We start from the raw sequence: 144,179 nt of genomic DNA on the forward strand, positions 1-144,179 counted from the left end.
TCTGCCTCCCAAGGTGCTCCTCCAATTGTATTGTGTGGCACTTTCACCATGCAGAAAGGAATTGACTTCAAACACATCTACTACTGCCAGAAAACCAGGAAATCATCTCTGGTTCAATGGACAGTGCAGCAGGGCAAGCCAGGAGCAGCAGCAGTGAACCTAAAAATGAGGTGTCAACCTAGTAAAGCTACAACACAGGACTACTTGTGTACCTCCATCGTAAGGTCTGAAATGGAGATGTCACTGATGACTGCGCAATGTACATCAGCGTCTGTGATTTCTCAGATACTGAAGCAGTCCTTATTCCAACACGGTAAGGTTTTGGTTGATGGGTGACAAGTAACATCAATGTCACACAAGTGCCAAGCAATGACTATCTTCTAATGGGTGAGATGAAATGCTTCAAAACAGCAGTTCATCACCATCTTCTCAAGGGCAACTAGGGATGAGCAATATAAGTTGGCCCAGGCAGCAACACCTACATTACATGAATGTAAAACAAAAACAAAGCTAAACCACAGGTACAAAAATAAAATCAGAAAACCAAATGAAATGATAGCCTTTATCTCTGAATACAAAAGGGACTAGGCTCCATCAGTAATACAGTGTTCAGTTATTGGTCTGGCCACTGATTCTCAGGAAGAGAATACTGCTGGAGCTAGATTGGAGACTGAAAGCTGGGACCTGAAAGCATGATTCACATAATTATTCAAAACAGAAGAATTGAATGATTGAAAGCGTGATTCAAAAGGTGGTTTTGGAAGTTGGACAACAGAATTCTGAGGCATTGGAACTGGTTCTGGAAAAGCTGGAACCTGCAAAACTTGGACAGCCTACACCTGATTAGATTCCCTACAGTGTGGAAACAGGCCCTTCGGCCCAACAAGTCCACACTGCCCCTTGAAGCATCCCACCCAGACCCATTCCCCTGAAACCCACACACCCCTGGACACTACGGGCAATTTAGCATGGCCGATCCACCTAGCCTGCACATCTTTGGACTGTGGGAGGAAACCAGACAACCCGGAGGAAACCCATGCAGACACGGGGAGAATGTGCAAACTCCACACAGACAGTCGCCTGAGGCTGGAATTGAACCTGGGTCCCTGGCACTGTGAGGCTGCAATGCTAACCACTGAGCCACTGTGCCGCTCTATGTGAGACAAGGATAAGTGTTCTTGCCGGGAGATGTCTTAGTGCTGTTCGTGAGGGTTTTAACTGGATAGGCAAGGGGTTGGGGATCTGAAAACGGGGAACAGGAGGCAGAAACTGATCAAGTGACTCTGAAAAACCGAGGAAACAGAAATTTTAAAATGAATAGCACAGAAAATTAGCAGCATTAAATATGTAAATTATTCCAACTGTCAATCATAGCCATGGATCACGTTATGGCCATATCACCTTTAATTCCAAATGTGTTAGTAAAAGAGGAGTGATATAGCCAAGATGAATACAGATGTAAACCCAATGACTACCTGGAGAAAAGTTCTGGAAGGTCACATCTGTAGAGAATCAGGGAAACCTCAAATGGAAAGGCTAAAAAAGAGATAATGGGAACTGCAGATGCTGGAGAATCCGAGATAACGAAGTGTGGAGCTGGATGAACACAAGGTTCTGATGAAGGGCCGAGGCCTGAAACGTCAGCTTTTGTGCTCCTCTGATGCTGCTTGGGCTGCTGTGTTCATCCAGCTCCACACTTTGTTATCTAAGACTAAAAAGGATATGACTATCCAACCCCCTCTCAGCAGGGAGCCATCTCCTCTCAATTTATTTGTTTTTTACCCTTCAAGTGATATACAAAAACGGGTTATAAAGGTGACCTTTAACCTTGATTAGTGTATGTGTAAAAATTGCTCGTGGCTTGGTATCCTAATGTATGGGCAATTGTGATGTATCGGTAACAACTTTGAAAGCAATCTTTGAACACCATTACACTTTGGATAAAAGAAGGGAAAACGGATTCTCTTACTTGGAATGCTGTCAACCAGCCTTTGTGGAAAAGAATAAAAGCATTTCAAACAAACTGTAAAGCCAAGAAACTCAACTATTCAACGAGCACATTCAATGTTTCCAGCACTGGTTACTACTGGAATAGTCACATCATACTTCTCCGTACTCTTTGCAAACAACTTAGATACTAAATTTTAAAAATCACAAAGAACTGCAGATGCTGGAAATCAGAAACATAAACAGAAATTACTGGAAAATCTTAGCATGTCTGGCCATAACTGTGGAGAGAAAGAGAGTTAATGTTTCGGGTTCAGTGACATTAACTTCGAGACTAATACTTTTTTGTCAAGAAACTTTTTTAATTTCAGTTCTTAATCTGTGTATGTGATCTGTGTACGTGTAATAATTCAGGAAGCCCTGGGTCTGTTTTATAAAGGACATTGTCTTAATATTAAGACTTTCATCCTTGTTTCCAGGTTCCTCTATGATGTTATCCATCCTTATCTCTGTAACTTCCTCCATCTTATAGCTGTCTGAGATCTTTGTGATCCTTCAATTGTGACATGCTGCACAATCTAATGTTCATCTCTCCAGCGCTGATAGCCATGCTTTTCGCTGCCAAGCTCCAAGCTCTGGAATCCCCTCCTCAAGCCTCTTCAAATTCCTCTCCCTCATCTAAACATGTCATAAAGCTTGCATTTTTGATCAAACTTCTGGTCACCTCCCTATGAAGCTCAGTGTTGAATGTTGTTTCTCCTGTGAAGCTCTTTGGGTTGTATGATGATATAAGCAGCTATATAAATGTAAGTTACATTTATTTTTGGGTTTGATCATTTGTGTTCGTTTCTGAACTCTTGTTAGTGGTTTGAATGAGAAATAACAGGAAATTCAAGTGCTGATATTGAAAGATCTGGACTTCCTCATCCTGTGTCCTGTGTCCTATATTCTCAGAGATTTGCGACATTCCTTTCTGCTCTTGTCTCAGAGTTCCATCAGATGGAGTTTGAAGTAATTTAGAGTCTAATTTTCATCCTGGTCACCATCATAAGGTGGACAATAGAGAGTCAACAACTAGATATACAATTGGTCCAGTTTTATTTTCCACTGAAGTGAATTAAAGTGTGAACTAAAACAACTGCTCTGCACTACTCCTCTTGCCATCTTCATTGAATCTCCTTTGGTTATTTACAGGCAGTTTGTTTTGTCTAGACCACTTCCTGTGCAAAATTAAATGAAGAGCCGACCTTTTGTGGTTTTCCTGCTGTCATTGCTGCATGAAGTATTTTACATCCCATGCATTCTATAAAGGGAAGCCAATGTTCAAAAATTGCATCACATGTCTTTCGGAGTAATCATGGAAATGTCATACCCCTTGTGGAACATATCCATTTATATGGCACTTCTACATTCATCATATGATTTGCAATGGTAGGATATTGTGCTCTGCTCAACAACAATCTTGGGCAGAAGAAAATGTATTGGGCAACAATGATATCCAATGCCAGTGGTTCTGAAGGTCATCGTGGTGTTGAAATTCTACATCTCACGTTCTTTCCAGAGACCCACTGAAACTTCTGACTACCCAGTTATAGGAAGGATATTATTAAGCTGGTGAGATTTGCTCGGATGTTGCCGGCTATGGAAGGTTGAAGTTGTGGAGAAAGGCTGGATAGGGTGGGACGTCGAGAGGTGACCTCACAAAAATTTATAAAATCATCAGGTACATAGACGAGGTTAATGGTAGATGTCTTTTCCCTAGGATGGGGGAGTTCAAAACTAGGGGGCACATTTTAAAGGTGAGAGGAGAGAGATTTTTAAAAAAGATGCAAGGGGCAAATGTTTTACACAGAGGGTCATTCACATGTGGAATGAACTTCCTGAGGAAGTGGGAGCGTGCAGGTACAATTACAACGTTTAAAAGACATTTAAATAAGTATGTGAATAGGAAAGGATTGGAGGTATATGGGCCAGGAGCAGGGACATGTGACTAGTTTAGTTTGAGATTATGTTTGGCATGGGCTGGTTGGACTAAAGGTTCTGTTTCTGTGCTATATGACTCTATGACTCTGTCAGATCACATCAGTGCATCAATGTCAGTTTCAAGAGGGCCAGCTACCACAACCTTGAGACAGCCATTACACTGGGGGCCATTGCTCACTCCCACCGTGTGCAGAAAGTCATCAAGTACATGCATGTGACCAAGGTACAGTGAATAGCCTTCATCAACAGGGAGAGGACGGGCATAGCGGCTCAATGCTTAGCACTGCTGCCTCACACATACTTCAGAATCCCAGATATCATAGCTTTTCTGCAACCCCCTCCCATTTGAGGAATGATTGCTGGAAGACAGGGAACGCCCTCTAGAGATATAGCCACTCACTCTTGTAACAAACCACAGAAGGGTGTTTAGGACAGGTGCAATCCATATCATGGGGAAACCTGATCAATTGTGGAGGAGGCTATTGGGGCCCTGAAGATGAGATGTGTACTGGTGGTCTACTCTGCACTGCACGGCCTGGTGACCTGAGGGAGCGAGGCTTTAGACGATGATCTTGTGGATTGCATTTTTCAGTGACACTGAGGAGGTGGTGGCAGTTACTGGGGAGTGGAGTTAAAGTTAGGAAGGAGAAGTAGTTCCCAATGGTAAAAGGTTTGCGAGCCAGAGGATATTGATTTAAGGTGACTTGCAAAAGGATCAAAAGCAACATGAGGGAAAACATTCTTTTGCAGTGTGTAATTAGGTTCCAAAATTTTGGATTTTCTGATTCTTTTCTTACCTACTCATGACATTTTAATGATCTGTACAGCTGGACCACCAACTCACTTTGGATTAACTTTGCTTCTAGCTTTCCGTCATTTAGAAAGTGTAACTTTTAAGACCAAAGTGAATGATTTTATAAATGCTCATATTGACATTACAAATATATACTGACACTGTCCAATCAGTTGAAAATTTTCAAGCTCTTCAATCACCATATTCTTCTAAGCTCAACTATTGGAGCTGGATAATTGGCCAATCAGTCAACTGGTTAGATGTCGTTCTGCCCTCTGTGCCATCTGAGCTGTTGCTCCACCTTGTTCTGACCTGTTGTTTCTTTTGATTACACCCATGAGATGATGTTAAATGCTTTTATCTTCTCTCCTGTTTCATTCACTTTGTTATTCTGTGGCAGCTATTCAAATCCTTTCACACGTTTCTGAGACACCTATTCTCTTTCTTTAATTAAGAAAGTTTTGCGCAATATCTTCAAGACTCAGATAGATTTTTAACCAGTAAAGAAATCAACTTTCAGTGATAATGGGAACTGCAGATGCTGGAGAATCCAAGATAATAAAATGTGAGGCTGGATGAACACAGCAGGCCAAGCAGCATCTCTGGAGCACAAAAGCTGACGTTTTGGGCCTAGACCCTTCATCAGAGAGGGGGATGGGGTGAGGGTTCTGGAATAAATAGGGAGAGAGGGGGAGGCGGACCGAAGGTGGAGAGAAAAGAAGATAGGTGGAGAGGACAGTATAGGTGGGGAGGTAGGGAGGGGATAGGTCAGTCCAGGGAAGATGGACAGGTCAAGGAGGTGGGATGAGGTTAGTGGTAGGAGATGGAGGTGCGGCTTGGGGTGGGAGGAAGGGATGGGTGAGAGGAAGAACAGGTTAGGGAGGCAGAGACAGCTTGGACTGGTTTTGGGATGCAGTGGGTGGAGGGGACAAACTGGGCTGGTTTTGGGATGCGATGGGGGAAGGGGAGATTTTGAAGCTGGTGAAGTCCGCATTGATACCATTGGGCTGCAGGGTTCCCAAGCGGAATATGAGTTGCTGTTCCTGCAACCTTCGGGTGGCATCATTGTGGCACTGCAGGAGGCCCATGATGGACATGTCATCTAAAGAATGTGAGGAGGAGTGGAAATGGTTTGCGACTGGGAGGTGCAGTTGTTTGTTGCGAACCGAGCGGAGGTGTTCTGCAAAGCGGTCCCCAAGCCTCCGCTTGGTTTCCCCAATGTAGAGGAAGACACACCGGGTACAGTGGATGCAGTATACCACATTGGCAGATGTGCAGGTGAACCTCTGCTTAATATGGGAAGTCATCTTGGGGCCTGGGATAGGGGTGAGGGAGGAGGTGTGGGGGCAAGTGTAGCATTTCCTGCGGTTGCAGAGGAAGGTGCCGGGTGTGGTGGGGTTGGAGGGCAGTGCGGAGCGAACAAGGGAGTCATGGAGAGAGTGGTCTCTCCAGAAAGCAGACAAGGGTGGGGATGGAAAAATGTCTTGGGTGGTGGGGTCGGATTGTAGATGGCGGACGTTTCGGAGGATGATACGTTGTATCCGGAGGTTGGTGGGGTGGTGTGTGAGAACGAGGGGGATCCTCTTTGGGCAGTTGTGGCGGGGGCGGGGTGTGAGGGATGTGTTGCGGGAAATGCGGGAGACGCGGTCAAGGGCGTTCTCGACCACTGTGGGGGGAAAGTTGCGGTTCTTGAAGAACTTGAACATCTGGGATGTGCGGGAGTGGAATGCCTCATCGTGGGAGCAGATGCGGCGGAGGCGGAGGAATTGGGAATAGGGGATGGAATTTTTGCAGGAGGGTTGGTGTGAGGAGGTGTATTCTAGGTAGCTGTGGGAGTCAGTGGGCTTGAAATGGACATCAGTTACAAGCTACCTCCCACCTCGCACCCCCAGCTACCTACTAACCTCATCCCACCTCCTTGACCTGTCCGTCTTCCCTGGACTGACCTATCCCCTCCCTACCTCCCCACCCACACCTTCTCCACCTATCTTCTTTACTCTCCATCTTTGGTCCGCCTCCCCCTCTCTCCCTATTTATTCCAGTTCCCTCCCCCCATCCCCCTCTCTGATGAAGGGTCTGGGCCCGAAACGTCAGCTTTTGTGCTCCTGAGATGCTGCTTGGCCTGCTGTGTTCATCCAGCCTCACATTTTATAATCTTGGAATCTCCAGCATCTGCAGTTCCCATTATCAGTTACAAGCTGGTTGCCTGAGATGGAGACTGAGAGGTCCAGGAAGGTGAGGGATGTGCTGGAGATGGCCCAGGTGAACTGAAGGTTGGGGTGGAAGGTGCTGGTGAAGTGGATGAACTGTTCGAGCTCCTCTGGGGAGCAAGAGGCGGCGCCGATACAGTCATCAATGTAACGGAGGAAGAGGTGGGGTTTGGGGCCTGTGTAGGTGCGGAAGAGGGACTGTTCCGAAATCAAGTTTTAATGGGATTACGACAGGAAAGAGGATACGGGAATTATCAGATGAGTGGGGGAGGCGATGGTTATCACTGGGCTGTTAATCCAGAGACCCAGACAACTTTCTGGAGTTAATGGGAACTGCAGATACTGGAGAATCCATGATAGCAAAGTGTGAAGCTGGATGAACACATCAGGCCAAGCAGCATCTTAGGAGCACAAAAGCTGATGCTTCGGGGCTAGACCCTTCATCAGAGAGGTGGATGGGGAGAGGGTTCTGAAATAAATAGGGAGAGAGGGGGAAGTGGACCGAAGATGGATAGAGGAGAAGATAGGTGGAGAGGAGAGTATAGGTGGGGAGGTAGGGAGGAGATAGGTCAGTCCGGGGAGGACGGACAGGTCAAGGAGGCGGGATGAGGTTAGTAGGTAGGAAATGGAGGTGTGGCTTGAGATCGGAGGAGGGGATAGGTGAGAGGAAGAACAGGTTAGGGAGGTGGGGACGAGCTAGGCTTGTTTTGGGATGCAGTCAGGGAACGGCAGATTTTGAAGCTTGTGAAGTCCACATTGATACCATTGGGCTGCAGGTTCCCAAGCGGAATATGAGTTGCTGTTCCTGCAACCTTCGGGTGGCATCTTTGTGGCGCTGCAGGAGGCCCAGGATGGACATGTCGTCTAAGGAATGGGAGGGGGAGTTAAAATGGTTCGCAACTGGGAGGTGCAGTTATTTGTTGCGAACCAAGTGTTGGTGTTCTGCAAAGCGGTCCCCAAGCCTCCGCTTGGTTTCCCCAACCTGGGTTTGAATCCTGCCACAGCAGTTGGTGGAATTTGAATTCAATAAATATCCGGAATTAAGAATCTAGTGATGATTGTGAAGCCGTTGTTAAAGAAAAACTCATCTGGCTCACTAATGTCCTTTAGGGAAGGAAACTGCCAACCTTACCTGGTCTGGCTTACATGTGACACTAGACCCACAGCAATGTGGTTGACTCTTAACTCCCTCTGATCAATAAATGCTGGCCTGGCCAGTGACGCCCTCATCCTGTGGATGAATAGAGAAATAAAAAGCTATGATCTTACTGAATAGCGGAGCAGACTTGATGAGCCAATTATCCCACTTGTCCTCTTAGATTTTATGATATTATAGTCTAATTGTCCCATTCCCACACAATTTGATCTTGAATGCTTCATTATATGGTCTTTCCTGTCTTCCACCTTATAACATATCTTCCCTTTCGTCCTTTTCCCCACTCTCCCCTGTTGAACTCATAGAATCAATCATAAATTGGTTTCAGTACAAAAGGAGACTATTTAGTCTGTCTTGAATATATCAGCTCTCGACAGGAGCAACGCAGTTAAGTGGTTGTTTTTGATTAGTGAAGACTTGATGGGCTCAAGAGCCTATTCTGTGCTGTGGACAGTTCCACTTCCCTGCCTCTTCTCTGTGGTGGTGCAAGCTAGATTCCACATTGGCTTTGGTCATTTTGCCAGTCACCTTTAATCATTACCCTCTGGCTCTCAATCCTTTTACCATTGGGGATAATTTCTACCGATCTACTCTGACTATACACTCAACAGCTTCATCCATATCCTCTTCGCCATTGAAGATGTGCAATGAAAAGCCACATATCCAGATTTTCCAATGACACAAAAATAGCTGGTATTGCCAGCAATGTCAATGGAACATTAAACTGTAAAGACTCATTAACAGCTTGATTAAGTGAATGGGTAAAACTGACAAATAAATTTCCAAATAGGCAACGTGAGATCATTCGCTTTAGGCTTCGAACGGATCAAACAGAACACTTTCTAAACGATGGAAAGCTGGAAGCACTGTAGAAACAAAGTGAATTTGCTTTTAATTAGAAGTCACAGCTCACAGCAAATGCTGAATGAAAATGAACTGGTTTTCTTTAAGCCTGAAGTGCTTACAGCCCAAAACAAAGAGAGAGAGAGACAGAGAGACAGAGAGAGAGAGAGAGAGAGCGCTCCTAACTGGTTGTAGACTGAAAGCTTCTTTGTGCCTTGTTCATTGCACCAAATTTCTCAGCCAAGTGAGAGCCAATCACGTAACTGTTAGCAGACAGAAGATGGTTGACATTGATAACTAGTCAATAGTCTACAAACCAATCTACCACTGATTACCAACTAAAGCTTCATTAGTACACAGCTCCAGTTACTCTGCAACCACGATAGTCTTAAATTGGTGCACCTTTATTCTGAAACTATGTCTTCTGGTCCTCTACCTTCCAAAGAGGGAAAACATCGTCTCAACAATTTCACTGCTAATCCCCTTAAAAATCCCCTATGAGACAACCTTCTGTTCTTCTAAACTCCAATGAGTACAGTTCCAACCTGTTTAATCTTTCCTCATTAGATAATCCCTCCATACCATGGATCATCCTAGAGAACCTTCTTGGAACTGCTTCCAATGAAATAATATCTTTCCTTAAAAAGAGGGGCCAAAGTTGTTCACAGTCCTCCAGCTGTAGCCTCAACAACTCCTTGTACAGTTGCAGTAAAACTTCCCTAATCTTCTACTCCAAGCCCCTTGAAATAAGGACCAACATTCCATTAGCCTTCCTGATTACCTGCAGCACTCTGTGTGCTAGCTTTCTGTGTTTCATGCACAAGCTCCCCCCAAGTTTCTTTAAATTGCAGCTTTCTGTAATTCTTCTCTATTTGAATAAAACTTCATTCTTTTGTTCTCCCTTCCAAAATGAACAACTTCACATTTTCCCATATTGTACACTATTTGTCGACCACGCACTTAATGTAGCAATATCTCACAACCTGCCTTTTCTCCTATTTTTGTTTCATCTGCTAATTTGGCTGTAGTACATTTACTTCCTTCCTCCAAGTCATTGATACTTATTGTAAACAGTCGCGGTCCCAGCGCTGATCCCTATGAAACTCCACTGATTACAGCTGCCTACTTGAAAATGAACCCATATTCCCACTCACTGTTTCCTGTCCATGAGCCAATTCTCTACCCAAGACACTATACTACCTCCACCAGCATTGGCTCTCACCTGATGCTATAACTTTTTAAATTAATCAGATGTGATTTCCATTTCACGAAGCCATGCTGACTTTGTTTGATTAGATTATGATTTTCCACGTGTTCTGTTATTGCTTCCTTAATAACTGATTCCAATATTTTTCCAACAATTGATGTCAGGCAAATTGGCCCAGAGTGAGATAACAAGGTGTAGAGCTGGACGAACACAGCAGCGTCAGAGGAGCAGGAAGGCCTGGAGTGGCCTGCTTTTTGCCTTTTTGAATTGGTGTGTCATGTTTTCAGTTTTCAATGCGTATCAAACTATGCTTTCAAACCATGTTGTTGTCATTGCAAATTGTTTTAAAGCAATTCATCTGTCGATTCAGTCTGCAAATTTTTTTAAAATGTGATAATTAAAAATACACGTATTTTACAAAAGAAAATGAAACTACTTATTTTATTTAATTTTAATTAATTTTGTTCAAGTTTTTTTTACAGCTTCAAATGTTTTACTTAAAAGAGAGGATTCAGATTAGATTAGATTCCCTACAGATTAGATTCCCTACAGTGTGGAAACAGGCCCTTCAGCCCAACAAGTCCACACTGCCTCTTGGAGCATGCCACCCAGACCCATCCCCCTATAACCCACACACCCCTGAACACTATGGGCAATTTAGCATGGCCAATCCACCTAGCCTGCACTCTTTGGACTGTGGGGGGAAACCAGAGCACCTGGAGAAAACTCACGCAGACACAGGGAGAATGTGCAAACTCCACACAGACAGTTGCCCGAGACTGGAATCGAACCCGGGTCCCTGGCGCTGTGAGGCTGCGGTGCTAACCACTGAGCCACCATGCCCGTCCCATGCTGTCTTTAGTTGGTTCCTTGACACCAATCCAGAAATCCATCTGGACTACATTTCAGTATTTACCCTGCAGGGCTTGTAAAGATTATATTCATGGTATAAAGCCTCAGGAATAAATTGCAGGGGAGCAGGATAGGAGAGTCTAAGATCCGATTGAGATTTCATAATTTCTGAAGCTGGTTAAATACTAAGTGAGTAGTTTTCATCCTGTCTTCAACACTCAAGGCTATGTTGATATTTGTTCCGAAAAGGCTTTCCCAGATCTCTTCTTCTAGTGCCTTGGGTTTTCATAGTCTCCTGGCACAGTACAAGATAATACCAGAATGTTTACATTCGATGCACTCAGCATCTTAACTATATGGAATGGTACACATGGACCTTCAAGTATTTACCTGTCCATCATTTTTCATATGCTTGTACAACAGATCGAAGGCACCACTGTTTTATAGCAGGAACAGCCGATGCTGGAGTCTGAGATAACAAGGTGTGAAGATGGATGAACACAGCAGGCCAGGCAGCATCAGAGGAGCAGAAAAGCTAATGTTTCAGGTCTGGACTCTTCTTATATTTTTCAGAGCAAGTAATTAATCCGGTGATTGGGGTAAATGAATGAATGAATGGGTTGGGTTGATGCCATAGTCAGGCATTCCAGAACCAACTGACCAGAATCCTACAGTCCTGCCACACCCAGTCGTGAACATTGGTGGATGACTAAATGGCTAACAGAAGGTGGAATTTCTATAAATATCACACCTTCAGTGTTGGCGGAGGCCAGAATATTCGTGCAAATGACAGTGCTGAAGTATTTGCATCAATGTTCTGCCAGAAGTGTTGAGCAGACAATCCATCTTGGCCTTCTCCTCAGGTCCCCAGCATCACATTGCCAGTGTTCACACAACTCGACACATTCAATGCATTCAAGAAGCAACCAAAGTACTAGATACTGCAAAGGCCAACGTTCCCTCTAAGCTGTGCACACAGCTGCTCTAATGTTCCGCAAACAGCAAACGATGTCCAGCTTCTGGAAGTCACCACCGCACACAGGCCTCACAGTTGGTAAGAAATTTAGAGGGAACTGCGACGAAGTCTTTGGACCCTGACAGCATTCCAGCAAAATTTCTGAAGACTTGTACTCCAGAACTTTTCCAGTACAGCTACAACACTGGCAGCCACTTGACAATGTGGAAAATTGACCACAAATTACGTCCTGTGAGAAACAAAAGCAGAATGAATGCAACCTGGTCAATTACTGATCTCTCAGGCTCTTCTCAATCGTTAACAAAGTTGTGGAAGGTGTAACCGACAGGTCCAAAAAACAGCACTTGCAACAATATAACCCGCTTGTTGATATTTAGTTTGAGACCACTCAGGTCCTCACCTCATTATGGCCTTGATTCAAATGTCGACAAAAGAGCTGAATTCGACGTGTGAGGTAGGAGCAACTGTTCCTCACATCAAAGCAGTATTCAAAATATTACAACCTTGGTGCCCCAGTGAAATTTAAGTCAATGGGAGTAATAATGGGGGCAGGGGGGAAGCTCTTCATTGGTCAGATTCATACCTGGCACAAAGGAAGAATTCTTCAGGCTCATGTTCTAGACTCAACCATCTTCACCTGCTTCCTCAATGACCTCCTCCCCCCACCATCATAAGATCAGAAGTGGGGATTTTGCACAAGGTTCAGCACCTTTCGTGACTCCTTAGATACTGAAGCAGTCCGTGTCCAAATATAGCAAGAGTCAGCCTACTTCCAGGCTTGGACTGATAAGTGGCAAAGCAAGCAACATACACATCACAGGATACAGAGGGTGGTGCGTGTATGGAATGAGTTGTCAGAGGAAGTGGTGGTGGCGCGTACAGTTAAAACATTTAAAATGCATCTGGTTGGGTACATGAATAGGAAGGGGTTAGAGGGATATGGGCCAAATGATTGCAAATGGGATTAGATCAGGTTGGATGTCTGGTTGGCCCAATGTGTTGGACTGAAGGGTTTTTTTCCATGCTTTATAACTTTATGACACTGTAAGTGCCCTTAAATGACAAGCTCTAACAAGAGAGAATCTAATCAAAGTTAACGTTTCAGGTCAAATGGCCGTTCCTCAGTGTCACCGATAAGCCCTTCTCCAAGCCACACACCATCCTGACTTGGGACCAAATTGCCATTCCTACAATATCACTGTGTCAAAATCCTGGAATTCCCATTTCATAGGCTTTCTGCATCTACATTCCAAAAACCTGCACCTGTTCAAGAAATCAGCTAATAAGGGATTGGCAATAAATGTTGGCCTTTCCTGCAATGCACATGTTATATGAGCAAATCAAAGGGAACGATATAAAAAGGGAGCAGATGTGACTGACGTTTGGAAGGAACTGTAAGACAGTTTCGTTAATATAGTCTATTCACAAGGAATCGTGCATTGATACTTATCCCACCAGGTGACTGGGATTTGATTTGACACTGTAGGCCTCTGTACATAGAGGGGTAGAATACAAGGGAGGTGAATGTCATGGGTGGCTGGTAAAATCAGTTGGTGAGATGCTTAGTGTGTGACTCTAATTAACATCAACAGCAAGAATTCAACCCCTGTCCTGGCTGGGGTATGTCAGGCCCTGACCCTGACACAGGCAGGCATTGGCAAGCCACTGCCAGTGAAAACTCTCAAGAAAGAAGCTGAAAATGAAGTACCATCAAACAATGGGCCAGGATTTGTCTTTGGGAAGAGCACCCACAAAGGAAGATGTCATTCTTCGGCTTTCGTCAGACCACATTTAGAATATTGCGAGCAGCACACCTTCGGAAGCACTGGCAGCTAGATTTTACTGGAATGACATCTGGACTTTAACACCCTTGAAAGGGTGATTGCACAAATTAGGATTGTATTCCTCAGGATTTTAGAAGGTTATGTGATAATTGATACATATCTTGGGGGAAAACAGTATTCAGGAGAACAAATAGTTTAGATAGAGAGAAACTGCTGCCTTAAGAGTCTATAGCTTGGTGGTATAATTTAAAAATCAAAGTCTGACCTTCCAAGTGTGAAGTTAAGAACCATTTCTGAAATAACTCCACAAAGACCAGTATCACGTCACCATGTTTACAGGTACACAGTGCATGACACTGACCCAGCTGGCTCACAGCTAGCTCCTGGAGTGAGCAGAATCCCCGACACTCTTGTTTATATCAGTCAGCCAGGGCTCCCTGATGGGGCCAGTTTAACAGCCCCAGCCAGGGAACTCAGATCCACCTAGCTGACCTCATTACAACCACTACAACTTCTGCACACAAAGATAATGCCAGACTAAATGGTAATTCCATGCTAGAGGTTCATTATTTGTGGTATCCGGATTATTAAGGTATATGACGTAAAGTGGCTTTCAGAGATTGATCACAAATTAGCCACATTCTCACTGAGAAGGGGAACAGAGCTAAGGGACCAATAATTTTATCCTATGATCCTATTTCTATGGCAGGTACAGTCAATCCACCCTGTTCCAAAATGTAATGGAAACAAAAAAAAACGGATGGACTTCTGAAATCATTTAAATTGTTTTGTATTTTGAAAGGAATACACATCATGAGGCTACTAGAAATCCATTCCTGTTATCCTTCTCTCTCTCTCTCTATCCCACTCTCAAATGACAAAATCCTGTACAGTGTGAAATGTGGAATGTGTCAATGTTAATTAGAGCCACACACTAACCATCTCACCAACTGAACTTACCAGCCACCCATGACATTCACCTCCCTTGTATTCTAGCCCTCTATGTACAGAGGCCTACATTGTCAAATCAAATCCCAGTCACTTGATGGGGTAGGTATCTATGCACTATTCCTTGTAAATTAACTAAACTGTCTTACAGTTCGTTCTATACATCAGTCACATCTGCTCCGATGTGGAATTTTAAACATTACATAGAGTGTCTCTTTGAACTTATTAACGAATTACTTGGAATAAGCTGGGTGCTTTGAGAATTTGATGAGAAAGTAAATTTGCAACAAAATTATTTGTTCAGTGGTATCACTCTCATTTATTAGCCAGGTCCTCAAACTCCACTCCAGGGCTTGAGTATGTATCCTTTGCTCACACATCATCAAGGCACTGAGAGACTGCTACATGATTGTATTTTGGATGGGACATTAAACCAAAGCTCATTCTGTCCTTACAGTCATTCACAAATGTTCACAGTTATGAAGAGAGGTTGAGTACAGTAGGATTATATACATTAGAAAGATGGAGGTTGAGGGGGGACCTGATTGAGGTCTACAAAATCATGAGAGGTATAGACAGGGTGGATGGCAAGAATCTTTCTCCCAGATTGGGGGACTCAATTACTAGGGTTCGTGATATCAAGGTGAGAGGGGAAAAGTTTAAGGGAAATATGCGTGGAAAGTTCTTTACGCAGAGGGTGGTGGGTGCCTGGAATGCGTTGCCATTGGAGGTAATAGAGGCGGGCACGATAGCGTCCTTTAAGATGTATCTAGACAGATACATGAATGGGCAGGGAGCAGGGTGATACAGATCCTTGGAAAATAGGTGACAGGTTTAGATAGAGGATCTGAATCGGCGCAGGCTTGGAGGGCCGAAGGGCCTGTTCCTGTGCTGTAATTTTCTTTGTTCTTTTTTTCCCTTTGTTCCAGCCATTATTTAAAGATGACCAGTGAAATGTGCATCAACATAAACACCTCCAGCACAGCACAAAATTATTTTCTCCACAAGACCTGGCTGTGCTAAAACTTGCTGCTGTGTTTGCATACATAACAACAGTAATTAATTATTTCAGAAACAATTTGATACATCCTGAGGCTATGAATTTATTCAAGGTCTTTATTGAAGTGAACAAATATTAATCAAGCAGTTTATGGGACCTACATTTTGTGATTTGCAATACAGATGAACAGTATGTCACAAATTGACTTCAAACTCTATACATTATTCTTCATGGAGCTGGTAGGCGAGAGTGAGAATAGACTTGAGAAGAAGTATCCCAAACAAGGGGATGTACTTGTTACAGCCAAATGACTGGAGGTATTTGAAAGCAGGAAGAGCTTTGCGTGAGGTTGATGACATTGGAATGTGGCTGAGGCTGAAGGGGATATCTGGATGTTAAAACTGAGTCTGGAATGCTGTGGACAACCACCTAATGAAGATGTGATTCAATGTGCAGTACATGAGGTTTGTGGTGTGTAGGCAGGAGGTATCCTTCTGAGGTACACTCAGAGACTTTGGCAGCTCTCACATGAGATTTTTGAACTGTTTATGGCACTGTTGCAAATTCCTCAGCGGGTGCTCTGGTTTCCTCCCACGGTCTAACGATGGTGGATTGGCCATGCTAAATGCACGTCGTGTCCAGAGATTCGTGGTTTCGGAAGATTAGCCATGGATGATGCGAGGGTTTGGGGATAGGGTAGGGCGATGGGTCTTGGTGGGAAGCTCTTCAGAGGGCCTATGCGGACTTGATGGGCTGAATGCCTGCTTCTGCACTATAGGGATTCTGTGATTCGCTGTAGTTTTATTTGTGCAACTTCTCTTTGCAGAGAGTGTCAATACAGACATCCAGTAGCAGTCTCCTTCCACTGACTGCAGCTTGCACTTAAGAGCTGCAGGCTCTCTGTGCTGTTTACTGTCAGCACACATGCTGCTGGATCCTCTGCTGAGTGCTTGGCCAGATTTCAGTTCAGGTTCTACCTGGATCTATGCTGCAAGGAAGCAAATATGGAGGTTGTGTCAAGTTCGCATGCTGCCTGCCACAATAGGGATGGAACACAAACAGAAATTGATCAAAAAGCTCAGCAGCTCTGGCAGCATCTATGGAGAGAAATCAGAGTTAACATTACGGGTCGGATGACCTGAGGAAATTCTGAGGAAGGGTCACTTGAACCAGACTGTTAAGACAGATATCTTTCCACAGATGCTGCCAGACCCGCTGAGCTTTCCTCGAATACTTCTATTTGTGTTTCTGATTTACAGCATCCACAGTTCGTTTGCTTTTTCTTTTCAATAGGAATGGATGACAACAGATTGTGATTGTAGGCCCTGCATCTAAAAATGGACCTTCACAAATTCTTAGTCCACTATCATACACCATTTTGGGATGTTGGCAAGCACACCTGCTATGTCCCTTAAAATTTAATACCAGAATTCAAAATGAAACCTTCTGGTGTGCAGGATAGGAGTGGGGATGGAGGCAAATGATCAAGACTTACATCTCTAGACAATTCAGTAGTCTGAAACAAACACAGAGTGCTGGAGAAACTCAGCAGGTCTGGCAGCCTCTGTGGAGAGAGGAACAACATCAATTCCATTATGAATTTCCTTCAGAACCAGCTGAGAGCGTGAACATGGTGTCGCATGACACCAAGTGTGGATCTCAAGATGCTGTGGGAGCAGTTCTCTGAGGAGTGATGTATGTCTTGGAGATACCTGTAATCCTGAACAACGAAAAACCAATAACCGCAGATGCTGGAAATCAGAACAAAAACTGAAATAGCTGGAGAGACTCAAAAGGTCTCACAGCATTTGTGGAGAGAAAGCAGAGTTAATATTTCATTATGAAGGTACTCAACTGGAGATCATAGAATTCCGACTGTGTGGAAAAAGGCCCTTTGACCCAACAAGTCCACAACGAAACTCAGAGCATCCCATCCAGACGCATCCCCCCATAACCCACCTAATCTACACATCCCTGAACACTATGGGCAAGTGAGAATGGGCAATCCACCTAACCTGCACATCTTTGGACGTGGGAGGAAACCAGAGCACCTGGAGGAAACTCACAGACACGGGGAGAATGTGCAAACTCCACACAGACGGTCGCCCGAGGGTGGAATCAAACCCGGGTCCCTGGCGCTGTGAGGCAGGAGTACTAACGTATACCAGCCTGCATATACCAAACTTCCTTCACAACTGAAATTTTGAAGAAGGCTCACTTGACCTAACATGCTAACCCTGCTTTCTCTCCTCTGATGCTGCCCGCCCTGCTGAGTATTTGAAGCAACTTCTGTTTTTGAACCTGTAATCCTGGTTAGGTTCAAAACATGAAAGTTGGAGGTTCAACAGGATTACATGCAGGGTAAGGCAGTCGCTGAGGAAGGTGATGTGGTTTTGAAAGCTAGAGCTTGCAAATACTTTATTCAGCACTAAGAGGAAGACAGAGAGCAATGAAGGTGAATAAGGCAAAAGATTAAAACAAAATTCCACTGGAAAAAAGAACGGTACCTCTTCAAGACAGGTTTACCTGTGAGAAAAGTGGCAATAAATTAAACACTTGAATAAAAGCAAAATGTGGAAGATTTTAGATATCCAAAACAAAAATGAGAATGTTGGATAAACTCAGCAGGTCTGGCAGCATCTTTGGAAGGAGAAACAGAGTTAATATTTCAAGTCCAAAATGACTCAGTAGTTTCTGCAATCAATAATTAAACCATAACAGACCAACTTCAATGCAATGTTTCAAACAGTACTCATGGATGCTGTTCCCCTTTATGGTCTTTAATATCATTCATCACATCCTCAAAATAATTTGGAGGAACACGTATGGATGATCAACTCCATCCAGTTCTCTTACTAGTTGCTGAACATTGTCCCTAAACAAACACTTTTATAATAAAAAAGGTCATACCTCTGAGAAATGATTGATGCAGCCCTCCATCCTTGATTGTACCACCTTAATCTTGTCTTCTCCTACAGACCTGCAGAGTGCTTGATTTTTGATCACTTCCTCCTCCTGGTTCAGTGGATCATTCATTATCAAACAAGGGGGTAATATCATCTGTTTGATGCTGTTCTCTGAAAGGTGGGCGAATGGATATTATTCCAGTGACAGTTTTGAAATTCACCTTCACAAAGCGGGAGAACATGGATATAGATGTAGTGGAACACATTTCACTGCCCACAACGTTGATTGTAGGTCTTGTTAACAGCTTGGCCACAGGGGTTCCATCTCGATAATGGTTATAATTTTAAACAAATGTGTCACAGTATGATCTATGCAGCTGCCTACTTAGTCAGCATTTCTGTAGAAGTCATTCAGTTGTGTCTCTGCACGAATAATTCCCTTCCGTATTCAATTTATTCAGCTGACAGTTTACGTTAAAAAATAATTTGAAAGCCCCATCTGTTACTCAAAGCATGCTGGGATTCAAAGCTTGGACAATATACAAAACTGCTTTTGCAATACAGCAGCTGAACTCTTTAATGTTGATGTACTTTCTGTTGAACATGTCCTTGCTGCAGCATAGATTACAGGAAGTCTAGATTTAGATGCCTTTCTCATTTTCCTCATGAGAATGCGACATGTTTGAACTTGAGTTTCTCCCTCACTGAGAGATTCCCTTTTCACTTTACTACTGACTACCTGGCAATGTCTATCCAATGCATCTGAGCCAGATCCCTTTTCAACACACTGAGATTAACTTTCATCCAGTTGAGTACTTCATAATTGGCTCCAACTGCCTTTCATGTACAGCTCCTTCCAAAAGCTGCTCCAGCCCTCAGTGCTACGACCACCACCAGCAGGAGGGCAAGGATACTGAAGCTAACCTGCATTTACCTACCTTTCCACCCATGTCAGAGAGAAAGTTCAATAAATAAAATAATCATACTTGGATATTATTGTGATTGGAACAAGTTCAGCCAAGTAGATGTCATAGAATATGAATTCACTGAATGGGTCTGTTAACCTGGCCCAATCAGGGAGTCCAGGCTGACAAATATAAACTGGAGTGGTTCTAGGAGCTGGATATAACCAGATCAGTGCCATGTACAAACAAAGGGTGACTTTGTGATGGGATACTGGCCTACATGGAGTCATTTTAATGGTGACAAGAGTGGAATTAATGATGTGAAAACGCCTGAACTACAATAGTCACTACAACAGCTGGCTTTGTTATTAGAAAATGTAGCAAGTGAAGCGAATAAGTTTCAGGATATTCCAATGGAGGTGGACATTCCTACCAGGCCGACTGAGCTTGGAGAACACCACTTGAGGGAAGAAAATTGCACAGCTTCTTGAACAGATAGATTCCAGGTCAGCCCACAGCAAAACCCCAAAACAAAGCCAAGCCTTCGGCAAATGGTTACTTGCTGTGACTGACATGTTTTCCCACTAGGCTGGCAGGCTATAGTCGTTGCTGCCAGTATATGGGCTTGAGACAGTCAGAGTCCTGTTATGCCTAAATTGAGTAAGAGAACTTATAGCTGGTATCTAGGTGAGTGCATGCACTTGAAAGTCCACCTACAACTGGTTTGAAACAGTTAAGTTGCTTAGTAAGATCCAAATCAAATTAGAAAGGAAGCTGCATTTTGGAAGGTCGAACTTAAATGTTGAATATAGGATTAAAGGCAGGATTCTCGGCAGTGTGGAGAAACAGCAGGATCTTGGTGTTCAAGTGCATAGCTCCCTCAAAGTTGCCACCCGGGTGGATAAGGTTGTTAAGAAAGCATATGGTGTTTTGGCTTTCATTAACAGGGGGATTGAGTTTAAGAGCCGCGAGGTTATGCTGCAGCTCTACAAAACCCTGGTGAGACCACACTTGGAATATTGTGTCCAGTTCTGGTCGCCCTATTATAGGAAAGATGTGGAGGCTTTGGAGAGGGTGCAAAGGGGGTTTAACAGGATGCTGCCTGGACTGGAGGGCTTGTCTTACGAGGAGAGGTTGACTGAGCTTGGACTTTTCTCTCTAGAGAGAAGGAGGAAGGGGGTGACCTGATCGAGGTGTACAAGGTAATGAGAGGCATGGATAGAGTCGATAGCCAGAGACTTTTCCCCAGGGCAGGATTGACTGCCACGAGGGGTCATAGTTTTAAGATTTTAGGAGGAAGGTATAGAGAAGACGTCAGAGGAAGGTTCTTCACCCAGAGAGTTGTGAGCGCATGGAATAGTTTACCAGTGGTAGTCGTGGAAGCGGAGTCATTAGTGACATTTAAGCGACTGCTGGACATGCACATGGACAGCAGTGAATTGCGAGGAATGTAGGTTAGGTTACTTTATTTTTGGATTAGGATTATTCCACGGCACAACATCGTGAGCCGAAGGCCCCGTGCTGCGCTGTACTTTTCTATGTTCTATGTTATTGTCTAGTCAATGGTTAACCACAATTTTATTTTAGTTATATGCATGTTAATTTTCATGCATGTTACGTTGAAGATGTCATTGATAAAAGAATAGTGAAAATCAGTTAAACTGTGGTAATTGATAATACAAATCGACTTTAATTTTGATTTTCTTTTCAATTGAGACATAAATCGAATGCATGCAGTTTCTATACTACGTATGCAAACTATGCATTCTACCAGATTGCCAAGTATTTGGTGAAACAATGCCAAATGTTTGTATGCCATGAGTTTTAATGTTGGCTAACTCTTGTTACAAACCACTATTGCAGATTGCAGGAGGGTGGGAGATGGTGCTGCGCTTGCGCATAGCCGACAGGCCGGTTGCCATGGTGCTGGTCCACCACCATGTCGGTTCACCGAATCAAATCGCGCTCAGGCCGCTCGCAGGTCGACAGCCCAACGTCTCAGAGCGGACACAACACTAAGAGGAACGTGTCTTTGCAAAAAATCTCCGACAAAACCGTGACAGAAGATCAGGCGGTAGGTCAGCCCCCATACCCCGGGGTTGGGGATTTGGGCGGGAGAAGGGGGGGGGGGAGCGGGTGGTGCTGCGGTTTGGGAGGTGAGAGGCGCTTTCCCCTGGCGGCTGTGGCCTGCTCCGTCAACCAACCCGCACCCCGCCAACACCCCTCCCCCACCCCACCAACACCCCTCCCCCACCCCACCAACACCCCTCCCCCACCCCACCAACACCCCTCCCCCACCCCACCAACACCCCTCTCCCACCCCACCAACACCCCCCCACCCTACCAATTCACCGCCCCCACCCTACCAATTCACCGCCCCCAACACCATCAATGCCCTCCCCCACCCCACCGACGTCCCCCACCCCACCGACACCACCTCCCCACTCCACTGACACTCCACACCCCCCACCCCACTGACACACGCCCCCCCACCCCACTGCCACACGCCCCCCCACCCCACTGCCACACGCCCCCCCACCCCACTGCCACACACCCCCCCACCCCACTGCCACACACCCCCACCCCACTGACGCACCACCCCAACATCATCAATGCCCTCCCCCCAACCACCAACACCCCTTCACACTACCAACACCCCTCCCCCAGCCCCCAACACGCCCCCACCCCACCAACACTACACCGCCCCCACCCCACCAGCACTGCACCCCCGCCAACAGCACCTGCCCCCAACCCGCCAACATTGCACCCCTGCCAACAGCACCTGCCCCAACCCGTCAACACCTGCTCACACTACCAACACCTCTCCCCCACCACGCCAACATACCCCCATCAACCCCACTCCTGCATCTGCCCACCCCATCACCCTCACCAACTGCCATCCACCCACCCTCCCTCCTTTCCTCCCTCCCACGTCAGCATCAACCCCAACCCCTCCATCCCTCCCTCCCGCGTCAGACCACCCCCTCCCTCCTGCGTCAGTCCACCCCCTCCCGTCTTCCCTCACTCCTACCCACGGCAATGGCAACCCCAACCCCTCCAGGAGACTGCAAGATAGATGTTAGTTGATAAGAAAGCATTTTTATTGGGCAGGATCGAGGTAAAAGGATGCAGTTCTGCCAGAGCAGCCCTGTTCGTAGATCTTGGGAAGGAGGTATAAGCAAACTTTCCATTGTTGAGGATTATGAGATTGAATGCATGGAGGGAGATCCTCCAGAGAAAATTAATCTGTGACATTCCTGGGAGACGGTGGGTTGTTGTTTCATAGTGTCACATCCTGACTTGAATTATTTGTCACTGGTGGGTGTCAGCTGAAGCATTGTGCTCAATTCTGAGATCTATACTCAGGAAGGATGCTAAAACTTTGAAGTGATGCAGAATAGGTTTACTGAAATAAAGAGAAGCCATTTGCAGAGTTGGTAACCAGAGATCTCAAACTCAAATGATTGTCAACAGAAGCAAAAGTGAAAATAAGAGTTTTTTTATCATACGGAATCGATGATCTGGAACATATTGCATAGAAGGCAGTGTAATAGCTTTCAAAAGTCAACTGGATGAATTCCTAAAGGGGAAAAAAATACAGGGATAAAAGAAAAAGGGGGCAAGTGGACCTAATTGGATACCACATTCTAAGTGCCAGAACCATCATGATCTGATCAAGTGGTATCCTTCTATACTGTGAGTCTATCATCCTCTAATAAACCCCCAGCTGGCAGTTACAAATGCAGCTTTTCAAAGATGGTGCTGTCGATATATCAGCCAAACCTCCAGGAGTTATGCATATTTTAACATAATAGTAATCAAACACAAATGCTACATTCTGAAGCAGGCTGAAAGTTAGCAAACATAAATTAAAGCAAAACAGCAACATAGATTACAGTTTAAGTACCAGCAATTTTAGTAGGATGCAGACACTAGCCCTCCCTCCCCTTCTTTTGGTTCCCTTCCCCTATAGAGCAACATCCTTTCCTGTCATCTCTTCTCACTTGCCTTCCCACTATATCCCAGTTTCTCCCCTTCTCTCTTCTTCCACCACCCTCTTTTTACTCCTCCTCTCCTCCTTTTTCAACACATGGTTTCACCACTGCTAACTTTCGTCACACATTTCACACACAGTCTTCATGATACTTCATCTCAGTTTATTTGACTTAATTTGTTCAGTTAATGTTACATTATTTATTGAATTCAAACCCAGTGTTTTGCTATTTATCGCGACTTCCATGTCTAGGTTTTGAAAAATGTTTTGAAAATCATGAGTAATTTAGAGATATGTGTGTTTCTTATATTTCTGTGACATTAAAAAAGAGCTCTTGATCACTGTGACCCAGATGGGAATTCAGTAACTCTAGCCAGTTATCCCAGTATGATTTTTCAGTGAGTGTGTTTTTGTGTATGGCTAATGTTGTCAGCCAGATTATACAGCTCAATTTTGCACTCTGGAAAATATTGTTGAAATGTGTTGACCTTAATTTTCAATTTCTACAGTAAAGTGGGTGTTCATTTTAGAACATAGAACATAGAACAGTACAGCACAGAACAGGCCCTTCAGCCCATGATGTTGTGCTGACCATTGATCCTCATGTATGCACCCTCAAATTTCTGTGACCATATTGCATGTCCAGCAGTCTCTTAAATGTCCCCAATGACCTTGCTTCCACAACTGCTGCTGGCAACGCATTCCATGCTCTTACAACCCTCTGTGTAAAGAACCCGCCTCTGGCATCCCCTCTATACTTTCCTCCAACCAGCTTAAAACTATGACCCCTCGTGTTAGCCTTTTCTGCCCTGGGAAATAGTCTCTGGACAGTTGTCATATTCTAGCTTGGTGGATATTGGTTGTGATATCAACAATATTTTTAAAGTTAATAAGCTTCAAGCATATACACAAATCATTTTCCGCTATTAAGTTCCTTAATATTCTAATTTACCATGTTTGTCCTCCAAACATCTCAAGAGTAACTGCCTTTCATAAATCGCAAGCTTGGATTATTAATACAGTAAACACAAATTTATCATTGTGTCCAGTGATGTGTGATGACAACAGTGGAAATGTGATTGTTGTATTTCATAAGTTTGCCAATCACAACAGGAATTGTAAAAGTTATGGATGCTCTGATAAGAATAAAATTCATTAAATTTTCAGACTGCTCTGTCACGCAAGAGTTTTAGCAGTTTTAGTATTTTGTAGCAGAAACAATAAGGAAGACAGTGATGGGTGTACATTTAGATTAATTTATCAAATGGTTGGCAAAGGCTAGATGGGTAATAATAACATGTTTTAGGTTTATCCAGTGTCACTTATCTTGCTAATGGCTAATGAGGTAATTAAAATCCCTAGATTTCGGAAAGATTCCATGAGACTGGAAAGTTGTCTCAATAAGCAGAAAATTAGCGATCAGGTAGTTTGAAATCTGGTGTTTTGGGGCAAGTATTAGAATCAACCCTGGAGGAATTGATCATTGTAGAGATTTTTAATTCACCTGTTTGCATGTATTTTGACACACCACTGAAGCAACTGAGTCTTAAACCCAAGCCTTATGGCTCGTTGGTACCGTTCCACTAGAGCACCATCAAATCTTCTGCAGGCGAGTAAGTAATAGGTAGTTAAGACCATAAGACATAGGAGTGGAAGTAAGGCCATTCGGCCCATCAAGTCCACTCCGCCATTTAAATCATGGCCAATGGGCATTTCAACTCCACTTCCCTGCACTCTCCCCGTAGCCCTTGATTCCTTGTGAGATCAAGAATTTGTCGATCTCTGCCTTGAAGGCATCTAACGTCCCGGCCTCCACTGCACTCTGCGGCAATGAATTCCACAAGCCCACCACTCTGGCTGAAGAAATGTCATCTCATTTCAGTTTTAAATTTACCCCCTCTCATTTTAAGGCTGTGCCCACGGGTCCTAGTCTCCGCACCTAACAGAAACAACTTCCTAGCGTCCATCCCTTCTAAGCCATACGTTATCTTGTAAATAGAGTTAGAAGTGGATTGGGGCCAATTGACGCCAAAGAGGGTGACATAGTCATTTTAATTGACCTATGTAGACAGGTTAGACGCAATCCAGGGTAGGTAGAATTTGAACCCAGACATTCTGGTTCAGAGGTAAAGACACAACCTCCGTGCCACTAGACTAAAGAATATATGTATAACCTTAGAAAAACTCAATTGGGAAGATTCAGCATTGTTTTGTAAAAGGAAGATCATATTTAATAATTTATTAGAGTTCTTTGAAGGTGGAATGTATGATACATGAGAGCCAGTAGATTACTGTACTTGGATTTCTGGAAGATATTTGATAAGCTGTGATGTCAAAACTTACTATGAAAAATAAATGCGTCATGAAGTGTGGGTAACTAGCATGGAAAGCAGATTGGCTGGCTGGCTTGCTAGCTTGCAGGAAGAAAATGGATGTTGGCCTCATTGGTAGATTGTGGGGTTTGTGCTGGGATCTCAACTTTTATGATTTACATCAGTGACTTCGATGAAAGGAGAGAAGACGTGATGGTTAAATTTGCCGATGATGCAAAGATGATCATGAAAGTATGTTGTGAGGAGCATTTGAGTTTGCAGACTGATGTAGATAGGTTGAGTGAAAAGGCAAAGATCTGGCAGATGAAGTATAATGTGGGGAAATGTGGAGTTGAGCGTGTTAGAAGGAAAATGAAAAACATGGTGTATTATTTAAACAGAGAACAACTGCTGAAATTTGCAGTGCAGAGAAATCTGGGTGTTCTAGTGCATTTCAAAAAAAAAATCATGAAATATGGGTGTTGCTGGCTGGGCCAGCATTTATTGCCCATCCAATGTCTTCTTGAACCGCTGCATTTTATGTGCTGTAGGTAGACCCACAATGTTGTTATGGAGGGAGTTCCAATATTTTGACCTCGAGACGCTCGAGGAACAGTGACATATTTTCAAGTCAGGATGGTGAGCAGCTTGGAGAGGAACTTGCAGGTGGCATTTTTCCCAAGAATGTCTGTGTCCTTCTAGATAGTAGTGGTTGTGGAATCTTGGTCAACTCTGAAGTGCATCTTTCAGATGGTACATAATGTTGCTGAGCATTGATGGTGGAGGAAGTGAATGAGCCACAAAATGTCGGTGTGCAGGTTCAGTGTGTAATCAAGAATGCTGATGGAATTCTAATGAAATCAAGAAGGCCAATAAATGGGTTGTCTATGATAATTTGAGCTGGCTTTGTTGCCAGTGGGCTTTAGAAAAGGAAGAGCTGATCTGAATGAAGGTCCTGTATACATAACGTAAGATTCTGTATGGCCCTGACCACGTGGATGTGAAAAGGATATTATCCCCTGTGGATGAATCCAGAACTAAGAACTGTATTTTAAAATTAGGGGTTGCTCTTTAAGAACAGAGATGAGGAGAATTTTATTTCTGTCCGAGTTGTGCAATCTTGAAACTCTTTGTCTTAGAGGGCGATGATATAGAGATATTGAATTATTTTCAGTCAGAGCTGGCTAGATACTTGTGAGGTAAGGAAACCAAAGATCACCCAGTGTGAGATGGATTGAAATTTGAGACACAAACAGATCAGCTATGATTTTATTGACTGCTGTAGCAGGCTCGAGAAGCTAAATGGCGTATTCCTGCTCCTGTTATGTGTATTCATAGAACAGATATCTGACATGAACTGAGAATTCTTTGCCTTTGATTTTGACACAGATAAATCTAAATTGTAATGAATGATAATGGTTGATTGCATGTTAAACTGTTATTTACTAACAGGATGGAAGGGTTCCTGGTGTGCAAAGAAAAAACACACTAGCCTGGACATTTATTTCTTCTGAACAAATCTCTGATCTAATCCAACTAACAGTGGATGGAGTCCAAAAGTAAGTGGTAAACATGTTAATGGTCAATTTGGAAACTGTCATATTGAACTTTGATGCAAAGTGCATCGAGTTGGCAAATGTTTTTCAAGACTAAGTTGCTTTTAAAGATTCAAGATCATGTTTAATTTACTATTATGGCCATCCGTTCTGTGTTGGATCTTACATCCATCTAATAACCACGTAACAATACAGTGGAGTCCTTTGTCTGGTCATTTGCCTGTAAGCATGGCAGATGGCGAAAAGAACATGAAGGACTAAAGTAGAATATGTAGAAAGAATGTCATTGACTGCAGAGTTACAAAAGTAGGAGCAGCGAAGTAAGCTTTAACAAAATGAATATATTCAGCTGCTTTGGTAATCAATGTCGTAACAAATCTTGTGCCATCATTTAAAGCATAGATTCCAGTTCACCCAGGTCGTGAATTGAATTTGAATTAGCTTTATTGTTGCATGTACTCAAATAAGTACAATGAAAAGTTTGCAAGTTTCCACTTACAGCGTCATGTTAGGTACAAAAGTGCCATGGTACACTTGTGTTGACCACAATTGAAGGACCATCGACATGGTGAAAGACGCTTTTGGTCTGCCCGCAGCCTGTTGGGCTTCCAGAACAAAGAGTTGACTGCAATCAAGTGTTGCAAACTGGCACATTCCTAGGTTCAGGACTACGTGCTGTGGGATGCACTAAAGCTTGTGATAGCTGCTGCCAACGCGCAGTGGGGAGACACCACTATCTGAGATCTTTGTGCAGAAGTTAAATGGAGATCTGTTCAGTTATTGGACCCACCCAATGCCTGAAATGTATGTAAGTGTAGTCTTGTTTGTGAAAGAGGTGCCTTTGGTTTATTAGGATAGAGTCAAACTCCAAAGTTTGTTTATTTCCTTGATATGCTACTGTACAGAACCGAATGGTATTTGTGACTATGTGTATATATAAAAGGACTTATGTTCTGAATAAATATATTTTTGAAACAAAAAAGTCTTAGAAAATAGAGAAATAAAACAACCAGCATTGCAGAAATAAAAGTTCAGAGCAACAGTCTTTCAACCCAGACCACGCTGGCACCTAGCTTTCAGTCCACACCGGACCTTGACTCCAGACAGCACCAGACTTCACTTCAAGGTTCGTGAGGCGGAGAGATTGCTCTGCAATCACCTTGAGACCAGGAGTCCATGCTGAGAGGCTGAACAACTGTCATGTACTACCAGAAGACTGCCACACCAGGTTGGAGGCTGCCACGCCATGCATAATGATGCCAGTGCTTTGAAATTAATCCATGTACTTGCTGTGGTGACTTTTAGGACCCGCCTCTGATTGTAACAAGGCCACTACATGAAGGAAGAGAGAGCGAGGATATTCTAAATGCTCAATTTGCAAATTGGACTTCATAAACTAAGCCCAGGAGAGATCTTTTATCACCAGACATTGGTCTATCAATTTTTTTTTGCATGCTCACTTAGTCCTCATTATTCCAGCTGGTTTATGTTATTAGTAGGACAATGCTTTTTACACACAGCACCATTTTCATTTTGGGATAGGGCTACACTCACTAACGAAAGGTTAAGAGATAGCAAATAAAAGCATGTAGAATTATGGAAGGGTAAGTAATAAAAGATTATTTCCTATAGTTATTGTGTAAGGGGTATCATATCCAGAATAGTATCGGATGCATAAAGCAAGAGGTCGGTCCTTTTTGCTCCATGCAAAAGACTATTAGAATATAAAATATGTTATCACAGGGATCTTGAAGCCAATTCAGCCACACCATTTCAGTGGCAATAGATGAATACCTTAAGATCGTAAGGGATACAGCTGGAAACTGGAACAGTAGATCAGTAGGCAGTAAACAAAATAGTTTATTTCTGTGTTGAAATTGTGATTCTAGAAAGTGAGGACAGTTGACCCATATTTGACATTGTATATGTTCTGCATGTTGTCAAGTCCCATGATGTCACACCATTATTTAGCACCAAGTGATTTCAAGATGTTTAAGAAAGTTATGCACTGGAATATCATTTTAGCTGAATTGAAAGTGTCTGACAACATTACTTGCAAGATGTTTATTTTCGTCATTACCACTGTTTTTCTCAGTTGCTAGTTTAACATAGAAAATGTTATCTAAAATGATAATAAGTGAGTGTCTTTCAGATTCAGTTTTGTTTTTGGTGGGGTGGAAGGGTGGGAAATCCAGAAATCTCAGGGACTTGTGGTTCCTACTGAACTAAACAGCAAGACCTTATTATTTTTATTTAATGTACATTTACTAACTGGTAGCGTTGAGGCCACTGAGGTTGGTTGGGGTCATGTAGGATGATTTTAATTTTCAAAAGTTCCCCTTGAATTGTATCCAAGTAGTCATTTCTTCAGGGCACCTGGATAAGAAGGCTTAGTTTGAAGACTTGTATGTGTCTCAAATTAGACCTTGAGATTATGGAATTTCTCCCAAAATAAAAATGAATTAATTAATGTTTTCTTAATTTATTGCATTTCTTTGCAACAACATATGCAAGAGTAAGATGCAGTTAAATCAAATGAACGATAGGGGTCTTGTGGTACAGTAATAGTGTCCCTGCCTTTGAATCAGGAGGCCTGAATTCAAGTCCCACCTGCTTCAGAGGTGTCTTATAATGTTGTTGAACATGTTGGTTAGAAAATATATACAAGTAATAAAGCAGACATTCCCCAGATTGTGAACAGGTTTCGTTCTTGAGTATGTTCGAAAGTTGATTTGCTAGCAAGTCAGAACACGATACTGGACAATATGAAATAGCCATTCATAAGTATGAGGAAATGTTTGTATGTTGTATTTTCAGAATTCATATTTTAGGAAAAAGTTCTTCTGAAATTTAAGTTTTCTTCCGGACAAACTATATTTTCTAGAATATGGAACTGTTCCAGAAAGCCACCTGGAGCTTTGAATCATTTCATCTGGGGTTTTATCCTATGGTTGCCTTTATATTACTTTTTTATTTTAATTGAAGGATAATTACACTGTTTGTTACATTATAGCAATAGTTATTCAGAATATTAAGTGTACTCTCAAAAGTAATTTATACCGTACAGAAGTAAACTTCTTTTCATTTAATTATTAATTATGAGCAACATAATGAAAGTATTTGAGGAGGTTCCTGAGTTTTTCTTTAAATTTATTATATGTCAAGCCCCTATTATAACATGGCTGTATTTAATATTTAATGGTGCAATTTAAAACCTGAAGTATAATAGGGCAATAAATTTATTTTGCGTGAAATACCATATTTGCAACAAGAAAGACTAAAAGCTGGATGAATCTGAGTTTGAAGGCAGTAATCTAGTCACTTTTCCTTTTATAAACTGCTAAATCTGAGACGTCATTTTTTGAGGCATCACATCTAAGGAAGTACATTGAAAGCATAGGAGAGGATTCAGAAAAAAATTGCAATAACTGTGTGCGTGATGAGGGTTTCAGTTATTTGGAGGCACAAGAGAAGCTGCAATTGTTCACCTTAGAGCAGAGAAAGTGGGTGAGGAGTATAATGAACCAGATCTTGTGTGAAGATCTAGGATCGAGGGTCATGGTGAGAGAGAGATGGGTGTCAGGTCTGGTGGCTGCAAGAGCTGGTGAGAAGTTAGGAATCCTGCAGCAAGTAACTCACTTCTTAACTCCCCAAAGCCTATCCACTATATACAATGTGAGAGTCAGGTTTGTGATGGAATATTTTTCACTTTCCTAGATAAGTGCGACTCCAACACTAGCTCATGTGTTGATCTGTTCCTCATCAGGGATGCAGATTCTACCCATTCTTCTTTAGAATTGTTCAAAGACAGAATTTTCAGGCCCCGCTGATGTCGAGAGCAGGGGCAAAAGGAGACCAAAAATATCAACAGTAGCCAGTGTGGCAGTATCCTGATCCCATTCTTAGTGGTGACATTTTTAAGGGAGATGGGTTTGAGGACCAAAGTGGCTACTAACCCCTATGAAACAGACAACCAACAAGTCTCATTAAAGCCTTGGTAAGGTCAATCAGCAGAAACCAACCAGGATTTCCCATTCACCCTCCAGATTTTTGGTGTAACAAGGGGCAGTTGAATTGCTTGGAGGCAAATGTCCAGTTGCTGGCCATTGGACCAAAGTTCCAAGTAGGCCTGCAGGCCTGTAGAGGGATTTCCCCCCACCTCCACATGTTGATAGCCTAATTGCTTCCTCTTCTTAATCACAAAAATTGTTGCTTAGAAGGCATGTTCATGTGGAAGCCCCCTCTTAGTGACACTTTGCTGTACCCTTTTGTTCCTGTCGCACTGAAAGCCTTTGGCTAACAATGCTCTGTCCATGCCAATAAACAGGACGCCATGGTCAAAATCTCAGCTCAGTGATTATATCCACCTGTAGATTGATGTGAGATTAAGAAACAGGCCTGTCTCCTTTACCTTGCCTCTAAAATGAAAGTTGAGGCATATTGTCGGCAAATATTGGAAAAGTCCAGTCAGTGCCTCTGAGATTTTTCATCCTAACGTCCTAATATTTCAGTTGCACACCATCTGAGCTAGCTGACATTTTAAAAATTCTCGTTCCTATTAACTTTTTATTAATGAAACTTCCTTTTGAATATTTCTCCAATGGTGTCTTATTAACTATTCCAGTGGATATATTAGAGTTTTATTTTCTCTTTTCATTGTAGAACTATTTACTAGGGACTCTGGTATCAACCATATAATCTCTAATTGTTCCTATCTTTTATTTGACTATCTTATTTTTCCATGTGTGTAAAAGCATTGTCTCTCCTCATCTTTACTGAGAATTGCTTGAAGATATTTCCTTTTTGCTTCCTGATCTCCGTTCACTTCTCTTCTGGATTATGTTGAATGACTCAATTTATTTTGTATACTGCTGTAAATTTAGAATTTGTTTTTAAAACTACATATTTGCTGTTTTTCTAATTGAAAAGACTCAGCATTTATCACTTAATTATCAGTTAGAATATACTTGTTGCATGCCTTATTTTTCTCTCAATTATCTATTTTCTTGTTTCTTGATGATTTGGGTGAGGGATAAAATGACAGATCGGTTAATGTGTCATATGTTTCCTTTCATCTAATTTAACTGATTAAATTTCCAGTGCCATGTCTTTATCTTTGACTCCTTTCTGGCTTCATTTTCACCATGAATGAGAGGTAGATTTTGGTCATATTGGTATAATTCTAACTTTTAAATTGTTTGCCTAACATCTTGAATTAGATCTAGTACTGTACTCAGTTACACATGCAGCAATATTGATGAAGGAGACAGTGTCTTCTATAAAACATTCTCCATGTTGACCTCAAACATTGTCGTCTTCTACTATACTTAGAATTGTTCTTGCTGTGAATTTTCTTCCCACCAAAAGTTATCATTTTACATTTCTTTACATTCACTTGTATCTGCCATGTGTCTGCCCATTCCACCAGGCTACTTCCTCTTAAGTTTATCACTGTCCTCTTCTCAGAACTTCTGATTTGTGTTTCATCTTCAAATTTTAAACTCGTCCCCCTGCAGTGAAGTTCAATTCATTAATGTGTATCATGAAAAGCACTGGCCTAAGTACTTACACCTGGGGAAGCAATCATTACCACCACTCTGTTTCCTCACTCAGTCAATTTTGTAGTCATATTGCCACTTCCCCTTTTATTCCATAGGTTTGTCAGCAAAGTTACAGCCCATCATGTGGCACTGATCAATTACCTTTTCTAAGTCCAAATGTAATGCACCAAATGCATTACCCTCACCACACTCTTTTTGTTACCTCTTCAGATAACTCAATAATAGGTAATCCTTAGATTATGAATGGATTCATTCGAGTACATTCCTAAGTCATTTGTACACAATTCAGAACACAGTACAGTAAAATATAAAAAGCCATTTGTAAGTATGAACAAATGTTTGCCTGTCAGATCTTTAAAATTAATATTAATACACCTCTGTACGTGATTTTATTAGTGAGTTACGAGTAAGTATGTCAGATGTTTGTAAATCGAGGACTGCCTTTATATTAATTATGTTTGACTTTCTTATAACAAGCCTTGTTAATTTGCCCTTAATTAATCCACCCTTGTTCAGTTAAATGTTAATTTTGTTTCTAAAACTGAGATTGAACTGATTGGCCTTTTATCTACTGAATTTATTGTTACATCGTTTTTTGAACAAGGATATCATAATTGCAAATGAGGGCTGTTGTGGTACAGTGATAATACCCCTACATCTGGACTAAAGGTCCAATTTTAGGTCCAACCTGGCCAGACATATATTGTAACATGTCTGAGCAGGTTGACTTTAAAAATATTAGTGATAATTGTAATTCTCAAGTACTCTGGAGCCATCCTCGTTGCTGATGGAAATTGGAAGATTTTGGCCATGCCCACTGCAGTTTCCACTTTTCCTTCCCCCAGAACCCTTAGAAGTATCTCTCCTGATCCTGGTTATTTATCCACTTAAAGCACTGATGGCCTTTCTAATATCTCTTCTAAATCAAGTTTTCAGCTCAGCTATATCTGATTTCACTGTGACTTAGGCTAGTACTCTTTTCCTTGACAAGTATTATAAAGTGGAGGTTGACTCCCCCCTTTGATAACTAAAACCAAAAAAACTCAGAAAGGAATGCCTCACTCTATAATCTGTTGAAAGGAGTGTGAAAAGTGGTGTAACCTGTTTTTCTGCAACTTAACAAAGTGGGTAGCTGGATGAACACAGCAGGCCAAGCAGCATCTCAGGAGCACAAAAGCTGATGTTTTGGGCCTAGACCCTTCATCAGAGAGGGGGATGGGGAGAGGGTTCTGAAATAAATAGGGAGAGGGGGGAGGCAGACTGAAGATGGATACAAGAGAGTTGCAGTGGGAGAGAGATTCCCTGAGGTTGGTCCGGAGGGAGGAGGATACCTCCCCATCCCCCCTCTCTGATGAAGGGTCCAGGCCCGAAAAGTCAGCTTTTGTGCTCCTGAGATGCTGCTTGGCCTGCTGTGTTCAACCAGCTACACACTTTGTTATCTTGGATTCTCCAGCATCTGCAGTTCCCATTATCTCCAATCACAATTTTAACCTCACTGCGAAGCCTCTTCCAGGGATGCCTAACCTGAAGAAGTTACCTTCCTACCTCTGGACCAACCTCAGGGAATCTCTCTCCTACTGCAACTCTCTTGTATCCAGCTTCGTCCGCCTCCCCCTCTCTCCTTATTTATTCCAGTTGCCTCTCCCCATCCCCCTCTCTGATGAAGGGTCTAGGCCCGAAATGTCAGCTTTTGTGCTCCTGAGATGCTGCTTGGCCTGCTGTGTTCATCCAGCTTCACACCTTGTTATCGTGGGTTCTCCAGCATCTGCCGTTCCCGTTATCTCCTTTCTGCAACTTCTGGTCGTTAAATAAACTAAACCCCTGACACTTACTTTACAGTCAACAAGTAACAATTTATTTGTTTAGCTCTAACAGTGAAGAAACTAACTAAATTATCAACAAACCAAATAAGCCCCTTCTAACTACTAACTATTCCTGAATAAAACAAGATTCTAATGGTATCCTGTTACAAGTCTCACTTACATAAAACAAAATTTAAAATAATAAAGATTTTAGTCTCTCAAAATTACAGCCAGGTTATGTCTTCCAGAATGTTCTGTGCCTTCTTCGTCGAATGTTCTGTCAGGAATGCATTCTCCGTCAAATTCTTCTGTCAGGAATATTAACTAGTTGTGCCGTAGGTACCTCTGATTTAGATGGTGCTTTCTGTAAAACTTTGAGAAGATTGTGAGAGTTTGTGAACTCTGGCAGATGGCAGTTGACTGTCCTGATTTTCCAACTGTCCCCTCCTTTTATAGCCTTGATGACATATCAAATTCTTACAATAACATTAGTGCTATGTTGTCAAAGCATCAGATTTAAATTTAATTGTATTTTTAGCCTCTAAGTGCCTGATTCAAATTGCGTGTACAGCTTTTTGTTACGCATGTTCAATTTGCTTTCTGTGGACGGCAAACCCAAAGCCACTGCCCACAGACATTTTGTTTAAATCTCTAAGTATGGAAAAGCACATAATCTTTTAAAGGGATCATGCAACTACTTCCCCCTTAGAATTTTACAAATGTCAAATTCTAACTTCCTGCCTTTCAATCTACAAGTACTCTACCCAACTTTGCAACAGTAGTGTAAAGACATGTAAAGTGTTAATTTAGTACCTGAGTTCCGTCCTTTGCTTTCACTTTAAAGTCTCCTTATTTGGTTCCTAATCGACCATCGGCCTTTTTGTTATTTTATATGTTGCCTGTTGGTCTGTTCTCGTGGCCTATCTTTTCCACATGATTGGCGTTGGTGTTATCAACTTAACATCTGTCGTATGCCATTCTGTGCTTAATCTTACTGTTTGTCACTTTACCCATCGAAGGAGCGATCTCTGGCTTTGGTTGACCTAACATATCCACTTGTACCCCAGCCACCTTCTTCAAAGCAGCCCTTTGTTCTATCAATGAAAATAGCACAAAAGTGCTTTATCTTGTGCTTCATGGGTTTTGTGATGTCAGTTCTTCTATATATAAATAATGTAATAAACTCTACTGTCAGAATGTTGGATTACATTCATGATTTTTCTCACCTTGGAGTCAAAAAATTGAAAGCTCAGACCCTACTCAACTGACTTAGGTCCATTGTTGCAAAAGACCATCTGTTATCCAGTGGTTTAAAACAGGAGTGACCAGAACAAGAATTTCTGCCCCTCGTCTTGTGCATCCTTGATCTTACACTTGGTTTATCCCAGTTCCCTTGGTATTGATTTGCTTGGTAATCCTAAATTGCTTTATTCTACCAGTAGTTTGGATGCGAGCATGATAAAGTAGTTCCACTTCTTTATTCACATTATTTACATTATGATAGTCGAGATTTTTCTCACTCAGTTTTCATCTCAAACTGTACAACTGTTCAGCTTATGTCATGATTATATTATCAGTGATATTATTGACTGATTTACATTAATGCTTTACTCAATAGCCAAGGTATCATTTTTGAAACACAGTTTCATTTTCCCTCTGACAGATGTAGCGATCCCAGATCACATTTGAAGAAGGGTGAGGGATCTCGCTAAGAGTCCTAGCCAACATTAACCTCTCATCAGTTCCCTGAAATAGATTATGAATAAAAATAGAGAATGCTGGAAATAATCTGTGGGTGTGTGTTATCCCTGCATTTGTTTTCTGAAGAATGTTGTTTTGATGTATTGTAACTTTCTTGTTTTCCTGTATTCATGAAAGAAGATTGGCGGAAATTCTACAGCTCAGACTTTTCGAGTATAGCATGAAACAAGGCATCCTCTTGGATTATTATGTTTCCGGGTTTTGGTGGGCAAAAGAACAGAACTTCACAATGATACAAATATCTACCTTCATGACTCTATTGAAAACCATTTTGACGAATGTCAGCGGTAAGTATTATCTAAGTTGATGAATGATCAACAAGATCGGGGGCAATTAATGAAAACTTGTTCTAATCAAATTAAAAAATACGTTGCTATTCCCCTTCATCCATTGGTAGGCACCATTCAGGCAAATATAACCATAGTCATGATATTTTGTTATGATTAGTTTTGTGTGAAATGCTTTGAGACATTTCTGAGATGCATAATAAGAAACCTGGTTAAATATAAGTCTTTATTTCCATAAAAAGAATGAGAACAAATCCTTGGCTTCCTGCTGTAACCATGATTATTGTGACTTAATCAACAAACTAGTCTGGGACACTTTTTTTTCTTTTCCTCAGATGTTATCCTGAAATGTCTGAATACATGCCAGGATCATCATAGAAATGGTATTTGGAAATAAGTCTCCCTCCTAATTAGTCCATAAAGTTTAATGCTATTAACAACTTTTTACAGAACTAATGGCATTTTGAATGTGCATTTTTGCTTTGTAAAGAGGATTTTGAATTTTTAAAGTTTACTGTCCTAGTAGTATCTCTAAGGGAAATTGCTCCACCTGTTGGTGGTCAGTCAGATATGAACATGCTTGACTTTGTTGCTCCATCACTTCCACAACAAAATGAAGAAATAAGCTGGGTTGAGTGAGGAAATAAAGATGTGAAGCTGAAGCGTGGAAGGAGTGGGCTGCAGCCTGCGAAAGAATGTCGAAGGAGCGTGTGAAACTAGAACTAGATGATACTTCTCTACATCGTTCTTGCTTATGTCGAGGAATAGTTCTGTGGTTTGGGATTTGGGCACATTGGTATGTGGGATTGCTTGGCAGGATTCAAGGCTGATGCTTCAAAGACCTTTTGGAGGACAGCTCAACTTTGGGTGGCGAGTTGAGAAAGTCCAAGCAAAGTGGATTTGGGACAAGAGGACATGCTTGAAAGCAGGTACATTCACTGGAAGGATTCATGGGGTGTAAATGGATGCTGTGAGTTCTAGGGAAGAGGGAGCCTGTCAGATTGGGAAAGGGCTGAGAATTACTGGAGCATTCAGGAAAGGGCAGCATCAAGTAGATAGGGCACAATCAGGCAATCAGAAATGGGAAGTACTGGGGATGCTTGGCTTCCAGTTCAGTTCCTTAGCATTCTCATTACTAAATACATGTAACAGCAAACTTTAAAAATCAGGCACACACCACCAAAAGCTGTTAGCCTCTCCAACACTTCTAGTTAAGGCAGCAGCTAAGTCTGTCAATAAATCTTTCATACTTTTTGTTTTCAGCTCCTCTTCCACTTCTGCCTGAGTCACCACTACTTTTCATGCACTTTCCACTCATATCTGTTTAATTTATTGTACATTTATGGTTGTCTTCTTTTCTCTTCCCTTCACTTCTGTGTCAGTATGGCTTTCCCCTTCCTGTGCTAGCTTCTGTCTATCTCAATGTGTGCTTCTCTCTCGTTCTCTCATTCTCTTCCACTTCTCTCATCCTCTCCTTCATCCCAACATTGTGTTGTTAAATATTTTGCATCCACCTGAGAGGCATACTTAGATTTTGTTGAAGTCTTGGAATGAAACTTGAACACACAATCTTCAGGCTCCGAAACAAGAGAACTACTTCCAGGCCAAGGCTGATACCTTTAAGCTTAAAAAGGAATTTGACAAAAGTTGGCATTCATACATTGTTTTCTTTGTTGATGGGATCAAATGGCGGGATTATATTAAAAACAGGAATTTAGTATTAAGAAGCAAAGTTAGGGAGAGCTCCCCCCATCCAAAATGCAGTAGCTTTGCGGAATAAGTTGCCAGAAAGATCATTTAAGTAGGTGTGTAATTTGATTTAAATAGCAATTAGAGATCTGCTCTGGACAGAGCTAAAATTGAAAAGTGTGACGAGAAAGTGGGCTAGTTGACTTTTGGTATTGTAGACCACCGAGTTTCTTATTTTGCAGCGCTGAAAGTTCATAATACTCTTTATCTGAAAAAAATCACTTCAAGTGTAGAAGTTCTTCAGGAGATTATTGGAGTGTTAAACTACAAGTTGTTCAACTCTGTTGTGTAGTTTTAACCTGCTGTTAGTCTAAATGGCAGAATTTCATTATGTGTAAGAATTTTAAAACAGTAACGTTCATTTCTTATATCAACTTAGGTTTCTTACCACTACTCCTTGCATTTTGCCAAGTTCTTTACCTTGCTAGAGTAGCATTTCTTGGTCATTTGGTAGCTTCTGATATCTTTCCTATGTGGACATTAAGAACCTCAACACCCATTGTCCTGCTGTGTCAACTGAGAGGGCTTTAGAGCAAAGTCTAATTTTGACCTCATTTCACACCTTGCACCTTCTAACAGGGCTTACTGAATAAGAATTAGGGAGCAGGTTCCCTGGCTGACTTTTCCACTCCCTGAATGACATTGAGGTCAGTTGTAGGACTTTTGCTAGTGACCTATCCGAGACCCAACTAAGGGTCACACCTGGGAATCTTTTGTCTTTGTAGTTCAACCACTGTCTGGATTGCCATCTGTGCGATTTGATGAATGTTCTTTACATGGATTTGACATCAGAGTCTACTGCAAGGAAAGAATACTCCAAATGGAGCAAATGAATAAGATAACGGAAGGATTTTAATCATGCCAACCTTACCATTTGATAGTTGAATTAATAAGATTTTGATGCCACATTCATAAAAGGTACATCTTTAATTTGGTGGTAGATAAAACAGGCTTTCAAAAATGTGTTGCTCTCTTCTTAATGCTTCATTTTATATGGAACGGATTATCTTCTAAGAGAATCGGTCAATCACTCAGTGTTGTGTTTTATTGCAGAGAAACGCTTGTCATTGTTAGATAATTTAAAAGAACTCAAGAACATCATGGCTAAAATTGTTCAGTCAAGCTCAGAAAAGAGTGATGGTGGGGAATTCTTTACCGTCGACCAAGGCAAAGCCATTATTAATTACATGAAGATCAGGTACCAATTCTCCTTTCTTCCTCAGTCAGTAGCGCCCCAGTTGTAGCTGTTCAGCCACAGTAAGAGGCTTTTCTTCAAGATCTATATCATTCACCCTTTCATATTCAGGGGCATTTTGAATTTTTCTTAGTATAAATTGGAGTAAAAGTGAAAAAGATGGACTTCTTCTTGGTTTTCTCAGCTTTCTAAATCTTCTTGTGAACCAAGTGAATTTGAAATACTTTGGCATGTCTTAAAGCAAACGTAATTTAGAGGGAACAGGGTTAGTAGTTACTATGGTCTTTTGTGATGTCATCACAACAGGTGTCATCATACAGTGTAACCTAGGTGAAACATGAAATCTTGAGAAACAGTCCAGTTCTGCATTTAGGAAATAATAGTGAAATGCAAAAAGAAGTCAAATGCTTTACATCCTGTTAGACCATTGTAGCTTGCTGTGTCTCTCTTTGTCTGTCTGTCTGTCTGTCTTTCCCTCCCATTCTTTGTATCATTTTGTTTCTTACCCCAATTCAACACTTTTTTTATTGTTTTCTTTTCCCTTCTGCCTCTTGCTGTCTTCAATGCTTTGTGATCAGGTACATCTCAAAAGCCAACACTCTCTGTGCATAAGAAACCAGACATCTCATTGTCTTTGGCAATGTTAATAAATCCTTTTTCTTTGTAAAAGCTTACTTTCCACATTAATGCATATGAGATAATTAAAGTCATCACAGACGGTCTTTCGAAGTAGTTAAAAAGGTAGCAAAATAATATATGCACTAACTTTCTATGACTAATGCCCAGAAGATCCACTCGTAATAAAAATGATACATTGGTGTATATCTCCTGTATGTCATGGACTATCTGGAGAAGCTGTGGGGGCAATTTCAGTGTGCACTGTACGTGCTTTCAACTTGTTTCCATGGTGTAAAACTGGAGCTGTAGATCAGCTGTTTAATTCTCATTTCTCTTGAAGGTTATAAATCTATCCCGCTGAACGTCAGCCAGCTGCAATAACAGATTCGTACAGAGGAGAAGCAGAGGATGTTGCTAATCTTATCTTTCATTTATGGAGGCTCAAACTCCTTTCTCTGTCCCATTATCCCCTCCCAATGTGGTAAAATAATTTTCTTCACAGTGGCTAGAGGATGATGGCTGGCCTCCATCAATGCCAGATGTCCTCCAGCGTTTTATCCCTGGACTTCGTGATGTCGCACGTTACTGCTTTAAACTGTTTAAGTCATCAGATATTTTCAGTGCATTCATACAGATAGCAGTTTAAGTTATGATGCAACAAAAATGAAAAACATTTTGAAAAATACTATAAAATATATAAAATAACCATTCTATTTTGCCAGAAGACTATTGCAAGTTACTTGATTAAGCCATGCTAAATGTCCTTAGTTAAACTACATTAAACTTATTGGAGATAATAGTGCAGATGCAGCAATCAAAATGCAAAAATAAGGAGCACGTGATTTGTGAAAACAGCCTTGTCTGATTAGTTGCCAAATTTTTGAATTTTAGAAACTCTTTCTTAAAAAAACTTGGCCTTCAGGGAAACTTGAATTTAGATCTTCTAAATAATGAAAGAATTGTACTGTCTGAGAGAAGGCAGTTAAGGAGAACCAAAAGGAAAACTTAAAAGTGATCTAAAGAAAGATTTGGTTTGCCAAGTGGATAGCCGGTTTTTGTCCCAGAAAGTTAGTGATCTTTTAGACCAGGTTGCCTGCATTCAGAAAGATGCTGGATGAGTTCCATGCCAACAATGTTGCATGCATTGCGGCATTGGTCAATGTGTAAACAGGCCAGTGTGACCTTTCGCAACTCTAAGGACCAGAAAAAAAACTTGCTAGTTTTTCATTCCCTTATTTGTGCCTCATGGAGATATAGAGTTATACAGCATGGAAACAGACCCTTCATCCAACTACTCCATGCTGAACATAATGGCAAAGTAAACGTCCCACCTGCCTGCTCTTGGCCCATATCCCCCAAAACCTTCCCTATTCATGTATTTAGCGAAGCGTCTTTTAAAAGTTGTAACTATGTCTACATTCACCACTTCCCAGGAAGTTTATTCCACACGCGAACCACTCTATGTAAAACAACTTGACTTTTTCAAATCTCTCTCCTCTCAACTTGAAAATTTGCCCCACAGTCTTGAAATCCTCCATCCTGTTTTTCCCTTTGCATGTTGCAGACAATTGCTTAGCTATTGAGAGTGAAAAGGGAAGTAAAAGATTATACAAGACCTGTTGTGAAGGTGCACCTTTAATGTATGGGACAAGCTCAATGGACAACAGTTTTTTCTTATCCCTTATTTTCACAAGCCCTGGATGTTGTCTCTTGTGTTGCCTTTATCATATTCCCTGACAAAAGTGTACAAACTCTCATTGACTAACTTAACAGTACTTATCTGGCGTTCCAAGCCCTGTCACTGTAATATTTATTCAACATTTTAACAGGAAACTGATGCTTGATACACTACTCAAAAGATTAAAGAGTTCGGAATCATTAGAGGAAAATACCCAGTTAAGAAAATTTCCTTAAGTGGGTTCAAGAGAGGATCAGATTCATGCAGGCTGTGTTGAAAAGCTGGAACCGGAACACAGTTATTAACTAGTGATCCAGCTGTGAGACAGTAGCGGAAATTTGATTAAAATATTGAGTATCGTAGTCTATACTTACGTAAGATGTCTTTCAAGAACCTTCGTGCCTAAGATGTCTGCTATTTCCGTGGTTGGTTGAATGATCAGGGGTGATGAGTGACATTGATGTTATAAAGTTCTGTATTATCCTTCGGTGTTGATTTTTGAATGCCTACCCCTTTAATTTTCCATCTGTATTTCTTCTTTCTACCCCCCAGATTTCTTGAAGGCAGTCACTTGGGTGGGTACAGCTTCAGAAGTGACACAGCTCTGCCATTATATCCAAGAGATCTTTATTCCTGCATTCTAGGTTTATCAACCGAATGATTGTCTTGAAGGTCCATTTAATCAAGACCATTTGTGTTTCACCCGTGCACACTAATCCAACAGAGCTCTCAAGATACAATATGATGGCAGACAACCCAATTAGTTATTCACATTATGGCGCATGTTTCTTGGAAACAATTTTAGCATGACTGCAGCTGCCAGCTAACTTCAAGAACGGAATTAGAAGAAGAGAGTTGACAATCTGTAAAACTGGGAAGCTGGTTTTCCCCGTGGTCTTATGAATCAACCTAAGTGTTCTACATATAACTTGCTCTCTAACAAGATAGCTGAAGTCAACACATTAAACCATATCCATTTGCATACAGTGTTATTATATTACTTATGAAGATTTCAGGCTTTAGGAGAAAACCAGAATTGAGCATTGATTTATGATAACAGCATAATCCATAAGTTTATTTCTTGGCACTGCCTTTCTCATTTCACCAACGCTACATTGAGTAGAGGATTTCTTGGTTAAGTTGAATGGTCTTGCAGTGTTGTTTCTAGTTCAAAACGGTGCTGCAAATTTGTTGTTAAGCTGCCTGAATCTTGCTTAGAGCAGCAGAAAGCAGTGTCTGTAAATTCACATAGTCAAATGGTTATTGATAGTGTATCAGAATTTAGTCAGTAGTTGTTTCCAAACACTTACAAATCATATGATCTATTCGAGAAAAGCAGGTGATGAAGGCCTTGGGGGTCTCCAAGCATTTGGGTACTTTATTTTTATTTTTTGTTTGCGAACTTATCTTTCTTTATATGATTAGCTTGTTGCCTGAGTTTTGGGTGTGTAGTTTGATTCAGGCTGCATGTAATCAGTTCCATAGTTTGTGTTTAGTATTTTTAAACAATTTCAAAAGTTTTCTTGTAACAGAAATGTACATATCAAACATGTACTTCCTAAACTAATCGTCATCATTTCAGTAAGTTCCTATTTATAATAGCCATATCCTTTTTTAATATCCATAGGACTTTTTTTTTGCATTTAATCTAGTTTTCTAATCAACATGTTCTGAGATATTACACACATCTAGAGCAGGAGGGACTTGAACCCAATAGTTCTCTCAGGCAAGGGGTAGGAACACTGTCACTGCGCCACAAGAGCACTACTTATTTCATAGGATTATTGTTGAATCTTCAATTAAAACCCAGCGCCTGTGCAAATTAAATACAATTAGCAGGTTTCCTTCTCTATCTTTAATTTAGACAACCAAAACTTCAAACCATATTAGATTGAAGACTTTGTCCAGTCTGGACAAAGCATTACAATGTGGGATACCCCTTCACCAGAATTCTTAACAATTCCTTTGTATGTTTGTTTTTGTAAAATAATGTAACAGTTGATTAACTTGCATCCACCCTTCTAATTTTAGAAATTTTTGTTCTCGGCCAGGGCCAATCTACAATCGCTTCACACATTTATTTTCTTGTATAGTTTACACTATCCCAAAGAGAGAGTGAATCTCAATTTTCTTCCCCATATCCTGACTGTTGCAAGGAGGCATGTACACAACTCAGGGTCTTCTTTTCCCTTATCGGTTCTCAACTCTACCCTTCCAACCTTTTCCAAGTGATTTAATTTCTTACTAACAAGGCAATTCGGCAAATCGTCTGTCCTCTTGATAGAACTTGTATCCTTGGATATTTAGCTCCGAGCCATGATCTCCTTATAGTCATATCTCTGTGATAGCCGCAACATCATACCTGCCAATTTAATCTGTAGTACAAGCTCATGTACCTTGTTTCGTACATGTGTACATTTAAGTGCAACAGCCTCAGTCCTGTGTTGACTGCTGCCACCACCCCCCCCCCCCAACACCCACGCACACGCACACAAGCACACACACCCGTGTGTCTGAAGTTAGATTTCTGACCATTTCCATGTTATCTGTCCTATTTCTTGTTCTGGAAACTTTAATAACCTCTACTGAGCCCTCCACACACCACCACCCGCCCCCCTTTACTTTATCCCTAATTTTTCATGCAAATGATTTTCCAAACCCCAAACAGAGGTGGGACTAAGTACCTTGCACCATTTTGTAAGTTCTGTTTGAAGGATTTTTAACTAAGATGGCAAGGGTATGGGAACCCTGTGAGAATATTAGGCAAGAACATAAGTGTTCACAAACTTCTTGGTGATACACGTAGCACGAACATAGAGAATAGAAAGTGAACAGGTGAAGCCAGGGAAAGGGTAAGAGTAATGAAGTCTAAATCAGGAATACTGTGCATGTTCCTCTAGTTTTGGACTCCCCTACCCTGGGTAAAAGTTGTTGATTATTCACCCTTTCCATGCCCCTCATGTTTTTACATAATTCTATAAGGTTACTGTTCAGGCTCTGATGCTCCATGGATAGAGGCCAGCCTATTCAGCCTCTCCCTATGGCTCAAACGCTCCAGGCTTAGTAAATCTTTTCTGAACCCTTTCGAGTTTCACAACATCTTTCCTATAGCAGGGAGGCCAGAATTGCATGCAGTATTCTAAAAGTGACCTAACCAACGTTCTGTACCACCGCAATATGACCTTCCTACTCTTATACTCAATTCACTGACCAATAAAGGCACGTGTTCCAAACACCACCTTCCCTATCCTATCTACTTGCGACTCCGCTTTCAAGGAACTATGAACTTGCACTCCAAGGTCTCTTTGTTCAACACCACTTCCCAGGACCTGACTATTAAGTGTACAAGTCCTGCCCTGATTTTCCTTTCCAAAATGCAACACATCAGATTTATCTAAAATAAACTTCACCTGACACTTCTCAGCCCATTGGCCCATCTGATCAAGATCCTGTTGTACTCTGAGGCAACCTTCTTTGCTGTCCACTACTCCTCCAAGTTTGGTGTCATCTGCAAACTTACTAACCATACCTCCTATGTTCACAACCAAATCATTTATATAAACGACAAAAGGCAGTAGACCCAGCGCCGATCCTTGTGGCATACAGCTGGCCGCAGGCCTTCAGTCTGAAAAGCAAACCTCCACCACCACCCTCTGTCTTCTACTTCTAGTCAGTTCTGTATCCAAATGGCTAGTTCTTCCTGTATCCCATGTGATCTAACCTTGCTAACCAGTGTACCATGTGGAATCTTGTCGAATGCCTTGCTGAACTCTATATAGATCACGTCAAACACTTTGCCATCATCAATCCTCTTTGTTACTTCTTTAAACAACTCAATTCAGTTAGTGAGATACAATTTCCCAAGCACAAAACCATGTTGACTATCCCTAATCAGTCCTTGCTTTTCCAGGTACATGTAAATCCTGTCCCTCAGGATTCCCTCCAGCAACTTAACCCACCACTGATGTCAGGCTCGTTGGTCAGTAGTTCCCTTGCTTTTCTTTACCGCGTCTCCTAAATAGTGGCACCATGTTAGCCAACCTCCATTCTTCCAGCACCTTACCTGTCACTATTTAATTCCCCACTTTCTGTATCTTCTATGTCCTTCTCCACAGTAAACACTGATGTAAAATACTCGTTTATTATCTTCCCCATCTTCTGTGGTTTCACATGTAGGCAGCCTTGATGATTTCTAAGGGGCCTTATTCTGTCACCAGTTATCCTTTTGTATTAGGAGAATCCCTTTAGATCCTCCTTAGCTTTTTGCCAAAGCTGTCTCAAATCCCTGAATGCCATCTTGATCTCCCTCTTAAGTATACTCTTGTTGCCCTTATATTCTTCTAGGGATTCACCCGATCTCGGCTATCTATACCTGACATATGTTTCTTTCTTTTTCTTGACCAAAACCTCAATATCTTCTGTCATCCGGCATTTCCTATACCGACTAGCCCTGCCCTTCACCCTAACAGGAGCATACTGTCTCTGAACTCTCGTTATCTTATTTGTGAAGGCTTCCTGTTTTCTTGTCATCCCGTTACCTGCAAATATCACCACCACCACCACCACCCCCCCCCCCCCCCCCCCCCGCCCCCCCCACCCCCCCAACAACGTTTGAAAGTTCTTGCCTAATACTGTCAAAATTGGCCGAACTCCAATTTGGAACTTATAACTTATAGTGGTATTAAGTGAATAATTTGCATGGATCTTTAAGGAGGCAGATGGTGCTGGTGACAGAAGAGGAGACTATTGGTATTTAAAGTTGATGAGGCACTGGGACCTGATGAGATGCATCCAGGGATTTGATTTTATTTTGTTTTATTATTGTACTGAGATTCAGTGAAAAGTATTGTTTTGCACGTGATAGAGGCATACCTGTATTATGTATTACCATACATAAGTACATCAGGGTAAAAGAACAGAATGCGGAATATAGTGTCATAGCTATAGGGAAGGTGCAGGGAAAGATCAGCTTTAATATATGAGAGATCTGGTCAAAAGTCTGATAACCGCTGGGAAGATGTTCTTGAATCTGTTGGTACCTCATATCTGCTTACATCTTCTGCTCGATGCAAGAGAGTGAAAGAAGGGTAGAGGGGTCTCTGATAATGTTGGCTGCTCTTCTGAGGCAGCGGGAAGTATAGATTGAGTCAGTAGATGAAAGGCTGGTTTTCATGATGGACTGGGCTGCGTTCACAACTCTAATTTCTTGCAGCGGCCAAAACAGGCTGAGGCATCTAGTAAGTATGCTTTTTTATGGTGCATCTGTAAAAATTGCTGAGAGTCAATGTGGATATGCCAAACTTCCTTAGCCTTCTGAGCCTTCTGGTGTTATAGGGGTGGGGTAAAAAAAGACATGGCCTCAAGCCCTAAAATTGTTGAATTCAATATTAAGTCAGAAGGAGATAAAGTGTTGCAGATCATGGCTTTTAAGGTAAATGGAACCAAGAAAGGTGGGTGAAGTTAGTACAACAGCTCAGTCATGGCCTCTGTGTGTAGCAGAATTGGTCCAAGTACTGAACAGCCTGTATGGAGATAGCAAGAACTGCAGCTGCTGGAGTCAGAGACAACACAGTGTGGGGCTGGAGGAACACTGCAGGTGAAGCAGCATCAAAGAAGCAAGAACGGTGAAGTTTTGGGTTGGGACCCTTCGTCAGAAACGGGGAGGGGGAAGTGAGCTGGGAAATAAATAGGAGTGCGGCTGGGGAAGCTAGGTGGGATGGTGATAGGTGAGTGCAGGTAGGCAATGGTGGGGATTGGTTGGTGGGAGAGAAGATGGACAGGTTGTGTCAGGCCAAGGAGTCAGGAATACGAGGGAGGTTTGGACATGGGATGAGGCCGAGGTGGGAGATTTTAAAACCAGTGAATTCTATGTTTAGATCATTAGGCTGTAGGCTGCCGAGGCAGAATATAAGTTGTTGCTCCTCCAGTTTGCATGTGGTGTCACTGTGACACTGGAGGAGGCCCAGAATGGACATGTTACCCAGGGAATGGGACAGGGAGTTAAAATGGTCGGTGAGCTGAGGCTGTTGTCGTTTGTCATGTACAGAGTGCAGATGCTGCACAAAACAGTCCCCAAGTCTACTCTTGGTCTCACTGATGTAGAGGCAGCCGCATTAGAAGCAGTGGGTGCAGTAGACTGGGTGGATGTACAGGTGAACACCTGTCTGATATGAAAAGGTTTGCTTTGGGTGTTGGATGAAGGTAAGGGGGCTGAAGATGTAGGGGCTGGCGTATCACTGCTGTATGCTTCCTCTATGATAAGGCACCTCGATTGATTTTGATTCTGACATTAGTTAAGTCTGGAGTGAATAGGAAGCCCTTTAATTAGGTGCGTTGTACATGTAGATTGAGGCTGTTATTCTGCTCCTTCAAATGCTTAGGAACAAAAATAAAGTTGCTGAAAAAGGCTCAGCAAGTCTGGCAGCATCTGTGGAGGAGAAAGCAGAGTTAATGTTTCGGGTCCGGTGACCCTTCCTCAGTCACCAGACCCGAAATGTTAACTCTTGTTTTCTCCTCCACAGGTGCTGCCAGACCTGCTGAGCTTTTCCAGCAACTTTATTTTTGCTTCTGATTTACAGCATCTGCAGTTCTTTTGGTTTTTATTTCCTTCAAATGCTTGTTTGCTCTGATTTCTTTTTCATATCGTTTGTGTATTTTGAATCGAAAAATTACAATGAAGAAGTGCTATTATTCTGTATTTAGAATTTCAAAGACTTTGAAGAATTGAAAGAGTAATTAGCTGTCAATGTATGTCATTGGCATGCAGATGAATGCAGCTGCAGTCATTTGGATGTAGGCCTGACGGTGCATTGTTATTAACAAACGTGAAATGCAGCAACTCAGACAGCATCTGTCTGTGACAAACAGGATTTACATTTCAGTTCTCTCAAAAGGTCTGTGATCAGGGACACTGGAAGGAATTATGTTGAGATGAATTAGAATTAGATTTTATTGCCACATGTAATGAAATACAGGGATACAGGAGTATTGTGAAAAGTTTATAATGGTGCCATTCATGTCACCACCATAGGTACAAGGTTGGTACAAAATCTCAGATAAAAAGTAGAAAACTGAAGAATTAAGTTAAGTTCATTTTTACAGTTCTTTTTTGTACAAATTCGTAAATAAGAAATAAAGTTAGAGGTTCCAAACTACAGTTTTTTATTAGCCACGGGCCTCCACACAGGGCTTTCCCCACCATGGCTCGATCTGTGTCTCACGCTGGGCTTAATCTCTTGACCCCCACGCCACTGCACTGCGGTTTTGCCGCTGACCACTGTCCTCTCTCTCCCACACTGGCCCCGATTTTTCAATGCCTGCGTGGCTGTCTCACCACTGTCTGCTGCCCTGTCTCTCTCCTACGCTGGGCTCGATCTTTTGATCCCTGCACTGTGGTCTCAGCACTGACTACCATCCTGTCTCCAATGCTGTGCTCAATCTTCCAATCCCTGCGTTGCTGTGTCACTGCTAACTGCTGTCCTCCCTCTCCTCTGCTAGACTTGATCTTTCGATCCCTGCGCCATCACGCTGCCGACTGCCATCTGGACTCATCAACCTCCTCAGCACAGGCTGCAGGACTCCTGCTTGGATGCTGCTCCAGGGCCCCAGATGCTTCCACAGTACTTCTGACCACCAGAGTTCTTCCGGGCATACTGACCATCCCATGGCGACCAGCAAAAACTGGCTGGGCCTCCTGCCACTGCTTTTGCTGTCGCTACCTCCATAACTGAGCTCCCTCCAGAAAGTAAGCAGAGAGAAATTAAAAACTTAAAAAAGAACTGAAAGAAAAGAAGAAAATAGAAGAAGAAGAAAGAAAAGCAGTTGCAGCAGACAAGCTCCTGCTAGGGAGCCCTACTCTGCCACCGACTTTGGGGTCATCTGACATCGGCGACCCGCCTGCCAGCTTGAGAGCCGTTGACAGACCCACATTAGGTCTTTGCAGGAAGACCTGCTAAACCATAAGCTAAGTTGGCAGTGATGAGATCAGCGGGGAGAATTCCTATGGAATTAAAATCCCTGGGCATAGAAGTCTCAGCTACTAAGCATTGTTGTCCACCCAGTGGTTGGCAACTCTAGTGCTGTATGTTGTCACTGAAAGGGTCATTGCTGCTGGTAGAAGGATAAGCACCTGAGTGCTAGAATTGTGGGGCTGATAAATAATGTTGAAATAGTGGAGGCGAAAGGGTTAGTTGCAGGGGTGGGGAAGTGATGCAGAGGGGTGTCAGCAATGAGGGCAAGGGTCTTACCACCTTCTAGATGTCTGGACCCTGAGAAGCTTTGATCAAGGGAGACCCGTCCAGCACCAAACCCTCGGCTTTAGCTGCAGTGCACGTCATGTGACAACACTGACTTCATTCCAGTGGTAGTGGTACAAGGCCATTAAGTTGTACACAGTTGGCCCCTGAAGATCTTCAACTGGCAGTGGGATAGAAATGTCAATCATGGGCTTTTTGTCCCAGCACTTAATTCTGTTGGTGGTGAGGAGGTGGTAAATTACAGGTAACACCATCATTCTGCCTAATTGCATGCCGTTCTCAAACCACAACCGCCGACGCCCCCCCCCGCCCCCGCCCCACGAAAAGAAAACCTTCAATGAGAGTATTGGAAATTCAACTCCCTTGTCTATCTCTGCAGATGCTGCAAAGTGTGTTTCCAGCATTTGTTTTAATTCCAGATTTACAGCAGCCACAGTATTGTACTTTTGTAAACATTTTATGTTTGAAGGAGGGATGATTTTGACCTCTTACTTTCCCACACCCTCGCTGGAGCCAGTTACTCAATGGCGTCCTATGTGTAGCCTAGCAAGAATCTTTCATTTTGTTCAAGCTATGATCATGTCTTTCTAATTCCATTCAGTATATGTTGTGGCGTCTTGTGTTTTGTAGGTATCCTTATGGAGGAATTCCAGAATTTTGACCCAGTGACAGTGAAGGAATGGCAATATTAATGGCAATAATTACAAGTCAGGATGGTGAGAGGCTTGGAGGGCAAGTTGCAGGTGGTTCCCGTGTATCGGCTGCTGTTGTCTTTCTAGTTGGAGGTGGCCATGGTCTTGGAAAATGCTGCCTCAGGATCTTTGAATTTCTGCACTGCATCTTGTAGATAGTACACATTGTTGTTACTGAGAGTTGGTGGTGGAGGGAGTGGATGCTTGTGGATGTAGAGCCAATGAACCTGGCTGCTTTGTCCTGGATAGTCTTAAGCTTGTTGAGTCTTGTTGGAATTGCACCCATGCAGGTAAGTGGGGAGTATTTCTTTGCACTCCTCACATGTGCCTTTTAGATGTTGGACAGTCTTAGGGGAGCCAGGAGGTGAGTTTTTTTGCCACAGTATTGGTTTGGCTATTATGTAGCTCATTTCAGCAAATAGCACTGTCCCGCGGTGAAGGTTGAAAACGTTGTTAGGACTTTGTAATGGCCCTTCTCCGTTAAAATGATTGTGACCTGGTTGAGGCAGTTGTGCTATAGAATCACATTGCTGTTAGACAGCACATTAGATAAATGATGACCCTCACTCTTCCCTTTAGCAAAGTGACTCAACTTCAGAAGAAAGAATTCTTTTCACAGTGTTGCTAACAAAATATTCTGTACATTGTTACTATTGTGTGTATAGATCCAAACATTTATGCACTGATGCAGTGTAGAAAATCTGGTGTGCACTGCACAATACTGGCGTCCATCACCATGCACAGATTTTTAAAAGCTGTTCTAACAGTAGATTGCTGTGTTAGATAGAAGTAGTAGAACATGCACTCACAAATAACTGATGAATGACTGAGTTTGCATTCTGCTTATTTAGTAGGAAGAATTTCTGGAATAAGAAACCACTATGATGATACACGCTGTGTTAGTCACCAACAGATGAGTATAGTACCTCTTTGCTGATTACTGTACAAACTGTGCAGTAGTTGTCAGTGTCAGACTACAGACAAACATTTTTTGTAATACAGAAGCACAAAATGAAAAAAATTCGAACAGCAAAAACTGCTGGAAATATTCAGATCTGGCAGTATCTCTGGAAAAAGAAACAGTTTTAACTTTTCATGTCAATGACTTTTTTTGTCAGAATGAGCAAGAGTAGAAATGTAATGTTTTAAACAAGTTTAAAGAGGTTAAAAAGACAAAACCCATCCAGTTGCCTTTTAAATGTTGTAATTGTATCAATCCCCACCACTTCCTGTGGCAGCTTATTCCATACACCCACCACCCTATGCATGAAAAGGTTGCCTCTTAGGTCCCTTTGAAATCTTTCTCCTGTCACCTTAAACCTAAGCTCTCTAAGTTTTGAACTTTGTTACCCAGAAGAAAAGACGTCTCTTCACCCTATCTATGTCCCTCATGATTTTATAAACTTCTGTAAGGTCAACCATTAGCATTGGATGCTCCAAGGAAAATAGCCCTCTATTCAGTCTCTTCCCATAGCTCAAACCCAAAACCCTGACAATATCCTTGTAAATCTTTTCTGGATCTTTTCAAATTTCACAACATCCTCCCTATAGCAGGGAGACCAGAATTGCATGCAGTATTCCAGAAGCGACCTAACCAATGTCCTATACAGCCACAATGTGACCTCCCAACTCCTATACTCAATGCACATGTCAATAAAAGTAAGTATACCGTACGTCTTCTTTACTATCCTATCTATCTGCAACTCCACTTTCATGGAACTATGAACCTGCATTCCAAGATCTCTGTTCAGCAACTCTCCCCAGGACTTTGCTGTTAAGAGTAAAAGTCCTGCCTGATTTGCCTTTTCAAAATGCAACACCTCACATTTATCTAAATTAATCTCCATCTGCCGTTCCTTGGCCCATTGACCATCTGATCAAGGTCCCATGTACTCTAAGGTACCTTCTTTGCAGCCCAGTATACATCCAATTTTGGTGTCATCTGTAAACTTACGAACCGTACCTCCTATGTTCACATTCAAATCATTTATATAAATGACAACAAGCAGTGGATCCAGCACCGATTGTTGGGGCACACTGCTGGTCACAAGCTTCCAGTCTGAAAAGCAACCCTCCACCACCACCCTCTGTCTCCTACCATCAGGCCAGTTCTGTATCCAAATGACTAGTTCTTCCATATTTTCCATGTGATCTAACCTTGCTATCAATTCTACCATGAGGAACCTTGTTGAACGCCTTACTGAACTCCATATGGATCACATCCACAGCTTTGCCTTCTTCGATTCTTTTCGTCATTTCTTTAAAAAACTCGGTTAAATTAGTGAGACATGATTTTCCACACACAGAGCCATGTTGACTAGCCCTAATCAGTCCTTGCCTTTACAATCTTGTCCCTTGGGATTTGTATCAATTGATGCCAGCTCACCGGTCTATAGTTTCCCATTTTTCCTTTCCACCTCTCTTAAATAGTGGCACCACATTAGCCAATGTCCGGTCTTCTGGCACCTTATCTGTGGCTATCGATGAGACAGATGTCTCAGCAAGGGGCCCAGCAATCACTTCCCCAGCTTCCCACACATTTCCAGAGTTACTTGTCACAACAATGCTTATGGCATCCGTGTATGTGCAAATGCATCTTGGCGAAGAAAGCTGTGTTGGTGCAGTGACATCACCAGCCAAAAAAAAACACTAAATAGGATACGTTGTGCATGTTTTATCCAATTTCGTTTGTTTTGGTGGTTTGTGGAATTATATAGTATTTATAGCACAGAGACAGACCCTTTGTCTCCACCCAAACCACCTAACAGTTTATCTGGAGAAAAGAACCTTCGCCTGTACTGTCCGTCCTGATGGCTGTATCCGATCAGTTGTGATTTTACCTTATGAACCATTTTTGCACATTCACCATTTCTTCTCCTACCTTTTTTAATATGATAGTTACATAATACGTTGAATGTTTAATTTTTTTAAACTTTATGCTACATGTGGGGGAATTTTGGAGTGAAGTATTCACAGGGATTGTCACGTAATTGTATTTACTTAGACTGAGCTGCATAGTACACTTCCATGTTGGTGTTGTCCTTCATATAAACCAAAAGACTGAGACTAGAAATTGAGTAACTGAAATGAACAATAATGTGAGATATGTCTTCTACTTAAACTGTACCCCCTCTGCTGGATTAATTAGAACCCTGATTTTATCCTGCACCTACCAAGCAATGAATATATTCAGGGTAATTGTAATTGAAAATTAAGCATTTGTGCCTTGAGTGAGCTTGTTAGTTGTTCCTTTAATTAGTTTGCAATAGTGCAGAGTTTAATTACCTGCTGCATTCAGACTCAAACTCTCATCCTAATTAGATGCAGTGTTGAGAAGATTTGCATTAGTTGTCTGCACATTTATAAACTAGAGAAAGGCACTAAACCACATTTAAACCAAATTAGACTCTGTAATTCACTAAGTTATGTAAATGGCAGTGTTTATTTTGAATTCTCATTGACAGTTTGTCATATTCATTGTTGTTGGAAAAGTATTTTGATTGACTACTTAAATCATTTGAATTAGTTTCAACCTTAATGGAACTGCTGAACTTCCACATTTGAAAAACAAGTCGGAGCAAAAGCTGTTTACTTGAAGATATAACAAAAAACATGTTCAGCATCACGTGGCGATATTTACTGTTTTATTTTTGAGGAGTTCTTCAGAATATATGCAGTAATTTTGCATGTTATTGCATTTTCTTTAGCTATTTGCGTTGAATAAATTCACTTGATAGTTAAAAGTCTGAGGTGAGATAAAATATTCTGATACTCCATTGAGTTTTGAAGCTGAGAGAGATAGAAACTCTAGAAATTATAAGATTGAAAGATGGCCTAACAAAAGGTTTTTTTTAAAATCGTGGAGACCAAACCTGTTGATGGACAGCTTTTTCACCCCAGCTGGGCATCTCTGCCTTCCTCCCACTGGCTAAAATGTTGCAGTTGGGTCAGGAGTGGCCATTAATTGGCCACTAAGGGGCTTTCACAACATTTTACAGACTCCTTCCGACCCTACCATTAGTGTCCCCTTGGCAATCATTAAAAACACTATCCATTAGATCATTAACAGCTGCTGTCAGCCAACCATATCAAACGTGATACAAGAGACAAGAACATTGTGTTTTGTGCTTGGTGAGTTCACGAGGGAATAAAACTCTATCCCTCCGGTGGACATTGAAATGAAAAGCCACAACCAGTCTTCAATAAGTTTATTAAAAAAATCAAGATTAATAATCTAAATAAAAATGTGTTGTTCCAATTACCATTCAATTTGCTGTAGAATGCAGATTCCATCTTGTGAACTGTGAGTGAGGTCAAAGACCATATACTGAGTCAAAATGAAGATGTACACAGCAAAGAGATTACATAGGGTACAATATTTGAAAATCAGAATGCTGTAATGGCTGAATGGGCGCTGACCATTGTCACATTGACAAAAATAATAGACCGGAAAGGTTTGAGCAAGGTGTCAGTGGGTGAAGACTTGAATTGAGAGATACCGTTGCAGACTACCTTTTTCCTCATAAGATGCCCAGGATTTGAGGCAAACCATCACAGATGAGAGGGATATTCATTTGCAATGTACTTAACTTTCTATAAGGTGAATAGAGACATAGAGGAACATGGTTATTTGTGAAGGAAGGGAACATGGAGCTCATCAAACCTTTAGCAAAGCTGGTGGATGTCTAAGTTTCATTTCAAGACAGAGCCAACCCTGAGACTAACAATGCCACTATTGTGAGAGGAACAAGGACGCTTTTGTTAAACAGAAGCAGTGCTAGTTTTCCTTGTAATTAACAAACCACTGTGAAGAAGGGTCTAGGCCCGAAATGTCACCTTTCCTGCTCTTCTGATGCTGCTTAGTTTGCTGTGTTCATCCAGCCCTACACCTTGTTATCTCTGATTGCAGGAGCCTGTGGCTCTGGATCATTCCACTTAGAGCATACTGTGGCATCCCTAGTTTGTTAATTAAGAAAGTAATCTGGTTTTTCTGATACCGATACTAGGCATCCTCTCTAGATACATTGGTTGTATTACAGGAGGCTTGGAAATTGTCAAATGAAGAAAGATCTTGGTCAACAAATCGTGGAAAAAAAAAGGAAATGCTAGTTGTGTTTGGGTAATCTGTGGAAGATATGAAGTAACAACAGAATGGGAGAAAGAACAGAGCATAAGGGAATCTGATGGAAATAGCAGTTAGTGGATGAGTCATGATTTACAACATAAATGAAATTATTTGAGATGAAACAAGATAGCTATATGCACAGATTGTTGTGTGATCATATGTAAGCAAGATATCTGGGGTTCACAGTTTATGCCTTAGAAATTTAAAGTGATAATTTAAAAGTTAATGGTTTATTTAACTTTAGAGCATCTTATTGAGGCTTATGCAGTATTGATGTAATAATGAACAATAGAAAGCATTAAAGTGCTTTGTATTTTACTTGCAGCTTTTCCAGATTCTTTTCAGCTGCAGTTCTAATTGGGTTTCTGTATAGGATTTGAACAATTTTAATAAGAAAATGTCTTCATACGATTCAAATGTGAGTGGGTTATGCAATTGCTGAAGTAAGATTCAATGATACGAGTGTGTAATTCATGTGGTCTTGCCCAATAGTAGAAGTTAGTGACAACCTTAGTTTAGCCTCCGAACCCGGGCATAGGAATTGGAATGTGTAATTAATTTGTGTCTGTTAACTACAACATATGCAGCACGTCCATTCCTGCTGTCAGCTGTTTTAAATAATTTCAGTATCCAGCCAGTACTAGCCACTTTGTTTATTGAGTGCACACTCAAAAAGAAGTAGTAGTGTTGTGACTGTTAGCAGTAGTTAAAGCTCCCCTGCTGCTGTGAAAGGGGATGAGTATTGTGACTGAACGGATATGGGAGATCTGTGGATATCGGAGCTTAATTTGTAATGAGAAATACAGAAGAATGCACAAGATGGCCAGAGTGGATTTCAGGTTTTTTTTAATCACTGCACTGTAGCCATTTGTATGTGGAGGTGAAAAGGAGTAGAAATGCCCTTTATCTAGAGGGGCCTAGGAGGTCACCACTGCTTGATCAATTTTGTTCCCTCATTGAAAGACATGCTAAAAGACAATGAGGACGGATAATGTGAAAATCACTGGCAGGAGCTAGGTGAAGTAGCTGGCTACAAGAATTTCAGTGGCCTCATACAAACAGTTGAGACCAGTGAATGGATTCTTAAATACAATTGTTTATTAGTGTAACATTGGCCTTAAAAAATTCAGCATGCCCCATCATCATCTGTTAACAATCTCTATCAGTCATGACTCATAGCTGACATTCATAGCTTCATTGCATCTTTGCACACTTAGCATTGCAGGATACCATACGCCCAATCTCACTAGGTTGTGCACACTAGCAGCTATTCAACTGTGACAGCAACATCAGTCAAACAAATTTGCACACACACCAAGGTATCTGCTAGCTTCTGTTGTGGTCATGTACAGCTCTTTTATATTTCCGAATGCAATGTGGGGCGCCAACTATACCAGTATTTATTGTCCGTCACTAAGTATTCTAGAGAAGTGATGGTGAACTGCCTTCTTGCTTTGCTGCAGATTATTGTGATATATACATATCCCGTTGGTGTTTGGAAAGGAGTTCTAGGATTTTGAGCCAGTGACTATGAAGGAAAAGTTCCAAATTCAGAATGGTGACGGGGGGGATCTTGCAGGTGGTGATATTTCCATGAATTAGTTGCTGCTTCCTTCGAAGTGTTACAGGTTGTATGTTTGGAAGATCCTATCAAAAGAGATGTAGTGGATTACAGCAGTGAATCTTTGTAATGGTACGCACTGCTGCCATTGTGTCTGTGTTGTAGATTATAGTTGGTGTGCCAAACAAATGAGCTGTTTTGTACTGGAATATGTTGAGCTTCTTGACTGTTGAAACTACAACCATCTGTTTCCAGTGGAGAATATTCCATCACACTCTTGACTTCTGCCTTGTTGATAGGGAACATTTGGAAGATGAGGTTGCGTTACTAGCTGCAGACCAGCTCTTGTAACTATAATATTTATGTATTTGGTTTAGGTCAGTTTCACATCAATGGTAAACCCCAAGAAATTGCTAGTGGGGAATTTAGTGATGATAATGCCATTGCACATCAAGGGCAGATGGTTAGATTGCTTTTGTTGGAGATGTTAACTGCACTTGTATGGGACCGTTTATTGCACGCCACTTATCAGCCCAAGCCTGTTCTTGCCTCAATCTCCCTCTACATATGGACATGGACTGCTTCAATATCTGAGGAGTTGTAGATATGACTTGTGTAGGGCATTGGTGAGGCCACACCTGAAATATTGTATGCATTTTTTATCCCTTTATTTGAGGAAGAATGTTCTGGCTATGGAGAGATTGAAACAAAGATTGACCAGACTGATTTCTGGGATGGAGAGAGACTGGATTGGTTAGGACTATGTCTGATGAGAAGATCGAGGGGGAGAATTTCCTAGAAACTTATAACATTCAAATATGACTAGATGGTAAACACAGGAAGAATGTTGCTGGTGACCAGGATGTCCAGAACCACTGGTCACAGTCTAAGAAAAGGGGGTGGTCATTTAGAGGTGAGATGAGGAGAAATCTCTTCATCTAGAGTTTTGAATTCCCTGCCATAGAGGTTGGCATTCAAAATATTGAATTTTTTCAAAGAGGAGTTATAGTTCTCAGGGTCAAAGGGATTATAGGGTCTGAGAGGAGAAAGTGGGAGCAAGGTACTGAGCTGGATGGTCAGTCATGATCCTGTTGAATGATGGAGCAGACTTGAGGACCTACTCATACTCCAACTTTTGATGTTTCTATGTAACTGCTGCAGAGATGTCCAGTAGGAGGATGAGCCTGTTGACCTCCAGCAGTCACAGCCATCTTCCTTTGAACTAAGTAATGCCTCTAATCATTGGAGTTTCCTTCCTCATTACCATTAACTTTGAGAATTCCTTGATGCCAGACTCAGTCATATCCTGTCTTGATGTCAACAGCAGTCACACTCGCCTCACTTTAGAGTTCAGCTTCTTTGCCTGTGTTTGTAATGAAGTCAGGATCACAGTGTCATTGGCAAAATCCAAACCGAGTGTCAGTGAACGGGTTATTCCTTTGCACTGTACTTCATAATACCTTCCGTTACTTCTTTCATCATTTTGCTCATTATCTAGAGCAGACAAGTAGAATTGGCCGAGTTGGATTCATTCCGCATTTTGCGCATCAGACCTACTTGGGAAATTTTAAACATTTTGTAGTAGATACCCATGTTGTAACTGTACTGCAATAGCTTGGCTAGGGGTGCATTTATTTCTGGAGCACCATTATTGATTGATGGCTGTCAGGGCCAAGAACCTTTGCAGTGTCCAGCGGCTTCACCTATTCTTTATATCACATAGACCAAATAGAATTGTTTGACGACGGGCATCTGTGACGCTGAGGATCTTAGGAGGAAGCCAAGATGGATCATCCATTCAGTACTTCTGGCTAAAGATGGGTACAAATGCGTCAGCTTTACCTGTTGCACTGATGTGCCTGGCTCCCTGATGTTGAAGATTGAAATGTTCATGGACTTCAAGTGTTCTGTATTGTCAACGAGATAGGCATATCCAGGGATGGTGATAATGATGTTGTAGGATCATTTTATGGTTCCTAAGTAAGAATGCCTGCATAAGATTATGCTATTGCTCAACTAATCTCTGAGTCACTTTTCCCAATTTTGACATAAGCCCTGGGTGTTGATGAAAAGACCTTTGCAAGCCACTTACTCAGACATTTTAGAAGGCAGTTAAGAGCTGATCACGTTTCTTTGAGTCTGGAGTCACCATTAGGCCAGGTGGCAGATTTCTTAAAGCTATCAGTGAATTTTAGTGAGATGATTGCTTTTTCTATAAAATTGACCATGGCTATGTTACTATTAGACTCGCTTATTCAGTCCAGATTTTATTGATTTTAAATTTCACCATTTGCCCCAATGGGATTCAAACTCATCTCCCCAGAACATTATTATGGATGAATAATCCAGCTAATCACATAATAACCATTATGCCACAGCCTCCCTGGTGTTTGCTTGTAGAAAAGACAATATACATCATTAAAAGGATGTCCGTTTCTGAGTTCGTGACTAATAGAAGGGGAATTATTCCACTGAAGATGATATTATCTTCATGCTCAACCCTTCTCTCATATTGCACCTGCTCCATATCAGACAAACAGACTATTGTATTACAACCTGTAGGTGGTGTCATGGTGCACTCCTTAATTTTCCTACCTACCCGCCCCGTTCCACAATTTTCTCCCTGTTTCTTTTAATTTCGGGTAGTGAAGAAGTACACGTTCACCAGTTTGGAGAAACAGCAAGAAATCTACGATGGTAGATATACCATCAGTTCGGTTGTTGACATGCTGTGCACAATGGTTTTGTGCTGGGATGTGCAGGTAGTGAGGCATCAGGCACAAGTGATCTGCAACCAGACCATGAGACAAAGCTGGCATTGAGGCTTGCTAGCCACAGGGTAAGGTTACACAAAAATGCTGTGGACACAAATGTTCATGTCAGAGAGGCAGCCAACAGAAGAGTACTACAGATATGCACAACAAAATATTTGGTATATTGCAAAGTCTGCCAGAAGTTCTACTGCCAAAGGATATGTAAGAGACCAGTACAAAGTTGGCACCGGGCATTATTCAGAGCTTATAAGCCATCTTTTCCATCTTGGAAGTGATGCTTCGGAACAGAGGAAAGCTATGGTGTGGCACTGTTTGTGAATAGGGATTGAGGTTATAGCTGCTGTGACAAAAATATAAAAAATAGGAGCAGGAGTAGACTGAGTGATAATGGGAACTGCAGATACAGGAGAATCCAAGATAACAAAGTGTGGAGCTGGATGAACACAGCAGGCCAAGCAGCATCTCAGGAGCACAAAACATGAAGTTCCGTCCTAGACCCTTCATCAGAGAGGGGGATGGGGAGAGGGAACTGGAATAATTAGGGAGAGAGGGGGAGGCGGACCGAAGATGGAGAGAAAAGAAGATAGGTAGAGAGGAGAGTATAGGTGAGGAGGTGGGGAGGGGATAGGTCAGTCCAGGGAAGACGGACAGGTTAAGGAGGTGGGATGAGGTGGGAGGAAGGGATGGGTGAGAGGAAGAACAGGTTAGGGAAGCGGAGACAGGCTGGGCTGGTTTTGGGATGCAGTGGGGGGAGGGGTCGAGCTGGGCTGGTTTTGTGATGCAGTGGGGGGAGGGGAAGAACTGGGCCGGTTTTGGGATGCAGTGGGGGAAGGGGAGATTTTGAAGCTTGTGAAGTCCACATTGATACCATTGGGCTGCAGGAATCCCAAGCGGAATATGAGTTGCTGTTCTTGCAACCTTCGGGTGGCATCATTGTGGCACTGCAGGAGGCCCATGATGGACATGTCGTCTCAGGAATGGGAGGGGGCGTTGAAATGATTCGTAGACTGTTTGCTTTTCAAGCCTGTACTGCCGTTCAACAAGAATAGTGGTTTATCCCCTATATCGTCTGCATTATGCAGGTATGCATTTCACGTGTGTTTGTTGCACAGTGGAGTCATCCGTCATGTGGTTTATATGTACCACATTACCCTGTAGCTACTTTTGGTTTCTTGTGGCTAAAATGCATATAGCAGAAAGCATGTCCACAGAACGAAGGCATTATAACTGCTGCCAAGATATTGAACATAAAACTGCATCATTGGTTTAAATATGGATACTGAGTGCATGAAATTCTTTGCCCTTTAGCATAGGGCAAAATCGATGTTGCCTTTTTTCTGTGGTTGTCCTCGGGTGCAGCACAAGAACAAAAGCCCCAAGATCCAAACGAAATTTATAAATGAAATCATGGCCACACTCCAAAGACATTAGATAATCATCTTTAGTGCCCATCTTTTCTTTGCCTGTCCAAGTGTCCTTTACAATGCCATCCTGTTGACTGCAGTACCACTGGTGAAAGCCTGATGATATTCAGTAGAGGAGACCATAGCTGGATTTGGAGGACGTCCTCGAAGCAGCTCTGGGCCAATAAGGCATGGTTTCAGATCCCACCTGCTTAACAGTCGTGACAGTAGTCTGGGATTGTAACTGGCAGGCACAGCGAGGGTATGAGCAAAATGACAATGTGAGAAGAATGAAAGCTGCCTTTCTCAAAGGGGACACAATATCTGTGCTCCAGAGAGTCAGCAATATTTGCCCATGGCCTTGACTCAGCAGTCTAAACGAGAGAATGAGGTATAGTCAGCTTTCAGTGAATTTTCCAAAGACACCTGGAAAGGAATCACACACTTGACATTTTATTGCTATGATCACCTTTGCATTTGCTATGCTGTAAAGTTGTAGGTGTGGCAGACTTTTGTGAGGAAATCCTTTCTGAAGTGTAGACTACTCATGCATCATTTCTAGCTGAAATTCAGGTAGGAAAATAGCTCCCTGAAAATTCTCGGCATATTTGGCCTCCTGTACGAGCTCTCCTCTTCCATCTTCCAGCAATTCATCTTGTTGTCCAGGCCCTATATTGTTCTCTAAATCATGCTGTATTCCAAAGGGATCACCTGTGCACCAATGTCTAGGCAAAACTGATTTGAGTTGAAGTCAACAGAATCTCCTTCACCACTTGAGACATTGGTCAAAGGTGAATTTTATGAATTTCATTCATTGGAATGAAATGTGGCTTGATGGATTTTTTTTACTGTCATAATCTTTTGTTGAAATATAAGCACACAAGGCTGCAGATTTGATTTAACAATAAGTCAGAAATGAATTACACACACAAAAGAAGTGAAAATAAAATATGACACTGTTTAAAATGTTGTAAATTACAGGAAAAACAAAATCCCATCTCCCCCTCAACACCATCACTTTGCAGTTACTCAAATCTCCAGGTGAATTTATTCTCTAACAAATTTTTAGATTTGACTTAATGTTTCATCTCAGTACTAGTCCTGTGAGCTGTGAGGCCTTCTGACACCCTCACAAATCTTAAATTTTAGACTTAATCAACTTTGGAAAACCAGTGCAGGTTTCTAAACAAATACACTTGGTCTGGAAGTTTCGCACTCTGAACTCTTTCACTGAGGTACCTAGTTTCTTTAATTGTACAAAACAATCTGGCATTTCTGGGACAAACTGTACTTACATCTAACATCGATCAGAGCTCTTTCCAACTGCCCAACATCTTCCCATTCTCCACATCTTTCTATTTGATTATTCTGAATCCAAAAGCAAACTAATGTGTTTTAATGTTTTCTCTCTCCTGTCGAGCACCCACAATGTAAACAAATATCAATTAAAACTCCACGAGGCCTTGAAGACTTGTTCTCTGACACTTACCGCTTTAAAATCATGATTCCAGAAAGACTGACCTACTTAAGTTTTAATAAAACAGAAATTGCTGGAGAAATTCAGCAGATCTAGTGGCATCTGTGGGGAGAACGCAGAGTTAATGTTTCAACTCTTCATCAAAACCAGGTGATAATGATTTTTAAAATTTTTGAATGTGTTCTTCAGAAGCAGTTGCCATAGTGGTTGCCATTACATCTCTTTTTACTTGTCCAACTCGATCCCAAATCCTTATATTTAATACTACTCAATATTATTTAGTGAGCTACTCTTCAAACAATGAACCTGAAAACTTTAAAACTGACTAATATTCAGATTTTTCTTTACAAGTTATCTGCCTGTTTACATCCTTCTTACCCCACACATTTTTGTTTATACATGTTTCATTTTCAAGATTGCACTGATGTGTGACATTTCTTTATTTTTTTTTCTACTGATCTTCTTCCCCTGTTTTAACCTTCTCTGAAAATGTTTGCACCTTGGCTCCTTTACACTCTCGCCATGGCATTTGACTATTTGGCAGGAGAATTGGAAATTATATACACTTAAGAGGGAAGTTAGTGAATAAAGAATGCAGATACCGTTAATAATTGAAGAGGTCAATTAGCTGAAGGAAAATCGGAGGGACAACAGAGTTTTCAGAAATCTCTGTTCTGGGGAAAATAAATTGGTTGACGACTGATCGTAATCATTTAAAATTACTGTGTGTTTGTAGATCTTCAATCACCCACAAATGTATTCTGTCTTCATGTACAACTCCACTGTGTTGCCAAGCAGTGTAATTACAAAGGCATCACATCCATTCATTTCTATTCATACCTCATCTTACAAATGTGTTTCTAGCAAAGATTATTGATTGGGGATGGGGAACGCTGTGTACACCTCTGCCCAGCCCAATTTAGTTGTGTTGGGATCAACTTCTGGGTCTCACTGCACATCTGTTCGAACCCTGCCAACCAAGCACTGAGTAGGTAGTGAGCCTGTAACCTTATTAATCTTAAAAATTCAACTGAATGGAAGGAGTCCATGTCCAAATGCAACAAGACCTAGACAGTATCCAGACTTGGGCTGAAAAGTGGCATGTAACATTCATGCCATACAAATGCCAAGCAATGATAGACTCTTTAACAATTACCCTTGACATTCTATGGCATTATCATCTCTGAAACCCCAAGTATCAGCATCACTATCTTGGGGCTTACCATTGACCGGATATGAAACTGGACTAGTCATATTTATTGTGGCTGTAAGAGCAGGACAGAAGCTAGGAATCTTTAAGCAGGTTGCTTTCCTCCTGACTCCCAAGAACCATCCACTATCTGCAAGGCATAAGTCAGGAATTTCGTGGAATAATCTCCATTTGCCTAGATGAGTGCAGTTTCAACAAAACTCAAGAAACATGACACTATTCAGGACAAAGCATCCAGCTTTATTCGCTCCACATACATTCCTTACACTACCAACACTCAGTAGCAACAGTGTGTACCACCTACAAGATGCACTGCAGAAATTCATCACAGCTCCTTAGACAGCACCATCCAAACAATTCCATTGAGAAGAGCAAGGGTAGCAGATACATGAAAACATTGTGATAATGCTGTCACGTTAAAAAGGTTAGTTTGTCCTTGGTTTTCGTTTTTACGAGAGTTTGTAAAGGCACAGTTGAAGAAGTGGTTAAAGAAGTCAGCCTAAGTCAACAATCAGACGATGCCTTTAGGCATCTAAAATAGTTGTAATAATGCAAAGGGAGTGCCCAGTTCTCTCAGATCAAGCTTTTTTTTTAGGTGCAGCAGTCAGAAGCTGTTTGAGTCCCATAAAGGTTGGAACTTCAGTAAAATGATTCCTAGCTGCTACATTGTCTGAAATCTCTCTTAAAGTAGTTTCCTCCTGAATTGGAGAATTGCCTGTAAGGATCTGTGTCTGAATTTACCTTTTTGCCAAGGGGTGTGTTTAAGGGATATGACTGTATTGGACCAGATCATTATTAATAGGCACTGTATCTGTTATTTGCTTCAGTTTTCCAACAGTTAAATTCTAAATTCCTCTTTCTTTCATCTGTATTTTAACTAGTGTTTGAATAAATTGTGGTTTGCTTAACGTTGAGTAGTTTGACAAGTTGCATCATATCTAGAACGCGCATTTCACATTGACCTTTAAAATAAAAGATTAGGGTGTAGGCGACCTTCTTATAATATTTTGAGGGGTTCTGAGTCTGCACAAACTCTCTGAAAAGCATCTCACTCAAACTCAGGCCACCGCATCCTAATGACCCTACATTTTGCCATGGTTAATCCTTCTCGCCTGCACACCCCTAGAACTATGGGATTGCAGCATGGCTAACCCAGCTAACTTGCACATCTTTGGACTGTGGGAGGAAACTGGAGCACCTGGTAGAAACAGAAACAGACATGGAGACAACATACAAATTCCACACAACCACCAAGGGTGAAGGTAAGCCCAGGTCCCTGGTGCTATGAGGCAGCAATGCTAACCATTGAGCCACGATGTCACCCTAGATAAGTGCTGGCCTAGCAAGTAATCCCCACATCCTTTGAGTAAAAGCTTTCTGCCTTAATTATCAGATTAGTATTTACATGATCAGCAAATAAAATCGCTTGCCTCAGGCCATGTTATTTAAGTTAATAATTATGGTAACTTTCATTTTGTTGTATCTGCTTTATTCCCTGTGTTCAATAATTATTTCGTTTTCATGCTACATTTTGGTATAATTAAAATATTTTTAATATGATGCTTTGTACTTTTACTTTTTAAAAACTTGGCGTGAGTTTGCATTGATTTTTTTTTCTCCAGTTTATTTCAGCATTACAAACTGTATGAGTTTCTTTACACTCAAACTCCAGATATACAGATTCTAGACACGAAGGTCAGTAATCAATAACTTCCTTTCAACTAAAATCCCTCCATCAATTTTCTGTTCTCCCTTGTGCTGGAAGTAGGAATTTCATCACGATTGTTCTGCTACAAGCCCAAGTATGGTTAACTAGACTGGGAATTTAATATGGTACCTTCTTTCTTTTATGGTTTAAATGTTGTGCCTACCCTTGCTCAGCCATTAAGTCATTAACATAATTTAACGTTAATACTTTAAATTGAAGTACATGTAATATCTGAAAAGCAATATATTGTGAAACACTTAGTATCAAAGGAATGGTTTATTTTATTTGTAAAGTAAATTGGAGCTCTTTATGTATTAATTCATATATTTGATAATAGGAGCCCAATCCCAAAAATAGACTTAAAGGCTTAAAAGGATTGTGGTTTTTCTTTGAACCACATGATGGAATGTTGTTTTTGGAGAAAGACTAGTTTCAATGCTTGGCTTAAAATTCAGCATTTATAAGCTGTTGTTTTTGCTAATATAGAAATTCCAGATGCCAGTATTCATAGCATCTTCATTTTAGAAGAAGGGCACAATTGACACTGTAGGGAAGAAAAATATTATTATATGAAGAGTATCAAAGGAATTACCTTTATGAAGTTGAGGCAATTGAATGATCTTTGCTACTGGAAATTTATTTTCTTCAGTACACTTATTTTAAAATATGTTGTCAAGTAGGCAGTATCATCCTACTCTAATTCCAACAGCTATGATTCAATCCATAAAATATTTGTGTCCAGTGGGAAATTTCCTCTTGCTTTGGAAACTTGATCAAAAACAATCCTCCTCAGAAGAGATAAACAAAACGTTCATAGGTTTGATGATCAGCAGTTATTTGACGAGTGGGGGGAAAAGAAAGTTAATTTTCCTATGTGCACGTTTCTTGAATTTCAGACTGTTTCTTTTCGTGGTTCAGAGACATTGGCACACGAAGTGCAGAACTGGCCCACTCTAGTTCAAGGAAATAGTCTAATAATTAAAGGAAGGGCACTGAACTTTGGATAAGGACCAGAGTTTTTCCTGCCTTTGTTAAAATCACCCTTCTGAGCACTTAAGAAATTTGATCAAAGAAATAAAAATCTTAACTCCTCTAAACTGTCAATATATTCATCAAAATGTTTGGCAGAAATTTGACTGTTAATTCTGAAAAACAGTTGTTAAATTTAAAAAGAATACTATCAAACTAAAATGAGGAATGATAAAATTGTTACATGTGTTGATGGCTTGATCTGAGTTACTTTAAAGAATAGAAGAATTTGAGAGCCGTAGTGTTCTTCAAGCAGAGAGAATTCTGTTTTCCTGAAACAACAAATCAAGGAGGCTGTCATTTAAAATAAATCACTGGATAAATTCATGAAGCAAATGTTACAGTATGAGCTAAAGTGAGTATCACTAATAAGTTTGAACAGTTAAAGAATACATATATGGGAATTAAATTGGTTAAATTGCTCTGTGACACTTGAAATTAACTCATTGAAGTGCCTTCAAGACATTTCAATTTGGCGCTTTTATTTCTTACTGCCTGCTCCCACCCTTGAATTTGGTGCACAACCACTGTGGTGTGCTCTGAGATCCCTTTATTTCTTGATCAGTGCAAGAGAAATGTAAATTTGCTTTTTTTATGTCCTTAAATTGTTTCATACAAGCTTTGCCTTCTATCTAGGTTTAGTTGCAATAATTTAAATGGGATTGCAAACAGGTTATGTTTATTTTGGAGAGTATCTATTAAGAATGTGTTTTCTTTTAAATTCTCAATCACGTTTTAAATGAATTAGTTTAATATTAATAGTTTAATTTCCATATTTGCAAAAGGAAATTTCATATTTAGAAAAGAGAATTTTATTTGAAAGGAATTAATTCTGTTACCAAGCACCACAAGTGTAGAAGGTCTCTGAACACTACTAGATTTCAGTACATTACACGTTGATGTAGTTTTTTTAAAGCACTATACTCAAAAGAAGCCATATTGCTTTAAGTTCGTGACAGTGATAGGTTGTTATTTTATGATTAATTTATTTCTTTCTTTCAGAGTGTAGTGACTTGTAGTTAGTTTCTATAACAGTAAATATACTCCTTAAAATTTAATGATCCAGACTCAGATTGCAAAAGGATTGAGTTAGAAATCTGTGCTTTTAATTTGCAACAAAATTAATTCTTTATTAAATTGCTATGACAGTTTAAAGGCTGTAAATAGCCTATAAATAATTGGAATGGGGGATCCTTTTGAATAAAGGATTGAAGTTTCTGAAAAAGATACTCTGCAGAGAATATTTAATGTAACATTTAAATTTCACAGTGTGAAACAAAACAGGAAGTGCTGATCAACATGATTTCATGCTCATGCAGTATTAGTATGTGCATTGAACCAGGAAGCATTGATGTTTCAGTTGTCTAGACACTGGACAAGAATAGTCTGTTAGAAAACAGAAGAGTTCCAAAGATTTGCAATCCTGTGGGAGAAGACATTTCTCCTCATCTCTGTCTTAAATGGGCAACACTCATTTTTAAAAGTGAATGACCCCTAGTTCTAGGTTCTCTCGCAAGAAGAAATATCCTTTCCATAACGACCCTGTCAAATTCGGTTTGGCTCTTCATATGTTTCAATCAAATTGCCTTGTTTTAAGCTCTAACTGCTATAAACCTAAACTAACCACCCTTCCAGGTGCTAGTCTAGTAAGTCTTCTCTGCACTGCTTACAATGGATTTGCATCCTTCCTTAAATAAGGAGATCAATACTATACACATTTCTCCAGAGCTACTTACACCGTTGACCTTCTAACTGAAGTGTAACCTTCTATATTCAATGCCTTTTGCAATAAATGATCACATTCTATTAACTTTCTTAATTACTTGCTGTACATGTTATTACTAACCTTTTGCAATTCATACACTTAGGTGCTCAACTCCCTCTGCATTTCAGAGCTCAGTAATCTCTCACCATTTATACAGTATGCCAAAACTGGCAAATTCACACTTTCTGACATGATACTCCATTTGTCAGATCCTTGCCTACTCACTTAATCTATCTATGTCCATTCATAGCCTTTTTATGTCCTCTTTACACTTATTTTTATACCTATCTTTGAGTCATCAATATATTTAGAAACCATACCTTCCGTCCCTTCATCCAAGTAATTAATACAAATTGTTAGAATTTGAGGCCCATGTACTAATCTCCTTGGCACATCACTCATTATGTCTTGCTAACCAATAAAAAGATCCATTCGTGCTTACTCTGTTTCATTTTAGCTAGCCAATTTTGTGTCTGTGCCAGTATATTATCCCCTACACCATATACTTTAATTTTTAACAGTAATCTTTCAAGTGGGATCTTATCAAATGCCTTGTAGAAATCTAAGAATTATATTTTCTCCTTTACCCATATGATGTGTTATTTCTTCAAAGAACTCCAATAAATTGGTTAAATATCATATTCCTTTTACAAAGCTATGTTGACTTTGCCTGATTACCCTGAATTTGTTTTATAAATGCCCTGTGATAACATCCTTAATAGCTTCTAAGTTTTCCCAATATCGTGTTAAACTAGCTGACCTGTAGTTTCCTGCTTTCTGTCTTGCTTCCTTGTTGAATAAATGAGTTACATTTCCTATCTAATGAAACTTTCACAAATTATGGGGAATTAGAAACAACACATCAACTATATCACTTCCTTTAAGAACCTAGAATGAGGTCCATCAGGACTGGAAACTTTGTCAGCCACAGCTTCAACAATTTGCTCAGTCCTGCTTTCCTGGAGTGCGTGTAATTTTGTGGAGTTCTTCCGTTCCTAACACTTCTTAAATTACTTACAACAATTTGTATGATGTTACTTGTATCCCTTACAGTGGGAAAAATAATGTGACACACCGATTCAATTCAACTACTATCTCTGTATTTTCCATTATCAATTTCCCTAGACTTAACTTCTGTAGGACCATCATTCACTTTGGACTCTGCTAACTCTTTGCTTTTTTAAATATTTATAGAAACTCTTATCTGTTTTCTTATTTCTGACTAGATTTCACTTATACTCTTTTTTTCCCGCCTTGTCAATCTTTTAGTCATTTTCCTGTTTTTTAATATTCTATCCAATCTGCTGATCTGCTACCCATTTTAATACAACTATTGGCTTTTTGAAGTTCAAATCTATTTTTAACTTTATTAGTTGATCATGGATGGAGCATCCTTTCCTTTAAAATTTTCTTTCTTGTTGGATTACATCTATTGTGTGCATTCTGAAATAACCATTTGTGTTTGCCATGCATCAATATTGAACTATCCCTGAACATATTTGTCAGTTCTCTGTTACTGTGCTCTTATAATTATCTTTATTTAAATTCAAAATTCTGTACTCCGATTCACTCTCTTCGCCATCCAACTGAGTTTATAAAATAATCCTAATATATTGCATAATATCAGGTATAGTATAGCCTGCTCTCTGGTCAGCTCCAGAATGTGCTGTGATTAGAAACAATCCCTAAAACATTCAATGAACTCTTTGCCTAGAATGATTTTGTCCATCTGATGTTTTTCAGCCCATATGTTGGTCAAAACCCTCCACAGTTAATGCAGTACTTTTCTGACAAGCTTCCATTATGTCTTTCTTTACACTCCAACCTCTTATATAATTATTGTTGGGGTGCCTGTATGCCATTCTATCAAGTGACTTCTTGCCTTTATCATTTCTCATCTTTCCCAAAAGCAGTTCTATGCCCTGAGTTTCTAAATTGTAATAATCTGCGTTTGCTGTGCTAATACCATATTTAATTAACAGAGCCACCACTTCACCTTTCTCTAACTTGTGGTCCTTCCAAAATGTGATGTACCCTTCAAAATTGAGGTCCCAGTTGATGTCATCTTGCAGCCTTGCTACCAAACCGTTTTTATTTGTTTCTGTTTGTACTGTCAGTTCATCTGTTTTGTTCTTTGTTATGTAAAGTCAGATCCAGAGCCTTTTGCTTTGCCCTTTTGAGTTTTGTAATCTGTGGCCAAATCTGATAATTTATTCTCCAATATCTACTCTCTATCTCTTCTTGTTTCAGTTTGTTTATCATTTGCTGTGTTAATACCTTTCTTGCCTTGTCTCTACTCTTTAATTTTATTACATTTTCCCAAATTTAATCTCTACCCCCACTGTATAGTTTAAAGCCCTCTCGACTTCCAAAGTTATGTAGCTCAGTCGAATGTTAGCCCCAGAACGGTTCATGTGTAGACTGTCCCAATGGTGCAGACCTCACTTTCCCCAGTATTGATCCCAATGCCGTATACTTTTCCCACACTAGTTTTTGTGGCACTCATTCAAGTTCTCTAATGTTATTTGCCTTGTGCCAATGTAATCATGACTCTGGTATTAATCCAGAGATATTTTCTTCTGGGGGTGCCTTTTTTAAAAAATTTGCTGCTGGCTCCTCATACTGACAATGAGAACCCTGTGTCACTGATATCTACATGGGTCAGAATATTTGTGTATTTCTTCCCCACTTGGAGTGTCTCTTTAGCACCAAACGTGTGACTTGAACCATCGCAGCAGGCAGGCAGCATAACCTGTTGAGTTCTTTGTACTTGCTGCAGAGAACAGTGGCAATCCCATCACTATCCTGTCCCCTAAAATTCACTGCAATTCTTTGTTCCCCTCACCTGAATGTCCTGCAGCACAGTGCCAAGGTCAGTTAGCTTATCCAACCTGCATTTCCCACTCTCAACCAAACAAGCTGAAAGCACCCAAAACCTGTAGAAAATTACTTAAGAGGGAGCTTGGTGATTTTGCAGAGAGAGATGTCTGAAGTAAGTTGGATTGGACTGATCTAGGTAATGAAGTTGAGCTCAGGAGTACATTAAACCCAGGTCAAGGCTGTCGTAGGTGGAATGCATCATTCTGGGCCTTTCCGTCACATTGATAATTGGGTGCAAGCCACTCAAGATCTCCTATGCCTTCAATTTGTATTCTAACTCTGTTGCAAAAATGGGAGCAGCACACTAGGGAGAATCTTCTTAAAGTTCTTTCATGGGACATGGACTTCACTGGCTAGGTGAGCATTTATTGCCCATTCCTAGTTGCCCTTGAAAATATCTATCTCCTTGGACTTCTGCAATCCATTTGTAGTGAATAGACCCACAGTGCTGATAAGAGTGTTTCAGGATTTTGGCCCAGCCACACTGAAGAAGTGGCGATACAATTCCAAGTCAAGACAGGGATTTGCTTGGAAGGGACCTTGCGGATAGTGGTGTTCCTTTGTATCTGCTGCCCTTGTAACAGTCATTTAGCACAGAAACACACCCTTCGGTCCAACCAGTCCGTGCCTGTCATAATCCCAAACTAAACTAGCCACACTTGCCTGCACTTGGCCTGTATTGATGTCAAAAGACACAAAAGGAATGATGGGTTGGATTTGAAGATAGCCTACAATGAAAAGCTTCAAAATATGTAAGATTATAGATTGGAATAAAGTACTTCTGGAGATTCTGTTGAACAAAAAGGGCAGAATGTGAACAAAATGACAGTGATCCAGAATGAGGGCAATGTCAAATGAACGAGGAGAAGCCAAGTGAGAACCATGGAGAAATTGCACTTAACAAAGTTTACAGGAATGTAGTTATAAAATGTTGTTATAAACAGAAAGAAAAATTGAAATAAATCAGCAAGCAAAAAAAGGTTCAAAGATGCCTTTTTAAAAAAGAACAAGGAAATATTCACAAATAATAGCTCTTGCTTTCAGCTCAGGAGAGCTAATAGTATTTTGTTTCATTTTGGGGGGGAGAAAAGATTCATCATTAGAAAAAAAACTGCCAGCAGCAGGACTGAAATCTGCAATCAACCTGACTCACAGCAAAAGCAGATGCCTTACCAGTTTGGCCATGCACTCACATGGTGATGCTCTGACATTATAAAGTCTAATGTCATTGGACATTAAAACCCATGATTGTAGTATTCCACTTGGATGTTCTCGTCCCTGGACTCATTCATGTTCCTTCATTTTCTCCGTGCCAATTATTTTTACATCTTATTCCTCTGTAAATTTATTTACCTCCTCTGTACATTCCTCTTCAAATCCAGGCATTAAACCATAGCTTGTCCTTTTAGATGTTTGTTGTTTTAGGTTTGGAAGTTGTTGTGTAAGAAATATTGGTAAATTTTCCCATAGACGGCACACATTGTAGCTACTGAGTATCGGTGGTGGAGAGTTTGGGGGTGAGGCCAGTCAAGTGGGCATCTTTATTCAAGGAGGTGTCAACCTTTTTGAGTGTTGATGCTACCCTCATCCAGGTAAGTGGGAGTATTCCATCACATTCCTGACTTGTGTCTTTGTGTGGTGGACAGCACTAGGGAGAAGAGAACATTTTTCAGGATTCCTAGCCTGTGACCTGCTCTTGTAGTCACAGGATTTATGTGATTAGTCCAGTGCTGTTTCTGGATCAATGATAACCTCAGAACATTGACAGTGGGTGAGGAATTCAATGATGGAATTGTCCTTGACCGTCAGAGACGATGATTAGATTTTCCCTTGCCAGAGATGGTCATTGCCTGGCACTTCTATAGCATGAATGTTACTTACCACTTGTCAGTGCAAGCCTTGATGTTTGCAAGTTTTGCTGCCTGCAAACATAAACTGTTTCAGTATCTTAGGGATAACAAGGTGTAGAGCTGGATGAGCACAGCAGGCCAAGCAGCATCAGAGGAATAGGAAATGCCCAAAATGCCAGCTTTCCTGCTCCTCTGATGCTGCTTGACCTGTCTTCATCCAGCTCTACACCTTGTTGTCTCAGATTCTCCAGCATCTGTATTTCCTACTATCTCAGTATCTTACAGGGTGTGAATGGTGCTGAAGATGTCATGAGCAAGCATCCCTGTTTCTGACTTGATGGAGAGCAGATCGTTGACAAAGCAACTAAAGATGGTTGGGCTTAGGCCCCGACCCTGAGGAACACCTGCAGAGATGTCCTGGAGTTAGGAAAGGAAGAATTGGTGTAGGTGCCTGCATAGTGGAGAAATAGAATTTTCTGAACAGAAGCCAAAGCATAGCAATGGCTCGAAGTTGATTTTGCAAATATACACTTGAGGCAGCAAAGAGGAGGAAGCATGGCTGCGATTAGTGAAATAGTAGACACATATAGGCCATTGATAGCTGGGGGAAAGTCTAAAAAATCCGAAGGAAATCCCTACAGAAAGGATTTGGCTGAAAAATCTGTGGAAAAGCGAGCAAGAAAGCTCAAGGCAGGGGTAGCTCTCACTTGGTGCAAATTCTTTGAAGGGGTTTTATAATATAAGTACGTACATATGCAGGGTTTCTTTGGCACAAGATGTGACACTGTCTTATGTGGTTCTTTTTGACCAGGGGACAAAGCCTAAATGTATGCGTACGAACCCTAAACTAAGATGTTATTCTTGTTTTAAGCTTAATGTAGAAGTCATCAAATCAGTTGATCCTTTCCCTTCTCCGCTGGAGGAGAGTTTAACCTGGGATATCTTCTCCTCCTACGTTTTGCCACAGTCACCAGAGGAGTTCATAGAGGAGGTACTGTCACATTTTCTCAGCTACAGTTAATCAAGATCCTGTTCACAGATACCTGTTGCTATAAATTATCCACTCTGCCAATTTTTTGTAGGCTGCAGTGGAAGTTGAGGAGAGCAGTGAAGAAGCCCAGATCACACCTGTGGATCCTTTGGCAGGTTACACCATAGATGATGTCAAATCAATACTGGGTGAAGTAACAGCAGATGTGCTCAGGAATTTACAGGTTTGCAAATTTGTCTTTTTTTAAAATAATGCAAAGTCAAAAAGAGCTTGCATTTGTATTTGTGGTGCCCACTTGGAGGCAGTTCTAGTCCCTTGCAGTAAGGAGACAACATTGTATGGTGGGCATGAAGCATTTTATGTTCAGAAGAGGCAAGAGAAGGTGAGAGCAAAAACTAGAGGGGTGCCAGTGTTAATAAAGATTTTGTTAACAGCTATGAGTTCAGGATTTCACCATGTCAAATACCGAAATTAATTTCTGTAAGTCTGATGGTTTGTGGCTGATGCACTAGTGACCGTGAAAGTAGCTGTCTTTCAAAATGTTATCATTACTAAAATCTTTCAGAGAACATTTCCCACTCATGCCCGGTTTGGTCTAGATGTATCTCTGGTCCTACACATCGAGTGACTTCTAATACTGTCTGTGCACCTGAAGGTGGGCTGCATTTGCTGTCAGTAACTGTTGTTCACAGCCCAATATCAAATCAAAAAATAAAGAAGTTTTTGCCCAGCTTCAAGAAACAACAATGAGACAAAAAGCTGAAGTTTTGGATGTATTATTTGAGGGACGAATGTTGGTTAGGGAGCCAAAGGACCTTGCTGGTCGTCTTCAAATAATGTACAAAGATTATGCATTAGGGCTATACACTATACGTACTACCACAAAAGTAGTCCAGTCATAGTAGGGTTCCTTGGATGAGGAGTGAAATTAAAATCCAATTTAAAAAGAGGCATATAATAAATGCAAGGCTACTAGTGTGACAGAAAATGTTTTTTTTAATTTGTTCACCAGATGTGGGTGTCTCTGGCTAAGTTAACATTTATTGCCCATGCATAATTAGCCTTTAGGAGATTGTGGTGAGCTGTTGTATTGAACTGCAATCCTTGGGGTGTAAGTATGCCCATTGTGCTTTCATGAACAATGGGAGTCAGAAAGGAAAGTCTTCAGAGAATGACACTGATGGAGATACTGAATGAGTATTAACAGCTTAAATTTGAATGTAAAGATATAATTAGTAAGCTCTTAGATGACACAAAAATTGAAGGTGTTGTTGACAGTGAGGAGAATGATCTTAGGCTACAGGCTGATAAACCGGTAAGTTGAGCAGAGCAATGGCAGATGGAATTTAATCCTGATAAGTGATTCTTGCAATTTGGGAGGTCTAATAAGGGAAGACATACACAATAAATGGAATGTTCATGGCAGTCTTGCTAAAACTTCACAAAACTTTGCTTAGGCCGTAAATGGAATAATGCAATTCTGGTCACCACACTAGAAAGAACATGATTGTACTGGAGAGGATGAAAGGATGTTGCTTGGGATGAAGAGAAACTAGATAGGCTGGGTTTGTTTTCCTTGGAGTACAGGAGGCTGAGGGGGCTGGGGGTGATCAGATTGAGATACCAGGAATTATGACAGATACACAGTAAATCGTGAGAATCTCTTCCACATGGCAGTCTTGTCTAAGACCAGAGGCCATAGGTTTAAGGTGAAGAGCAAGTGGTTTAGAGGAGATCTGAGAAAGAACTTTTTCACGCAGAGGGTGATGAAAGTGTGGAATGTGATACTAAGAAGGTGTTGGAGGCAGATAGTCTTGCAATATTTAAGAGGCATCCGGATGAGTACTTAATGGACCAAGTGCAGGTAAATGGGCTTAGTGTCATTGGTGTTTGTCGGTCAACGTAGACTTGGTGGGCTGAAGGGCCTGTTTCTATGATGCATGACACTGTGACTTTAAATATATTCAAGAATGTTAAAAAAAAATGCGGGAAATAGCAGACTGACTGTGATCTAACCGCAGTTTTTAAAACATTCTTGGATATGGAAGTCTGGCAGGTTGCCAAATCCTATAATGTGGGATGAAATGAGTGTTGACCAAGAAAGGTGCAGTTTTGCTAAAGAAAGCTAACATTACTATGTAAAAGACATGTCGTGCCTGACAAATTCATAGCGTACTTTGAGGGAAAAAACTTGAATGTATTGATATAGGAAATGCTGTGCTTGTTGCGCGTATGATTTTCAAAAGTTGTTTTATAATTAGCTAGACAAAAAACTTGTGAATAAAATTAATCACTCATATTAAAGAAAGTGAGTAAGTGGCGCAAGAAGTTGTTTAAAAGTCAGAAGACCATGTAATGTTTACTGAATATTTTATGAAAGAGTACTGTTCCACAGCGATTAGCAGTGTTACCACCATTGGTTTCCTCAATATGTGTAGTCTGATTTTGATTGTGAAATGTGCATTATCACCCTACCCTATACAGTTTTGTGCTCTGTACAATTTTGTCAATGAAAAATTGACCAGAGATTTGTGCAGAACACACCAACACCTATACCTTAATTGTTGATATGTACTCCCACACTACAGAGTTCTCCACCTCTTCTACAATAATTAATTTATATTTAAACGTAGTAGTAATTTAACATTTCCAGGTTTCAGGCCTTAAATTTTAATGAAAACTAACGCTTGGAACTGTTTATATAGTATGAAATAACAGAAAGCTTCAATACAGTAGAGTTGTCTGTTTGTGTAACAGTTTAAAAGAGCTCAGCACTTTCTGGTTATCCCAGTTATTAACTTATGATTCGTGCAACTTAGCAAATGAGGAAGAAACTCAGTGATTTTGTGCAGTTTCCTGATATTGAAATAATTTGGGTTGTTGCTGAGAAAAATAGACCCGGCAAGCTACTAATCTAGAAAAATGTTGATAAACAACCACTATCCTCTAATTATCTTCAGGACTATATCAACAACTTTTTCATAACAAATCGCTACACAATATACTTTGGCTTTCATTAACAGGGGGATTGAGTTTAAGAGTTGTGAGATCTTGTTGCATCTCTATAAAACTTTGGTTAGACCGCACTTGGAATACTGCGTCCAGTTCTGGGCGCCCTATTATAGGAAAGATGTGGATGCTTTGGAGAGGGTTCAGAAGAGGTTTACCAGGATGCTGCCTGGACTGGAGGGCTTATCTTATGAAGAGAGGTTGACTGAGCTCGGTCTCTTTTCATTGGAGAAAAGGAGGAGGAGAGGGGACCTAATTGAGGTATACAAGATAATGAGAGGCATAGATAGAGTTGATAGCCAGAGACTATTTCCCAGGGCAGAAATGGCTAGCACGAGGGGTCATAGTTTTAAGCTGGTTGGTGGAAAGTATAGAGGGGATGTCAGAGGCAGGTTCTTTACACAGAGAGTTGTGAGAGCATGGAATGCGTTGCCAGCAGCAGTTGTGGAAGCAAGGTCATTGGGGTCATTTAAGAGACTGCTGGACATGTATATGGTCACAGAAATTTGAGGGTGCATACATGAGGATCAATGGTCGGCACAACATTGTGGGCTGAAGGGCCTGTTCTGTGCTGTACTGTTCTATGTTCTATGTCTATGTTCTATACTGAAAGGGGCAGGTCACAGCTGTGCTCCAAACTCCAAATTAGAGTTCGGGTTACCAATGAGCTGTGTGACAGTAGGTATAAAGTATGGTAACAAATATTTTTATTTAAAATATCAAACGTGCCTCAACCCAACTTGTTCTCTAAACAGTTGTTTTATGTTTATTGGATGTGTTGTCAAAAAAAAATACAATATCTATAAATCCATTTAAAATTAGTTCATTGGAAATTACATAAAGTTAACAAAATATCACGTTTTACAGTTGAGGATTTAAATCCTTAGGTGCCTCATTCTAAATGCAAAATTGGAACATTTACCAAATATGACAGCAATAAAACATTTGTGATCTTTCTCCACTGTCGTTGCCAGAAGCTGCCTCGAGTTTTGGTGTATTCCTCAGCACGTAGTCAAATGAAATATGCAACTGTAAACATTTATTTTAGAACATTTCTTTGCTCTGCAAGGACAATAAGGTTTGGCAGATCAAAGAGTTTCTATCACCGAGTTTGTGGTCTTAAGGGCACAGGAGATGTTAGCCTCAGTATGTTTTCCATGGAACAGCCTGTAGGACCCAGGCTTTGTGTTACAGAGCTGTTCAGGACTTGGCTCAAAAAAACACCCCACCACATCTATATCTAGAATGTCTTTTCAAAGACACAGCCAAGAAGGAGATATGTGGCATTCTCTTCACTGTAGCCACCTTGAGGGCAGTACATGGTGGCATTGAAAGCCCAGGTGTTCATGAACAATTTGATGGGGGCTGTCCTTCTCACTATTAGCTAAGCTACATCTTGGTACTCATTAGAATGTTCTGCTGATCACTTTGATGGCTTTTACAGTATGCTCAGGGAACCACGCAACAGGATCGACTGACTCTTTTACTCACAGGCGCTTGAGCACCTTGTGTCCTGATCATTATCTGATGGACTTGTGGTCAAAGGTGTTTTTCTGAACAGACTTTTCCACAAGGGATAGTTTCACATTTGATGTTGTAAAACAAGGTGAAAATTTCAATCCTACAGGATAACTCAAAAATTTGTGTTTCCAATCTAATTGAAAACATCAACTATAAGGTCCTTCGCTTTAAATTTTAAATTTAGATGTCAATATCCCATCCTAATGAATTAACCACTCCTTTAAGAGGAATCCTAATGTTACTTTGCAACAGGAACGTTTTACTTCCTATTTGTTTTTTTGAAATGCCAGTAGTTGAACTCCTACTGATGAAACAAAGTCCAACCCAGTGGCAGTTTGCGAGTTAAATTAAGGTTTACTTAATAAATATTGGCCCGGATTTTCCACTGGATAGACAATCTGTGTCAGCATTGATAGAAGTTGGACAAGGAAATCCTGCAGAATCCCTGATGTGGCACACTTCAGAAGAATTGCTCAGGAAATGGAATGTTCCACCACGTAATTTCTTTATGCTAGGCTCACCTTAAAAGTCTTGATTTAAACAAGAGATTCTGGATGGTTCCAGTGAAATTAAGCAAAGTTGATACTTTGTATTTAATAGCTTAATTTTTGAATATAACTCCTGAGTACATATTGACTGGCTCTCTATTTAGCATGTGCACCCCAACCATGACTCGCTCAGACTCTGAACTAACAACCCACTTCTGCCCTTACCTCTGGGAACAGACAACACCCCCACCCCTTGCCTGCCACCCCCACTGGATCTGATTCCTCCCACATTGCATTACTCACTTGACACCTTGTGTACAACCGACTTTGCACCATGCTTGTTTCCTAGGTGGAAGCCTACTTATTGGACAATCTGTCCCTTAGCCATCCAGCATCTCATCTTTGGCAATGTGTCCCCTACTCATCTGTTACCTTATCCCAGAACTCTACCCCCTCCCCAGGCTGACACTCTTCGTAACTGGCATTCTACTTTCCTGGCACCCTATTGTCCTGACACCCTATACCTCCTTGATCATTTGACGCTCTACCCTCCCAACATCCTAACATCACACTTACCTTAAGTACTTTGGAGTTTGACAACAGCTGTCAAACATTGACTGTCAGGACCTTTAAATGTCAGGATATGTCAGCTGATTACTGCAGAAAGGGGGTTTGGTTTGCCTTTCTCAAACAGTTTTGTACTATCAGAATGGCTCTCCATTTCTGAGTGAAATCTCCTCTCAGACATGCAGAGTTTCCTTTTTTCATAAAAGGGAAGGACTGGAGTGGCAATCTGCCTGAGATGACCATTCCTAGGAAATCTGGACTAATCAGTTTAGCAGGCTGAAATGTGACGTATATGCTGAGGGTAAAATTGAACTTGTTGCTATCTCACATCCAAACACAGATGTATGCACATGCTTATAGACATGCACAATGAATCCCCAAAAGTCCTTATCAATCATTCAAAGGGTCTTTTTCATTTGCCTTTGCAAGTTGTTTGTTTATTGTCTTATAATGTTCTATTGTGTTGTTGGTAAACCTTTGTTGAAAATTGACTCTGATTCATGTTCAAACTCAATTTTAAGTGCTCTGCTGTGGTTGTCCTCCATTGTGCCTGTTTCAATGAACAACTGAAACAAGAGCAGAATGTTCTCCCAGTGTGCCAACCAACAGTTGTCCCTTGATCAGTGTCACCAAAGAACAGATTACCTGGCCATTTAGCTGTCCGTTGTTTGCAAGACCTTGTTCTGTGCAAAGCAGCTGATATTTTTGCTGACACACAATTTTCAATGATATTTATGAGTAAGACCCTGTGATGGTGCCACCAACATAAAAATAGAATTCCAGGGACAACTGGCCAACACTGATGAGTTATCATTTTAAACAATACTGGTAGTTTAGAATTTACTGGCAAGTTAGAATGTGTGCAATTTAGTAAATTTGATAAATATTTGTCTCACTCATTACCTGACCAGGGCCTTCCATTCCATATGATCCCCTCTTTCGTAGCATACCAATCTCCTGAAGTGTAAGCAATCTTAGATGACCTTACATAATGCTTTAGTTCTCGCTAGATTTTCTCCAAGATCTAGATGAAAACATTAAAATGTCTGCATGAAATGTACTAAAACACTTTGAAAAATTGTGCTAATTGTTGTATCAGGAACGGGACTAGCATACAGAACAAAGAAATTCAGCATAGACAACCTCATAAACCAATGGGTAGGGGCTAAAGCTGTAAGTAACTGGATTAAATTCTTCTTCTGGACTGTTGAAGCCAGGGCCATTTCAAATTTGCAGTCTGGTTTATCAAATAAAATTTTATGCTGCATTTTGTGGGCCACCACATGTTTCTTTTACAGACTCCATTATTGAAAGTACTGCAGGTGCAACATTCTTGGCCCTAATATTCATGTTTTCACATGTTTCTGAACTCTTCATTGGGAAATCTCCCTCCATTATTGGTGAGGAGCTTCACTGGCATCCCATGTCGAGAATCTATATATTTCCCCACAATTTTGTTGGTAATCACATTTTTCCCTTCATTGTGTATTGTTATTGAAAAGTTAAATCAGTTCACCAAGTTTACAAAAGACAGGATGAAAATAATTTCTGTCATTGTCCAATACCTTTAAGTTAATGGTAGCTATTATATTAAAGTAACATCTCAGTGCGAGGCTTAAGATAGGGCATATGGCATCTTTTGTCACTCATTTCAGACTTCTCCCTTCTCACTAAATTCTTCTATTACTTTTGTATTCTCTTCATCGATTACAACTGCATGTTTTAGCAGGATTTTTTTAACCTTTACAGGATAGACAAATTGTGTGAATAACTTACTTTTCTTTGATTGTTGACACCTGATGCAATTAATATATTTCCTAAGAACTTGAGAAATTTCAGGTTTTATTAAAGAAATACAAAAAAGGATTCGGGCCCTGAATAATGAACTTGCTGAAGGCTCTGTTTTAGTTTGTCAAGAAGCCAGTTCATCTTTGCCAGGGCCACTATGGATGCACAATAAATGCTGTCCAAGCTAGAAACGCCAACATTGCATGAATGTAAGTAAATAAAAAAGCTCCAGTCCTTTTCAATGTCTGTGTAAGTAACATGCCTACGCACCACTTCCAGGAAGTTTGTTTTTAGGTGGTAAGGTAGGTTCTGAGACCGTTACAAATAGTTTACAGACAGATATTGATGGGTCAAGTAAATGGGCAAAAAGCTGTCACTTGGAGTATAATGTGGGAAAATGTGAAGTTGGTCATTTTGGAAGAGAGAACAAGTATTATTTAAATGGAGAAAAACTGCAGAAAGTTGCAATGCAGAGGGACTTGGGTGGGACTTGTGCATGAAGCACAGAAAGCTGGCACAACCAGTGTAACGGGTAATCAGGAAGGCTAATGGCATGTTGGCCCTTATTTCAAGAGGGTTGGAGTGTAAGCATAGGGAAGTCATACTGTAACCATACAAGGTGCAAGTAGACCATACCTGAAGTACTATTGACAGGAAAGGTATTATTTCATTGGAGGTAATTCAGAGCAGGTTTACAAGGATGATTCCTAGTATTGAGGAATTGTCTTTATGAACAGGTGGGATATTACTGGAATTTAGAAAAATGCGATGTGAACTTATTGAAACATAAAAAGATTCTTAAGGGCTTGACAGGTAAATGGTGAGAGGATGCTTCCAGTCGTGGGAGAGTCTAGGACCAAAGGGCATAGACTCAAAATAAAGGGGTGCCAATTTTAGATTAAGATGAGAAGGAGTTTCTTCTGTCAAAGTTGAATCTTTGCTACTCCTTGCTGCAGAAAGCTGTGGGAACAGAGCCCCTGTGTATATTTAAGGTTTGAGATAGATAGATTCTTGATTAACGGGGGAATCTGATTAGAGGAAAGCATAAGAAATTGGATATGAGGAATGTTGGATTAGCCATGACGCCATTGGATGGCAGAGCAGGCCATGGGGCCAAACCGTAAATTGCCTTCTCCGAAGGACTTTGGTGAATCTTCAACCTGTTCAAAAATGTTATTATGCACCTCGAGAGCTGATGGTGTTTGAACCTGAGCCTTCTGGTCCAGGGATAGAGACATAACCATTGTACCACCACAAGAGGGCCCTCTACAGCACAGCTGCTGACCTATTTGAGCTGAGATAACAAGGTGTGGAGCTGGATGACCAAAGCAGGCGAAGCAGCATCAGAGGTGCACGAAAGTTGATGTTTCGGGCCTAGACCCTTCTTCAGAAATCAGACGTATTTGAGCTGTGCATTTGGCTCATCATAGATTGTTTTGCTTGAATCATATTACATTTCATAGTGTACAACTTAAACAGAGCTCACTGATAGAGTCGTAAAATCATACAGTATGAAACAGACTCTTCAGTCCAACTACACACTGACCATGTTACTGAACGAAACTAGTCCCATTTTCCTGCTTTTGGCGCATATCCTTCTAAACCTTTACTGTTTATGTACTTAGCTAAATGCCTTAGTGACAGCCCTAATCCAACTTTTAAGTATCACAACCAATGTATTTTAACAAGATTGATTGGTGCTTTGCAACATTGAACAAGACCAACCTATCAGAACTGCGGATGCTGTAAATCCGGAACAAAAACAAAGTTGCTGGAAAAGCTCAGCAGGCCTGGCAGCATCTGTGAAGGAGAAAACAGAGTTAACATTTCGAGTCCGGTGATCCTTCCTCAGAACTGATAGTGGTTGGGAAAATGTCAGTTTATATACAGAAAATAGGGAGGTGGGTGGGGTAGAGAGTAAACGATAGGATAGAGCCCAAAGAGAGAGAGAGAGACAACTGGACAGACAAACGATCAGGCTGGGAAGGTGAATATTTGTTAATGGGGGCTGTTAGTGACTAACAACAGGGGTGTGTAAAAGCAAGCTATGTGGCAACAAAGCCTGCTGTGTGGGGTAGGGGGCTGGGACATGGGAGAGTTTAGGCCCAAAAATTATTGATGAAGTTTTCCAATTCCAGACGAGAGAGGGAAGCAGCACTGACGAGTCCGGAGGGCTGTAGGGTCCCCAAGCGGAAAATGAGGTGTTGTTCCTCCAGCTTGCTTTGGGCTTCACTGGAACACTATAACTGGCCAAGGAGCAGTGTGGAAGTCTACGCTTTGTATCCCCATTGTAGAGGAGACCACATTGTGAGCAGCGAATGCAGTAGACTAGATTCTGGGAAGTGCAGATGAAGTGTTGCTTCACCATATCCAAGGATATGTTTGGGCCCTTGGATACTGGGGAGGGAGGAGGTAAATGGGCAGGTGTTGCGCCTTTGCCGGTTACAGGGGAAGGTGCCGTAGGGCTGTGGGAAAGTGTTGGGGGTGAAAGAAGTGTGGACCAGGGTGTCCTGGAGGGAACAGTCTCTGCAGAAGATGGACGAGCAAACGGAGGGGAATATGTGTCTGGTGGTGGCATCTTGCTGGAGGTGGTGGAAATGGTATCTAATGATCTTCTGGATGTGGATGCTGGTGGGATGGTAGGTGAGGATAAGGTTAACCCTATCGCTGTTGCAGGAGGGGAGAGAATGGGTGAGTGCGGAAGTGTGAGAGACAGGTCGGACCTGGTTGAGGGCTCTGTCAACAACGGATTTGGGGAAACCTTGGTTGAGGAAGAATGTGCGGACGTTTCAGAGGCTCCCTTGTCAAGGTTGGCCTCACCTGAACATATGCGACGGAGACAGAGGAACTGAGAGAATGGGATGAAGTCTTTACAGGAAGTGGTGTGAGAGGATGTATAGCCCAGGTAACAGTCGGAGTCATTGGGTTTATAGTGGATATTAGTGTCTAGTCCATCTCCGGAAATGGAAACAGAAATGTCGAGGAAGGGATGGGAGGAGTCAGAGATAGGGCAGGGTGCAAATTAGAGGCGAAATTGATGAAGTTTTCCAATTCCAGACGAGAGAGGGAAGCAGCACCGACGATATCATCAATGTATTGGAGAAAGAGTTATGGATGGGGGCCGGAATAGGACTGGAATAAGCAATGTTCCACGTACCCGACAAAGAGACAGGCAAAACTAGGGCCCATGCGGGTACCCTTGGCAACCCCTGTTACCTGAAGCAAATGAGAGGAGTTGAAAGAGAAGTTGTTGAGGGTGAGGACAAGCTCAGCCAAGGGGAGGAGGGTGGTGGTGGGTGGGGATGGTTCAGGTCTTTGCTCCAGGAAGAAGCGGAGAGCCCTAAGACCCTACTGGTGGGGAATGGATGTGTAAAGGGATTGCACATCCATGGTAAAGAGGAGGTGGCTGGAGCTGGTCAACTGGAAGTTTTGAAACTAGCATAAGGCATCAGATGAATCACCGGATATATGTGGCTAGGGATTAGACCAGGGTGGCGGCAGGGAAGACCGAGTCATGGCAGGAAGGGATGAGTTCTGTGGGGCAGGAGCAGACTGAAACAATGGGTCTGCCTGGACAGTCCTGTTTGTGGATTTTTGGCAGGAGGTAGAAATAGGCTGATGGAATTGGGGAACTATTAGCATGGAAGTGGAGGAGGAGGAGAGATCACCGGACGAAATGAGATCCGTAACCATAATGGATACAGTGGCCTGATGTGCCATCGTGTGGTCATGGTCCAGGGGAATGTAGGAGGAGGAATCCGAGAGCTGGCGCTCAGCCCTCCGCAGGGACCTTTCCCTCCAGGACACCCTGGTCCACACTTCCTTCACCCCCAACACCTCCCCACAGCCTTATGGCACCTTCCCCTGTAACCGGCAAAGGTGCAACACCTGCCCATTTACCTCCTCCCTCCCCAGTATCCAAGGGCCCAAACATACCTTCCAGGTGAAGCAACACTTCACCTGCACTTCCCAGAATCTAGTCTACTGCATTCACTGCTCACAATGTGGTCTCCTCTACATTGGGGAACGAAGCATAGACTTGGCGACTGCTCTGCAGAACATCTACATTCTACTCGCAAAAAAGACCCTAAACTACCCGTTGCCTGCCACTTCAATGCACTACCCTGCTCCCTGGCCAACATCCGTTTCTGGCTGTTAGTGTTCCAGTGAAGCCCAAAGCAAGCTGGAGGAACAACACCTCATTTTCCGCTTGGGAACCCTGCAGCCCTCCGGACTCGTCAGTGCTGCTTCCCTCTCTCGTCTGGAATTGGAAAACTTCATCAATAATTTTCGGGCCTAAACTCTCCCATGCCCCAGCCCATACCCCACATACCAAACTTTGATACCACATAGCCTGCCACTACACACCCCTGTTGTTAGTCAGTAACAGTTTCCTTTAACAGCTATTCGCCCTCCTAGCCTGATCGTTAGCAACTCCTTTGTCTGTCCAATTGTCTTTCTCTCCCTTTGGGCTCTATCGTATTGTTTACTCCCTACCCCACCACCTCCCTATTTTGTGTATATAAACTGACGTTTTCCCAGCCACTATCAGTTCTGAGGAAGGGTCACTGGACCCAAAACGTTAACTCTGTTTTCTCCTTCACACATGCTGCCAGACCTGCTGAGCTTTTCCAGCAACTTTGTTTTTGTTCCGGATTTACAGCATCCACAGTTCTTTTGGTTTTTATCGTTCTACCAATGTGTGTCTTACTTCCTGCAATGGGCCTTTTCTGCATTACTGAATCAGGTATTAGTAAACTGACCACATTTTCTAATCATATTTAAATAAAAATATGCCTTTAAGGCACAGCTGCAAAAAACCAGCCAGTTGGAGAACTGTCTGCTTTGGAAAGCTTTTAGCCTTTTTCACTCTGGAGCATTTCTCAAAGAAGCAGAACATTACACCCCTTATAACTTTTGCATTTTTGAAAAACTCTTTGGATTGGTGCCTAGAATGTAATGGATTCTTGCAAAACTGATTACTTACTGTAACTAAACCATAGTTTTTTCTATAAATAAACTTTACACCACCCCTAATGTAATATTAATTCTACTACTCTGCCAAAATCTCTCATTTGAAACTATTGTCTTTTGTTTAAATGCCTCCATGGCTTCACCCTCCATATCTCTATAACCTTGTCTAGTCCCACAATCTCTCCTCCCTCAATCTCTCCATTCCTGATTTCAGCATCTTGTACTCTTTTTCTCTTTATGTGCTGCATAATTAATGTCCAGCTAGCAAAGTACTATGCTTCAAAATTTCTTCTCCAGTATCTTCAATATGTATGCTATATAAGTACAAGTGATTGTTGTAAAGATGTCTGTATAAAATGTTACTGTGCCAAAGACTTTATCATCAAAGTGTTCTACTCAAGGCACATCTGTGCATCCACGATAATCACTTCCAAATTTTAAAACTTGCTTTCTGTGAACTTTGGTATTGTTTAGCAATATGGTCTCTGAAAAGGAACAAAAAAGAAACATGTTATGAATTTTAGTTGAAAACTTGGCAGGGGAAAACATATTTTCAATATATGCTCTACAGCCAAAATAAATTGAAATGGGTTTTATTGGAGGTTGTGCAAAGCAACAAATTAAATCAGCTGTCAGTTGTGGCTATTACCATCATCACTAAATGCAGTTGTATTATCTGGCAAAGTATTCTGTAATCTGTTTAACCCATCCAACTTCCGTCAGCATTTTGTGAAGTGATTTCATTATTCATTCATTGTGAAGTAGCAGAAGTTTCTTCTTGTTACATAAGGCATTATTCTCCAAGTCGTCATCTTTCAGTTCGGCTTGAATTTCAGAATCTCAAAATCTTTGTGACACAGAAGGGGCCCTTTTGGCTCGTTGAGCCCATACTGGTTCTATTACCTAGTGCTATCCTACCTTTTTCCCCATATCTCTGCATACCACAACTATCCAAATAATCATCAATGCCTCTTGAATGCCTCAAATGAACCTGCCTCCACCAGATTTTCAGTACATTCCATACCCTAACAATGAACTGTGTGAAAAAGTGACCCTTGCTTCACTTGCAGATTACTTTAAATCCACATCCTTATTCATTTTTTTTCTTGTACAAGCAGGAACAGCTTCTTCCTATCTGCTCTCTCCAGCCACTTCATGATTTTGAAAACCTGTTTCAAACCTCGGTTTTCAAGTCTCCAAAGAGAACAGTTCCCACTTCTTTAATCTGTCCTTTTAACTGCAGTTTCTCATTCCTCAAGCCGTTCTTGTAAATTGCTTCTGCACTCTCTCAAATGTATTGATACCTTTCCTCAACATGGACCAGAGGAAAGACTTTTTTAATATCATGACTGATCTAAACCTCAGCTTCATTTATTTGCCTTTGTTCGCTATCCTTTCATTCTCTTGCCTAACAAAAAAAACTAATATTGCTAGTATTAAAAACTCCAATTGTCCCCGGCTATCCATTATCCATTGGAAGATAGAATTCCAGATGTGTATGGAAACAATTCCTGATTTTACTGACCTAGCTCTAATTCTGTAACTATGGATCCAAGTACTTGATTCCCCAGCAGAAGAAGTAGCTCATTTATTTTTTAAATATCTTAATCGGATTGTGTTTATAAGATGGAGAGGCAATGTCCTTTTACTACCTTCTATTCCATTGAATCTCTTCCACAGGACATGCAGAGAAATCAACAGCGTACAGAAACAAAGGCAACAAAGCAGATTGCAAAAAGGCAACGTCATCAGTGTGCCTCCGGTGAAATGTTGGCATTCTGACCCACTTGATATTTATATCTCTCTGTTTGCTGGGGTGGTTGGCATCACTTGCAGTTCTGTTTTTTAGTGGTTTGTATATCGGGTTCTGTTCAGTGTGTTTGTTGACAGAGTTCCAGTAAGAATGCCAGGCTGCCAGGAATTCCCTGGCATGTCTCTGTTTGGCTTGCACTATTATGAATGTGTTGTCCCACTCGAATTCGTATCCTTCTTTGTCAGTGTGTCTTGAGACCAGTGAGATTTTGTCACGTCTCTTGGCAGCTAGTTGGTGTTCATGTATCCTTATTGTCAGTTTTCTTCCAGTTTGCCTACGTAATGTTTCACGCAGTCATTGCGTGATATTTTCTATATTATGTTAGTTTTATTGGTTTGGATACGGGATCCTTTATGTTTGTTAGTAACTGTCACAGAATAGTTGTTGGTTTGTGGGTTAACCTGATACCTAGGGGTCTGAGTAATCTTGCGGTTGTCTCTGATATGTCTCTGTATGGTAGTGTGACAAGTGTGTCTGGCCCTGTTTTGTTGTCTTGTTGCGGTCTATCGTGGAAGTAATGGCGGGTTATGCTTTTTGGGTATCCATTCCTTTAAAAAATTCCGTATAAGTACTCCAGTTCTGCTTTGTGCAATCCCGAATTGCTGCAGTGTGTTGTGGCTCGTTTAAATAATGTCCTGATGCAGCTCCATCAATGGGTGTCGGGGTGGTGGCTGGAACTATGCAAGAACTGTGAGAAACATTAAATAGGCCAAACTGGAAGAAAACTGACAATAAGGATACATGAACACCAAGTAGCTGCCAAGAGACGTGACCAATTCTTACTGGTCTAAGACACACTGACAAAGAAGGACACAAATTCAACTGGGACAACACATACATAGTAGCACAAGCCAAACAGACATGCCAGGGAATTCCTGGAGGCCTGGCATTCTTAATGGAACTCTGTCAACAAACACACAGAACAGAACCTGATATACAAACCACTAAAAAACAGAACCGGAAGTGATGACAACCATCCCAGCAAACCGAGGCATATAAATAACAAGAGGGACAGAACACCGACGCTTTGCCGGAGGTGCAGTAACGATGTTATCTAGCAGGGTGACAAAATGTCTGCAACCAAACCCACTGGCTTGGCGAGCATGTCTACATCCTCATGCTCAGAACAACGTCGAGCTAACTCTCGGGATTAAGATGCTGGTTTACAAGATCTGTGTTCTTGAGCACCTTGATGTACGAGTCAACCCCATTGTTGTTGTTCTGGATTCACATGTAAACCAGACCAGAGACAGCTGCCAGCTCCCTTCCCTAAAGGATGTTCAGTGAACCAAATAGGTTCTTCCAACAATTCGTAACAGATTCATGGCCATCATTAGGTTTATAACTCCAGATTTTCATTGTATTCAATTCCACCAACTGCCATGGTGGGATTCGAGCTCGGGTCCCTAGAAGATTACCTAGTTCTCTGAATTAACAGTTCAGCAGTAATGCCACTAGGACATCACCTCCCCTAAGTTGAGCGATCATATAGTGACAGAAATAGCCAGGGTGTGGTTATGTGGCTGAAAACTCATCTTGGGTTCAAAGTAATATCACAGTTGTGAAATCGGAACCGGAGTAGGCCCTCAAGCCCACTTTGTAGAATCTGACCGACCAATAACATGACATTCTCTGATGTTACCTGATCGTCTGTAAAAGCTGATCTTATCTAGGAATCTGTAGAAGCGTACCCCCTGACAGAGTGTATATGGTCTGTTTGTACCAACGACTAAACACAAAGCTATTACATAAATTGATATACTTTTGATTCAATTTATCCCTTTTACTCTGTATCCTAGATTTGTGTGATTCACTTCTTTAATACATATCTCACTTATAAGTAGGGTTTTTTGAGTTCCACTGTTCCAGCGAAAGTTTCAGTTTCTGGATTGACCTTCCAATCCAATCAGTGCAACTATTAGTTTTACTTTTTGTTTAATTGCAAAAATATACTTTATTTATAAAAAAAAACCTTTATCCACATTTACACGTAGTAACGTAGTTCTGCACAGTCCTTGCATATCAACAAAAACACCGTTGGAATTTGACATTCTCTGCAGTTGCAAAACCAAAGACATTTCTTACTCATGTGGGACGTTGCTTATATATATTGAAACAATGAGAGGGTCTTATAACTGAACAGGCCCTTGTAATACTTTGGCAGAAAGATCTTGGGCAGTGGTCTTTTCCCACTGCACCTTAGCGGCAGCTGTTCTGAGCTTTAGTGCATACCTGAGCGCGTAGTCCTGGAGCTTGGAACATGTCAATTTGCAATACTCGGTCACGGTCAACTCTTTACGCTGGAAGACCAAAATGTTTTGGGCAGACTAAAGAGCGTCTTTGGCAGATTTAGTGACCTTCCATGTGCAGTTGATGGTTATCTCAGTGTGTGTCCCAGGGAATTGTCCATAGCGCACAGAGTCCTGCGTCAGGGCACTGCTTGGGACGAGGCTTGACAAAAACCACTGCATCTCTTCCCAGACCTCCTTTCCGAAGGCATGTTCCAGAATTGTTCATTTACAATTACGCAACACATATGCGTCTTTGGAATTTGTCAGAGTTTCACAACCAAATGTTGTACAATGTACTTCTGTTAATTTCAAGGTGTGTGTTTTATTACAAAGAAATTAAATTATCCAATAGCTCAAATTAAGTGATTTGAATAAAACAGCACAAGTAGAATCTCTTTTAACATTGTTTTAACAGCTAATTTGAATTAAGCAAATTTTGATTAAACAAGCAGGTTGCATGGCTACTCTTATACATTTGAAAGAATGCACACAACATAACACTAACGTTCTATTCTCATCAGACCTTGCTGTGCTTGTATTTGTGATCTGATTAATTACAGTGATTTATTATCTTCAAGTTGCCAGGCCTTGCTTGAGTATCAGTTATCATATTTATATCCCTCTTTTAAAGTTCATGAATAATAACTAATTTGAATATACCTCCTGTTTACAAGAGATATAATGTACATTCAGGATGTGGAACTTGTAAGATAAACAGTTATCACATCAATACAGACAGGAGCGTCTCTTCCAAGAATAAAAAAAACAGGAAAGTGAGAGGGCAGAGACTGTTAAAGCAGCAGTAAGCCCTGTAACTAAATCAAAAGGATGGTGAGATATGGGGTAATCTCTTCATTAACCCTTTTCTATTTCCCCCACAGACTGAGATAAATGAAAGACTTCAGAAACAGGAAGAGGCCTACACTGTGAGAATCAACAAACTTATCCAGCACTGAGATATGCGGCAAGAGAATCCGTCTCTGAACGCTGTAAACTGAGGTTATGCTGCTTGTGAGCAAATTTCTTTTCAAAGTAGGCTATAACAAGGGTAGATATCAAAAGTCTTCATTTTGTTCTCAAAAACATATTTGGTGTTTGGGGAGAATTTGGAGCCATGCATCATGTTTGTTGTGTCTGTGTTCTGTAATGTGGCCTTACATGTATGTAAACAAGTTGTGGCTTATTTTTGAATGTAGTGCCTATTAAAACTACTTCTGTTGAAACACTTGACTATGTTAAAGGTATATGTAAATACAAGTTGATGCTTTGTCCGTTGAGCAGTTAGTTTGTTTTTTACACTCTGCTGATAGTTCTGCAGCACATCCTAAAGAAATAGTTATGGTTTCTTTTATCCCTGAACAACCCCTGCCTATCTCCAATGAAAGGACAGGATGCAAGCCTGCTCCTTGGGATCCACAACTGTTTCTCTAAATCGTCCTCCTCATGTGGAAGACAAAGGCTCAGATTAGTTTACAATGAAGAGGTAAGATTGAATGCAAAACATATGGGAAGGGGGAGTTGGGAATGGGAAACTGTCAGACTGGAAAAAAAATCCTGGGTGGAAATCAACTTTAAAAATTCATTCATAGGACGTGGGTGCCACTGGCATTTATTGCCCATCCTGATGAATGAAATTGAATATCTGCTTGGCCAGAGTCAACCATATAGATGAGAGTCTGTAAGGACGGGAGAACTTCTCTAAAGAGCAGTGATGCAGCTTCACATTCTTGCGATCACTTTTATTAATAGCAGATTTTTTTAAATAAAGGAAACATTTAAATTTTCATACTACCATTGTGAATTAGCGTTACTTGGACTTTCAGTCCAAGCCTCTCTTACTATGAGAGTAACATAACCACCATAGTTTTGTCCTTTGAATGTTGACAGCAATCATGCCTAAATTTGTGAGTAATTCTTGAAATATGAATCTGTTGTCATTCATTGAAACCATAGGTGAGATTTTCCATCATGATCTGGATCTGTGGCACCTCGGGGAAGCTGTAAGACCCCAGAACACAGCTGGCTAGTTTTGGAGCACGAGTTCATGGAGGCAAAGTAAATCTCTCTGCTACCACTAGTGACATGAAGACTGTTCCAACTTGAAGTAATTTATAATACTAATATTGGATTTTTCTGCATGGGTTTCAATATTTAATTGGAATTGTTGTACACAAAGGAGCTGACAGTTTGCATTTAGTGGCATTTAATCATGGGTTTCAGCTGATGGAGGGTGAATTTCTCCACTGCTGCACCCCCAGCTATGACCCTTGCACAGCTGGACCGCACTGGAAATCACGCCATGTGCCTTTGTTTATTGTTATACTTATGATTTGCTGATGCACAAATCCATGTTGGAACACTCAAGCAAAATATTAACTAATAATTCAAATCGAGATTACTTTACAACCTTAGAAATCTTTGAAATCTTCAAAGTTTCTCCATTGAAGGCATTTAATTTTACAAGTTTATGCGAATGAATTTAGTGAATTTTTTTAAATTTGTGAAGCTAAAATTCAATAAGCGTCTTATTAAATCGAGTTTTACTGAAATTAAAATTCATCTTTTGGAAGTTCCCAGACTCATGATTCACTTTAAATCTTCACAAGTGATCCTCACTCGGTAACTGGCTTGAATTCTTTATAGCTTATATCCTACGATGTATGTTAGCACGCTCTCACAACTGATGCCTTGTCCTATCCAGAACAAAATTGTTTTACAAATGAGCAACTGCATGTACTTACATAGCACCTTGTAAGATAGTTCCAGATGAGGTTCGGAAGTATAATCAGACACTGAGCTGCGGTCAGAGATAAAGTATTTTAAAGGAAAGAGTAAGGTAGAAATACAGAAACATCTAAAAGTATGTTTCCGTTTTAGGTGTAAAGAACATTTGACAGTGTCAGAAGGTGATTTGAGAGCTTAGGCCTTATAGCCCTTAATGGTGGTGTGACAGAAAATGGAGGCCAGAGTTGGAGGAGTGTAGATATCTCTGCGATGCGGATGTTGCAGGGATGGAAAAAGTCACAAAGACGTGAAGACAAGCCCATGGAAGGATTTGAACACTTACATGAAAACTTTAAATACAGGTTAGCGAATTAATTGGTGATACGTGAACAAGATTTAGTGCAAGGTAGGATATAACAGCATAGTTACAGAAGAAGTGGTCTTCATGGAAGATGGAAAATTGGCTCGGTGTAATGATTGGACAAATACCACAGTTCTTGCTCTCTCCACAGCATGCATGATTTAATTTTATGTTTCACTCACCTAATAGTTCCATCAGCAGTGGGGTCGGACACATTGCCTGATGTGTGCCAGGAGTCCCTGATGTTTCCTGTCTGTCAGTTGCTAAACCCTGCAGGTGTATTGATTATCCAGTTATTTCTACTTCACTCTGACAGAATAACTGACGGGTATTAAGGAATTTATGAAAGGTAAGTAGTCTATGAGTTCAAAATTCTTTGCAGAAGGCAGAAACAATTTCATCCCAACTGAGCTCAAAGCAACTCTGAACTTTATTCATCTGTGTGCTGGACTGCAACAGTACGTATCATTCAACACATGACTGGATTGTCTGGGACAATGAAGATGCTGTAATGGCGCCATCTGCTGCTCACTTTGATATCGCAAATTAAATCAGTTAAATAAATGCAGCTCCAACATTTATTCACAGCTCTGGGACCTGCAAAACATTTGCTGTCATGTTAATGTAATTAACCAATTTAAACATCTCACTTACTCCTCTCCTGCTATACCTTGCATGCCATCTCCTCTCATTACCATTACCTTTATCATTCTTCCCATATTAACCCCATCCCATGTGATCCCTATCCATTTTCATTCCACTGTTACCATTCCATCCCTAATGCCATCCTCTGTTGGTTTAATTGTCTGTCTCACACTGGCCTTTCTGATCTTGGCTTCCTACACATTTATGCACGTTGGAAGTTTCAAAAAGAGTATCATATCTTTCAATTAGGTATTCAGATTTAGCATTGAGCCATTTTTTTTGTACAGGTGTTGGTGGTGATTCTGTTGTTGTCATTTACAACTGTTTTAAACCCAAACTTTGTATTTTCTTTTACTGGTTCCATTACTACCTTTTGCCTGTCCTTTCCTCCATTTCCTATTTAATTGTTCACCTTCCATTATAAAAGTTTCCATTTTATTCCTTCCTCTCCTACCCTCCTTTCGCTGCCCCTACATTTGTTTAAAATCTGTAAAAACTCTAATACTTTCCAATTCTGGAGATCAGTCATCAACTTAAACACACTTTTTCTTTCCACAAATTATACCAGCTAAGTATAATACTTCAATACTAATTATTTTCTGGCTTTAGAACATAGAACAGTACAGCACAGAACAGGCCCTTCAGCCCACAATGTTGTGCCGACCATTGATCCTCATGTATGCACCCTCAAATTTCTGTGACCATATGCATGTCCAGCAGTCTCTTAAATGACCCCAATGACCTTGCTTCCACAACTGCTGCTGGCAACGCATTCCATGCTCTCACAACTCTCTGCGTAAAGAACCCGCCTCTGACATCCCCTCTATACTTTCCTCCAACCAGCTTAAAACTATGACCCCTCGTGCTAGCCATTTCTGCCCTGGGAAATAGTCTCTGGCTATCGACTCTATCTATGCCTCTCATTATCTTGTATATCTCAATTAGGTTCCCTCTCCTCCTCCTTTTCTCCAATGAAAAGAGACCGAGTTCAGTCAACCTCTCTTCATAAGATAAGCCCTCCAGTCCAGGCAGCATCCTGGTAAACCTCCTCTGAACCCTCTCCAAAGCATCCACATCTTTCCTATAATAGGGCGACCAGAACTGGACACAGTATTCCAAGTGCGGTCTAACTAAAGTTTTATAGAGCTGCAACCAAGATCTCACGACTCTTAAACTCAATCCCCCTGTTAATGAAAGCCAAAACACCATATGCTTTCTTAACAACCCTGTCCACTTGGGTGGCCATTTTAAGGGATCTATGTATCTGCACACCAAGATCCCTCTGTTCCTCCACACTGCCAAGAATCCTATCCTTAATCCTGTACTCAGCCTTCAAATTCGACCTTCCAAAATGCATCACCTCGCATTTATCCAGGTTGACCTCCACCTGCCACCTCTCAGCCCATTTCTGCATCCTGTCAATGTCCCGCTGCAGCCTACAACAGCCCTCTATACTGTCAACGACACCTCCGACCTTTGTGTCGTCTGCAAACTTGCTGACCCATCCATCAATCCCCTCATCCAAGTCATTAATAAAAATTACAAACAGTAGAGGCCCAAGGACAGAGCTCTGTGGAACCCCACTCACCACTGACTTCCAGGCAGAATATTTTCCTTCTACTACCACTCGCTGTCTTCTGTTGGCCAGCCAATTTATCCAGGCAGCTAAGTTCCCCTGTATCCCATTCCTCCTAAGCTTTCAGTTTTTTCAGAATATTCACAGAATTTCACTTCTGAGTTCAAAACTGTTTTAAAAATTGATTTGAATGTTACACAACTTACAGGTAATACACTCTTGGGCTTTATTTCTGATTTCTGTATTATAATTTAACATTTCATCTACATCATGGCACGGTGGCTCAGTGGTTAGCACTGCAGCCTCACAGCGCCAGGGACCTGGGTTTGATTCCAGCCTGGGGCGACTGTCTGTGTGGAGTTTCCACATTCTCCCCGTGTCTGCGTGGGTTTCCTCCGGGTGCTCCGGTTTCCTCCCACAGTCCAGAGATGTGCAGGCTAGTTAAATCGGCTGTGCTAAATTGCCCGTAGTGTTCGGGGTGTGTGGGTTATAAGGGGATGGGTCCGAGTGGGATGCTGCAAGGGGTGGTGTAGACTTGTTGGGCCAAAGGGCCTGTTTCCACACTGTCGGGAATCTAATCTAATCAATTCTGTACTCTGGTCGAAAGGCTTCCATTTCCCATGCTGTTCCTTGATCGGGGCACCAGGAGGCATATGGAGCAGTACAGAGGAAGAGATATGTCCCTCTCTGTTCCACAGATCAGACAGGGATATTGTCTTAGCCCTGGGAACAGTGATGTGGTAGGTTAGTCTAGACTGGGATTCACACACAGATCACCTGTATTGATTATATTGTGGATGAATAAAATATTGTAAAACGTAAAGTGTGTTGCACAGTTTTATAGTTAGCCAGGTGCATTTCAGTCTCCACTGTAAATCTGTATGGCAAGCTGGATTCTGAGATTATGATTGAATGGTGAATGTCATGATGCAGTGATAAGGGAGCAAAAGTATGTGGGATCAAGCCACCACCTAATTCTGGTACTCAGATCCACTGTGGGGTAGTGGGAGCACTCTTTGTCACAACTTTGAGAATTCACCCAGAGACCACTACGCGTGCAGTGCTGAGGAAAGCACCATCAGTTGGATGAGGTGTTACACTGGACATCAATCTACTTTCCTGGGTGGATTTAAAAGACCCCAGGGAACTCTCTTGAAAGAGAGCCAGGATTCTGCTAACTGTGTCTTGGACTACATTTGTCAGTCAACCAACATCGTTAAGTTGATTATTTGATAATTATCATATTGCCATTCGGGGAATCTTGCTGAGTGTAAACTGGCAAACAGCTACATCAGTGTAATGCTTCCCTGCTAACAGGTTTGAAGGTGGAATAGCTTATAAAATCCAACTTGTGGATCTACCTATATCCATCTGCCTGCCCCCGAACTGTATGAAAGTTGACCAGGCTCAGTGGACTCAAAACGTTGACTCTACTATCTCTCCACAGATGCAGCCAGACCTGTTTGGCTTCTGTATTTGTTTCTGATTTCCAACATTTGTAGCTCTTTGCTTTACAAGGTTTAGTGTTGAGAATCTGAGGATTCTCCTATGTGGGTTCCCTGTGCCCATTAGAGGCCGCTCCCTATAAGATCACCCTTTACCTTCCTCCCCCAATTCCTGTCCTCTCAAACCCAGACTCTACGCACTGACACCCTCACCTCCTCCCCACCTAACTAATGGCACCGCGGTAGCACCTCAGTCATGAGTTCTCGAGAAAAGCAAATATTGTAAAACTTGTCAAATTAACTATTTTCCGAGCAGAGTTAAATAATGGAACGATTGAAGTGAGCTTGCCTATCATGAAATGAATCAAAGTGTGACCACACACTGACTATGGGTTCGAACAGTTTTTGTAGCCATTTAGTGATCACTGTCCACATTAGTCTTTCTCTGCCAGGTGAACATTTGATAAATATTTCCACACTTCTTGTCTAATTACTTATTTTTATTCATTAGTGATGGCGAGGAAACACACAAAACAATGTTGTGGAGCAAAATGAACATTTTCAGATTTGTCAGATATTTGTGAAAGAATTACTGGAGGATCTCATTCAGAATTTGATATGGATCAGTTTAAAAGAGATATTTGAAAGGAAAGAACAATTTTACTGTAATGTTGAAATTCGAAAGATTTTGACCCGAGGCTGCATTACCAGGTATCAATTTAGTGTAAAAGAGGAACAGGAAAGCTATAGTTTCATACAGCATCTTTACCAACCCTTAATTTTGTCTGCATAGAGAATACAATCATTTTGGAGACGAGACCAAAAGTTGGTAGTTTTGTTCTTCCAAAAGTCAAGCTCAAGATGGTCTTAAGATGTTTAGAAAGGTCATCTGCATGTCATGGAAACTACCCCTTGTAAATGGATGCTGTTGTCAGGGAACAGCAGGTGAATAGGTAGGAGAAAGCTTAAGTTCAAGTTTTGAGTGACTCTAAAGAGGGTGCTGTGGGGTGGGAAGGTGGATTACCATTGCTGAACATGTTTTGATTATTTTTGGATAGATGTAAAGGTACTCCCATCACGATGCTATTGGAGAAGCATCTCAGAGGCAGACGATGTAGTCACCTATGTTGATTGTGCTGAAGATATCACAGTGGATCACTGCATTCCCCTTCACTGCTGTCCAGAAGTAGCAGCAAACCAGCCAGATGTACAGCCTTGACACAGTCTATGTCACCATCTAGAAACAGATTTCTAATGCAAAAACTGAAAGACATGTGGATGCTGTAAATCAGAAACATAAACAGAAGTTGCTGGAAAAGCTCAGCAGATCTGGCAGCCTCTGTGAAGAGAAACCAGAGTAAATGTTTCAGGTCCGGTGACCCTTCCCTGTTCTGTGAAGAGTCACCTGATCTGAAAAGTTAACTATGATTTCTTTTCACAGATGCTGCCAGACTTGCTGGGATTTTTAATGTAGTCTGGATGTTGGAGTTGAAACAGAACTCAAGATTAAATATGAAAGTAAACTGGCAGCATTCAAACATTCTGTCAAACTTTGGTTGAGGGTCCAGTCTGAACACAAACCCACATTGAACTAGACCCAGACCCAGATCCTCATTGACATAGACTGGTGAGGAGGAGATGAGCAGGAAAGAAAGAATGACCCTTAAACTCATCCACTACCTGAGTTACTGCCACTGCACATGTCTAAGGACTGCAGCTTGGCCAGCATCAGTTCTATTATCCTCTGAGAATAGAGTGGTGACGCTGTCTGTAACTGTTTCTGAGTCACAACACGGATCAAATGTATTCCCAATGGATGAGACATAAAGCAGCAACAATCTCAGTTTCATAGTTCCAACATCAGAAATAATCTTTTTTTCTGCACATTTTATTTTCTGGTGCATTACTTTGTTCTGGAATTTGCTGGAACTGTTCTGTGTAAATTTTGCACCACAGTAGTTTAGTGCCATTTAATATGTGAGGAAATTTGTATGATGCAGAACACTGAGTTAAGCCTGATGCAGGCAGGAATCTTCAAGGAATTAATTTGGGAGTTGCAGCACTTGCATTCTGATATTGTGTAGAAAGTACAGTTTATCTCCATACCATTGTGATTAGAGAAACTTTACACTGCCATTTGAAACTGACCCAGCTGTTTTCTGCTTCACAAGGTGCCAAGGCATTCCAGTGGAGCAAACAATGCTAACCCCGAACCTGAAACAAAATTTGAAATATTAAACCCAAGGTTGAACCAGGTAACAAATATATTGTTCATTATGCAATAAAAATTCAAAACCCTGGATAATGACAATGTTCCATATTTTGCCAGGACCCCTCTTGTGGATTGAACTGTGTGCACATACTGAGCCAAATTTTAAAATATTTTGAAGAAATTTTCTTTTAAGATTTTCATCTCTGCTTGTATCAGTTTAAAGTGATTTTAGCGCCAGCTTCCCAATGAAGTTTTATTGGTGACTGTTATGGAGTACTTTGTGGGTTAGATAATTCCAGCTGCCAACCTGTACTTTTTCCAAGAATATGTCTTGGTCATCTCTCCAAGGATGATAATATGCTCTTCCCACAAACATCTCCTTCACTGCACTCTGCCAAGCCTTTTAGCTCTCCTGGTAGGTGGCCCTTTGTCCTTTTCTCAATAGTTGGGTCTGGTATTAGTACCTCTAAATAGCAAAACAGCTGATGTCTATAATCATAATCAGATTAATTTAACAAGATTGAAACTGCATTTTTCACTTTTACAAGTCAAGCTATAAAGGAATTGTAAACAAAACAAACTGCTAATAGATCAATTCAGTTGGGGGAAATAATAGTCTCTATAGGCAATGCCAATGCTTCTCATTCTTTGCTGCAAGCTTTTGTAATCACTGGATGGAACTGGTTGCTCAGTTGCTGGATAGAGATTAACTAAGCAAACACCTGAGCCAGGTGGCAGACAGCTGAGGATTTTGAAGAAGGAAGTAATTTTATGTGTTGAATATCACAGTTTAGTTCCTTAGAACGGGAAGGCAAAAGATGTGGTGAGGCCAATATTGTCAATCCACCTAACCTGCACGTCTTTGGACTGTGGGATTGAAGTGGAGCACACAGCTATGGGGAGAACACACACATGCCACTCAGAGAGTCACCTGAGGCTGGAATCAAAGCCAGGTCCCTGGCACTGTGAGGGAACAGTGCTCACCATCGTGTTGCCCAAAACTAGTGGAAGCTTATTGAATTGTCTGCAAATTATTGATCTGGTTAGAAAATTGCTGAGGTCAGGAGACAGAAGTACAGACAATGTGCATTTGAATTGGCAAGTGTAACTGGTGGTAGTAAATGTGGACCTAAAGAGGATTAAATGGAATGTTTTGTCAGTGGTGGAAAGTGAGTTACAGTGGAGGTACCAAAAAATTTACATTTCCAGATACATAGATCATTAAAATGTCATGAATTGTCCAGTAATCTCAAAAATGTGAATGAAGTGTTGGAATACCTGGATATCAAACTTGAGAAAGTATATGTTGGCCCTGGAGGGAGTACAGTATGAATTTACCAGACTCCAGAGACTGAATTACATGGAAACGTAGGCATAGTTTGATTTGATTTCTTATTGTCACATGTACCCAAGTACAGTGAAAAGCTTTGCTTTGCTTGCAGTACACGCAGATCATACCGTACAAAGTGCAAAGTGTGATTGAACAGAAAGAGGAATTCAATGTTACGTCTGCAGAGAAGGTGTACAAATAGCAAGATCAACATTAGATTTGAAAGTTAAGAAGTCCATTCAGCAGTCTAATAACAGTGGGGATGAAGCTGTTCTTGAACCTGTTGATGCATGTGTTTAAGCTTTTGTATCTGCTGCCTGATGGAAGAGGTTGGAAGATATTATAATGGGGGTATATATGTATCAAGATCATAGCTGATCTGCTTGTGGTTTCCTAGCTATTCATTTCTGACCGCATAACTTATGACTTTCTCATCTGACAAAAATCTGTTTTGATAAAGCTTTCAATAAATTCAATGGCCCAGCTTCCACTGTTTTGTGGGAAGAAAGTCCCACAGACTGTGGATCTTCTGAGGAAAAAAATTCTTCTCATCTCCATCTTCAAAGGTAGACCTCATTCCTATTCTCAGTCTCCCCTGAAAGAGGAAGCATCCTCCAGTTCTGAACTTAACAAGATCCCTTAGGATCTTATATATCTCAGGAAGATCATTCTTCTTAACTCCAATGGATATAGTCCTGATATAATAAGATAAGCACTTCATCTCGAGAATATATTGAATGAACATTCTCCAAACTGCATCTAACATTACTAAATATTTTTTCAAATAACAACGCCAAAACTATCTTAGCTGTAACTCAGGACTCGGAATGACTTTCGTCTGTTTGGATGTGGGCTCAGCAGTGACCACATGGTTTAATGCTGGACCTACGTATCCTGTTACAGTGGGGCAGATGGTGTTTGATGTGGTGATTGGGTAAGATGCTTGAACTTTTGCAGAGTCATAGAGCCGTGGAGATGTACAGCATGGAAACGCCCTTCGGTACAACTTATCCATGCTGACCAGATATGCTACATTGATCTAGCCCTCTTTGCCAGCATTTGGCAGATATACCTCTAAACCCTTCCTATTTATATATCCATCCAGATGCCTTTTAATTGTTGTAATTGTACCAGCCCCCACCACTTCCTCTGGCAGTTCGTTCCATACATTCACCACCCTTTATGTGAAAAAACTGTCTTTCAAGTCCCTTTTAGATCTTTCCTCCACCTTAAACCTGCACTCTCTACTTTTGGACTCCTCTACCTTGGGAAAAATACCTTGGCTATTTGTTCTATCCATGCCCCTCATGATTTTATAAACTTGTACAAGGTCACCCTTCAGCCTCCAAAGCTCCAGGGAAAATAGCCCCAGCCTATTCAGTCTCTCCCTATAGCTCAAACTCTCCAATCCTCGCAACATCCTTGATTGCCCTGTTTAGATTTGGCTGTACAAAATAACACTGTAGAAATCTACAAAAACTAGCTGTAGGTCAGGATATTGGTCAGGTGTCAAAAAATAAAGGACAAATTACAGCATGAGAGAAGGCTAGCTAGTAATATAAAAACATAACAAGAGTCCCTACAAATATCAAACTGAAAGAGTAGCTGAAGTGACTGGTATGCTAAAGAATAAATCAGTGGTGTTAAGAATGGAAAACAAGGAAGTCATTGAGATATTGTCTACATATTTGGTGTCTATCTTCACAGCAGCAAAGAAGAAGGGAGGGCTGACGGGCAGAATAGAGGTGGATGCTTGAGCAGGGAGATGCAGACATCAAGGCCATAAGAGGAACTATCAGAACACAGTGTTCATCTTCCATAACCTCTCTACTTCTAGAGGTTGAAATGTGAATCTGCTGGTGTTATTGGGTGCAATGGTCAGGGTTCTGGTGGTGTGGTAATATCACTGGACTAATATGCCAGAGAGCCAGCTAATGTTCTGAATCATGGGTGCAAATCTCACATTGGCAAATGGTAAGACAAGAATTCAATAAAATCTTGAATTGAAAGCTAGCCTAATGGAAACATGTGACCATTGTTGATTGTTGTAAAAACTCATCTGGTTTACTAATACCATTTAGGGAAAGGGATCTGCCGCCCTTGCACAGTCTGCATGACTTCAGACCCACAGCAATATGGTTGACTCTTAACTGTCCTCTGGGCAATTAGGAATGAGTAATAAATGTTGCTGTAATGCCCATATCAAGCAAAGAAATGTTCACAATTTCCAGGATCTTTCCAGTGATGTTAACCAAGTGGTGAAGGCATTTTGCTGTGGGAGCTGATTGGGAGAGGACCTTAGTTTTCCAAGCATTTAGTGAAAGTTCTGTTTTCTTTGCTGTGTTGATGCAAGTCTTTAATGATCTGGTGCCCAATTTCTAAGTGAGGCAGTGACGAATGAAGCTGAAGCTCAATGAGTGAAGTAGGAATGATTTTGATCATGGATTTAAAGCAGCCTAAGATAAATCGTGTCCTGCTTGTTCTGTTAATTACCTCCATGCCAATAGGTAATTCCCTGAAGGCGAGATTCAGTACTACAGCACAGAAGATGGAGAAGGGACTTAGTTCAGTAACTCAACCTATTTGACCCCAGTCCTCACTGAGATGGGGTCTGTGTGGTTCCATTGGGAAGGATTACAGTTGAGAATGACAGAATTACTTTCATTGTGCAGGAGGCCATTCAACCCATTGTGTGTGTGTCAACTCTTCAGATAAACATTTCACTTAGTGCCATTCTTTGTCCTTCTCCCCTCAATCCTGCATTTTTGTTTGTTTTCAGGTAACCGCCTAATTCCCTTTTGAATGTTTTGATTGAACTTGTCTCCACTGTACTGTCAGGTAATTTATTCCAAACTTTAAACACCCTTGTTGAAAGCATTTTTCTTATATCACTCTTGCTTTTATTTCAGTAATTACTTTAAATCTCGGCTGCCTTGGTTCTCGATCCTTTCAGGAATGGATATGTTTTCTCCCTATCTACACTATCAAAGCATCTCATGACTTTGATTGAGAAATAGTTGGAACTGCAGATGTTGGAGAATCTGAGATAACAAGGAGTAGAGCTGGATGAACACAGCAGGCCGAGCAGCATCAGAGGAGCAGGAAAGCTGACGTTTCAAGCCTTTTCTGAAGAAGGGTCTAGGTCCAAAACATCGGCCTTCCTGCTCCTCTGATACTGCTTGGCCTGCTGTCTTCATCCAGCTCTACACCTTGTTAGCTCATGACTTTGAATGCTTCTTTAAAATCACTTCTTAGCATTCTCTTTTTTGAGGAAAACATTCCTAACTTCTTTCATCTGTCTTCATCACTGAAATTCCTCTTCTTGGAATCATTCTTGTAAACATTTTTTCACCCCTCCTTAAGTGTGATCCCCAGAACTGGACACAATACAACAACTGCGGTCAAACTAATGCCTTATGCAAGTTCAATATAATCTCCTTACTCTTTTACTCCGTATCCCAAATAATAGAGCCTCAGATGCTTTATGCTTTTTTTTAACCATTCTCTCAATCTGTCCTTCCATCTTTAATGACTTACATACATATTCAGTCAGGTTCCTCTTCTCTTGAACTCCCTTTAGAGTCGTATCTTTCATTTTCCATTGTCTCGTCAGGTTCTTCCCACCAATTTATATCACTTCATATTTCGCTGCATTGAGCTTCATCTGCTACCTGTCCAGCCACTCTGCCAAATTGTCTTTGCTGTTTTGAAGTTCTGCACAGCCTTCTTTCATGGGTTGTAAAGATCCTAAGTTTCGTGAGAATGGTTTGTACATTGAAACTTAGATCATTAATATAGTAACAAAGCAAAGATCCCAACACTGGCCTCTGGGGAGTTCCACTGTAAACCTACCCCCACCCTAAAAGCCATCCATTCATCACCACACTGCAAGGGAATGAGCAAGGTCTGGTGACAAATTTCTGATGGCTGCCAAATTTGCGGAGGGTACTCCAAAAGCCTTTATGGAGTAAGCAAGACATAGCACTGAAGATATACCACCAACAGTGCCTTCGCTAGATCCTCAGAATCCAGTGGTAAGTGAGGTCATCCAGCCACAATATCCTCTTTGAATCCAACATGCAAAGTAGAGACACTGATCAATCAACACCATCTCTGCTGAGTGGGACATGCTATTTTTGACTCCAGATTCCCAACATTTCTACTGATCTCATTTGCTGCAGGATACTGTTAGGAAGCTAATGGATAGACTTGAAAGTCTGTCCTCAAAAAGTTCCTTAAAAGATCAAATATCCTAATTGCTTCATGGCATTCCTGGCTGTGACCAGCGAAGGTGGAGAAAGTTAACTAGGGAAGGCACCAAACGCATTAAGAGACTTTGTTGGATTCCCATTAACTTCTGCTCTCTGCAGGGGATTTCACCAAAGTGGCGAGGGGGTAATACAAGGTGAGTGAGGGATGCATGACGATAAGTTTAAATTGATGATTGCAGGAGGAATTAAACCAGAGCCAGTGCTTGGGATAAGAATCTGCTGAGAGACTGCCGGGAACCCAAAGTATGAAGGCAAGAAACGAATGACATCAAGGAATATTGAGATAATGGGGCAAAATGGCAGAAAGGTATGTGATTAACCTTGATCCAAACTGAATGGCACAGCAGGCTCTAGGGGGTGGATGGCATACTCCTGCCCCCATTTCTTATATTTCTGTATTCATCCTGTTTTCGTAACTTAAAAGAAAAAAAAGTAATAAGACTGAAAAGAAACAGATTTAAAGGAAAGAGTTTTAAGTTTTTATTTGAATTTTGTAGTTTGTTCTTTTCTCAGTATTGGCAAAAACAAAGAAGTTTCATTATGAGAATCAGCATGTAAACTGTGACCTGCAATAAAGGCTGCTTTTATATTCCCCACATAAAGGCAATGCACTATAAAAATGATATTCTATTGAGTACATTCACTGATCCCACACTCCCAGCAGAGAGAAACAATCAAAGAGAGGTGGAGGAAAATCCTTTCTCATCTATTCTTCTGACCCATTTTCTTGGAAGAGTGGCACCCATTAATTTATATTTTGCTTTTACTTTCTAGTTTTGTGAGACTTGATTTTAACTAGCCCTGGGTGCCAGCCAAGCGATGAATCCACATCAAAGTCGTAGAGCACAGAAGAAGACCATTCTGCTCATCATGCTTGTGCTGGCTGTCTCAAAGAGCTACCTAATTAGTTGTACTCTGCGGCATTTTCGTCAGGTCAGCTTCCCTTACAATTTTTTTTTTGTAAGGGAGTATGGAACCTGCTTCCATCACCCTCCCAGACATTCCAGATCACATATAATTTTAAAATATTTCACCTTCCCTTTGCTTCTTTTGTCCATTACTTTTGTTCTGAAACCCCCGGCCACTAGAAAGAATTTCACTATTTTTTCTGAACCCTACATAATTGTTAACGTCTATTGAATCTATTCTTGATTGTCGCTGTTCTAAGAACAAACCCAGCTTCCCTTATCTTTCCAAGCATCTGAGGTCCCTCATCCTAAGTCTTGTTACAGTAAATCTTCTCTCCACTGTCACCAGGACTTTGACTTCCTTCAGAAGGTCAGAAGTCACAACACCAGGTTATGGTCCAAAAGATTTATCATCAGGTGACTATGGAGCAGAGCTATGGAAGCTTGTGATTTCAAATAAACACGTTGGACTATAACCTGGTATCATGTGACTTCTGATCCTGTCCAACACCAGCACCTCCGCGTCATTCAGAAGAGTGTGATGCCTAGAGTTGCACACAGTACTCCAGCTGAGACCAATAACTATGCAGTAATTTATATAGGTTTAGCATTACATTTCAGTCCATGTTTCTATTTTGTCATACTTTTTAAAGCTCAGTCCTTAAGAGGAGCATATTTTGTTCTTTTGCTAACACCTTGCAAAACGATGACGTGGAATTGAATAGCATGTCATTGACTGGGAGACAGCTCGCAGATTAGATTGTCTGCTGGTTATTGAAGTCATCTTAGCTGAAATGTTTCAATGTGTTAAAGTCACATTCATGTAAAAAATGTTTGATCATCGTGACAGCAATTCTAATTTAAAATACATTGGAACTGCTTTAAATAAAAAAAATGACATCCTAACAACTATTGTCTTGCTTCTGGCTGGGGATGATTAAGCAGTCAATTCTGGACTGTGCGTGTCTGGATGACATTGGCCTGAAAGCTTTCTAGGGATTTGATAAAAACCATTCAAATCTAATAAAGACTACTTTTATATTCCCCACATAAAGACAATGCACTGTAAAAATGATATTCTATTAAGCTTAAGAAATGTAGCGACCTGTTTTGATTTAATGAGGTCTCCTAGACAGCAATGTGAGAAGACCACATCATCTAACTCTGTCTTGTAGATTGACAGATAAACATCGACGAGGAGGACAGTGGAGAAAACTGTCCCTGTTCTTTTCCAAGATAGTTTGATGGACACAATTGCAACCTGCAAAGCAGCCGCCACATCTGAGTCTAACTTCTCTTCAGTAGGAATGCTTGCCCAACAGTGTATCATCCCCTCAACAATGTACAAATGTCTCAGTCTACGTTATGTATTTGAGCATCTGCAGTGAGATTTGAACCTACAATGCTGTATTTCTGAGATGAGTGTGCACCAACTAAGTCAGTGTGTCACTGTGCCACTAACTCCAACATGGACTTGTGGGCTCTCTTTGCTCTGACAGGTGGAGGTGACAGGATCCTTTTAGTTTGGGTTGAATGCATTCAGGAAACAGGTGAGAATTGGTCAAGCGCGCCTAGTTGCCATGGTTGGTGCTCACTTACTGAGAACAGCCAAGGCTACCATTTCACAAAGCAGCCTGTGGAGAACCAGAGGGGAGTCTTAGCCGAAGAGTGGGCTGGCTAATGGGAGCAGGGGCAAAATGGGAGGTCAAAGTGTGACTCAGTTATAGAATTCTTGCCTCTGAGTCAAGATGTTGTGCATACAAGCTGTTCTCCAGAAACTGAGCACAAAATCCAAGACACCCTACCCTCCTAGGGCAGTGTGGAGGGAGTGCAATACTGCTGCAGAAAATAACTTTCAAGTAACTCATTAAATCAAAGCTCCATCCACCATCTGCCCTTTCAGATGAATGTAAAAATATCTGCTGCCCTATTTGAAGAAGAATGGTAAACAACTCTAGGTGTATTTTTTTTAATCATTCACAGGATGTGGGTGTTGTTGGCTGGACCAGCATCTATTGTCTATCCCAGATTTCCCTTGAGAAGATGGTATGAGTGAGCTGCCTTCTTGAACCACTACAGTCCATGTGGTGCATGGACTCCCACAATGCTGTGAGTGAGGGAGTTCAGGATGTTGACCCAGCAACACTGAAGGAACGGTGATATATTTCTAAGTCAGGATGGTGTGCGGCTTGAAGGGAAACTTGCAGGTGGTATACCTCCCATACATCTGCTGTCTTTGCCCTTCTAGATGGAAGAGATTGTGGATTTGGAAGGTGCTATGTAAAGATCTTTAGTGAATTTCTCCAGAATCCCCCTTTGAATGTCCTGGTTCTGTTCTAAGCCTACCCCATTTAGCATAATGGTAATGCCATTCAGAACAATGGGTGATATCCTTCATGCAAAGATGGGACTTTGTCTCCAAAAGGAATGTGCAGTATTCACTCCTATCTATATTGACATAGGCAGGTGCATTTGCTATAGATGAATTGGTGAAGGTGAGGCTGAGTAGATTTTCCCCGTCAGTTGGTTCCTTCACTGTTTGATGCAGGTCCAGTTTAGAAACTATGTCCTTCAGGACTGAGCTTGGTCAGTGAGGCAGACGTCTATGCTACCTTTGATGATGGACATTGAAGTAAACCCACACGAAATTGAGTTGAATTGAATTAGCTTTGTTGTCACTTGTACGCAAATGAATGCAGAGAAAAATAGAGTCATTGAGTCATACAGCACAGTCACCATGTCTATGCCAATCCACAAATGCTAATCAACACTCATTCCATTTACCTGTACATAGTCCATAGCCATCTATGCCTAGCATTTTACATACTCCTACAGATGTTTCTTAAATGTTGTGAGAGTACCTGCTTCCACCATGCTCTCAGGTAGCACCTTCCATACATCTTCCACCCTCTGGTTGAATTTTTCTCTTCTCAGATCTCCTCTAAACTACTTGGTCTTCTCCTTAAACTTATGCCCTTTGGTCTTTTTACTCCCATATTAATTTCATATTTACTCCATTCTGTGCTTGGTGCTTCTTGCAAGTGGTGTTCATATGGAGAGAGATTTATCAGCTGAGGGAAGGTTATCTAGTGATAATCAGCTGGACGTTTCCATATCCATGTTTGACTTAGTTTCAGTGTCCCAAGTCAAAGTGAGGTCTCTCAGTTCCATTCTGTCCTGACTGTGTCACCATCTCTGTAATCAATGTGACTGGACAGACTCAAGAATGGCAATGGTGGTATCTGGCACATTGCCTGTAAGATATATTTGATGTGGGTGTGAGCATGTCTGGCTCTTGTGTGTCTAGTTTGGGTACAATTCTTCAACTTTTGGCACACAAGCCAAGGGGTTAATGAGAACCATTTTGCTGAGGGTCATTTGTGTTAGCCATGCCTTTGTCATTTCCAGAGCTTAAGCTATTACTTGCTGGTCTGTCTGGTTTGATTCTGAATTGGCTTTTCTGCAGTGGTTTGATACAACTGAGTCACTTACTAGGTCATTTCAGAGGGACAGTTAAGAGTCAATCACATTTCAAGAATCATATGCAGGCCAGGTCAAATAACAAAGACATTTCCTCCCTGAACGGACATTAAGGAAATAGAAGGGTTTTTCGGACGATGCAACATTTTTCATCATTTTTATTCTAGATTTAACAACTATGCTGAAAACAGAAGCATGTTTGCCAACGTTTTTGATCTTTGCAGTCATCAGGACAAGAATTAGACTGACAACTTTAAAAAAAAAATCACAATAAATATATTAAAATGAAAGTAAAGACCTGTCAGTCCCATTGAGTTTCCCTTGCACTTACCGCTTTATAACAAATTATATCTCCCAGATAAATGGATTCTAATTGGTTGGCCATAGTTTTGTGATTGAGAAAGCAAGGAAAAGAACAGGTTCTCCAAGTGCTTGGACAATTAAAATAAAACATATGAACTCGAATATATTTCTCTTCTCTGCAGAAAATATGTCTCTGCCTTGGAATATATACAAAGAACAGCAAAAGAACAGGCCCTTCAGCCCTCTAAGCCTGCGCTGCCACATGTTGCCCTTCTATATTAAAACTGCCTTCACATACAGGATCCCTATCCCTCTATTCCCTTTCTGTTCATGTGCTCCTTGAACGCTGCTATTGTGTCTGCTTCCACCACCTCCTCTGGCAGCACGTTCCAGGCACTCGCCACCCTTTTGTGTGAAAAGCTTGACTCACATATCTCTTTTAAACTTACCACTCGCACCTTGAATCTGTGTTCCCTAGTAATTGACCTCTCAACCCTGGGAAAAAGCCTCATGCTTTCCACTCTAACCATGCTATTCACAATCTTATAAACTTCTATCAGGTTGCCTTTCAAACTTCTGCATCCCAGTGAAAACAAACCCAGTCTGACAACCTTTCCTCATAGCTACAATCCCCCCCATACCAGGCAACACATCCTGGTAAACCTTTCCTGTACCCTCTCCAAAGCATCCACATCCTTCTGACAGTGTGGGGGCCAGAACTGTACACAATATTCCAAGTGTACCCTAACTGAAGTTTCATAAAGCTGCAGCATAACTTGTCTAACCTTATACCCAGTGCCCCTTCCAATGAAAAATGAACCATGGATTGAGCAGAATAGTTGAAGAATAACTAATCTTCATTGTGTCCTGCGCTATACTTTGCCTGGGGTACACACATTTATAACCAGTTGAGCTTGTCATATGGGTTCCCTGCTGCAAGCCAACCACATAGTCAAGGTAAAACCTCTATAAAGTAAAAAGTCAAGAAAACTTCTCTTCTTAATCTGTTCCCCTTCAATTCTAGCTGAGAGATGACTTCCTAGCAATTCAACAAGAAGTCTTGTAGCTTACTGCAAATCCTGTATTTTTACCAGTCTCTGGCTAAAGCATCAATTTGTCTTATAAATCGCAGGCCTGCTATGAGACAGACTGAAATCATCACAATATGTAATTGTACTTCTTTTCTCATCTGTGTTTGCACTTTGTTTTTGTGATAGTGTGCCGTGATGTGGAGGTGCCTGTGCTGGACCGGGGTGGACACAGTCAAAAGTCACACGACACCAGGTTACAGTCCAACAGGTTTATTTGAAATCACAAACTTGGAGCGCTGCTCCTTCATCAAGTGAAGTGAGATAGAAGAGCACACAGACACAGAGTTTATAAGCAGAAAGATCAAGGGCAGAGAGATCGAAAGATCAGACACACACCAGTATAAATTCTATGTCTGTGTGCTCTTCTGTGACACTTCACCTGACGAAGGGGCTGTGCTATGAAAGTTTGTGATTTCAGATTAACTTGTTGGATTATAACCTGGTGACTTCTGACTTTGTGATAATGTGCATGAAACATTACTTTTAAATCTTTAGATAATAAATAATTCTTATTTTTAAATTCATAAAGTCTGCCGCAGGAATAATTTAAATTGGGAAGTTACTGTGAGGGTATGGAAACACACGTCTCTCATGCAGAAAGACAATTTGATCACAGTTAAGAAGAAAACACATAAAGAGAAGTTGCTGGAAAAGCTCAGCAGGTCTGGCAGCACCTGTGATGAAAAATCAGAGTTAACATTTTGGATCCAGTGATCCTTTCTCAGAACTGTTCTGAGGAAGGGTCACCGTACCCGAAATGTTAACTCTGATTTTTCTTCACAGATGCTGCCAGACCTGCTGAGCTGTTCCAGCAACTATTGCTTTTGTTCCTGATTTACAGCATCCGCAATTCTTTCGGGTTTTAAGAAAACATATAAACTTTGTCTGTGACAAAGCCCAATATTGGCCGTGCATTTATTGAATGCTGTAACAGTCTCCACAGGCCTTGGGTATCCTCCTGCTCCTTTTTCTTTTTATTGCTGTTTAGTCAACTGATGGAAAATCACCTCAGTGTATGCTCTTGACTGTTGCTTTTATCTTAACATTTGGAGATCTGATGGAATGGTAAGAACCTGCTGAATCATTTTATTTTTCACGCAAGGCTGAAAACTCTCATGTGAAATGTGAGTACTATTATAACTCAGAGCTCTGAAATTGTATTCTTCAATTCTGAAATGTATTTAATTCAAAAGTTATGTCCATGCCATAGGGCTTCTGTTGAAAGATATCCATCTCCTCAGCCTCCCTTAATGAATTATATTGTTCTGGGCTGATTACAGAATTACCGAATATTTATATGCTTTAGTACAACATGTTTCACTCTTTTGCCCCTTCATAATTGAGTAAGTTACCTCAGCTATATGGATATATAGACTATGCTGTACTCAATTTCCTAGTGTTTGCATGTGTTAATAATTGCTCCACTGAAATGAAAGTCTGTTTTGTTTGTAGCATAATTGTTCATTCATGAAATTTCACATTTTATGCAGTGAACAATTGACTGGTTGTAAAGTCTGACCTTTGCTTTCACATCCCCCACACACATGAGCCCAGCTTTCCCTCAGTTGGGGCTGCTAATTAACATAACTTGTACTGGACGAGCTCCTTCCTGGACGTCCATGAATATATTTGTCCTGAAACTGCAGTGAATTTGCTGCATTTGCCAATTAAAATGTTACGTGTTACATAGACAATTACCTGTTGTTTGTTGACAGTCACGTGAGCTGTTGAGGCAGTGCCTAAAGTGGCATTTTCTGTAGTGGTTACCTCACTTTCCTTTTAAAATACCATGTCCGATAATCTGATCAATGCAAGAACATGAGTCACTTTTTTTCCTTTCAGAGCTCAGTGTGCAGTAGATTTCTACTCTCTTCAGGTTCCATCACTAACCTTTAGGAATTGCTATCTCCCTTATAGTACAAAGCATCATTTTTTTTATTTTATAGAACTCCAGGTGAATTGTTCCTCAATGATGCTGACAAAATTAAAAATCAAAACTACAATAAGAATGAAAACGTAAGTATTGTCTGTCAATATTGGAATGTAATAATATCACAAATACATTCTGAGCAACAGAGTTTAAAAAACATAATGTGCTTCATCCGTACATAATTATAATGCACTTCTTGTTGCCAGCAGTGTATTAGAGAATCAATTCAGTGATGATATGAGCTCTTCCTACCCCTCAGGCGACAGAATAATACTTGGCGCATCAGTCAGACTTTGATTTAGTTTCAAACCTGTTCCTATAATCATAAAAGCTGAGAGGTGGCTGCAATTTTGATCATCTTCTCACTGGCTGGCTATAGAATTGTCATCTCTGAGTTTCATCTTCTAGCCTGCTGCCTGCAATCACCCCAGCCGAGCCATATTTTTTCCCAGTTCCAATATCTTTCTAATTGGTAAATGAATGTGGTTAAAGAAAATGAAAATTTCTATATTTCAGTCTGTAGCCTAATTTACTTCGCCTCCATCATTGGTGTCTGTGTGTTCGACTGCCTGGACCCTCACCTGTAGCAGTCCCTATCTAATACACTTCATCTCTCTATCTCACTCTAAATCCTTCAGGAAGAATCTCAAGTGTCCAAGGCTTCAACCAGAATTTTATTCCTATGAATTAATTTATCCTTACAAGACTCAGTGTCAAATTTTGCTTGATATTGCTCCTTGAAGAACATCAGAGCCTTTTATATCAATTGACAATGCAATTTGCTTTGCTCACAACAACATCCAGGAGATGTCCTTTAATTCCTGGAGATTACAGGGCAATTCACAGTCTTGGCCACGCTGGTTCATGATTTTTTTAACTGAGTTTGTTCTGTGCCCAAAAAGCTGTCAATGCTACAAGCAAAAACAAATTGCTGCAAAAGCTCAGTAGGTCCGGAAGCATCTGTGGAGAGAGAAACAGAGTTTATATTTTGAGTCTGGTGATCTTTTTCAGAATGTTGTAGAATAGAGTAGAATCCCTATAGTGCAGATAGAGTCCATTCAGCCTGTCAAGTCTGCGCTGACCCTCCAAAGAGAATCTGATCTTATCCCTGTGACCCCACAATTCACCTTAGTTAACCCACCAAACCTACTCATCCCATCAGGAACATCCTCCCTGCATTGACCCTGTCCGGTCCTGTTAGAATTTTATAAGTCTCGATGAAATCCCTCCTCATTTGTCTGAAATCCAGCAAAAACCTAACTCACTCAATCTCTTCTCAAACGTCAGACATGCTATCCCTGGAATCAGCCTGGCAAACATTTGCTGCACTCCCTCGAGAGAAAGAGCATCCTTCCTCAGAACAGGGGACCAAAGCTGCACACAATAATTTTCCTGTGGCCTCCCCAAGGCCCTATATAACTGCAACAACACAGCCCTGCTTCTGTACTCAAAACCTCTCATAATGAAGGCCAACCTACCATTTGCCCTCTTTAGCACCTGCTGCACCTACATGTTTACCTCCAGTGACTGGTACACAAGGATGCCCAGGTCCCACTGCACACTCCCCTCTCCCAATATGTTCACCTTGAAGAAGTTCTGCTCCTCTCTCCAACATGATTTCCATTGAAATTTTTCTAATTGTTCACTGTCATAACTTCCATTTTCCCTCCTAGTATTTGACAAGTTATTTGCCAAAACTCACTTTCACAGCCACATCTCATTCCTCAGTAGTTCCAAAGAAAGGTCATTGAACTCAAAACATTAACTCTGTCTCTCTGTTCACAAATGCTGCCAGACCTGTTTTGTTTCTCCAGCACTTACTGTTTTCATTTATTTCAGACATTCGCAGTCCTTTGTTTTATGTTAAACTCTCAATGTTTTTCACAGCTGGAAGCAAATATCCTTTACAAATTCAGGCTGCCTTGGGCATGTCACTTACTGATCGATGGCCTAGGTTTCAATTACCAAACACATGGCACATGACAAATGTATATTCAGTAATTACGCACAAAAGCAAAGAACTGTGGATGCTGGAAATCAAAAATAAAAAGTGCTGGAGAAACTCAGCAGCTCTGGCAGAAAAAAAATTAACTGTTCAGTTCCCTTTGAGGTCTTGACGACTCATTGACTGAAATTATTTCTTCTTTATCTCTCGATCTTTTGACAATGATTTTACATCTGTCACCTCTGGTCATTGACTCGCTTGCCAGAGGGCATACATTCTCTCTATAATTACTTCACATCATTGTGAAAACATCTTACTCTCATAACATCTCCTGAGATGCTGCTTGGCCTGCTGTGTTCATCCAGCTCCACATTTTGTTATCTTATTCTCATCACTGATTCTTCTTTGCTCCAAGAAAAGTCAGCCCTGCCAATCTCTCCTTGTAACTTCAGTCTATTATCCTTGGTAACATCTCTGTGCTCTTTCTAGGGCCCTTACATTTTTCCTGAAGTCTACTGCCCAAGACTCTCTGTAAAACTCCAACTGTGCCCTAACCAGAGCAATAATTGCCTCCTGGATGATTTCTGTTTTTGTTTTAACTTCAATGCCTCTACTGAAAATGCCAGCATCAACTTGTTGGCCCACTTCTAGGAACTTGTGTATACAAATATCAACATCATTCTGCTTTTCTACATCTTTGAAAATTGTGCTATCTCTCATAAGCTATCTTCTCTTATTAGTCTCCTAAAATGCCTAACCTCAAACTTCTCCACTTGAACTCTATCTACTATGCGACTCCCCATTTCACTCTGCTGGCAGTGTCATCCTGAAGCCTGTAGCTAATCACATTACAGTCTAGTACTTACATAAGATTTGGACCATCTGCAAACTATATAATGCTGCTCTTTATACCTGAGTCCAGACTGTTTATTAAATTTAAAGGAAGAGTATTGGACCAAAAAGTGGCCTCTTTGCCTACTCCTTCTGCCTAATTTCAAACTCTAATTACATGGGGAAATGTCGTTACCAGATGTAAAACAACATATCTGCATTTATATCCAACCTTGCATTCAATTCTCCAGATTACTCTTAAATAAAGAGACAATTGACGTTTATTATTTCCATGGATGGTTTAATTACCAATTATGTGGTGTTCGACTACATATTGATGGAGGAACTAGACAGGGCATGACATATTCTCACCATACCCAATGTACATTATGAAAACTATCAAATTTCCAGCATTTACACATTCATTTGTTTATATGCAAGAGAGCCGTGCACCATACAATCTGTTGTTAAATATTAAAGGCATTTGTGTCTATAAATAGTTTTGACACATGTTTTATGCCAAGCACTTTACTACTAGAGAGAACAATTCCACTCCCAACAGCCTCTTTCATCCAGCCTAATAAAAAGCCAACTATAGTTCCAAGTCTCACTTTGTTCATGAAAACAGACAGGACTGGGCAAGATCATCCCAAGAACAGTAAAAATAAACTCTTCAGGCAGATGTTTGACAGAGCAGTGATCTTTCACATTGTGGTACAGGTTTGATTCTCAGTCACAGTATCATAGACTCCCCAGAGTGTGGAAGCAGGCCATTTGGCTCATACCAACCCTCCAAAGGCCAACCCACCCAATCCCACACAGCCCCCCAGCCCCACCCCCAGCCTGTCCCTATAAACCTGCATTTCCCATGGCTAAACCACTTAGCCTGCACATCTCTGGACACGATGGACAATTTAGCACCCAGTGGAAAGCCACACAGGAGAATGCACAAACTCCACACAGTCAGCTGAGGATGGAATTGAACCCAGGTGCCCGGCGCTGTGGAGGCAGCAGTGCCAACCACTGAGCCACTGTGCTATTCCCCAGTTGGGAATGATGAATTACTAAAACTGTTATAAAGTACATGCATGGCTGAGATAGACGAACTATTTGATCCATTTAATGTGATAAGGAACCCTACGTTAAATACTTCAGTGAGGATTCTGTGACTGTCAACTTCACAATAACTTTTAAAAACCAGCAAGCTGGGTGACCCTACCCAGGTTCTTCAGATTTCATCCTGAAGACTTTCACTGTCCTGTTGAAGCCGTATCAGCTGAGGGAGTGGCCTAGATGTGTTATCAGTGCACAGTCAATCCAGAGACCCAGGTAATATCCTGGGAACCTAGGACCAAATCCCACCATGGCAGATGGTCAAGTTTGAATCCAATAAAAATCTGGAATTAAGAATCTATTAAACCGTAGTCAATTGCTGGAAAACTGCATGTGGTTCACGAATGCCACTTACAGAAGGAAACTGCTGGTCTGGCTTACATGTGACTCCAGACCCACAGCAACGTGGTTGACTCTTAACTGCCCTCTGGGAAATTAGGAATGGGCAATAAAAGCTGGCCTAACCAGTGATGCCCTCATCCTGTCAATCCAAAGGGCGCCGCCTCACTGGCTGAGTTGCCTAACAATTGGCAATCACAGCATTCCCACAGCATTAGGAATCATTCATATTGATCTTAGGAACATCAATTGTTTATAGTTATCACAGTCTTTACCATTTTCCACCTGGATATATTTGGCTGTGTCTGTTTTTTAACTTTGGTAAGTCATATTGGGAGAAAACAGAGGTGGGGAAGATGGTTGGAAGATCAGAGAAAGCAGCTAAGTGCCATGATACTCCTGCTGGTGGCCTTGATCCTGACCCCTGCTTTTCCATCAGGATAAACGCATCATCTTTACTAGTTTGAGAAATTCATGGAATCATTGCACTGTAGAAAGACACCAATCGGCCCATCTGAACATTGTAAAAGCCCCAATTTCCTGCCTTTCCCTGTAACCCTGAACATGTTCCTGATAATCATCCTGTGCTCTTCTGAATGCCTCAAATGAACCTGCCTTCAGCACATTTCTAGGCTCTACCCACTGTTTTCTCATCTCGCATTTGCTTTTATTTTGCAAACTACTTTAAAATTGTGTGGTTTGGTTCTCAATCCATTTACAAGACAAGGGGAACATTTTAGAGTCATGGAGGTCTACAGCACAGAGAAAGGTCCTTAGGCCCAATGCAACCAAGCCGGTCAAAAAACAATTACCTAAATACTCTAATCCCATTCTCCAGCACTTGACATTTATGGTTTTCTATGTTTTGATCTCACAAGTGCATATCCAAATATTTCTTAATTGTTGTGAGGAATTCTGCCTGTACCACCCCTACAAGCAGTGAGTTCCCAATTCCCGGAAGCATCTGGGCGAAAAGCATTTTCTTCACATCCTTCTGCCCTTCCCTTTAAATCCATGTCATTGATCCCTCCATCAAAGGGAAAAATCTCTTCAAGTCCACCCAATCTATGCCCCCTCATCATTTTATACATCTCAATCATGTGCCCTTGCAATCTCCTCTCCTCTAAGGTAAACAACCCCAAGCTGACCAATCTTTCTTCATAATTGAAACTCTACAACCCAGGCATTATCCTGGTAAATCTCCTTTCCATCCCCTCCAGTGCACAGTTTCTCCGGTATTCTCTGCGTTTGTTACACTTTGTGCTGAAGTGCATCACCTCACACACTTTTTCATGTTGAACTACATCTGTCTCCCATCTGTCCATTCTGCCAACTTGCTAATTTCAAAATGTTCTCCACTGTCCTTCTGACAGTTTAAAATTCTCCCAAAAGCTGTGTCTTCCACAGACTGTGAAATTGTCCCCTGCACACCAAAGATCTAGACATGAATATAAATCAGAAAAACTTTACCTGGATAAATCTGTACGTTTTGTTTGGGATATCTTATAGGGCAAAAGTAAGTAGTTAAGAAAAAGGGACAGGAGTTCTTATTGAATAGGAATCGTTATATAAGAGGGTTTGTAGGATCTTTGGGCTTTTAAACAAAGGCATCTAGTATAAAAGAAAGGAAGTGATACTACTCGTCCACAAATCATTGGTCAGACCAAAGTTGAAGTATTGTGTCAATTCTGGGCACCTTATTTAAGGAAGGATGTTAAAGCTCTTGAGAGGGTGAGATTTTCTAAAATTATGCCAGGAACAGGGGATTTTAGATACAGGGATTAGATTGAGATTAGAGAGACTGGTCTTACTCTCCTTGGAGCAGAGGCAATTAAGAAGTGACCTTACTGAGCCGTTCAAAATTATGAACAATTTTGACAGGGTAAAGAGGGATATTCTGTTTCCACTAGTTGATGTGCCACTAAGTAGAGGGTGGTTATTTCATGATTGTCAGCAAGAAAGCTAGGAGTGGGATGAGAAACTTCTTTACTTAAAGACTTGTTAGTATTTGGAATGTGCTGCCTGGGAGAACGGTGGAGGTGGATTTCACAGGAGATTTCAAAAGAGAGCTGGATATGTATTTGGAAGTGAGGGCTACAGAAATAGGGTTGGGGAATGGGATTAGCTGGGTAGCTGTTTAGGGAGCCAGTACAGACATGATGGGTCAAATGGCTTCCTGTACTGCAAAATTCCATGATTCTATCATTTACTTATTTTCATTCTCGGGGTTGAATGGCACTGTGGAATCTGTCTCTGCGTGCAGGTTATATGAGACTAATCAGGCATCAAGAACATTTTAGGAGCTGTAGACAGTTTACCCAAAGTACTTCGGCAAAAATCTCCACTAAAACTGGAAACATTGAATATTCTGAGGCAGGCATTGAAGATTGGGTTCACCAAACCTGCATCAGCATTTCTCTCCTCATGAACCATCTATTTCAGTCTATCTCACCTGCTTATTTTCTGTGTACTTTTAATATTCCTTTTTTTTCAAGCATCTAATTCCACTGTTTAAAGGATTTTTGAGTTTCGCTTCAACAATGATTTGTGTCAGTACCACCACTGTGTAAAGAACTTTTTTTTCTAACCTCACTTAAATTCTTTTTGTGGTTATCATTAACTTGAGCCCTGTAATTACTGCTGCAAACCATTGGGAATAATCTAGCTGTATTTTCATCTATTATACCCTTTCTAATCTTGCAGATATCAATTAGCTTCCCCAGATCTTGAAAAAAGCTCTAACATCTCAATCTCTCTTGACAATTGTACTCCCATGCCTCCAGTAACATTCTAAGGAATCTCTGTTTTTCCATTACTTGTACATTGTTTTGTTGCCTCAAGGTATGATAGTTCCAATACTCTCCTGTCTGGTCTCCTGCATTCTAACCACATAGACTCATCTAACTGCAAGGTACTCCACACTCTTTTGCCATGTTTAACATTGCATCAAGTCCCATTCCCGAGCACCTCCTAAATCTAAACTAGCTGCCAGTGAAACCACACCTTGTTTCTTAAATTTATATCCTTGCTTTCAAATGTCCCCATAGTTCCATCCCTGCCAAACTCTCTGCACCTCTTCCAGCATCACATTTCTCTGAGAGCAAAATACACATGGGGTCACAGCTGGAAAGCATTGGCTTGGGTTGGAGTCTGATGCAAGGCGGTAGAGGGATTTAAAGTTTGGATAAGGAGTTTTGATTTTAAATATATTGAGGAGAGCCAGTGGCAGTCAATCAGGGGACAAGTGGAACAGGATACACATGGCAAGGTTGCACAAAGTGGGAGCTTACTCTAGGAAGAGAATGTAGGAGTAGATATAAGGTGACAAAGGTATGTCTAAGGTAAAAGAGAAGGCTTGCTGCAGATACACTGCTGCATTTTAAGTTGAATGCACAGGACTCTGACTGCAGACCTCCTTATGAATGGTGGGCAGGTTAATTTTCAAAGGATCCTTTTTAAGCTGCCATTTCAAGTGAGGGATTTGTAAAGATTGAAAGTCTGACATACAAATACTATATCTCATTAAACAAAAATCAGCTGCACAGTTCTATTCTGACATTCGCTTTGTACTCCAGAACTCCAGAATGGATATTTCCACGAACTGCTTTTTAATTCTGTCTCTACACAAATGATACACATTTGTGAAAATAATGGAGCCACATGAATGAGAAGGGTACAGTGACTGTAGTCAGTGTACAACAGTAGAGGGAGCTACCAGCACCATCAATATACACTGAGCTGCTGATGCTGCACTCTCATAGCCTCAAAACGTATCTCAAGAAATCAGAGCAGTGTGCACCTCAATGTCCCCAGCTCCACCAGAGGTCATGCAGTCTCCTGTAAGAGCAAAAATTAGCTTCGAAAGGTCCAGGTCAAATTTAGAAAGAAGGGAGAGAAAATCTGGTAAATTTCTCCGACCAAAAAACAAAACGGGTTGTAGATGATAGTGACAATAAGGTACAACAAGCCCATGTTCCTTCTGCACCATGTGAGTTCTAATATTATCAGCTGCAAGGAATTGATGCAGTCTTGGACAACATTTATCAAAATATTTAAAACTGATTGACTTGATCATTATCACATTACAATCTCTAGGTTCAGACTGTGTACAAACTGACTGCTGCAGTTTCCTACATAACAGCACTATACATTACACTTTAAATATACGTAATCAGCTGCAAAGGTCTTTGTGGCATCTTGAGGTTGTTTGAGGGTGTCACTTAAAGGCAAGCCTTCATTTTTCATTTGTGCTGTGGTTGTTGGATAAATTCTGGGAAACTACTCTCTCAGTGTGGACACTTCTTGACAGGGCAGAGAATGGTGGTGCTGTGTATGTATATCTTGCTCAACTCACACGACCGACCACTCTATCTGTGCACCAGCACTGCAGGATAGATGCATTCACCTCCTTTGTATCACCTCTTTACAGAGTCCTTGCAAATTGCTTTACTGAAAATTTAAAACAAAATCAATATGCATGTAATAAAATTCCTAATTCTCTTCTTTCCACTTTCTTTTTCCCTAATTTTCTTATTTCTATGATGACAATTTCCTTTCAAAACTTTGACTGTGGTTTCACATGACTGTATAAATACTTTGGTAATCACATCTGGTATCAATACTTTTGATGCTCTGCAGACCTGGTATTTCAAATAACTAAGCTAAGTGACTGAGGGAATCAAATGAATTGAAAATGCTTGCTGAAATTTTCTGTGAATAATTTGGGGTGAAATTGCTCACATTCATTCTGTGAATTACAAACCACTCTGTCATAAATGGAAAATTTATATGTTACGATATGGTTAGAAATCCCCGCTATTTTCTCATTAGGTAATATTTTGTACTGCTACATGGGATACATCTGTAATCTTTAATGATTTCAACAGTGATTGCTTGCATTGAAATCCTTGATTTTGTTGCTTCCAGAATCTTCTGGTTGATTTGCAGATTCTCATTTTCCTTGTCTGTAAATTTGGGTTCAAAAAGTCCCAACTCTCACCAAGTACAACTTATATCTCATCTCCTTTACATTCTGAAATACTCACAATGGGTCACAATGCACCAAGATATGAATTCTAAAATACTTAGTCTAATTTTAAATCCCTCCACAGTATCATCCTTTCCTTTCTCTGTAATCTCTTCCAGCTGTACACCAGCTTCTAACCCTGTGTTTCTCAAACCCTGTCATTTACTGAACCCTCAGTTAATTTACTGAGGTTGATTGATTGATGGATGGGCCTTTAGCAGTTTGGGTTTTGAGCTCTGAAAATCCATCTCTTCATCTCTTCCTCTTCCCCCTTTAGATACTGCTCAAAGAAAAATCTCTGAGCTAGGATTTTGTCAGCTGTCCTAATGTCCTGTTCCTTAGCAAGGCATTTTCAGATTGCGCATAATGGCTCAGAATAACTTTTTCATGTTATCGGTGTTATATAAATCATAGTTGTTGTTCTTAAACAGCTTCTGTAACAAGGTGTATCATCCCACACTTTTCACAAAAACAACATGGAGACGCAACAGCAGCCACCTGTAGTTATGAAGAAGGGTCATATTGGACTTTAATGGTAACTCTGTTTCTCTCTCCACTGATTCTGCCAGACCTGCTGACTTTTGCCAACACTCGCTACTTTTATTTCAGATTCACTGCATCAGCATACCTCGCTTTTATCTTCATAACAGCATATAATCAGGTAAAAATGATTATTGAGCTAAAGAAACAGGCCTTCAGACAAATAGCCCAATATTTTGTCAGAAAAGTAGGTTGCAGATAGGTGCCCCAGAGGAAGCTGGAAACACCGAGAGGACTTCAGAGCACAGAGCCATCTTTAGGTATAGTTGCCAATGGCAAGATAGAGTGGGACAACATGTATACTGTTCATTGAATCCCTACAATGTGGAAGCAAGCCATTTGGCCCATCTACCCAAAACTGACCTTCCAAAGAGCATCCCACTCAGACCCACACCCACATTTCCTAGGGCTAATCCTAGCCTGCACACTATGGGCAATTTAGCATGGCCAATCCACCCTAACCTGCACATTTGTGGACTGTGGGAGGAAACCAAAGCACCCAGAGGAAATCCACACACACACACAGCGTGAATGTGCCAACTCCAAACAGACAGCTGCCCAAGGGGGAATTAAACCCACATCTCTCGTGCTGTAAGGCAGCAGAGATAGCCACGGAGCTACCGTGCTGCCTCAATGTTCATAAATATGTTCACACATATAAATGGAGACTCCCACAACACTTACAATAATGTTAGTGAGATGGAGCAGAACCTATTCCAAGGAAATTCCAGGCCTATATCTTACACTAGTGTTCACTTTTGATTATATTTTATGCAACTTGTTATACAATGACAGATCCACCCTGGATTCCTAAAGATTTTAATTATATTCACAGTCCTCTACATGGAAGTGTCAAAAGCTTTTCGAAAATTCCAGTAGACTTTATTTGTGATGTCTTCAAAAGCAGCGTGTCGCTTGGTCAAACAAGATCTTTCCCCTTCTAAATTCAAACAATTTTTATGTTAGAGTCCACAGATTAACTGGTAGTTACAAACAATACTCCTCCCTAAGTTAAGCACTTTGAGATATTTTTCTTCACTAGAGGGTGATTATAGAAATGTACATCATTGTAATAATTTAAAACAGACAATCTGGTCATTACTTCACTGTTGTCTGTGTGAGCTTACTGTGTACAAATTGGCAGCTCAGCTTGCTGTATCGCTACAGTGAATACACTCAAAAGAGGACTTCATTAGTTGGAAAGTGCTTCTTCCTGTGATGAAGATGTGTGCTATCTAAATGCAAAGCTTCCTTTTCTGTTTAGTCAATTAGATTACCAGCTGGTTTAGCACTTGGAGTTTGTGTTCTAAAATGTGAGACAGCATCTACTCATGTTACACAAGTTATTGAATTTCACTGTATGCTATGCCTTCACAATATTTGTATTAAAAATTGTTGAATTCAGGTCAGAGGAACAATCTAATTTTCTAAATGTTACTTCCTTTTCTTTTAAGTGTAATACAGACTGTAGTTTGGACAAATGGAAAGTACCCAGAGGGGATTACACAGCGCTGTCTATTTACTTTCACATTTTCAATTTAGTTTTATTGTACTGAAATGATTGTTCCAAAGAGAAAAAGAACCCTGAATTATTTCCAGCATGGCTGCAGATACTTATCTTCAGTAATTATATGAAAATTACTTATGGACAAACAGCTCATTGGTTGACTATTATTACCTTCTTGTTATTGTTGAAGACGCATAGAATTTTTTTCTTCTTGATTTTAATACTTGCAGAATGAATACATCCCTGCAGATTATTTTCACATGTACAATATATGCTTTGTGAGTGCTTCAATATTCGTGGGGCAGTACAGAATATTGTGGCCAAGAATTTGTTGACTTAGGTTTGGAAACCTCAAAACAAGCTCCCAATTCAGACTGACTCATAGAAGAAGAGGTAGCGATGTTAATCCTATTGCTTCAGACTAGGAAGGGACAAAGTTAAAACTGCCCAAGTTACAAAGTACTTTGGCATGGAATTATCATTTTCAACCCAATTATTAAAGGGTGAATTCTGGCTCTGATCACTTTTATTCCAGCTAAGTTTTTGTTTAATTGGAATGTGCGTGTTATTGACCAGCCCAGCATTGTCCATCCCTCGCTGCCGTTGACAAAGTGATAAGCTGCTTTCTTGAATTGCTGCAGTCCTGGAGCTATAGAAACACCCACAATGCCCTTAGGGAGGGAATTCCAGGATTTTAACCCAGCCACACTGAAGGAATGGTGATATGTTTCCAACTCAGGATGTTGAGTGTCTTGGAAGGGTATGTGCAGGTGATGCTGTGTCCATCTGTCTGCTGTCCTTGACCTAGATGGATGTGGTTGTGGGTTTGGAAGGTATTGTCTAAGGAGCCTTGGTGAATTTCAGCGTGCATCTTGTAGATGATATTCACTTCTGCTACTGAACGTCAGTGGTGGAGGGCTTGAATATTTACGGATGTGGTCCCAATCAAGTGGGCTACTTTGTCCTGGAGTTGAGTGTTGTTAGAGCTGCAGTCATCTGGACTGTATTAGACATTTTATTTTAAGGAGCTAATAGGATTATATTTTAACCTGTGTTCCTGAGCACACAGCAAAAATATTCCCCCAAATGCAGCAGAGTTCCTTCTTAAAGTCTATGTATGTCATGTCCCTGTGATGCCATCAGGATGTGGCTAAAATTTTAACTTGGTAACCTGAGCACAAAGTGGCAGGAATTTTGTACAACCAGCAGCCAAGTGGGTCAGCCCTTGGTTTTCAACTCTGATTGGACATAATAATGGAGATTCATTCACATGACCCCTCATCACCAAACACCCTGAACCCCCTGCTCCTACTATTGGTCACCTGACACGTCCATTCTTGTAGGGCACTGCCAATCAGAAAGGTAAAAAGCTCCTCATTATCTGACCGGTGTCTCTTTACTGTCAGTCCAACAGCCTGTTTTTGATCAATTTCATCAAAGAAAATGAAATTGTTCATTTATTTTAATCCTTTTATACTAGGCTGAGATAGGCAAATTTTTAAACTGGAACAGAATCAAGGTGTTTGGGGAATAGAACGGTTATCTGAATTGGGAGGTATCACATCATCTCAATGAATGGCAGAGCAGGATTGATGGGCTGAATGGCCTACGTCTATTCCTACATCTCATGATTTAATGTTTTCTCACCATGACAGTGCCCGAGAGCGTGATCAATAAATTATGGAGTCTCCATGGAAAGCCTGGAGGATTGCTAACTCCCAAGTGCCCCTTAAAAAAGCCTAAAGCCTCACCTCTGCCGAGCCCCAGTCACAGAAACCCTGCTCTCCAGCCCTTGAAATTTTCTGCCTATCATCAGTAAGCGACCATCGAAAAATTTGATGTTGGCGCACACTTCCTGCTAACTTTTCTGATTATAACTTTCTACTGTGCCACTGCAGACAATACAATATATTAGTTTACGTGGTCTTTTAAATCATTAAGATAGACACAAGAATTGAGAATAGAGAAGCATCAATATAACGGTATTATGTTAAACTGTTCAAATGAGGGCTGAAACACGTTTGTCCAACACTTGTCAAGCTTCGGAATCCTGCCGAATTCAGTACTAGATTTTGCCCTGACTTCTAACACTGACAGCACAGGACAGAATATTAATTTATATTTAACTGGTATCTTTGGTGTGGAGGTTATTTGGTTACTGAGTTCTTGCATTCCAACCATTACAGCACATGCAACATTATTTGTCACTGCAGCAAACACCAAGAAGATCAAAAATTATGAACGATATAGCACAGAAGGATATTTAGCTCATCTTTTCCTGAGCTGGCAGTTTGTAAAAACTAGTCATTAAATTCCATCTGCCTGTTTTTTCCCAATAGTGTTTCAATTTTACTCTACTTTGTATTCATCCAGTTACCTTTAGGATGTTATTTTGGAATTTACTTCCATCACCTCTTACAAAGAGCTTTCAGATCATTATTCCTCACTGCATCACTCAGTCGTTTCCTCATTTGCTTTTTTTTACTAATTATCTTCAGTCTGTGTCCTCTGCTTACCGATCCTTCTGCTAGTGGGAATGCTACCTCATTTACTCTTGTTCAAATACTTCAGAACTTTGAACACTGCTGTTATATTTCACCTTTACATTCTCTGCCTAAAATCCAAAGTTTCTGCAGTTTCCCCACCTTTCTGAAGTCCATCATCCCTGGTAACAGTCTTTAAAAAAAAACCTCTTATCAAAGGCCTTGTCAGCGTTCTAAAGAATAGGCTATTCCAGCAGAGGCTTAACAAACATTTTCCAATGTTTAGAATGACTGTGAAAATGTAGCATAAGGAGCTTTTCATTCTGAGTGGACATTGCTGTTAATGTTTGGCGGTTGTGGAATACTTTAACAGAGCAAGAGCAGAATTTGCCTGTCTAACTAAATTGGGAGCTACATACAGAACTTTATCCTGGACATAAAGAATGATTAGTGAATTTTAGTATTGCCAAACCAACACCAATTTTTGCCCTTATTCATGGTAATACATTATTACCATCCCCACCCATTTTTCCAAATGACATGTAAACCTGTTGAAAATCTGGGGAGAGAGTAAAGATAATGTAATATTGGATAAAGGCAATTAAAATGTTAATGACAGGGGAGGTGAAGCTAAAGGCCGTTATGTAATGTTGTACCTTCAGATCTGCATGGCACAATGTTGTCTTACTAGTTCTTCCTTAGTTTCAGTTCAGTTTCCCAGCAGCTGATTACAAGGAAGTGAACTTTGCATTTCAACAAATTTCCTAGAGCAATGTTTGAGCTGACTCAAATGATGTTATTACATTACTGGGGCTGCTGACTGATTAATATAGGAAAGAAAACTTGCATTTATGTAGCACCATTCACAACCACAGGGTATTCCAAAGTGCCTCACAGCCAATGAAGTACACCTGAAATGCAGTCACTGGAGCAATGTAAGAAATCCAGCAGTCAATTTGCACATAGCAAGTTCCAACTAACAACTGAAATAATCTATTATAATGTTATTGTTGGAGGGCAAATACTGACAAAGACAAAGGCTGAGAGGTTCAACATGGCATCTTGACCGGTTCTTACCTCTCAATTAAGAAAACCAATTTGGTTGGGATTCCATTTCTGTTTGCAGAAGTTTGCTGTAACATTTCCTACATTACACATCGAAAGCACTTTCAGGCTGTATAGTGTTCTGGGCTATCTCAACATCATGAAAGCTGCATAGTCTTCCTCTTGAGAAAGCAGTAGTGAGCTTTCTTCTTGAGTACTGAAGTCCATGCAGTATAGGCTTCGTCAGTGCTATTAGCTCGTGGGCTCCAGGATTTTGACTGAGTGACAGTAATTGGACTGTAATTGATGTCCAAATCAAGATGGTGTAGAATCATAGAACATATGATTCAACACAGCATGTGACTTGAAGGGGAACTCGAGGGTGATGCTATTTTTGTGCCTTTGCTGTCCTTGTCCTTCCTGATTGTGGAAATTGTAGGTTAGGAAATGGGCCGACGAAGGAGGCTTTTAGAGCTGATCACGAGGATCTATCCACATGGGTTTCCCTCAACAAACTCTCCAAGCACTGGACTGAGAGCTGTGTCTTAACAGTTTAAAGTGCATTGCTCACCTCAGATATTGAGACAAACTGAAATGGAGCAGGGGATGGAAAGGGAAACGGGGTGGGTGAGTGAGTGGAGGACAATCTGGCCCCTGTTTACTCTGCCCTCTGGACATCAATGGGAATTTCCTACTGTTCTACAAAACACTGCCATTCAATTTGGTTGTGGGGACATTTTTTATTTCAAATATATACTTTATTCATAAACATATCTTTTTCCACATATATAGTCATTGAAGCAGTTTGTTTCTTCACATGCTACTATACAAAATCAAACAACATTGGGATTTGGAGATAGTCGGAACTGCAGATGCTGGAGAATCTGAGATTACAAGGTGTAGAGCTGGATGAACACAGCAGGCCAAGCAGCATCAGAGAAGCAGGAAGGCTGATGTTTAAAAGGGTCTAGGCCCGATACGTCAGCCTTCCTGCTCCTCTGATGTAACATTGGAATTTGACTCTATGCAACAAACAAACCAAAGGCATTTCTTACTTATACAGGATTATATTTACATATATTTGAGGTACCAGGGATTTAAATGACTGAATAGACCCCATTTAACATAGGCAGAAAGACATAAGACAGTGGTCTTCCCCCATTGAATCTTGGCAGCAGCTGCCCCAGGCTCCAGTGCATTCCTCAGCAAGTAATTGAAGACCAAGTTTCAGGGAGACTAAAGAACATCTTTCCTGAGTTGATGGTCCTCCAGGCACAGTCTGTGATTACCTGGGTGTGCGTCTCGGGGAACAGACCGCTGAGCACAGAGTCCCATGTCACAGAGCTGCTCAGGAGGAACCCTGACAAAAACTACTGTATCATTCTCCAGATTTCCTTTGAAAAGGAGGTGGGCGTTGTCTCTACCCCATTTACAATGAAATGTAAAAATAAGGGCTGAACATCTGACTTTAAAATGGGGACTGGATTACAGCAGCATGTCCTGGTTTATTCCCCCTCTTCCACACCCACTGACTGTTCCATTGAAAGACAGTAGGAGATCACTGACTCCCAACGTGCAGCATCATCACATAGTGCATTTAACTCTATGTCTGGTGACAACTGGCTTAGTTTAATTGGTTTTATAATTAAAATATGCAAGGTAGGGGGGTGCCACCTAATGATCAAATTAATTGATAAAGCAACGGTGCTAGTTGGAGTAACAAATCAGGCGCATGGGAATGCTAACATTAGAGTTGGGGTGCAATTCAAAACAGAGCATGGAGGAGCCTTGGCCACAAGTAAATTAAGTTGGACTCTGGAAAACCATAAGGAAGGCAGCATGCAAGGAGGATGAGCTGGGCACAGATGGAAGAAGGGCAAAAGAATAGAGCACTGTACAGCTAGACTCAGAGACTAGGTCTAATTCAGAGCACTTGGGTACAAATATCACTACGGCAGCTGTGGATTTTCTATGCAGTTTTCAAAAGAAAATCTGTTTCGTGACTATAAAACTATCAACTGTCTGGTTCACTCATATCCTCTCGGGAAGGAAATCTGCTGTACTTACATGGTCTGTCTTACATGTGACTCCAGACTCACTGCAATGTGGTTGACTCGTAACATCTCTCTGAAATAATGTGGAAAACGAATTTCAAAAGGGGCAACGTCTTAAGCTAACAATTCCCGCTCAGATTTCAGGTGATTACCATATTAGTGATTACAACAGACCCCAAGATGTAATCTCAAATGGAGATTAAAGCGTGATGAAAACCAAAGACCTGGGAGGAAAATGGGTTGAAATACAACAGACTATAGATCTGGAGAGAAGTCTAAAATTGAGAATGAACACAAATTACAATTTAAAGCAGAGGGATGATAAATGTTAATTAAAATTCATAATTAATGCAAGCATTTTAAAGTGAGTGTCAGTTTAAATCTCAGTAGGCTTTTTCAGCAGTCTGAAAAGGATCTTGGAGATAGCAAAGTAATTATTCCACTGGCACATTCATGGAGTTGTCCACCAATTTTTAAAATTCATTTACAGGATGAGGGCATCACTGGTGAGGCAGCATTTACTGCCCATCCCTAATTGCCCAAATGGCATTAAAAGTCAATCACATTGTTATGGATCTGGAGTCACATAATAGGCCAGACCGGGTTAGGATGGCAGTTTCCTTCCCTAAAGGATATTAGTGAACCAGCTGGAATTTTCCACTAATCAACAATGGTTTCAGGGTGGCCATTAGATGGGCAACACTGTGGCTCAGTGGTTAGCACTACTACCTCACAGCTCAAGGTGCAATTCCAACCTCCGGTGAATGTGGAGTTTGCACATTCTCCCTGTGTCTGCATGGGTTTCATCCCACAGTCCAACAATGTGCAGGTTAGGTGGATTGGTCATGGGAAATGGACGGATGGGTCTGGCTTGGATGCTTTTCGGAAGATCAGTAGGGCCGAATGGCCTGCTTCCACTTGGAGGGATTCTGAGATTAGATTCTTAAATTCAGACTTTGAATTCAAATTCCACCTCTGCTGCGACAGGATTCAAACTGAGATCCCCAGAACATTACCTCAGTATCTGGATTAACACTCCTGCGATGATACCACCAGGTCATTGCTGTGTATTAGCAGTTTCATAAACAGCCTCATTTTATTTCAAAATAGTTTTTAAAAGGGACAACCAATTCCCCCATACTACCACATCCACTTCTTGTGATCCCTGTGCCCTTGCATCGATTCCTTCTGAAGCCATGGCTGCTCAGAGGAAGGAAGCTTCTCTGTAATCACTGTGCAATCAGCAGTACCATCTTTGTGACAAGTAGCTGCTGTTGCCATTCAGTTGCTAGGTAAAGTTGGCGCACTGCAACACTGGGTTCCTGCACACGCTCACTCATTGTTTGACCTGGTGGAGTCACAATAAATGAAATCTTGAGATATTCTGTCAAAACTTGCAGCCAGGAAATGGCTGCTACATAATGCCACCTACTGGATAAGTCTGGAACTAAACTGTGACTGGCTATTGTTGACATGGGGAATTGTTTATAGTAGCTGATGATATAATTCGTAAATGCTGACATGAAAGTGTATGCAAACAGTGTGACAATAGGAAGCAAGATTTATTGCGTGCTCACGACATGCAAGATAATTTTAACAAGTATCAACTGATAAGGGATACAAACAGTTACACTGCTTGGACAAATGGCCAAAATGTTGGCAAATGGAAGGTAATTTGGAAAAATGTGAAGTTGTACATTTTGGAACACAGAACAATAGAGAAGGGCAACAATGGAGAAAAGCTGCACTTTGCTAACACAAAGGGACATGGGGGGTTACTTGTGCACAAAGCACAGAAAGCTAGCACACAGACACTGCAGGTAATCAAGAAGGCTAAGTGAATGCTGGCCCTTAAGTATAAGACTAGGGAAGTCTTCCTCCAAATGGACAAGTGGCTGGTGAGATCACATCTGGAGTACATTGAGCAGTTTTGATTCCTTATTTAAAGGAAAGATATTATTTCATTGTAGTCAATTCAGAGAAAGTTCTGTGATCCATGCTATTGAAGGATTGTCTTGTGAGCAAATGTTAAAGAGGGTGGGACTCTGGAGTTTAGAAGAATAAGGAAATCTCTTGAAGCATGCAGGATTTTTAAGAGGTTCGACAGGGTAAATGCTGAGGAGGATGTTTCCCCTCATGCGAAAATCTAGGACCAGAGGGCATAGTCTCAGAATAAGGGGGCAGCAATTTTGGCAGAGATAGACAGATAGTATACAGTATTGACAAAGATCTGTAGCTCAGGTTGTGGATTGACTTGCTCGCCGAGCTGGCTTGTTTAGGACTGGATAGTATAAATTCCAAATGGAGTAGAATAACATTTCTTTGTCGGAGGCCCCACTGATGATGTCACCCAGCATGGTAACGAAACATGGTCTGAACAAAAACAAGCCAGTTCGGCGAGCAAGTCAACAACTTTGTAGATAGATTCTTGATCAGTCAGGGAAATCAAAGGTTATGGGGAAAGGGCAATAAATTAAATGTGAGGATTGTCGGTTCAACCATGATCCTATCAAAAGGTGGAGTGGACTCAAGGGGCCAAACGACCTACTGCTATTCCTAGATAATAAAATGTGAGGCTGGATGAACACAGCAGGCCAAGCAGCATCTCAGGAGCACAAAAGCTGACGTTTCGGGCCTAGACCCTTCATCAGAGAGGGGGATGGGGGGAGGGAACTGGAATAAATAGGGAGAGAGGGGGAGGCGGACCGAAGATGGAGAGTAAAGAAGATAGGTGGAGAGGGTGTAGGTGGGGAGGTAGGGAGGGGATAGGTCAGTCCAGGGAAGACGGACAGGTCAAGGAGGTGGGATGAGGTTAGTAGGTAGCTGGGGGTGCGGCTTGGGGTGGGAGGAAGGGATGGGTGAGAGGAAGAACCGGTTAGGGAGGCAGAGACAGGTTGGACTGGTTTTGGGATGCAGTGGGTGGGGGGGAAGAGCTGGGCTGGTTGTGTGGTGCAGTGGGGGGAGGGGATGAACTGGGCTGGTTTAGGGATGCAGTGGGGGAAGGGGAGATTTTGAAACTGGTGAAGTCCACATTGATACCATATGGCTGCAGGGTTCCCAGGCGGAATATGAGATGCTGTTCCTGCAACCTTCGGGTGGCATCATTGTGGCAGTGCAGGAGGCCCATGATGGACATGTCATCAAGAGAATGGGAGGGGGAGTGGAAATGGTTTGCGACTGGGAGGTGCAGTTGTTTGTTGCGAACTGAGCGGAGGTGTTCTGCAAAGCGGTCCCCAAGCCTCCGCTTGGTTTCCCCAATGTAGAGGAAGCCGCACCGGGTACAGTGGATGCAGTATACCACATTGGCAGATGTGCAGGTTAACCTCTGCTTAATGTGGAATGTCATCTTGGGGCCTGGGATGGGGGTGAGGGAGGAGGTGTGGGGACAAGTGTAGCATTTCCTGCGGTTGCAGGGGAAGGTGCCGGGTGTGGTGGGGTTGGAGGGCAGTGTGGAGCGAACAAGGGAGTCACGGAGAGAGTGGTCTCTCCGGAAAGCAGACAGGGGAGGGGATGGAAAAATGTCTTGGGTGGTGGGGTCGGATTGTGAATGGCGGAAGTGTCGGAGGATAATGCGTTGTATCCGGAGGTTGGTAGGGTGGTGTGTGAGAACGAGGGGGATCCTCTTGGGGCGGTTGTGGCGGGGGCGGGGTGTGAGGGATGTGTCGCGGGAAATGCGGGAGACGCGGTCAAGGTCGTTCTCAATCACCGTGGGGGGAAAGTTGCGGTCCTTAAAGAACTTGGACATCTGGGATGTGCGGGAGTGGAATGTCTTGTCGTGGGAGCAGATGCGGCGGAGGCGGAGGAATTGGGAATAGGGGATGGAATTTTTGCAGGAGGGTGGGTGGGAGGAGGTGTATTCTAGGTACCTGCACTGCCACAATGATGCCACCCGAAGGTTGCAGGAACAGCATCTCATATTCCGCCTGGGAACCCTGCAGCCATATGGTATCAATGTGGACTTCACCAGTTTCAAAATCTCCCCTTCCCCCACTGCATCCCTAAACCAGCCCAGTTCATCCCCTCCCCCCACTGCACCACACAACCAGCCCAGCTCTTCCCCCCCACCCACTGCATCCCAAAACCAGTCCAACCTGTCTCTGCCTCCCTAACCGGTTCTTCCTCTCACCCATCCCTTCCTCCCACCCCAAGCCGCACCCCCAGCTACCTACTAACCTCATCCCACCTCCTTGACCTGTCCGTCTTCCCTGGACTGACCTATCCCCTCCCTACCTCCCCACCTACACCCTCTCCACCTATCTTCTTTACTCTCCATCTTCGGTCCGCCTCCCCCTCTCTCCCTATTTATTCCAGTTCCCTCCCCCCATCCCCCTCTCTGATGAAGGGTCTAGGCCCGAAACGTCAGCTTTTGTGCTCCTGAGATGCTGCTTGGCCTGCTGTGTTCATCCAGCCTCACATTTTATTATCTTGGAATCTCCAGCATCTGCAATTCCCATTATCTCCTCTACTCCTATTCCTATTTCTTTATGGTTCTGAATAAGATTTTACAGGTTGCAAAGATTTGAGGATTTTTTTAAAAAAAAAATGGCTCCACACCTCCCCCTATGGGTAGGGTCTGCAACTCCTCCCTTATCATTCTAATTGTTTGCTTAAGCAGATTCAGTGATAAATGTTGACAAGGCAGGAATAAAATTAGTTGCAACACTGAATTGGAAATGCAGACGTGCAAAAATTTTAATATATGCACAAATTCGCGCATATTTATCAAAAAGTGAAAAGCACAACTAAAGTGTTGGGCGAAAAAAATAGTTTCATAAAAATAGCTTTAGAGGGATAGATGCTCCACCCACTGGACAAGTTTAAATCATTATTAATTCTGCAATACACATCACTGGTCACGAGGACGCTAATTGTTTGCACATTGCCTATCTTTTGAAGTTTCAACAGCAGTAAAAGAAATTCAATTGCAGTTAAATCCTGGAGCCGCTAACTACCCGATTGCAACATTTGATGCCAATGATCAAACAGTGCCCCCACCTCGGCTAGAAATAGTCAGCAGCCAAACATCTTGTTATTTAATGAGTTTCCAAAAGGCTGCCAAGATCCAGTAATGAGCTAATTTTGTCTTTACGCTAGATGTGCGATAGGCTGTGTACCTTTCGTTTTGAGACTTTTCAAATATTGAAATGTCATAGTTCCAAATACGTCTGGAGCCCCCTCCCACTCCATGCCTGGTAGCAGGACAGTACGAACAGTAAATTGGCAAACTGCTTTACTTTCGGTCTAACTAAACTCGCGTAATTAACAAACCCGAAAGAGCATACATTTGGAAAGCACAAGCCATTTTGTTTTTTTTTGTTAAATTTCAGTTCCTCCAGTCTCACTTGTATTCACAACGCGAATTTGCATTTTGACTGATCTGGGAGAGGAGGGAATTACACGTTCTTGGTGTATGTTTTTATACGCGTTTTGTGTGATGTTTGAAATCAGACACTTGTGAAAAATTTGAATAAACTTCCCATTACCGCCCCCTTCCTGTCTATATCCACCCCAGGATGGATCACTGCACCCAGCAGTGATTATTTACTGTAAGAAAACGTGAAATGGGTTTCATACAAATCTAAAGCAGTGCAAAATTCCCCTCCCACCAAAAACACACGCACAAATTTGAAGGTCATTACATTTTTGATAAATGCTGGCGCATTCAAGTAGCTGTTCGACTTTTCTATATCTATACGCAAAAAGAAACATCAAATTAAAGGGAGGGGGAATGCAAGACACACTGATGTTTTTCCGTTCAGGCTGTGTGTCTGTATTATTATCACTGCTTTCGAAACACAGAAATAGACATGAACGAGTTATTTATGCAGAGGACACATATTTACATGCAGTAATTGTACAGCAGCGAACGTACAGCTAACATTAAGGACCATAGCTTTGCTCGCCTGTTCCTGCTCTCTGTTCTATATTTAAAAAGAATTCAATGAATTAATTATTAATCAAATGCTGCAATGAGTCAGACCAACGCTGTTAGTATTGTGAATATTAAGAACAAGGCGTGGGGGATGGAGTATGGTGTTTAACAGTAACCCAGAGATTCAGACCCAGCCCGCATACTAACATTTAGTTTAGCCATCCAGAGTGATGCAATAGGTTGGGGTTGGCAGTCCTGCAACAGAATTAAATGCCCCTCGCCCCCAGAGGAGATAGCAGCAATGCACCTACAACACGCAATAGCTGAGCAAATGCATTCATATCACAATACATCCCCCCCTCCAAAAAAACCAGAAAATGCAGTGCACCCCTGGAATGGCACCAGGACAAAAAAAAGTACATCAAGATCCCACACCCGGGACCTCCAATACACGCCTTTTCCACTCAAAGCGATTCTTTTAACGTCGTTCTCGGAGAGACAGAGTAGCAGTGCGCGCTCATTATTACGCGCACCCCCGCGGGCCCGGAGCTGCTGGTGCGGGCGCGCGCTGACGTCAGGCTGCAGGTCCTGGCAGGACGATAGAGCCCATGGTGAACTGGTTGTAAACACCGGTTTTCTTTCCCACTGCTCCACCCCCACCATCCTCAAACCTGCTGACTGCATTATTGCATCCCCTTTCGAGTGGCGAGCCAGAACTCACTTTGCAAAAAAAAAAGTGGAGGACAAATAAAAGAATGGTGTTTTTCATTATTTATTTTTTTTCTTCTGGTGCAGTTTTGCAGAAAAAGCTATGGGGAGAGGGAGGAAGGGGGGGGGGTGCAGAGTTGTACAAATAAGGCGCAGATAGCGGGTATACTGGAGCTGGAGGGGCGGAGAGAGATGAATTGGACCTTGCAGCATCTCACTGCACCTTCCCCCTGAAAGCTCCTCGCAGCTGCCAGGACCTGGCACATTCATTCAAGCCAAGTTTGGGAGCAGAATGTACATCTCAATCAATTGAGCAGGCGATATGGAGCCGGACTCAGTCAAGGTATTAAAACTACTTTCTGCTGTTTTCGTCCCACCGCTCTTCAAACCACATCATCGCCTCCTCTCCTAATCACTTGCCAAAAAGGTGTAAACTTTATTTTAAAAAAAAACGAAAAAGAAAATTCAGTAGAGAAAAATAATTTGAAAAGCTACCCTGAAACTTCAGAAATTGTTCCAAACATATTGTGGCTGTTTAAAGAAATCTGTCTCACTATTTTGAATTCTATGCAAAGGTGTTTTTTTTTCAATATTTATTAATCGTGTTCTTATAATTTTTTCTCCCTTTTATATTTCTCTCCCCGCAGTGGGTTGGATCTCCGTGCGGTTTACACGGAGCCTACATTTTCTACAAAGCTTTCAAATTCCGTCTAGAAGGCAGACCACGAATCCTTTCCCTCGGAGACTTTTTCTTTGTAAGATGTAAGCCAGGAGCTCCGATTTGCATAGCAGAACTCCAACTGTTGTGGGAAGAGAGAAACAACAAGCAACTTCTGTCGAGTTCCAAACTCTACTTTCTCCCAGAAGATACACCCAAGGGCAGGTCGATCGGCCACGGAGAGGTGATGAACTCCCTTCGTCTTGGATTCACTTTTAATTGACTTAATTTTTTTCCCCCTTCTCGGTCTTGCTTGTTCTGTGAAATATGAGCTGTGCACTTTTTTTGTCTTTGATAAATCATCATTTGCTAGACATGAGCTTCAAAGTAAATATTTATAGAAATGTTTGGATACTGTAAAGCAAGGGTGGGGGAGGAATATATTGACATTTACGCCCCCCCGCCAAGCCCCCCCTTCCCTTATAGTTTGGGCTGTGGATTTGGGGGCGGTGGCATAATGTGATTAAAAATATCTAGCGTGTACTAAAGGGCGGAAATTACGAAAGGGGGCTGAGATCAAAGCTATTGTATGAAAGCGAGGAACTGGGTGAAAAGGGACAGGTAGAATCCATTGAAGCGTAGCAAGCGCTCTGTCTGCAAGTCTTTGCACAAGGCACGTTTTGCAGCACGGCAGATGGACTTTTTTTGTGGATTGTCAGCATGTTATGTGGCCTTTTACAGTGTGTAATGAAAACCAATTCTTTCCATGTAAACATCCAAACTGCAGATTCAGAAAAGAGAGAGAGAGAGAAACGTTAGCTTGCCAAGAAAACCAGCCTCTCAATTTTCCATGCAATGACGCAAATCTTTAAATAACTTTTCATTATTTTTACAAAAAAAATCGAAATCTGGTTGTTACCATATAAATACATGAACAGAACAGTGGGGGTGATGGATTGGTCTATACAATGTAATTTTGGTGATGTGTTGGAAAATCGGTGATGGATAGTTGGGCATTGGAAGCGCTGGTTTAACGCGACGTGTAAATATAATCTTGGTTTATTTTTACAATGAACTGCATTTTTTTTTGCAACAATCCCCTAATCGCGACGAGCGAGGAGCCGATCTTTGCATCGTCATTGAGAGAGTGGATATTCCTGCACCTCCATAACAACGCTGGAGCTAATTATGCATTCTGAAAGGCTGGCGTGTCAAATTACCTTTTCATATCTGCAACAGGTTTAGAAGCAGTTAAAACCTCATATCGCCTCCTTTTGTTGTTTTTTTGGGAGGGGGTGGTTGGTATTTAGGATAATACTTTGTAACCACGCTTTTAATGCTTAGATCAGGTTACAGTCAGTGTGTACTGTGTCGCCGCTCAGGTGGATAATTATTTATTAGTTTTGAAACCGAAATTAAACATTTTTAGTGTTTTTTTTCAGAGCTCTGCCCCTCCCTCCCCCTCTTGAACTTACATGCAGCTGTCTCCTTTTCCCCCCCTTTTTATTATTTACCTTCTGAAATTCATTACTTGACGCAATTTACTGATCTAGAAAGCAGAATCAAATAACATCACAGATCCCGTGACACTTCTCAGCAATTCTCCTCCCTCCCGCCTCCCCTCTGTATGCTAAGCAGCTGAAAACTATTAGCTCACGAAGAAGGTGGAATTAACTAAGGCCAGTGTTACCATTTCTCTGCGAGTCTGTGTGCCCCTGCGCGTTCTTGTTATTCAAGGCGAGTCGTTTCTCTGCGCGAACCTGTTGGGTGATAATTACGTTTGTTCAGCTAAATAAACTCTGGGAAGTCGCTATGTGACCTTCAGCAGGTTCAGAACCGTCTTATTTCTATAAAGCGGAATGGACACGTCCATCTGCAATATGTGACAATATCATTCTATACACACACGAATTGCAGCAAAAATTGTTCTGATTTTCTAATTCTGATATTTCAAGGGCCCTAATGTAGCTGTTAATGATTTGCTTCCAGTTAATATTGCCCGGAAACCCCTGTTGTGAACTGGTAGCTTACTCCTACGGACAGAGTTGTAGTGTATGCAAATAGCTTATGTACTCAATAACGGAGAAGCGAGGGGCAGGTTGTCGTTTCCAGATGCTGCCTTACTTCACGCCCGCTGATGTCATTTCCCTTTTGGCCAGAGTTAGTCATTCATTAGCAAAGAGAACAAGCAGCAGGGAACAGCAACAAGCGCGCACACACTGATCCTGAGCCTGGCATCGTGCCCAGAGAAACGCTCACCAACATCCACTGAACCCAGTGCGAGGCTCCCATTAATAAATCGACTCAGCCTTACAACACACACACACATGTTCTCGTCTGGGGTTCATAGCTATTGCCACTCAAACCCTTCTTCATTATCACCTAACCCCCCACAGTCTGCCCAGGAATCTAGAGACTACACTGAAGGTACCCCTACCTTTTAAGGTGTTGGCACCAATTATACAAATGAATGTGGCAGTCAGTGTGCTATAAAGCAGAAGGGTTTGAGAACACAGTTGCAGCTCTATTTTTCAAACTTTTCAACACCATCTTTGTTGAAAATTTGCCTCTTGCACCCATCAGGTCAATTTGCAGGAACATTCTGCTGATCAGGAATACTGGTATTCTTGTGAATTGTCCTGAAGCAAGACAAAAAGTAACGATCAAGTTTGGCATGCCAAATATGTAAAGGACTGAAATAATTTATGCAAATTATGATATTTTTCAAAAATAATCATTTCCCTGTTATAAGTGCAGGTGTTAACATTACATCTGCACTTTTTTATGTAGTATAACTTCAATAATAAATATAAGAAAAATTAACACTTCAACATTTTGGCATTTTAATTTTTTGACACTTCTTAAAGTTTAAAAGATGTGCATAAGCCAAATGGAGGGGTGGGGGAAATACACAATATATGACATATTCAGATAGATATTCTAAATCATCCCCGAAACTGTTACTATGTACCTCCAAGGCAAATACTGCAAGCCATGCTCTCTCAAATAAAGTTTAGATGGAAGGCTGAAAAGTTAGGATGACATTCGTTAAATCAGCAGGATCGGAGGGAATGATAAACAAACAAATTGCTGGGAAAGCTCAGCAGGTATGGCAGGATCTGTGGTCTGAAATCAGAGATTAACATTTCAGGTTGAGTGACCCTTCCTCAATGCTGTCCCGAAACACTCACTCTGATCTCTCTCCACAGATGCTGCCAGACTTGCTGAGCTTTTCCGGCAATTTCTGTTTTTGTTTGATTAACAGCGTCCGCAGTTCTTTTGGTTTTTATTCAATAGGAATGATGATAGGCAGTTTGTTTTGTTTGGAAGAGTGAGCTGTATGCCACCTGAAAAGGTGGCGACAGAAGAAGATTCAGTCATATCTTTCAATTGGAAGTGCGTTATGTATTAATAAATAGAAAATTGGAGATCTATGGAGAAAGAATAGCAGATAGACCCAAAGTACAGCATACAGTTTTGGTCACTTTACCAGTATTGGTAGTGATTCAGATAGGTTGCACTTGACGGGTGCCTGAGATGACAGATTTGTTTTATGAATGAAGGCTGAGCAGGCTAGGCCTGTAGTCATTGGAGTGTTGGGGACTGAGAGATGCTGTTATTCAGACGTGATATTCTGAGAGAGCTTGACAGGCTGGATGCTGGCAGGATGTTACCCCCGGTGTGGGGAATTTATTATGTTATAGAAGGAGGCCATTCATCCCATTGTGTCTGCACCTGCTCAATTATCCAAGACCAGTCTCCTCCCTTTTCCTTGTATGCCGGCATGCCATTACTGTCCAGTTGCCCTCTTGAATGCCTCACTTGAACCTACCTCCGTCACATCTCCGGGCAGTCTGTTCCATACCCTAACTATACACTGTGTGCAAAAGATTTTCCTCACTTCATCCTTGCTTTGTTCGCATGTCACTTTAAATCAATTCTCTCTTGTCTTGTTTCTTTTATGAGCGGAAACAGTTTGACCCGATCTACTCTATTCAGCTTGCTCATGTCTGAAGTTTCCTTGACCTGGAACCTTCCTGTAAATAAGTTGAAGCCAGTTGCTTCTGCACTGTCTCCAGTGGGCTTGCACCTTGCCTGTAATGTGGTACCCACAACTTTGCACTGAAATGGGGAGGAATATCTTCTGAGATTATTAGTCTTTGGACTTTTTCTCGCAGACATCAGTGGAAGCTGGGCTGTGGAATAAATTCAAGGCTGAGTTTGACGGGTTTTTGATCGTCAAAGGAATTGAGGGTAATGGGGCACAGGGAGGGTTAAGTAGGAAAGTAAAATTAAGGCTGTAAATCAGAGCAGCCATGATCTTATTCAGCAGGCTTGAATTGTCTAATAGCAACTCCTCCCATCTGTTATGGGCTTTGCAGTAGCGCTAAGCAGTAGATAGTTATTTGCAGAACTAGTATGAGCACAAGAGGCTGAATGGACTTCTGCTCTGTAGGGTACTATGATACATTATGCTTATATGTGCTTGCTCAGATTTCCTAATCAGACTGTTTGTTGCAGAAAAAAAAATTGCTTCATCTCAACTCACGTCAGCCTTTTTAATGCTGTGAATCATCAGATGCTAATTGTGACTGTGTATTAAATCTGTGGCATAAATATGCAGTCTAAGTAATGGCAAACTATTCTGGCAAAACTGAATAAATTGTAATTCAGCTTCACTGTACAGTATATTAATGTCACGCTCCCCACAGGACATCAGATCTAATGAATCCAGTTATGCAAATCTGAAATACAGCACCATGTATTTTTGGCAACAATTTTTCCAAGTTTTGCATTTCTTATATTCATAAGCACTGCTCTGATACTTGAGAACATTAGCATTTTTTTCATTTAATGTGCCAATTATTTGAATAATGTCAGCTGCTTTGAATATAGAAATAAGAAAACTGCAATATCCTTTCCCCCAAGAGTCACTCATCTGTTTCAGAATTCAAGTACAACATGCAGCTCTGCTTGAAAAATGAGGCTGATTTAAAGTGGGTCAGGCACAGTATAGACAGCAACAGGAGATCTGTTTAAACAACTTCTTAAAATATGATATAGGAGAAGAAATATCAACAAAACATCACAACATTGCCTTCTCTTTGAGTTTGTTTATCAAATAAAAGTCCTGCGAAAGAATCAGGAAAATAAATGCTTTGGAATGAAATTTAACATTTTGTTAAAAACAGCTTGTGTCACTTAAAAGCGGTTTAAAAACTTGTGTTCTGAAAAAATTAATGATTGTTTGTTGAAGGAAGGCAGCAGACTGAGGGGGAAAAGAAACTTCTGTGCCAAACTTCTGAATGTTTTAAGTTAGTTTCCAGTTACTAAATACTCATAAACTATTCCGTCCTCAAATAGTATTGTGACTTGATTAATAGAGTTCTAATTATATTTTGCAGTTCATTGCTTAACCTTAACTGTGAAAAGACTAGGTTACAAAGGTTACACAATGTTCTCTTAAGAGTACAAGATTTTATAGAAGATCAGTTCAGGTTTCCTTTGGCATTGATCCAGAGTGTATTGAATGTTCTGGCATGTTTTCACATTTGCGTGTAAAGGTACAAGGATTATATTAAGTGGTCAGTGCAAGTTTTGTTACCTTCCAGTTTTTAAATCCTCTTAATTGTGCAGACCAAAATTCCATGCAGAAATCCAACCCGAGTTGTGCAGTAATGAGTTGCTAAGCTAATCAAAATAGTTTGTAAACAAGGTTCCACATGACACACATACCAAGCAGTAAACAAGCATCTGTGCAAAAACAGTGCATGGGCATGACTGGAGACTCCCAGTGTAGAGGAGAGGTTTCTAAACCTCAGTGACCACGTGTAAGACCTGTACCTGTGTCCTACCCTCAAGAATATTAGCAAGCTGTGTTGCATAGACATTTCTGTTTTGTACGTTGTAAGGACTGGTAGAGGAATTCTCTGTCAAAAGCAACAAGATCTGTTCATCCCTGCAATTTGAAAGAGATACAAATTAATGATGATAAGGATTTAAACTTTGCATTCGTGACCCTGAGACTCCCTGATATGCACCTATGCAGCCGAGTAAGTCTGGTGTCTGTTCTCAAACACTGCCGCCTTGGCTTACAACAAGTACAGTCACCATGCTGACTGATAAATAGGTATTTACCTAGTGAAGGGCACGATGGCTTGAATGGTCTCCTGACTGCAGTGTACATGATGAAATTAACACTGAAAATGTGGTCCGGTTTCCCAGTCCTTTAGTGAATAAAGGAGCAATATGTCTGTTAAAGCCTAACAATTCCAGGATTTTAGTCCTGACCCCTGTGTGCTGACCTAACCAAATGCAGTGAAGCTACTAATGGCCTTGACGTTCTGCGCTTGGGAGGAGAAAGTGTCCAGGCTTTCCACTCCCAACAGTTATTGGGTGCCGTCTGCGGAGAAGCATGTGTGTGGACATTGGGCAAAGTCAGAATTGGGCACAGAGTGGTCATGCCTCATGAAGTCCAATAGTGCTGCCAATCATGGTTCACCTTCTTTCACTTGCCAAAGCAATGTGTGTTTGCATAGCATCTTTCACAACCTTAAGCCATCACAAACTGACGAACAAGCAGTGAAGT

At 41.3% G+C, this 144,179-nt stretch overlaps 2 protein-coding genes across 4 annotated transcripts in view; both read left to right on the forward strand.

The window, feature by feature from the left end:
- The first annotated feature begins 21,423 nt into the window (after positions 1 to 21,423).
- cabcoco1 (ciliary associated calcium binding coiled-coil 1) lies at positions 21,424 to 92,417 on the forward strand. 2 transcript variants are annotated; one of them, XM_048551381.2, is made up of 8 exons: positions 21,424 to 21,584; positions 27,269 to 27,375; positions 36,614 to 36,783; positions 39,586 to 39,730; positions 66,143 to 66,215; positions 74,624 to 74,743; positions 74,835 to 74,966; positions 92,076 to 92,417. In XM_048551381.2, exons 1-8 carry the CDS (start codon positions 21,450 to 21,452, stop codon positions 92,148 to 92,150), a joined length of 957 nt encoding a protein of 318 aa, XP_048407338.1. In that variant the 5' UTR covers positions 21,424 to 21,449; the 3' UTR covers positions 92,151 to 92,417. The 2 variants fall into 2 exon arrangements, with proteins under 2 accessions (XP_048407338.1, XP_048407339.1); XM_048551382.2 differs by having other exon boundaries at positions 36,617 to 36,783.
- A 44,560-nt stretch (positions 92,418 to 136,977) lies between these two features.
- The window catches only part of arid5b (AT-rich interaction domain 5B), a 143,357-nt gene continuing 136,155 nt past the window's right edge, over positions 136,978 to 144,179 (forward strand). Inside the window, exons 1-2 of one of the 2 annotated variants that reach the window (XM_048550953.2) lie at positions 136,978 to 137,275; positions 137,580 to 137,834. In XM_048550953.2, the coding sequence (XP_048406910.1) occupies positions 137,255 to 137,275; positions 137,580 to 137,834 (276 nt within the window). In that variant the 5' untranslated portion in view covers positions 136,978 to 137,254. The remainder of the gene's footprint in view (positions 137,276 to 137,579; positions 137,835 to 144,179) is intronic. The other variant, XM_048550954.2, reaches the window with a different exon arrangement.

The sequence above is a fragment of the Stegostoma tigrinum genome, chromosome 20 (assembly GCF_030684315.1).
Source record: "Stegostoma tigrinum isolate sSteTig4 chromosome 20, sSteTig4.hap1, whole genome shotgun sequence".
NCBI lineage: Eukaryota > Metazoa > Chordata > Chondrichthyes > Orectolobiformes > Stegostomatidae > Stegostoma > Stegostoma tigrinum.

Coding starts and splice junctions, on each gene's coding strand:
- cabcoco1 (XM_048551381.2), top strand. CDS start 21,450: ATGTCGGTTCACCGAATCAAATCGCGCTCAGGCCGCTCGCAGGTCGAC. Junction 36,784..39,585: donor CATTTTGACGAATGTCAGCG/GTAAGTATTATC, acceptor GTTTTATTGCAG/AGAAACGCTTGTCATTGTTA. Junction 74,744..74,834: donor CAGAGGAGTTCATAGAGGAG/GTACTGTCACAT, acceptor AATTTTTTGTAG/GCTGCAGTGGAAGTTGAGGA.